We start from the raw sequence: 117,191 nt of genomic DNA, 5'->3' as shown, positions 1-117,191 counted from the left end.
CGTAGTATATTTATTTATTATTAGAGACAGTACATAAAGTACCTCTAAGGCCTGTGAAGTATTATTTCGGTTTTCATTTACAAGTTTTATATTTGTTGCGACTGCTATTTTATTTCAATGGTACTTTAATACGAACAGGACATATTTTCACCAGTAAACCAGAAATTTGACTCGGGGATCGAGGTGAATCCACGGACTTCAGCTAATCCAATTTAATATACAGGGCTAAATAAAAAATACCGGAAATATCTCGACCTTGTAGGAATTCTTGTCATTACAACTAACAACTTTTGTTCTAGGACATTTCATGATTCAGTGTTAATTTATTTCATACAAAAAAATTAACAAATCATGTTATTTCTGTAAAGTGGCATTACACTGGGAAACCAAACACATGCGATTCGACAACGTCGCGTAGTCGGGTCAGTGAGCTCACGGTAGAATCGTGGTTCGCGCGCTGTTGCCGATGTCACATAACAGAGCAGTAACAAGAAAGAGTATCTATGTAAAATATTTAATATTTCATAAGCTATCGAGTTCCTCTGAAAAAAGTTGTTAGTTATAATGCAAACAACTAGAGAGCTTTCTGGTATTTTTTATTTAAACCTGTATATATGCTCGGTACTATATAATACACAAAGGTACTTCAAAATGTATGAAAAAAATTACATGCTAATAAATTTATTGTTTTCCATAGAGATGATTGTTACTAAGTCAGAAATAACCGGCTGACCGGATTATAATGAATGATTGATTGCCAAGTGCTCGAAGAACTTTAATTTTTGATTATAGGTTTCCTTCGGGAATAAAATATTGTTTTCATTTCAAGCGTCAGAGTGGATTGGCATTTTGCAGGAGGATAGTTGTTTCATATTTCATTGTACTTTTAAGTTATAATATTTGATCATGAATAATTTGCAGTGTCAGAACCCTATGATTTTTAAATCAAGGACCATGCGGGCAGTAACATAAAAATCATTAATGTTATGTACACATAATTACTTATAGCAAGATTAATTTAGATATTTTTTGTATTACATAATTTAATTTCTTACGCAAAAATACTTTACAAAACGTATAGCTAATATTTTCAGTACATACCTAACATAACTGAAGTAGTGTCCCTTTTCACAATTTTATAAACATTGTTGCATAAATTGTCAATGATTGAAGATAGCCATTTGCTACACGTGAAAACTTTATCGCTCATTTTGACTGTGCCTAACGTTTCATCCTCCGCATACACAGCTATTAAATAATTTTGAAATAATAATATCATGTAAACCTAAAACAAATTATTTAATAAAATTAATCAAAAAAATCACAATTTTTTTAATTTATTAATTTAATAAGGGAAATGTTCTATTCGTTTTAGTTAAGAAGAATGAAATATTTGTTATGTTAGTTAAAAATCTACAAAGTATAGCTGACTCATATCGGTAAAAAATTAAATTTTTCATTTCTAATGCTCACTTTTACCACAACCTTAAAAAAATAAAAAAAAAAAACCCACGAAACATCTAAGATCCATTTTTTTATTTTTATTATTTTTATTAAGAGCACAACAAATGTTTAGTCTGTAGACGAGTTATTTTATGAATGAGTCCACATCAAACGAGCTGTTCTAAATATAAGCCCCTTGTGGTCCATAGGGATAACCTAAAATAGGTTTATACCGATAAACCATTACAAAACGCTGTCAATAAGATAACAGATGTTTCTAACATCAAGAGAGTTATCAATTTTTTATTTCCTCTGTGTATTTATATTATCTTGAATATGTATTTTCGAAAGTTTTAATTCTTTATTTTTAATAATCACATCTTAAGCGCCATGCAAAACTTACATAAAACCATAAGCCTAGTAATAAAAATAAAAATATTAAAATACTCTAGGGTTCACATCTAAAATAGCACACCTCTAAAAACGATCGAGTGGAAAAAAAACTATTGATACGAAAAAAATGTTTTAATTTTTTATTATTAATAGAGTATGTATATAAAACATTACATAAAAAAATCTAAATTCAGAACTTTAATACATATTACATGCGAGTAAATAGGTGTTGCTTATGTTTATGTTTCAATTTCGTGCACCTAGCAACAGTTACAATAATATTATTATCTATGGGCAGTGGCGAACGGCAGCGTCTCTCGTAACAAGAGATATGAACTAAAAATAAAAGGTCCGAGGTCATTATTTACTCACTCCAATTGTTTACATAATAACTTTTCTAAACATATTTATATACTTACAAAATTATCGCACGTGATAATAACACTTTTTATATTAAGACATTGTTTTCTAACATTTTGATAAAAGACAGTCTCTAATACAACGTGTTGTAGAGTGGGCTTATCAAAATGATCCCTCAAGTTTTTTTGTCTTCTTAGCGAGCTCCCGATATTTATATGCTAGTAGGATTCTTATATAATGTACGAGTAAACAAGTTAGCATTCTTTTTTTCTTGAACAAAAACAAAAAGGATATCTCCTAATAAAGAACGAAAATGATATTAAATAAGTGAAAATATTATGTAAATGTGCAATTTAAAAGATTATAGGAAAACCTATTTACAAAACATTAGCGAGTTGACCTAACCCTAATGTGTTGTGGTTTATCGAAATGTATATTTGATAGGAACACAACTCCAAAGCGGTTGATAAAGAAATCTCATAAATAAGTTATTGCAGTCATACTGCCCCGAAAAATAAATACTCAATAATAATAATAGTTATTTAATTGTGAGGCCATTAAATTCTCTTAATTTTTATTTTTTTTAATTCTACTAAGCAAATTTTCTAACGCAAGGGAGATCATTTCAAATTGACAAATTAATTACATAGAAACACTAGATCAGTGCAAATACTAGATATAGTAAAGGTAACAATATTAATAAGTACCTAATACTAATACTAATTTTTATTTCATCACTTTTAGTGATAAGGCCGCCTCTGCACCCTAGCACTTAGTACTATTTCCTTGTGTTTTTACTATTGTGTTGTGTTGCAATAAAGTTTTTCTAATCTATTCTATTCATCTTTTTTGCGTTTGAGATTAGCGAATCGTTGGATAACCGTGAGATTGTATGAAATTCAGTCCAGGTTCATAATTTGAAGCTTTTGGTTATTGATTTTAAATAATAATTATTTCCTATAAGCACCTATAATCCTCCTTTTAGAAATCTCCTTTTGAATTATAATGTTCGTGATTAAAAGTTTTAGCAGCAAAAAAATTTTTTAAATCAACTTTTGCTTTTAATTTAGATTGAATTTTACCTCAAAGGTCATCTAAAATTAGTCAATTGTTTACATACTTCTAATCATAGCGTCAAAACTAATGTCTGTTTTTTGTTGCAGTGAAATAATCTTTGCAAAATTTATCAACCGCTAGGACATTGAAAATCGACCCGAGAATGTATAATATTTTAAGAGGAATTTGTAGTTATTTGCTAACAACCGCTTCGCAGATTTTGGGTCTTCATCGGCTGTCATAAAATTTTATCAGATAACTAAATACAATAAAGTCATGCTAAATGTGTCTTAAAAGATTGTATAATCACAGATAAAATTATTTATCGTGTAAAAATATGAATAGGTACAGTATTTTTGAGCGATTCACAATAAGGAGCAATAAAAATCTGAATGTGTAGGTATATTTTATATTGATTAATAATTCCTTATTATCGGAGCTTGACCCAAATATCTGTTTAGATAACTTCAAACCAGGCACGAGTCAATTTCAATATATATATTTGACATGGGTGCTTAATGTCGTGTATTTTTGCTTATTTCCTACCTTTTTGTAGTTATGTAGGTATTAACAGCGTAAATATTATATTTTTAATCACCAATCATCACACTTCATGCTAATAATATGATAAATATGAAAAGTAAAGCCGTACTGAAAGATGTCCTAACATATCCTCAATAACACAAGCATAAAGGACCTTGTCGACCTTGGGATCATGTCCCCGGGCGGAGTTTTTGTCAAACACAATGCGATTGCGAGTGCGATTTTGTCAAACACAAACAAAACTCTACCTACTTCATTAAATTATGTCTTTAAACTGGAAAAGAAGGCCATTTACGAGATTTGCTAAGGATATGATGCGTTTCTAAAATCACGTACATACATACGTTTTGGCGTAGCACAGAATGGCGAAATCTCACGCTACGACATAGCCTTTTAGTCTCTTGCGCCTATGCGTCCTTTAATTCTTACCTTCTAAGAGGGAGAAGGAAAACTCATTTTCTAGGCAAGTCGGTACATCTGACCTTATCATTGCTTTCCATCAGGCACGTTAGTGGTCAAGCATAAGCCTACCTTATATTTAAGAAAATTAATAAAAAAACGGCGCAGTATAGATGATGGCATTCAAAAATTTATAAAGATTGATTTCTCAGACTATGTATGCGAATCGTGGGAAGCATACATTATACGGCAAATTATGTGTTTATAGAAACATTTCGCGATAAACAAAAGTTGGCAAACTAATTCGCATTGTCACAAGATAAAAATAACAAACGCGAACTTATATTCGAAAAACCAAAAATTTGCGTTCTATTTTCGTGTACTCGAAGTTTTATTCTTGGATAATTTTGCACGTGAAAGGTTGCCGCTCGTTTTGTAAGCAGTTTCACCAAGGTTGCACAAGGCCTAGCTTGTGTAATGGAGTGACGTGAAAACACCGATAACGTCGTACGTATCACACTGCGCGACGAATCTGTGATAAGTTATCAGTAGGTATGCCTTTTTCCGTGTGCATCATTCGTTTTCAGAGTACATTGTGTGTCTTATTCAGTCTAACAGCGGTTTTTATTTAGCGGTCTTATATCAAAAATAATGTAGTGTTAACGGTTTGTGCGCGAAATGGGTCGCTGTACTCTATTGTTTGTGTTGTTCGCGCTGGTCTTTATACACACCGGTTACTGCGGAGGTAAATGAAAATTACGATAATTTAATTATTTTTTTTTAAATTCATTCTAAAACTACAGAGGCGAGAAAGAAAATCATATTATAAGTATATAAATAATAGTAATATCGCTCATTTGACTGCTTAAAAGTATGGTTTAATTTGCCAAACGGTCAGTTTCAATCGATGCATTGTATCATCAAATAACCTTTTTATAAATTATATAAAGGGATTTGTAAGTTTTTAATGTTTATATTAATTGATCAACTTAAAAACTACTTTTAACCTTTTTTAGAGGTTAAATTTTCAGTGCGTAACCAACTATATTTTATATTAGTAATACAAGTTCTTAATGACTATTATTATTAGGCATCGAATATTACTAAGACTCCAAAAAAATTACTTAACTCTTAATTAGATAAACGTCGTTCCTATGCGTTAATTTGCCTTTTAGTGGCTAGAGTTTTGATTGCACGCGACGATCAAATCCGCAAACACGCATGCGCTTTGCGGAGTTTGGTATAAACAAAGGTATTAAACGTCAGGTATGCATTATACCTGACGTTTAATACCTTCATTTATCTACAAGTTATATCTATACAATTACATGTGATTAAATGCGTCTTACCTACTGTTTTATGTAAATAAATCAAATACCTAATCTTAATGTTTATTAAGAAATAACGCATTAGGGGTATACTGTGTTAAAAATTCAATTAAAAATTTAGAAACCCCCGACACATAAAGCTCATTCATTTATTACTTATAATCAAGATAGGTAATGGATTAGTTAAGAGATAAAAATTCTGTGTCTGAATCATCCCCCATTTTCCCAGGCGTCAGAAACTGAAATTTTATAAAAAAACCAATAATATCTGACTAACATTGACAAGCTGGCAGGTTTAGTTTACCATAACGTAGTCTAAAGGCGCCCAGTGGCCAATGGACAGAGCTATACTCGGTTTATCTCTACATGATAAAATCAATAATTATGACTTCTGTAAAAGAACTAGAATTACCGACATAGCTGAACAATTTGATTGATTAAAAAGATAATGAAGAACTCTATGCACTTTCAAAGCTTTTGCCTAAAATTGCTCTCAAGGAGTATGTTCAGTATCAGGATATACTTCTGCATCATGGCTAGGTGACAAAAATTATATTCCCCGATTATATCCCCTGTCAATGGTGAAAATTAACGTGTCCACCTGCAAAAGCACGAGAATAGGAATAGGGAGGTTTAATCCCCTTTATTATTACACGTAGGTATAATATTTCCACCCGTTCGCCAATGCTCGGAGAGTTAAAGGTAAAGGTGAGATATTTTTTGACACCTATTTAGTTTTTCTAATGGCTTCTTAAAACCTCTTACTGATTTCCTCTATGTTTATCGATCTTTCATTTTATCTACTTTCAATGGCAGTCTAAAATTGTTTATCTTATCGGCTACCTAAAAATAGACTTAGTTTTCAATGTCACTTTAACATTGCTTTTTGGCAATGTTTTTGATCATAATCTTACAATTCTAACATCCTGAATGTGCGAGAAAGCCTGAAGATGGTTCCGTCTCATGTTCATCAGTAAGTGACAAACTTACCTATATATTGCAGCTGCTTTTAAGAAATACTCGTTGATTTTTACTGCAAATAGAAGCTTGTCTCATACCAACTCAAATAAGGAACCCAAAATTAACTATTTTTGCACATATATCTTCTTGCCAAATATCAAAACTGGGAAAAACTCGCCAGAAAAGTATTCCATAAGTATTTGTGAGGAAAGTACCTTTTTTAAACCACCTGGGGTGATCAGAAAAATACCCTATGTGCCTTACAATAAATAAACGTGGAATAACGTTGGAAAAGTTATTATGTATTTATAGTCACGCTCAGACATTAGAAAACGCTCTCAGTTGAAGTGTGACGAAACACTGCGTAAATACACAAAAGCTTGTGTCGTGTGTGTTGTGTGTTGATGAGTATTTTTATGCATAATATACATAAATACTAATAATTATTACGCCTCGCGAAAAATATACAAGAATTAACGAAGCTGACTGCCAACCCTCGCTAGTCGGAGAGGCACCGCAAGAAGTAGACTTATATTATACAGATTAACACCCAGACACTGAAAACGGTTATGTTCATCACACTTTTCCTTCGTTAATTTTCCAGTTGAGGGAATAGAACTCATAGCCACCGCCAATCGGCGTACGAACACACTGAACAAATATTCCGAGTTATTGTACGTTCATTTATTGTAAAACACATAGGGCACTTTCATGTTGTTCTATACCTATAAGCCTGATATAATATATGGTTAAATAACATGAAACAAAAAATTCATTTATTTCAAGTAGCCTAATATAAGCACTTTTGAAACGTCAAGTCTGTCTGTGTGTGGTGACTCTACCACCGGTTCGGAAGGCAGATTCTACCGAGAAGAAGCCGGCAAGAAACTCAGCAGTTGCTCTTTTCCAACATCAAAAATTTACATTTCCACTAGATGAAATTTAAGGCATAGGCTTACTTGTAGTTGATTAAAAAGAATTGCCGACTGAAGCCAGGATGTCCCAAAGAAATAACTTCAAAGGCTAATAATAAATTATTTCTATTTCAGAGGAGTGTTCCTCCTGCGAGGGCGAACAGTTCGAGTGCATCAATGGAAGGTGCTACTGCTCTAGTGGATACATACCGGATTACCGACACTCAAATTGCGTAAAATGTCCAGGTATACCTTAGTATGTTTTAATTTTACTGCTGGCTGTTGCCAGCGACTTCTTCCGAAATTTTGCAATGCCTTGAAATTTTTAAGAAATCCCAGGAATCTCCAGCAGAACCTCAAAATTAGTTCAGATCACAATCAGACAGAAATTCACACTCTTAAATTTATTTTATTAATATTATTTTTTTCGTGATTTTCACTTTCTCGACTTCCTGTGTGGGCTGTTACAAATATCCCGTTCTGCAACTCACCGAATAAAAGATATTTATATTTTCATTCTATGTATCTATTTTATGGTGTTCTCGGTTCCCTAATTCTTCTTCTTCCTCTCCTTCTGCCTCTTCCTCATCGTCTATTTTGTTGAATCTGTGTATGATTTGGGTATGATCTTTTATAGAAATTATATATATCTAAAATTTATTTATATTATTGGATTTATAAAAGCGAAGTTTTAAACAATACTTCTATTAACTCTGCATATGAAGAAAATCTCCAGTACAAGTTATGAAAACTTTAGGGTAGGCTTTTTATAACGCAATGCCTATCCTTATGTTTTTATTAACCCGTCCTTAGTTCATACCCTGTATGCACTGATTGTGCACCTCAGGCTGATTATACGGGTGCTCGCGACGTCGTCTGCGTAGAATTCTTTATTTGCATTTGCCCTTCTTCAGAAAGACAGCTACCGGCAAATTTCCTTAAGATCAGTTCAATAGTTTATACGGTAGATGGCTACAAAAAGAAAGAATAGATATATATAGATACACTTTAGCGTTCATATTCATATAAATTTTTACTATATTTATAGTTTCCCGTATGCTGATGTCCTAATTTGACCTTCTTAAGTCTTCCCTCTGTTTTCCTTCTTCTTCTGGGCCGGTTTCCGCTCCACCGACTTATGTATTTATAATTACTAACCTTAATGCGAATTTTAGTTTCTCTAACTTCAATAACATAGCACTTTCATACTAACTTCCGAGCCCTGCTTTACCCCTTTAGGGGTACATTTTGGATATTTTTACCCACATTGACCCAGTCGGGTATCGAACCTTCGACATCAAGAAGCACATTAACACCACTTCCGTCAAATCCAGTACGTAAGGCACTAGTTGTGTAATATGGTACTTGTAGCAAGAACTGTTAAAACACCCTGTACTTTATTTTATTATTTACTGTAAATTATAACATAAATAGACAATATAACATTGCTTAGTAAACGATAACACGAGTATGATGACTGATAAGATATCATACATGCTTAAGGTGTTCGCTCACGGAGACAGACCGCAACGTATTTAATATTAATTTAGTTACAACTGTAGCCCAGTTGTAACTAAATTAATATTAAATACGTTGCATATGCAAATGTATCCTCCGATTATAACCCCTGACAAGGGATACAATTTTCTTGCCCACCCTCCAAAGCACAACAACAGGAAATAGGAGAAGTGCACCCCCGTTTATTATAGTCTGTTCAATTTCATATTATCGGTAGGTACACCGACAGGAGAATTTGGAATTTTACATCTATGCTATAATTTTTTTTTGTAAATATTGCCTTTGTTTGAGTACTTGTTTGTTGAATAAATTGATTTTCTATTTTATTCTTATGGTACTAAAATAAATAATAATGATAAGTTAAAGGAAAATTTAAATGAGATAAATGAAAGTAAGTCAGGCACTATTTTTCATCACGCGAAGTATTGGGTTCATTGTGTCCTGAACCTATTTATAATAAAGGATCCAACATCATTACGTTCTGAATCCATACTAAAATATCGATACCTAGCATAACATCAGTTCGACGTTTGTACTAAATCAAGAAAGTACGAGAAAACATTTTCTGACAAAGTTAAGAAACAGAATGATCGAATCATTCTGTTTCTTAACATTTTCGGTTTAAGACAAAATATAGGGAAATTTATAAAAGCACTATTACATTCTACGATGTTTACATTCTGAGGAAGATAAACATGACATTAAGCAATATCTAGATCTAGAACGCATAGTATTGCAATACATTTCCTTTACTTTTTTATGGAGATACGGCTGGCTAGGATTTTTTTAAATATAATGCAATGCGACGCTCTTCTTCACCATATGCGCGGACCTCTTAAAGTAGTTCGCAAGCTTTTTAATATTATAATCACTGAAGTACCCACTTGTCGTAATTTGTTTTATATGTTGTTTTATATCCGTGTATTGGCAGTCACTTTGCGCATTTCCGCAAATTTCTGTCTATTGTTTTTGATTAAATAAAATCCAGATACTAGTTTAAGTGTTTAAGTAGATAATAGTTTAAGTGCAAGGTTATATGTTTTTGGTCACAGAATAGTAAGTAGTATTTCAAAGTATAAAATCGTGTCGATAAATTGATGCCGGCTCGAAACCTCTACTGTGCCCACGCAAAATTTACTTACAGTAATGCCGTAAATACCGGTATAACGGTATTAATGTAGAATTTGGCTTGCATTAGTTGTGCTTGCAAAGTCACAGTCTCGCTAACAATACGCGAGGGAATGTTTAGTGTTGGTCCACACAAGACGCTGCTGGCACCATTTATTGAATCACGCTGGGCGTTGGGTACTTTCCGGTTGGCCGGGTGTGACTTAAAAAACTTGTGTCAATGAATTCTTAGTAAGCCCAGAGTTAGTAAATCGGCAAACCTACGGTCTTAGTTATTACCGCTTTAATGTCATAACAAAAATATCCCGCAGTGTCATAATCGCTTTCTCCTGAAAGTCATGAAGCCCTTGACCTAATGAAAGGTAAAAGGAAATTTTCTTCAAAAAAATGGTTCTTATCCTCATTCACAACCAGCACACAACACAGCTTAGACCCTAGGCCACCACCTACCCTAGGTCTAAGCTTTTACCATGCTGACTGGAGACAGCTTGGTTGATAATGATGAAGCTACGGTATAATGCTTTTTAAACTAACTATTGCAGGTTTGGGAGAAAAATGTTACGGGCCATGTTGCGGAGCTATTGACAACGCGACGCTACAGTGCTGGCACGGTGTTTGTCAGTCCTGCTACGGATCTCATGGGAATTGGATATGCAGGTGTAACTCTTTGTCTATTTTCTATGATTTTTTTGATATAAATGACCATGTAAACTCTATGTCACCTAAAGAACGCTATTTATTTAAAGTGATCTTAAATGGCAAGTGTATTTTTTATTATTTAGTTTATAGAAGTTCATGCTCACCTAATTTGGATTTTTTTGAAAGGTAATGAGGTAAAAAGGTTATTAGGCAAAATAGTTCTTTCTTCTTTACGCATACTCTAATCAAAAACGAGACATACTAAATTTGCATAAAATACATTAGAGACCTGTATACCAGATTTTCTACACTTGCATAAAAGACAGTTGCGACCTGTATAAGGGACGAACTAAACTTGCCTAAAAGACAGTTGCGACCTGTATAAGAGACGTAGTAAACTTGCATAAAAGACACTAACGACCTGTATACGAAACTAACTGTACTTGCATAAAAGACACTTACGACCGGTATACGAGACGTACAGTAATTGCATAAAAGACACTTGCGACCTGTATATGAGACGTAATGAACTTGCATAAAATCCACTTACAACCTGTATACGAGACGTACTGTACTTGCATAAAAGACTTGCGACCTGCATACAATGCGTACTGAAAATGCACGAAAAACACTTACGACCTGTATACAAGACTTACTAAACTTTCATAAAAGACACTGGCGACCTGTCAAAATTCAAAATTTCAAAATTCAAAATTCATTTATTTCAAGTAGGCCTAATACAAGCACTTTTGAAACGTCAAGTCTGTCCGTGTGTAGTGACTCTACCACCGGTTCGGAAGGCAGATTCTACCGAGAAGAAGCCGGCAAGAAACTCAGCAGTTGCTCTTTTCCAACATCAAAAATTTACATTTTATATTTTAACATTCATTTTTCTATCTTGTGAGAGATGAAAGCGGAGCCGGATGCTTCCAAGCAACCTTGTCATTAAGAAACTCATCAATTGTATAATAACCTCGCTGTAATAAATGTGTTTTAACACATTCTTTAAACTTATGGATTGGTAGGTCCGAAATTACCTTAGGAATCATATTATAAAAGCGTATACTCAATCCCACAAATGACTTCTGCACCTTTCGCAGACGATATGCAGATGTCACTAATTTATGACCATTTCTTGTAAGTCGACTGTTTATATCCACTTTTTGTTTATAAAGACTAATATGTTGTCTTACAAATACTATATTGTTATAAATGTATTGTGAGGCTACCGTAAGTATACCAATTTCTTGAAATTTTTCACGGAGGGATTCACGTGATTTAAGTTTATATATTGACCGTACAGCTCTTTTCTGCAATATGAATAAAGTTTCAATATCAGCAGCTTTGCCCCATAATAAGATCCCGTAAGACATCACACTATGAAAGTACGCGAAGTAAACAAGTCTTGCTGTTTCTACGTCAGTAATCTGTCTAATTTTCCTGACGGCGTAGGCAGCCGAGCTTAGTTTACCTGCTAGTGTATCTATATGGGTACCCCACTGAAGCTTACAATCCAAGGTCATGCCCAGAAAAACTGTGGAATCTTCCATTTTTAGTGATTCTCCATTTATATTATATATTCTCTATTATATTTTTATTAACTTTCTTTACATTTGGTAAAATAAATTCCACACACTTAGTTTTTTTTGCATTTAAAAGTAAATTATTGACAGTAAACCAGTGCAACACATGCGACATAGCACGGCTTACATCGTCAGAGTTGTCTCTACCTCTATCAGTTTTAAAAATTAGAGATGTATCATCAGCAAACAGTACAATGTCACAGGTTTCACTGACATGGTGTGGTAGATCATTTATATACACCAAAAATAGAAAGGGACCCAAGATTGAACCCTGTGGGACACCCATTGACGTAGCCGACCCCTGCGACTAAATGTCTTTTATGCAAACCCTTTGGGTTCTGTCACTGAGATAAGAGGCAACCAAATTTAGTGCAACGTTTTTGATACCATAATGGGCTAGTTTAAGAAGCAAGGTTTTATGATCGACACAATCGAATGCTTTGGATAGATCACAAAAAACACCAATGGCATTCTGCGAACGTTCCCAGGCATCGTACACATGTTTTAAAAGTTTAGCGCCTGCATCCGTGGTGCTACGACCTTTAGTAAAACCGTACTGCTCCGGATGTAGTAAGTTATTTACATTGAAGTGATTCAAAAGTTGATTTAATATAATTTTTTCAAAGACCTTACTAAGAGCTGGTAAGATTGAAATGGGTCTGTAATTGTTAATGTCGTTTTTATTGCCAGATTTAAATAGAGGTATAAGTTTACTATGTTTCATTAAATTTGGAAAAGTACCTCTATCAACACATTCATTAAAAAGTATGGCTAAGTAAGGGGCAATAACGTCTATAATGTTAGATATTACCATTACAGACATACCCCATAAATCACCGGTTTTTTTCTGTTTCAACAACTTAAAATTCTTTATTATATCATATGCAGATATATGTTTAAAATTAAGTAAAACGTTGCACTCATTAACGTTGTTCCTCAATAAACTCTGAGCTGCAGTAGGTGAAGAATTAAGTGAATCAGTCAACAAAATAGGAACACTCTGAAAAAAGTTTTCAAAGGTACTTGCAACCTCACTGTCAGCGGTAACTTTATTATCATTAATAATTAATTCAAAGTTTACGTTGCGAGATTTAGCTTTCCCAGTTTCATTATTAACAATTTTCCAGGTTGTTTGTACTTTGTTATCCGATTTTATGATTTGATCCTTAAAGTATAGCGACTTAGCATGAAAGCAAACGTTCTTAAACGTTTTAGAGTACATTTTTACGTGTTGTAGGAAAGCTGGAGTATGGTTATATTGTTTTTCACTATAGAGCTCATACAAATTATCTCTACTTTTGTATATGCCAATAGTTGCCCAATCGCTAAACTTTATTTTTTTATTGAAATCTATATGTTTGAAATTGAATATTTTGTTAAATTCATTTTCTATGATATTAAAGAGCGTACCATAAATGCTGTCAGGATGACCGTTTTTAAAGACAAGGGCAGGAATTTTGGATGATATTTCACCTTTGAATCGCGTCATTTTGCTCTTAGTTATCGGCCTACACTTGACGATATGTTTATCTTTGTTTATATTATTCAAAACAGTAATTTGTTGGCCACTATGATCTGATCTTAAGTTGGTTATTATCGATTTACCTAAGATATCACAGTTGAGAAAAATATTATCTAAACACGATGCTGAGGTTGCTGTGATTCTAGTAGGTTCACTAAAAGCATAATTTAAATTAAAACATTTAAATAAGTTTAGCAACCTAGTCGTAGTTGCATTACTAAGTAAAATATCAACATTAAAATCCCCGCATACTATTGCTTTTTACGAGATATGCTGAAATTGCATAAACTGCACTTGTGACCTGTATACGGAGCGTTCTAAACTTGCATAAAGAGCACTTCCGGCATAACAAGAGGTGCTAAACTTGCATGAAAGAGACTTGCGACCTGTATACGAGACAATGGGTTGATATGAAAATGATGATGATGATGAAAATTAGGTTACTTGAATATCTCTACATGAGCTTACTCCACATGATTATGCCCACGTTCAAAGCCCCGGAAACATTATAACACAAACTTTTTTATTTTCAGCGATTCTATGGACCAATTATTACTGGTATCAGGTTCCCAAATAGTAATGGCAGTTGCACTCGTACTTGGAATCGTCGCCACTTTTACGTTATTGTATAAACTTTGCGCAGTTTCTCAGTTAAGGTATTTCTTTACATATCTGCTCTTGCATTTTTATTTATATTGATATATTAATCGGCCTCCGCGTTCAGCAGCGTTCGACATCTGTCTCTCTCCTACTTGAGTGAGTGACGCGTCCGCGTGGACAGCTGCTATGCAATAATACATTTACACGTTTTCGTCAAGTATGAAATGCAGTGAAAAGTGAATGTGGTGTCAATTGTGATAGACAGTAAAAAAAAAATTGACATATAAAACTAATAAAATTAAAATTCCATCAGTATTTTCTTATGGCGTTGTCACGTTCTACTATCAGTAACCGGCTTTAAAGACAAGCGATTTTGTTTATTTTTTTCTATAGACATTGCCAAATGCTAAATCATTTTGCATACGATTTAAGTTTAGTGAAAAGGGTATAGTAAACTTAGAAATTGTGATTTTGAATCTAGCACTGTTAACAGTCACAAACAAGGTTGTTGATATTGTTTACCAATTGAGTCTAAAACTGTAATAAATTAAAAAATAACACCCACAACTTTTTTTAGGCCACTAGATAACCCTACTGAAGGTAGGTTATCCATCGGGAGTCTTCAAATATACGTCAACGAACGCCTCAGAGATGCACCACCAAAGTACGTAGCAGTAAGATACTTACAATGAACTATTAGGTCAAAGCATTAATTTTTAACTTAATTAGAAAAAATGCTTGCTTTAATAAAGAATGTGTATTTATGAATTCCGTTCTCTTGGTATACATAAGACCGAACACACGGTAGTCATTCCATAACTAAGTCCGAAACACTGCAGGCAATATAATACACCCAGACACGGTGACAGATCGGTTGGAAGGCTTGGTGTACGAAAACGGCAAAGCCAAATCCTGTCCCAGCGCTCAAATTCCGTAATTCGATTACTAATTTGGGCGCTGGGACTGGATAAAGATAGATAGAGATTCACATCTAAGGCGACTGTGGTTCCGTGATAGTTCACTGGCAGCCAAGACGCAGAAAGTAGTGTTTCTGGACACGGCTAGAATATTCTGCGCTTTCTTAAAATGTAACCCTGACCCCAGACTGTCTGGGCTCCCATGCCGGGTGTAATCCTCCGCCCGGTGCAAATATGTATTAATGTAACGTATATTTAGCTATATTAATCCCTATATATCTAAGTAAGTATATGAATGGTGTTTTGGCTCACTTTATATATTTATCTTGTACACGGGCGTGAGAGTTAATTTCGATAATAATAATAACCATTTATTTTCCAAAAAGAATTGTAAATTAGGATAGAAGAGATAGGTGGATAAAAATTGGTTTGTTTCCATTATATAAGGTTTAATATTATTCAAAACACAATGCGTCATAGTTTATGAAAGTGATTCCCCATTGACACTCAATAATGGACGGACCAACACCCATAAATAGGAATTTGCGAGATTTTCGTCCAAAAACCCCATTATGAGCTTTAGAGAAAATCTAAATTCACTTACTCTTAAACACTTTTGAAATGTCGAGGCGAAGTCAATACTCAAATGCTCAAAGTGGATTCGTGGATTACGTTAACAAGTTTCCTTGATAGGGACTAGTGGAATAACCCGAGAAAACTCCTGCCCTTATATGGTTTATAGTGCCTGTGATGATAATTATGATATCCCGTATTTTCCTTTTTCTAGATATTCATCGGCAGCACCATCTGGATCAACGATATATCCAGCGTCAGTTTATCATAATGCTGGATTTGTAAGTTTATATTTCTCTAATTAACACGCTTTTATTAGCTTCACCTTTATGTATGTATGTTTGTAACCGACTCCTTTGAGCTCGATTTTGTCCTACTTTGAACGATCAGATTTGATTCAAACTTTGTAGACATATCGAGGACCGATGACCATAACTATAAACTTTAATCTGAGAAGATTATTCCAATTTTCATTATAAAAAATAGGATTTTTTAATTTTTTCGAACTATTAATTTCAATTACTACAGCGCCATCTAGGCCCAAATGTAAAAAAACCCTAAACCCAGATATAAAAAACCTATGGCGTTTTCAACAGATGGCGTTCGCGTACCTAACAAATTCCACAGAAAACATTAAGCTACTAGATGGTAGAGGGCGTTAGCTGTTACTTTTCAATGGGCTTGTTTTAAATAAGTTATCACGGAATTGATAGTAGATTAGATCAAATAACAATTTCTATTTTTTTAGTTCGGGTCTATAAAAAGCGAGTTTTTTAGTTTTTTTTAAACTATTATTTTTTTAAGATGCCTTAAATGACGACATCAAACTTTTATTCTTTTGGCAGTTGCAAAAATGACAGATCGAGATACTGCTCTGACATTTGAAGTGTGCACCCGTATTTATATAAAAACCCACCAACTCTATGTCATGAGTTATAGTCGTAAAAATGTAATAGGCCCGTTTTGACATTTGTCATCGCGACGTAACTAGTTATGGACCATAAGACTCGGGACTCGATACTCACGATAAATCAATTCAAGTTTTTATCAGTACTTGATTGATATTATTATGTATTGTAAAGTGTTCGTTCGTTCAAAGTATTCCTTTAACTTCACAACCAATACGCGTGACTGGCTGTTGATTATACGTCCACTTTTCAACATTTTGAAACAGAGTTAGTACTATATAACAACAAACACAAAAATCGAGTCAAATCACTATGTTTAAATTAATGTCCAAAATAGAAGAGCCATAGTTAACGTAATAGTAAACAATATATATCAAACTTAAACGAGCGCACAGTCAACTTTACAAGATGAGGAACGAAAAACTGCGCAGTGCGCGCGGGGACGCTTCAGTCATGTGCCGTTTGGTCAGATACATCAACCCAGACTCATTATTTAGAACCCATTTTGAGAACCAAGCTCATTCTTTGCAGTAAAGATTACTACACAATATTTAATTTCGATATTCAGTAAAAAAATGGTTACAGCTCTAGTATAAAAAAAAAAAAGACTAAGAACGTAACTGTTTTCGGAACGTTTCGCAACAATTATAAATTGCATGCTACGATAAATTAAGCGCAAAAAGAATACTCGCGATATATTCTTTCATATTATTTAACGTCGCAAAAAAATTTACGTATTTTTTAAAACACTGTATGTAATTGATTTTTATTTTATTGTTTCTTTCAGTTTCATTCCAAGTTACATTCTATGGTCTTGCACAAATGTCAAAACGGGCCTATTATATTTTTACGACTATAATCATATATAATTTTAATTATTTCTTGAAAACTATTTATTAATTGAATAATATTTATTAGCGTTTTTGTAAAAATCCTAATCAATGTAATAAAATATCTGACCAATATGAATTTATAGTTATCAAAAGTTTAATTATATACCCACTTTATAAAAAACCGTAACACGTAGTTAACTTTCATGCGATCGAATAAGTAAATGTAGGTAGAAAATCTAACAATAGGCGCTCAGACGCAATGTCACGTTTATTAAAAAGGCTAAGTATATAACTTATACCCGTTTTCACTAAACCTACGAAACTCTTATATCGCATGCCTTCACTGTTTCAAAAACGTTTTCCTCGACTCTTAGATAATAACTAACGAGGATAGGCGCCATCTTGTTACGACACATATTTGGCGGGCCGTAATGTTTAGGGAACTCGTACACTGACACTTGAAAAAAGTTTTTATTTTTTTATAATAACCTTAAATACATACCAAAATCAATAATAAGATACCTAATAAAAACACAAAATACCACAGCTTATGGCAAGAATCATACTCAAGTTGGGTTATGAGTCGCCTAGTGAAAATCAAACGGAAGGGATGCCTAGGAATTTTCTTTGATTAAACGTTACTTATCTAGGCACTACCCTATTTGTGGCTGGTGAAAGCGGGTATAAGGGTGCAAATCCTACTCACTGTATTTATTATATTTACAGGTTCACGACAATAGTCTACCTCCGCCTCCGTATACAGCCGAACAAAAAAGCGAAAATGAACCGGACAATGCCCCCACGTTACACATGTGACAACTGAGGACTGTAAATTGAATAAAATTGTAAAAAAAATAGATTAAGTACAACAATTTGTAAATTAATATTTTACGTAATATCATTAATTATGAGTATAGGTTTAGGAGAGAAATTGAGGCCAGTTCATCTGAAAACATGATAAAGTACAAAATTTTAAAGTGGACTACTAGTAGTAAATAGTATAGTAGCTATTGATTCTTTGAAAATTCGTTGGTGTAGTAGTTAGAATGTTCTACTAATTGTCTGTGTTTTGGATAGGGGATCCTCAAAAACTGTGTGTTGGATTTTTCCATTATGAAATTCTTTGGACCTACCAGCCCGGAGTTAGGAAATTTCTGCTGTCATCTCCCGTGCCTGGAACCCGCATTTGCCCAAAAATGGGGTGGGATGTGTATATTTTTAGTAATAGGCAATTGATTTCCATAACGGAAGTACCACAGTTTGTTCATATGTTAATGAGGGTGAAGCATCCTTTTGATGTCTATTTGGTCATCTGTATCAGGAGGTTTTGCTTAAGAATACATTGATTTAATATGTTACTATTCCATATAATGTGATATAGTACTTGTTACGTAACAAGTAATATGGAATTAAATATAAGATTCAGAGAATCATTAAATATACATGTTATATTATATTACATTGCTTTTTAATGTATACATTGAATGTAGACCTATTAAAAGTCGAATAATTCTGACGATGCCTTTTTAATTGCTTGCAGTGTTAAGGACTAAGTTACGTAATAACTGCCGTGTGATAATTTAAAATATATATTTTTTTCTTAATATTAAACGTTTTTTACAGTTTATCTGTATTATTCCTTCTATACACTACTTAAATCTAGATTATTGTCTCATTGATAACAAAGAGGACTTAAACACTACGTAGCAAATAAGTGATAGGTGGTCCAGTACGCCCCTGACCTAACAGAACAATTCATAAATTCTTAATTTTCTCTGGACATGGCTAGTTCATGCATTGTTCCAAGGCTAGTTTCCACCTTACCGTCAAAGTCTTGTCGTCAAGAGACTTAACCTCCTGGTACGATGAAAACAGATTAGAGGTATGGGTTCAACAGTTCCTTAATTAATATAACTCTTAACTAACAGGCTAACTTGTTGGGGATATGACTCTAGTCATATACCTAACACGTTAGCCTGCTACCATCTGAATCATCACATGATGTCAGCCAAGGGTTAACTTTTGCTGACATCATGTCATGTGCGATCTTCAATGGAGACCAGTGTTGATCGAACTCACTGGACTGGATGTCCTTAGAACAAAATATAACTTCCACGAAGTAACTTAAGGCACATACTATACAACTGTATCTCCCGCATTGGGAAGGGTTTAGGTCGTAGTCCACCACGCTGGCCCAGTGCGGATTGGTGGACTCCACACGCGACTCCATTTGAGAATATTATGGAGAACATACAGGTTTCCTCACGATGTTTTCCTACACTGTTGAAGCAAGTGATATTTTAATTGCTTAAAATGCACAAAACTTAGAAAAGTTAGGGTTCGAATTCGACCCTTCGAACTGTCCAGTGTTCTGGACAGTCTGTACTATGTATCAGGAAGTTAAAAACGTGGATCATAATATCCACACTGGCCACAACCACAAAACGCCTTCACATTATATATAAACTCGCAACGCATGGTTGAGGTTGAGGAGGTTGTATCCTCTATCTTATAATAGAGGTCAGTGAGAACGACACATTATTTCTTGTTCGTATCCTCTATAATCTTTACAATGTTTTGAAAATTATTTGATCTGTGATCCGTCAAAAGCAATATGTCAAAATTGATCTGTTGACCAGATTTTCCGTATTGTTTTTCTTGTAGCCATTTATGGTGGAAATTAACAAATATAAAAAACAAAGTTTGACTCATATTATTCACATCCATAAGTCGATTCTAATTGTAAAGTTATTATTCAATCATCCCTCGATACTAGAAATCTAGTATCTAGTTACTAGTTCTGTTGGAAACGAGCATGGCTGATGAAGAGGTTAACGGTGATACGGACGACATACAGCACGAGAAAGACAAAACACAGAAGAAGGCGGCGAAACATGACAGCGGTGTAGCTGATTTAGAAAAAGTTACAGATTATGCAGAGGAAAAGGAGATATCATCTCAGGATATATCTAGTGTGAGTCGAAGAGTTCATCAGTCTTATGTACTTACCTAACTTAATGGTGCTGCTACACTGCAGTTATAAAATTAGCAAGCATTTGTTTTGTCATTTAACATATTGTCAATAATTGTAACAAATGTTATGTAAACATTATTTGAATAATAAATAACCTAGTTTCTAACACTTAACCTTCTCTTTCTGGTAAAATTAAATTGAGCCTTAGCACTGTACTTTCCTCTACTCTTAACTTTTCGGATGTATGCATATGATAACCACCCGATTTAAATAAATGACTCTTTATTTAAAGAAAACATTGTGAGGAAACTTCTTTGCCAGAAAGTTTCACCAACTTTATGAACCACAGCGAAAACCCTTCTTAACCTGAATGGGTTGTTAATGATAAAAAAAAAAAAGTGAATTTGCATTTATAAATTAGTAGAAAGGGGGATGATACAGCACAAGATTACAGAGGCACAAAAATGTGGGCAGATCTAGTTGATATATGTAGAAATTTCAAGCAAGAAGTTTGTATAATTTTGCTTAAGATTAAAATCACTTTTAATTCTCACATTCTGTCTTTCTTCTTTCAACTTGTCCTTTTCTTGTTTGTTTTTATTGGTAGAGTAATTGCCACTTTTGAAACCAAAGGTTTGCCTTAAAATTGTGAAACCAGTCAGCGTTCCTGAGCCTGAGAATATGTCTGCCTTGCCTGCTATTGTATAGGACATAGGTAAACAAGAATCTCATGAAAGAAGAAATATATTTTTTTAAGAATTTCTATAGTGCCAGTAACATTACACACATACAACACATGGAAAGTTAAGAAACATTTTGCTTCAGCAGACTTATAATGTTTCATGTTTAAATATTTAAGTATATTATAGTTACTTAAATATAGTAGTATTGTTAGATATACTTTATAGTGAAAATAAACATCTCAGATAAAATAAAATACATTATTTTTTACATTTTGTGCATTATTTCTGAAATTATTGTTAGCATGTACTGCATACTCATTTAATTATTATATTAATGTGATTTTGTATCAATACATTTCTAAAAGAATTTATACACATTCTTAGTATTGCTAGTATATAAGATTAATCTAAACCTCTGTACTTTATGTCACTATTGTCACTTCATAGCACTACTTGTAACTAACTACTAAGATTCAACATATCTTTAACTACTTCCACGCTAATATGTAAAATTTTACATTTAATTTTCCAGGCACTTTCGCTAATTGGAGATAGAAGGAATAAAGAAACAGCTGAAAGGCTAGAAAAGGAAAAGGAGCTACAAAAAGTTTCAGTCAAAAAAGATGATATAGAATTAATTGTAAGTAATTATACAATTTTTATGAGTATAAAAACAGTATAACTATGTATATTCTATTTAAAAGTTTGGGTCTAAATGTAGCTTAGCTTTTGAATTTGATAATCTCTATGGCCTATGTTTAGCAGTAGATGTCTATTGGTTACTGTGATGATTATGCATATTATAATCAAGGTTTTCTAATAATATTCTGGGATGTGTGGGTATAGAAATATTATTAGAATATTTTTAATTTTATTAAACTTAAATTCTTCAGAATTCTTTGTAATCTTACATAAACCTAATTTAAAAATATTTTTTGTTATCTTTAGGTTAAAGAAATGGAAATCTCCAGGACATTAGCTGAAAGAACTTTGCGGGAACATAGTGGTGACTTGGTTGCAGCACTGATAACCTTAACCAATTAATGTATCATATTACATTTTTAATATAAAGTTTTTTGAACCTATCAAACAAGTGACTTGTTCTATTTATAAACCTAGTAGTTTAAACAAAAAACATTCTGATCCAATTTAAAGAAAAAAATTGTTTAATAATATTTTTTTTTGAGTGAATCAAAAGTTATATTTCATTTATTTACTTTCTTTGATATATTAACTAAAGTATATTCAAAGAAATGATTCTCTTTATACAGATCATGGATATGTGCCTTGTTAAGCTCTGCTGATATTTCCTATCTAGTTGTGGTAATAGGTACCAATTCAAATAAATAACATGTCATTAAGCACAGAGAGCTGCAAATAAACTCCAGCTGCGTCACAGTCATATTCAAGCAATAAATATGTTAGTTTTATATGAAACGAGTATATTATCTTACTGTGTATAATATAATAAATTTTTTCTTACCTCTCGTAATTTACCCAATCTTTGGTTTCTTTTTAACCTATAGTCTAACCTAATCTATACCCTTCTCCAGAAAAAATGCTATTAGCAAATTTCAATTTCCTTAAGGTCAATTCAATAGTTTATGCGGTAGATTCCTATACGGTTCGTTAGATGGAAGTTTCAAAGAATGTGTTCATCTCTAACTTCGAAAACAGAACTTTCATACAAACTCCAACCCCTTTTTCAGACCTTTAGGGGGATAACTTCTCTAAAGGGAAATTCTAAAAAGAAATTCCCTTTTAAATTTGTAGACTATACTTTATACCTGAGATTTCGTGATTAGTCTGTGAGAGTAAGTGATAAAGTGAAATTCTCAGTGGAAGTCAGTGGAATAATATAATAGTCAGTGGGTTAACGCTAATTATTTATTTGTACACCTCACTACAAGCAACTCTGCCGCGGAAAACATTTCCGTTAACGCGAAGGGCAGCGGCAGGAGCTGAATCTAAATAATTAGAATAGGTAATTATTTTGAAGTATTCAAGAAGTGGTAATATTCCATGAACATATAAACACTACTGTAAGATCCTATTAAGCGTAGCGTTTCTATTCTCATTGATTCTATGTGCTGTTCTTTTTAACGTTACGTTGAAGTAAGATCTATGCTCTCTAATTATAGTGCAGTAAAATTATGTTCCCTGGATCATAATTCATATTCTGGTCTATGGTTTATCTGTGGTCCGTGGAGGTGTGTTGTGCATTGTGTCCTCTATTGTGTTATTTTTTAATTATTTTTGTGCCTGGATTCTTTTAGATAGTTTTTCGTTTGGTTTCATGTCTTAAAATTGTGTTCCCTGTGAAGTATACATTACGAGTATAACAATATCCAGGTACGTAAATTTACCATATCAAATGTCAAAATCACTTGTTCGCAAGTGCTTTCATTTGTATCACATTTCTTAAAATAAAATTACTTGATATTACGCTATTTCGTAAAATAATATGCCTATTCAACTAAAACGCCTTACAAACATCGCATTGGTTCCATTTTTAGTATGAGATTGTGACGTTTGACGACGAAAATATTTAATTGTAATGTGACATGGACGGAACATCCTCACAGAAAATTTCCACATATAGGTAGGTGCTATTAAGTGAATAGTGAACACAAAGATCTCATCAACAAATGCTCGTTATGTTACATTTTCCTTCTGTGACTGCAAAGTACCACTTAAAGGTTGGTACCAATTATAGTTCTACATTGAATTGCTAAATATCGAGTATCTATGTTTGCTATCACCACAATAGAATATAGGTTGATACTTTAGTAAAAATGCTGGCTATTTTAGTTTTAAATACATACAATTTTAAATACTAGACAGACAGCATGTAAATTTTTTTTATTCATATCATTAAATATAAGAGTGTAACATTAACAATTTATGATCTTGCTCTGGTTTATTATTGTGCATGGGAGATCTTGGGTTTATTACTCAAGTCTGTCATTAAGGAACATTGTTATTTGTATATTGGGCCTGCTATTACCCAATAGCTGTGTTTACTGTCCTTCATACAACTGTACTGAAGTAGACAATTTAGCGTTAAAATTACATTTTGACTAAAACTGATAGTTAGATAGTTGATGTTGTGTACTGATAGTAGAGCTTTAGAGGTCAGTAACATTACTAGAAACACCATTGGTTGTCAGAAAGCATCTGTAAATAATAAGTTTTCACTCACTTATTGGTAGCATATTTATTAAATGTTTTAAATAAAAAGATTAAGGAATAAGCAACTTAATCATTTTATTCAAAACATTTCTATCACCAACACCATATACCAGATAACCAATAATAACTAAAAAACAACTTAAGACTTTCCTAGATTTTATATAAACATCATTATCAATCCCTTACCAGCTTACTACAGGGGACCGGGGACCTAACAGAATGAGAATGGTTTAGGCTGTAGTCCACACTGGCCAACTACACACTTCTACTACTGAACCGATCATCATGAAACTTTGAACACATATTCCTGAAGGTATTAAAAGTAATATTTTACTTCTAATAATTTTATTGCTTTTTATACCAAAATTAAGCTCCGTTCTTTTGGGAGAGGGGATGACAAAACGCCGTCAAATGATAACGGATTTTAATAATTACTACTTACTTTTTTATATAAGAATACACAACTTTAAAATTTCAGTGGAATTACACCTAAATTGAATGCCACACTGCTTTCAAAAAACAAAAACAAACGCAGATGAAGTCGCAGGCAAGAGCTAGTTGTACATAAAAGTGCAAGAGATTCACTTCATCAATACTGTTAATGAGATAGCTAGGCAATGATTTGAAACTAGATTGTAGCTGCACCCTGTGCCCATGATAATATCATCAATCAACACATGCAAGTGTTATTCAACTTAATGACCAAATGGCTACTAAACTACCATGGTAACAAGAATCGTGCAGCATGCTACGAAATGTTTGCAAAGATAATTAATTCTTCTGACCATTTTTTGCTGTTTTACCACTGTATGAAAGTTTCCTAGGCTACTCTCTAGATTTAGGTTGAAACAGTATTTTCACTCACGATTAGTGACTCGATTAATATAACCGGTGAAGTAAAAACTACTATTGCTCTATTTTCCAATTTAAACTGTACATGTTAAATTATAAACAATACTAATCGCAGAAAATGGTGCAAATACTTGTTTCTTCCACTCATAGGTAAACCAACTTATAGCCAGCATTGTCTGCTGCTATATATAATAAATAAATATATATATATATATAGTAAAAGAGCACAAAAGATCCTGGAGGGTCGAAGTGCATCCGCTGAAGCGGGCCTCATTACAAGATAGATAGATATATAATAAAGGGAAAATACCCGTATTTAAAACATGTTTTAAATGTAACTTAGTTATGAATTGTGAATAATTTGATAAAATGAAGGTAAAAATATTTGTTGGTTAAAGAAATAATCTGTTAAACTAACCCAGATCAGTAAATACATATAACTTGCAGTGACTTGCAAACTAAACTATGGTAATTTAAAAATATAACATGCGTGTCTAATATCTTGGTTTATGAGCCTTATATTGATGTAATAAGGTGCTTGTTACGACAAGTGCGATAAAAAAATATTTAATAAATTTTGCTGGGGGCTATAATGGTATCATAGCTTCCCTTGATTACAGTTTTCCAAAAAATATAGTCACTGTCCTAGTCCTAGAGAAAATTTAACGATGTTGTTACTACTATTAACACAAACAAATCTTCACTATTATTCTTCAAAGCCTCCATTATCACAGAACAAGTATAATGAGAACATCCATTCTATCCAATAATTCATCCTTTATTATAGAATTTGAGTGATTTGAAAGTTTTTAGGAACGTTAAATAACTAACACTTATGTTGCTAGTGGAACTATTCATAGGGTGATAAACTGGATATTGTTAGTTCAACATTGGCGGAACAGGGACAAGGCATAATTTTTTTTTACATTAAAATTCAATTCATAAAAGGATTTAACAAAAAATACCCAATTTTGTTTACTTGGGTGACCTATGTTATTTTAAACACTTAACAACTGAACCTAATTTGTTGTATGTTATATGGCAACACTCTGAAAGCATATATTTTCAAATAAAAAAGAATTTTCCATATCAATTTAATAATGCCAAAATTCTGTGAAGTATTTTTGAAATCCCTTTTTATTACCACAATGTTATGATTACTCAATATATGTTCACTTTATATTTATACTAGCTGTTGCCCGCGACTTCATCTGTAAGAATTTCTCCAATAAAGTGGTCTTCTATATTTAATGTCAGATTGGAATGAAAAAAGTATTTTACTGCTACATAAATACCCTTGATGATACAACTATTTATTTGAAAAGAATATAAGAAATATTACAGCGATATTAATGCGGTTTACCCTTTTGTTTAACACCAAAGCTGCTATATAGCTGCTATATATAAGCTAATAGATTATTATATAGTATCCTCGCAGATTTTTTTTTGTAAACAATAATCAGTACTTTAATCATGTAATGCATAATTTTTCGCAGCGTACGCCAAGTAATGAATTTTAAAGGCAAGTTTTGCCACTTTTAACATTATTACTATTTTCTTAAGGATCTCGAATTTTTTTTTAAATAAATTATAGCCTATGTTGCTTCGTGATAGTTCAATTTTCTTTCGGCAAAGAAATAGTTAAAATCGCTCTATTACTTTAACAAACCAAAAATCTGTCCATACAATGAATAACCGTGTTACGAAATAATGTTGAAGGGTGCATAATTATATTTAATAAGGACTCACCGGTAAAAATATAAGATCAAAAGAAGCATATTTAGTTTTCCATCTAAACTAATTCGATACATTCTAAGTGTTTACTTATGATAACCCTATTGATGATAAAAGACCGCGCGAGCATAGTACCATACGCGATTCTTACCTAATGAAGTCACTTGATTTTAATTAGTAAAATGAGTAATATTAGTAATCAGTAATAAATATGGCAGCGATTTACTCAAAAACTTTTAGTGTTTCAGTTACACGGATAGGTCTCAGACCCAGTAAATAATGTAGCTCTTGAGCCTGTAAAGTAATATTTCGGTTTTCATTTACACGTGGTATAATATTAAGATACATACCGTACCGTGATATATGAAGTGAATATATAAATATACTACGACATAAACACAATAAAATTACAAAATTGAGAGCAAAAAAAAAGTGAGATAAAAGGTCTCTAGCCCGGAAAAAGATACGAAGGAGGTGCTTGAGTACTAACATTCAAAAAGGTAATTTTAACATGTGAAACAGGAAGGTTAAAAAAAATCAAATAAAAAAGATACTACGAAAATACACACATCGCCATCTAGCCCAAAAGTGAGCGTAGCTTGTGTTATGGATACTAAGATAACTGATGAATATTTTTATGAATAAAACACATAAATATGTATAAAATGCAGATAAACACCCATACACTGAAAAACATTCAAGTTCATCACGCAAAACATTTTCCAGTTGTGGGAATCGAACCCACGGCCTTGGACTGAGTCCAGCACGTATATAATATCGTACCTTCATTTCACTTGCACACTTTGGGTTACAAAATGATCACTGGTCTTTACGAAAACTAAAGAGAAGAAGCATTGTTAGAAAAATCTACTAATGATTTATTTTATTTTCAATAAATTTTACATGGTGTTCATAACTTAATTACCACAAACAAACAAAATTCAATGCAAAAACAAATTTAACATATACTATTGAACCATTACTTCGCTCGCGTTCTAGTCGGGTGAAAACGAGGTTGCGTTCGAAGGACACTTCCGGGAACCCGTAGGCCTTGGATAACTTTTTCAAGGATCTTAGGGGCGCGGTAAATGAATATCTCGTTTCTAGGTCGTCCCATCCCATCCTGCCTCGCCTCGAATAATATTTTGCGGCGAGAGGGATCCTTTGATGGGATTTTGGTTAATTCTCAAAGGATATTTTAGCTTTGCTTTATTTTTACCTTAATATTAAAGTTGTGGTGCGTACCTATTACATGTTCTATTTTATTAATTAGGTTTTTGTGCTTATACATTTTGAGTGTGGCTTATTTTTATAAATAACTCTACGAGGCATTGTTGTGTTGGTCCAAAAAACGCTTTTTTTTAGCGTCAACCCAAAGTTAGTAAATCGTCGCTCTCCACCCCAGTGCCTTGAGAGAGTACATTAAGCATTAGCGTTGATCAGTTATTATCACTTATACGTGATTATAATCATTAGAGCCCGTCAACCCGCATTGGTGCAGCTTGATGGGTCTAAACTCTTAACTTCTATCGGTAAATTAATAGGCTGTACTGAAGATAACGATGATAAAATATGGAAAAAGAGGGCACCACTAAAATTTTTCAATTTAATATGAATTATTTCATGTAAGTTAAAACCTAGTAGCAAATAGCAATTTAGCTACTTATCTTTTTTCGTGCTGATATTTTTATTGAGTCCAAGGATTGCCTTTAACAAATCTGAATTCTGAACTCTTGAATTTTGTATTCGTTACATATTTTACATACGATCTTGACTTGGTTGACCTGCACTGCTAGAAATCATTAAATAGGTACCTGCCCATAGTATGTGTGCCAATAGCAATTTATACTTTTGTATATTGGTAGGTGTGCCAAGAAATAAATGAAGTACCTTCGCTTTGTATATTATGTACTTACTTCTGTATTATTTTATTTTCAATTGTCATATTATTTTGTGGCCTAACTGTCAAGAGACGTAACGTCACAGACATAATATAAGTAAGCTACGTCCTTCGTAATTAAACCTGTATCTAAAACTACCATTTTAAATAGTACTATAATATCATAATTCATCATTATCATCTGCTAAATATTTACCGCCTTTACAGTTACAGTTAACTGCCAATTATTATTTATTCCTATTCTAGTTAGCTTTTGACTGCGATTGCTCTTAATCTATTTGAGTTCTTACGCGGCATCGTACTGGAACGCTAAATCGTAGTGCGATAAAAAGCCACGGAGCCTCCCGCCAAACAAACTTTAGCATGGATAGGCGACATTTTCTCCATGGGAAATGTCAAAATGATTAACTTCTTCTGTATCCAAATATTAAACAGGGGTAAACTTCTCCGATTGTTGCCGTGCTTCAGACGATCAGACTTTTCTGACCGACAAGTAAATTTTATCCCCTTTCAGTAAATATAACCGGGGAATACTTGGTTTGTCACCTGCCTTTGCTAGCCGTACTGCTTGGTACCAGCGTTCCCACTAACTTTATGAACATATATGTGGTTTGACGGACCAACATAACTTGTTTTCATTTTTTTGTTTCTAGATTATCATTAAGCACATGGCTGCATGACGTATCAATTTAGCGATAACTTATCATTACGATGTATCGTTCGTTATCACAACTATTTCCAGCGTGTTTCAGCCTATAGTTACCAATATACATTTACAAATTGCAACATTGTTAGTGTTTTAAATACTTGTACAAACATTTGGTTCTTACATACATCTTGTTGGAATTCAATTTCAAATACGATTTTATTTGATTGCCTCAAAATAGTACAAACTACAAATATAACGCCCGTATTTACCTGTAGGAGTAAAATACTAAATAAGTAATAAGATAGGAATCGTTAAAAAACATACAGGCATCGAGTTTTCTGTACTTCTTTGTAGAAATATAATTTACCAAATCGCTTGATCTATATAAAATAACTTGGTTTTTAAGTATTGAATTTGTTTGTTTGTACAAGCTAATCTCTGCAAGTAGAATTTAAAAATGGTGCTTGATATTTATAGCCTATTTCTTGAAGAAATCCTCCTTCTTTTATTCTATTCTTAATAGTCATTTATCTCCCTCTTATTTAAGGGATCGTTTTCGCTTTATTTCACCAACCTCATCTTCTCATTCCAACCTTCGATCCCGCCTTAGTAACCGTCTGGTACTCCCATTTTGTAAAACGAGATTCTTCAGTTATTCTTTCACCTTTAAAGCAATTATGCCCTGGAACAATTTGCCTGCTCCGTGGAAGTAGTGGCGTTCCGATATTTAAGAGTCGTCTGAAGGACTATAACTACTACCTCTCTTTGAGTGATGAAATTTGAAGTAGATTCTTTATATTCTTTCTTTTAAATTGTGTGTTAAAATCTTCTTATATATATTATGTTTGTTATATATTTATTTATATTGTGTATATTTTATATTTATATATTACGTATATATTTATTTAAATTATAAATGTACCTATTTGTATCTTTACATTTTGGTATTTATGTATATTTATCAACACTCTTGTCACTATCCCGTTCTCTTGCTGTAAGTCCTATCTACAAAGGTTGTCTGTAAGAGATTGCTTGCAGCAATAAGGCCGCCTTTGCATGTCTAAATTGTGTACTGTATACTCCTTACTGTTTCTTTTCCTGTATGTTGTACGTGCAAAAAAGTGTTTCTTCTTCTTCTTTACGTATTAGTAGAGGTATTTGAGACAGCTCGTCCAGAAAAGTACTACCGTCATTCTTATTTCGGCTGGCCGTTTACCGTCAACGCTGTGTTCCAGTCCGAAAGGCGTCATTGCCGGTGTGATAGCAGGCACATGAAGTCATCGGCACCCGCGTTGATGGGCACGAAGTGTTCTCAGCATGCCCTGCAAAGTGTTGCTCTGTTACTGTACGATGGCTTTCCCCTCACTATCAGGTCGGTCATCCACTCGGTCCGTCAATTATTACGACCCTTAGGAGCTGAGCAAACAAAGTAATGGCATTGCGGGCAGTGGAACTCGGTGGGTCGAGGTGTTATATTGTATATCAAAGTGGATTATCCACGGACGCAATAGCCGCCTATTATATTGTATATCAAAGTGGATTATCCACGGACGCAATAGCTGCCGCTTTTATATGTCATTGTGGCATAGATACAATACCGAAAATAAGTAACTACCTTGATTATATTAAAACACTTTTAAATTATATCGTTAGCTATATATATAAAGCCCTGTACCAATAGCTCTTTTTGGGATCTAGTCAAATGTGCGCATGTGTACTAAACATGTGTTCTTGCACCAATACATGTATGTGCAACTACTATAAATGTCAATCATAGCAGTGCAAGTGGATTGTGGTGCGTTTCGGGACGGGTCAGTATCCGTCAGTTAACTCGTCCGGGGCCGACGAACTCCCTGCATGGACGGCTTGCAATGTCACACACGACCGCGTGCTCCGCATTAAAGCTTTACTATAATTAGGTAGGTGTATCTTTCAATTAATCTGAGACTTTATTTTATATAAAACATTATATAAAATAAAGTGTGTATTGTCGTAGTATATTCATTTATTTATTTTTATGTATATATTTGTATACTTATTTATTTATTTTTATTTATATCGCCATCATCTCACTACCGTGTAATTCTTATGTACGCATCAAAAGTGCCACCTATGGGCCTACTTGAATAAAGATATTTTTGACTTTGACTTTTTGACTTTGACTTTATTAGTAGAAGTAGAGCTTTTTGTGACAGCTCGCCCGGGGAAGTTCTACCGTCGCGCCATGCTTATTTCTGCCTCCAAGTAGCATTGTTTAAATGCTGTGCTCCGGTCTAAAAGGCGTAGTTGCCTTTATATTTACAGGTACGTGAAGCTTTGCAGGACGTGTCCCTTCAATGCCCTGCGCAGTGTTTCTCTGTTAAAAGTCGATGGGTTTCACGACGACCTCCCTGGCGCAGCGGTGAGGGCTGTGGTTTTAAGTAGTAGGTCAATTGTTCGATACCGGCAGGTGGAATATGGAAATTATAATTTCTTAATTTTCTCAGGTCTGGTCTGGCTTCGTCCGTGTCTAGTTACCACCCTACCAACAACGCGATTCAGCGTTCCGGTACGATGTCGCGCAGAAACCGATTAGGGATGTGGGCTGGCTAACTGCCATACTCCCTAACAGATTAGCCCAAACAAGGTCTGCGAGAATAAATTATTAGTTCCCACTTTCTGCTTATATTAATCTCTAGCTAGTTATAAAAACTGACTAATAAACAATTACAAATATTTGTAAATGTTTCGACGTAATATTATTTTTTGGTCGAAGTTAGATCAAGAGAATGATTATTATTAATTTTAATATCACAGATATTTCGACCAGCAGAAATTGTAGTGCAAGTCGATGATGACATGAATTTGACATTCTCAATCATTGTTTTTGCCTTTTCTGTATAATATTACTAGCTGACCCGTCTTAACGATGACTATTTAATTCGAATTGGTATAATTATTGGTATAATTATTTAAAAAAAAGTGTGTTTATTATGCTTTATGATATACAATTCTATGTCACCTATTGCTTTGCTTTATCCTAACATAGGAGTATTTTAAAATGTGAAAAAAAAATCCGCTATTTAGCTAGGCATTCTCGGTTTCCGTCTAAACCTCGGCATTTATATTAATAGGATTTTTAATTTAGATGCACAACAGGATATTATCCTTAATTTATTTCTTACTTTAACTTGCAAAATGGGCAAATGTGTTCTATATTCCCAGTGCACCGTTAAAGTAGGTACGCTCACATATGCATAGTATCACGTAAACAACCTTATTGATGCTATCATCTCTCCTTAGATCGTGCGGGATAATATATTATACATATAGTATGCTTCATTGTAACCGTCTAAGCTATTTTGATGTGAACTCCTCTCTCTCCGACTCACTCCGCAACTAGGGCATCCTCAAAAGGCTCATTGCATATTTTTAAGTTTTGCTTCGTTAGTAAAAATAGTTTGATACAATATGTTGGGTTGTTTACTTAAATACACGTACTTATTAGTGTAAGCAGAAGAAGTGTTACACTTTAGTCTCGTCGATAGACTCAAACGCCGCGCCTTCTGCAGGGTAAGACGCGCACCGCGAGATAATTAGGTATGTCTACAATTTTCTCGTCTTATTTATTTTGGATGAGACGAGATAATAAGTAGACATAATGATCTCTTAGCGCGCATCTAAGCCCTAAAATTCATGCAATCATAAATGCCTGAGTACTTTCACTTTCGTAAGAATAACTGTTACTTGTCTTTTGAGAGGTTGACGGACGAACTAAATTTATATCTATTTAAATATAGTCATATGTACTTCAATAGAAATTATAGTTGAAATAAAAAATGAAAATGAAAATAGAGGCACTAGCGATACACTCGATCGACGCACGCCATGTAATGTGAATTTGTAAATGAATAAGTATAGAATATTCGACAGGTATCCCATAAATAGATGAGCAGTATATGCAGAGTTTGTGTATGCAATGGAATAATATATGTGATAAGTATGTGCATTATTCAGTAGACCTAAATTTATTATTCAGTTGTAGGTCGTCGTAATGTACATTAGGTATAATAGGTATATCATATAATTGATATGTACTTCAAATCAGGTTATTGATTTGTGGCAGTGTAGTGTGCAGTAGGTACAGGCCGGGCATCGACCCTTGATGACTGCACCATTGCACACGGGAAGACCCTTTATTGAAAACTATCAGGCCGTTTCGCCTGGTCACCAAAAATTTAGTAACTGTTTATTGGTATAACCCGCACAGTTAAAGAAAAAATATAAAATAAAAATAATAAATATATTATTAAATAAATAAATGTATTACAATAATAAGCTCCGAAGTAAGCGTAGATAGTGTTATGGGTACAAAGATAGCTGATAAACTATTTACAGATAAACACAGAGACACTGAAAAACTTTCATGTTCATATTCCAGTTGTGGGAACAAAACCCACAGTCTTGGACTCAGAAAGCAGAATCACTCAACAACACACATCTCATTTGCACCTTATTCGCAACTCTTATGGTGCGAAGAATTTAGCTTTATTTATATCATATTCTTGTTAAAATACAGATTCCTAATAGTTAGGAACTCAAACTACTTTGCTTTCATACACTTTTGAACACAGAAAATTCATAAAAGTTATTTGACAATAATAAATCTTGTAATACAACCATGGTGGCTGCACGCGATTTCGTTTCATTAAAAAAAAAAAAAAACGCGTTTACGGATAACTTATTTAAAACTATGCCATATGCTATTATCTATGCACCTATGCTCTAACTTCAAAAATATACGACTGTCATACAATCTTTCAACCCCCGTCCGTTAAACTCCTTTTTTATCCTCTTATTAGAGAACCAACACTAGGATGGGATAGCATTAATTTTTGTTTCAGCTGAAATGGCTGTATCACGGAAAAGGCACTATTTGGGCACTGTGTATACCTGTCATTAAGAGTTGCATTATGGTCTCTTGTGGGTTTACTCGAGGTATAACACATAAGTTATTGCTTATTATGAACACAGAAGAGCTGGCAAATTTTTCGATTTAATACATTTCCTTATTCAATGCAGCAAAGACCAACTTTCTTGGTACCATTTTACGCATAACTTGGACTGTAATCTAAATACAACGTGTAACCGAATTTCGATATAATGTTGAAGGATGTATAAATATATTTCATAAGGAATCGCCCTGTAAAAATATAAAATTAAAAGAAGCATATTTATTTTGCGATAATAACGAATTCAAAACATTCTAAGTGTTTACTTATGGCAACCCTATTGAAGATAAAAGACCGATACGCGCATAGTACCTACGCTACACGACGTGTACCTAATAAAGTGACAGGAGTCACGTGATTTTAATTTTGCTTGTGATGTTAGGGCTCTATCTGATTTATTTTATTCGGCAGTGTTTGGCGGTTTCACACATAAGTCTCAGAGACAGTACAAAATGTTCCTCTAAACCCTGGAAAGTATTATTTCGGTTTTTCTTTTCACATGCAAAAAACCTTTGCATTTTTCAAGTTATGCCCACGAAATTTGTAATTTTGGCTTATATATTACTGTAATAAGTTTAAATCATATTGCGTTTGCAATATTTTTTTTCAATTAGTTTTATTGTATCACATTCAATAATAATAAAAATCGTTAAATTGTTTTGCATTTGTCTAGATAAAGTGCAACTAGTAGTCATTCAGCAAATTGGCGAACAAAGCAAATAATTGCTGTGGAAAACGTGCAACGAATTGTTCGATTCAAAGTTAATAGGTTCAAATGCTATCGTTTGTGAAGTACGTATTTCATTCCATTTTCCCTAGCAGCTGTCTTCTGTGGTTTTGATCGTGTAAAATTAGTTTGACATTGTATATTATAATAATAATTTAATATTTCTGGCAATTTGTTCAGAACCTAAGTAGTTCATAAAATACAATCATAGTTTGTCGTAGTGTGTATATTATTGTATTACAATATGATTTCTTTACTGTTCTTCTGCTACCACCTTTACAAGGTAACATCGATACTATAAGGACGATGATGTTAACCTTTATCATTATTCTCATTATAGACCCATTGCCAGGGCACGGAAACAACAGGGCACGGGGCTCCTCTCAGATATAGAAAGGTTTATTTTATTTTAAAATTTAAAATGATTGGTGGCTTTGATTATGCACAACTCTCAGACATGCAGTGATATTCAGTTATGGCTAGGCACAGCCTCATGAGCACCGATTAATGTTCATTAATTAAGTAATAAAATATCATAATCATATGAACCCAATACCGGCCCACTACAGGGCATGGGTCTCCGCCCACAGTGAAAATAGGGTAAGGCCACCACTCTAGCCCAGTGCGAATTGGTGGACTTCACACATCTTCAGAACATTATGGAGAACTCTCAGGTATGCTCTCAGTTGCCCTCACGATGTTTTCGTTTACCGTTGAAACAAGTGATATTTTAATTGCTCAAAACGCACATAACTTAAAAAAGTTAGACGTGCGTGCTGGGATTTGAACTCGGCCTCCCAAAAGTGAAGTCGTAATAATGAATAACAATAAATACTATATATTTTAATTAGTGTCTAAAAGTTAGACTAAGAAAAGATAACAGGCAACGGTTCGGTATATATATTTTTTAGATTACTGATTGCCTTCTTCCGGACTGAAACGGCAGTTGCCGCCCGTATCGTCTCGGGTTTATGCACGACATACAGAACACAATGAGTGGGTCCAACGAGGGGATTGTGAGGAGAACAGAGGTAGGGCGGGGTCACGAATTTTACGTACGGCCACGGGTACACTCGACCCCAGCTCGGTAGCTCGATGTGTGCCACGGATGTATGTAGGTTAACATCGGACGCGCTCGATACCGCTGTTGCTGATGTCGACCACCTAACCTAGATCAGGGTACAGAGAGATCGCTTATGAAATCTGGCGCACACTAACTACACAAATGACACGGAATTTAATGTGCACGCTCCCTTTGCAAGAGGTTAAATTCAATATAATCTTATTTCCATTTATAACAGATACTTACAGTATATTAAGGCCTTTTTTTGTAAATGATTTTTTACATTATAAGGCAGGTTGCCTTATAATGTAAAAAATCATTTAAATAATTTTGTAGTTACGGAATAGCAAAAAAAACAACAACTAATGAATAAAAACTATAAAATATAATTTTTTCATTATGTATGTGTGCATTAGGTAGGCTCGCATACTTAACCGTAACACGTCATGGTATAATAGCCCGTTGGCTTTAGAGCCAATATGCATTTTGTTCATTTTAGTTGTGTATACGTTTAAAATTAATTCATAATCTGTCATATATTTTTTTTAAATTCTTAACAGTTTTACCCTTTAACAAATATGTATGTATATAAACTATTCATAATAAAAAAAAAACTCTTAATGTAATTTTAGCATTCCTAGATAATTAATAATTGGGAATGCTAAAATTATCGTTATGTATGCGATAAATTAAATTCCCGATTTGCAATGTGAGTCGTTTCGTGACACACAGACAAGATAGAGTGGCGAATACAAAATGAATGCTCCACTAAATTGTGTCACGGTCCAAGCGTGTAGTATGAATTTCGACAGTCACGGCCTCGCCTAAACCTTAGAATTATATTTTTTTAATTTAACTTTTTTTTTTGTTCAGTTCTAACTGAGTTTTAAGTAACTAAACGCTTTTTAATAACAATATACCAATGAATGTATTAAATGACTATTATAGTTATATATGCATAATGAATTTATGGACATACCTATACATGGAAACGGTACTTTGAACGTAGGTATGGTTTAAAACAACTTAATGCACTATTAATTTTCTGTTATAAGTCGAAAATCTTATTTACTTCTAAATGAATAGCTAACTGATATAAATATATATATATATATATATTTATTATTATATATATATATTTATTTGATTTCCGATTGGCGCAGTGGGCAGCCACCCTGCATTCTGAGTCCAAGGCCGTGGGTTCGATTTCCACAACTGGACTATGTTTTTCAGTGTCTAGGTGTTATCTATATATTATAAGTATTTATGTATATTATTCCTAAAATTATTCATCAGTTATCTTAGTACCCATAACACAAGCTACGCTTACTTTGGGACTAGATGGCGATCTGTGTAATGTCCTAGTATATTTAGTTCGTGTAATATTAGTTTGTGTTTCAGTATTGCTGTTGAAATTTCATTTTATTACGTAAAACCTAATTTTGACAGAATGAAGACAAACTGACGCATAGACATTTTAGTATTTTTGTGTATATAATTATTGTTCCCACAGCTGGGTACTGACCTCCTATCCCTCAAAAGGATGGATTGCAGCGAGGTACGCAGAGCTGATCTGAATTCGTAGAATTTTCAGATTATGGTTGCATAAACATGAATTTATAAGCAATATTTATTTTCGCGTATTGCTTTAATTTAACTTCTAGGCGCTTCGCTAAAAGTTATTGTAGACTTTACCAGACTTGCTTGGATTATTGATAAATTTCGTTGATGCCTGCCTTCAAGGGTTCAATCCTGTAAAATAATAAGTGAGAAGTACCGGATTCGATCCCCAGCACGGTCAATTCGGGAGTTTATAATTTATGAATTTTCTGTGGTCCGGTCTGGTGGTGGATTCGGCCGTGGCTAGTTACATAGGACTTACAGGCAAACGCGTGCCGAAACGCATTGCAGGCAAACGATTAAACGTTTCGGTACGATTAAACTGATTACGAGTATATTACCATCGGATGATCGGTCATCGGTCTAAGTTTTAGAATCATCATCTTTACCGGCTCACTACATGGAGCGAAAATCTCAGAATAGTCTCTAACCAAGTGTGGTTTGGTGGACTTCTGGCACCTTTTAGATAATGTGGAGAACTCTCAGGCATGCAGGTTTCCTTACACTGTTTTCCTTCACCGTGAAAGCAAGTGATAATTAATTGTTTAAAACGCGAATAACTCCGACAAGAGGTGAGACTCCGTGAGAGGTGCGTGCAGGGAATCTAACGAGGAATCTTTCGAAAGAGGCTGAAATTTTAACGTTTATGTATCTACTACGAGCTATCGCCGCTTCACTTGTAGAGTAATAAAGGCTTTGATTCACCTTTATTACAATTTCATGCATTAGACAACAGTGACGATTTCCGGCACAGTTTTCACACCTTGAAGATTGGAGGTAAAGGATATATTAGAAACGTTGGAATGCGTTCAGCCACCGTTCGCTGGCAGCTAGCTGGTCTGCTTTTATCTCGATACGGCCAATTGTACGAGCCGATTTCAAAACGAAAGTACCTACCGCGCATCTAGGACGGTGAACGTATTTCTCGTCGAGATCACTTGCGATTTATCTGTCTTCTAGTACTTTTGAATACATAATTCATTGTATTACTACCGCAAAATGTCCTATTGGACACCATTTCGAAGTTTAGAAATTTACTTTGTCTCATTTACATGAAGGTACTTACAAGGAATGTCCAATATCCGTACAATCATACCAATCCATTTTCCTAAATAACAATATTATATTGTATAAGAAATGTTTTTTTTATTTTAGTTAAATAAAGCATTCTTTCAATTAAGGAATTTTATATTCTAGCTATGGACTTTGTCTTGAACCTGATATTGATACACATTTTTATTTGTTAGATACATTTCTTACATTATATTATTATACTTATTATATTTTAATAACATTTATGTTTGAAAGTATTTGATTGCTGCTTGTACAATAACTCTTTCAAAGTTACGTTATTTATATCAGTTTTGGAGGTATAATGAAGCAATTCAAAAAACCCCTTTTGATAGGCGAGTTGTTTAAAAAAATCAACAAATTATTTTCACTCACAATCCATTATGTATTATCAAATAAAGATTTTACAGGATCTTAAAATCATTATTTAAAAGGGCATTAATCTTTTTTTTACATGGACTTTTGAGTGCTTTTCCAAATCCACTGTGGCTCATTGATACATTGTGTTATTCATGCAAAGCAGCCCTATAACCTATAGCGAGGTAAACACAGCTGTAGCCTGCGTAGACGTTATGGGCGCGCGCTGCAGACTGCAGTGGAGAACAGTGATTATTATATCACCAGAAATCGTAACTTTAGCCCACTACGCTACTAGAAAGTACAGTACAGGCCGCTCGATTTTCTGATAGTATTTATGGCCTAGGAAACTTAGTCGAGCATTGCTTTTCAATTTAAATCTATTCGACATGAAACAACTTTCCCGATGCTAATTGCTACTTACTTTCTAAAGTTGTTTGATAAAATCTCCCTTCAATTTGATTTAGTTTTATTAAAAGTACAAATGTATTATTATTAGATAATAACACTAACATAAATGAACAGTGTAGGTACATACTTAAGCTACAATTTGTATTCACTTACTCAATAATAAATAAATTACATAGTTAACTTGTAAAGAATATTTTAATTAAAAGTTTTTGCATAAAGTTTAACATCTCGTGACGTAGAGTAAATGAGAGTTTTTGATATACAAGTGTAATCTACCTTTGTGTGCGTCGACGCAACCTACTTCTTGAATGCCGATGTGGTATAAAGGAAATCGGACTCTATATAATAGAACTTAAAGACAAAATTGACATTTAAATCGCGAGCCGTTCTCAATCCGACAATTAGGAACTGCTTTTAATTCGATAAAGCATAATCAACCTTATGATGCTGGGTAAAGATATAAATTAAAATGCGAAGGGTTATTTGAATACTGTACATGTTCAATTCAACCATGAACTGCTTCGAGGAGCGTCCTGCGTAGCTAAGACCTCAATTTTTTAACCTCTCTCACTTATTGGTCAATCAGCGTGACATTTATGTAGTACATATTGGAAATTGCAATATTTCTGAAGCCTCAGTAATTAAACAAAGCATTATCGTTTATTTGAAAATTATTGACCGTAATGATACTCACTGACCGTATTAGCCTTAAGTACTTACTTAAACGTCTCATAAGAGTCGTTTGGTTTTACTTCTAAAGTCTTAAATTGTTTTAAATGCATATCTGTATTATTTTAAAATAAGGTTTATTAATTATATTATTTCATATTGCTTAAAGGTCGACAATTATTATTATTTCATGTATTTGTTGTATTCTATAGCATTTATTACGTTTATTCTATAAGATATATTATATCGCTCTATGATCGTCAGGTCCATAACAGTTATTTATTAAGAACAGACAATGCCGCTGTTATAAATTTGTTATAAGCTTGGTAGTTACTACTAGGTACTAGGTAGTATAAATTACTAAATAGTATAAGCAACTAGTTGACAGCATATCGAAGTTGTCGACATCTATCTTTTATTTGTACCATTATATACCTACATTTGATTTTGATTCTCTATTTAGAAAAAAATATTTACAAATAAATATTAATCGCTTCTGATATTTAAAGTACAAATTCTTTGTCTTTTACACTTTGGAATTAGGTTATATTATAGTTTGAAAGACCATGATCTTTCGCTAAATAAATAGAACGGCGGTGCGCAGGGCGGCAGGGTAAGGAGAGTCGCGATAAAAACACTTCTTACTCACAAGAAATCAGAAATCCAACTCAAACGAAGTCGCGGATATCCGCTAGTAATTGTATTCACCTTTTTTTTTGTTTCAGGCTTCGTAGCCAGAGATTGTTAAGAACTTCAAAGCTGTAAGTTACATTTTGATAATAACACGCATCCGTATATTCGGCGTCAATAATAAGAAACAGATAATGCTTGCTTGAGCCTCTCTAATTGTGTAAGCGCACTGTAAAGTGGACCGTGTCATTGCTCAATCAGATGCATCTTGTTTCGTGTTGCGCGTGAGAGTTGAATTTCCCAACGGTTAGCCGGAGAAGGCGAGAAGTTTGAGAGAACGCGGTTTCCCAATAGAAAGTCCTCTGATGCAGGAAGCGCGGTGCAGCACACGTGCACCCGCCCTGCACTAAGGGGGGGCGACGGCCGATGCACTTTCGTGCCGGTGACGTCACATGGTACCTTTCGTCAGCGTCACGCCGCGCTCCGTAAGAGCTGTTACGCAATCAATGCGCCACCACTCAACTTTCCAATTTCGACAACGCGCTATTGTGTAGCGCTTTCAAATTTTACTTTACCTTCTCCTGCTTTTAGGCACTTTCTTAGCGTTTCTCTCCCCTCGCTGAAAAATGCTCTGAATGCTGCGCGAGCGCATTAACCGTGATGCACTTTCACTGCACTGTTCCGCCTTTGTAGAAAACGTGTATACATATTTTGATTAGCTAATATTGTTAGATATAAAAATTATACCATAATTATATGATTCAATAGTTATCCTCTCATGTGGTTTTTTGTTATAGGTATGCATTAAAAATTATTATTCATCATAAATCATTTCTATTACTCGTATCGTAAAACGTTTGCATTCGTAGGTACGTGCTAAAACACGAGACAGGTAAGAGACAAAATTACACTTTTAACTCTAAGGTTACACTTATATACATGTGCAAAATTGGACTTTTGGATTGGATTGGAAAAAAGACACTGGCCCCAAAATCAGGGGCAAGACAGAAATTTGTTTTGAGTTTATTTTTATTCATCATGATTTGATTGTCGCAGAACAAGAGTTTCAGTTTTCGAAGGATTTATTATTATACTACCTGTTGACCGCGACTTCGTCTGCGTTTGATTTTGTTTTTGATGCAGCATTAAATTTAGTTGTAGTTCTAAAAAAAATTAAAGTATTCAGTATCGCTAAGCCTTAAATGAGGGGTTTGCCGATGTCCACTGAGGAGTTCTGTCCTCTATCTCCAACCACAGTTTGGGCAAAATTAAACACATATTATAACAAAAATAAAGTACAAAAATACTTATTTAAAACGGTTATAATTTGTCGGAGTTATGCTGTAAAATATTCAAACACTTTCATCGCCTCTCCCAAAGGAACCGAGCTTAATGTCGGGATAAAAAGTATTCTATATTACTTCTAACACTTCCAACAATATGTGTACAAAGTTTCATGAGGATCGGTTAAGTAGTTTTTGCGTGAAAGCGTAACAAACAAATTTACATTGACATTTATAATATTAGGAAGGATAGTAGGGATAAGGTATATAATGTTCTGGGCTTAAGTTTACTACTTAATGCATCTAGTGAGGTTGTTTTCACAATATTTAATCTTGCCGATAACAAGAATATAAAGTCGCACACGAATCGTGACAGCTGGTAGGTACGTCGTAACTCACAAGGTTTTCACCAGCTGTGCACCAAGCTTTCTCAGCTCGAGAAAAGACAGTCGAGAGTTTCAAGTCGCCACATGCCCTACTCTTTATTTGCTCATTATAATTAGGTTTTGTGTGTGATGGAAATTCCTTTTCTAATAACTGTCTGTTCTAATTTTTTTCCTACCATAGGTCTTGTAAGCACTTTTTTTCTTTAATACGGACGAGAATCTCTTGAACAAAATCTACTTTCGCCTCATCAAAGTATTATTATGAGGATTCTTTAATAAACCTGAATAAAATCAGATCCGAAGCGTTATTATATTTTTTCCGCGATTCCGGTTCTACTTAAAAATCCGAATTTAAAAAACAAATAAAAAGAAAATCTAGAGACAAAGTAAAATACCGTTATTTTCGCTGTGTAAATAAATGACTACTTTTATGGGTCCTTCTAGTTTTTGCCAACGCGTTGCACGTGCGAAGGGATTTTGATTTTTTCAGCCTCTGGGTCCACCTGATTATGTAGAACTTTTAGGCATGTAGGTTTACTCACGATGTTTTACTTCAACGTTAAAGCAAGTGATATTTTAATTACTTAAAACGCACATAACTTAGAAAAGTTGGAGGTTCAAGGTTGGATTTCAACTCGGCCCCACGAAAGTTAAGTCGTGTTCCTGCCCACTGGGCTGTCAACGTTTCAATCAAGTGATATACATAATAGAAATGCTATACACCTATAAATGCATAATAAATGGTTTTATTGGGATTAAGGGAAACCTTCACATCCGTTCAAAATATAATTGTGAAAGAGTTTTAATAATAGGACGAGTAGTATCTGAAATTACCTGCATGATCCAAATTTTATCACTATTACATCAGTATCAGGAGATTTCAGCTTCAGAAGCTTCAGAAGTTCGTAGGTTTGAATTTATGAAATAGGTTTTACTATTGGAAATAGATGCGCAAACGATATCGATCAATACATCTCGAACGTAATGTGATTTCTGCTAAGGGGAACTATCTAGGTACTGTCCTTCAAGTGTTGCGTGAAAGCACTCTTAAAGCACCAAAAACTTTTATAGGCATTGGTGTATACCTTAATGTACAAATTAACACAATAGGCATTCATAGAGAAGGGTTTGTAGAGCTAAATAATTTAATATGTATGTAATTGAAATTAAAATTTGAAAGTTGATGTCAGTTGAAGTGTGACAAAATACTGCATAACTATTGCGACGTAATGCCACGTTTATTTGGAAGTAAGGCCTTAAGAGTATTCTTAAATGACCTAGATTTTATAAAGTCTCTTTTTACTAGTATCATATTTTTATATATTATGCACATTTTAAATCAACTTTGCCGAATTTTACTCTTCCGTCGGAACAATACTTCACAATTATTTGCTGCCCCATAAGCATCACGCTAGGCAGACGGGTTGGTAATTGCAGTAATTGTAGTAGTAGCACCGAAGACGCTGCTACCCGTTCTCCGATATATTATGCTCTTAGTTACGTACCTCGAGAAGACGAGGTTTTATTTCGTTTACTACAAACGAATGAGAAAGATTCAATGGATTCTCTATCTACTTTTATTAAGTGTCTTAATGTTCATGTAAATAGCAATAAAAGTTGAACTTTGGTTCGCGTATTTTTTAAATGAGAATTTTAAAATTCTATTTCCTGAAACCTGTCGCTTCGTTTCTATGAGGATAATTCCATTTATAATTTGGGGCGTATTGCTTCAATTTGATGCAAGGTTTTGGACTTTTTAAGGGATTTAATCCACCAGGGGACTAGATTCGATTGCATATACATAGTTTTGGAATTTCTATTATTTTATAAATAATAATGCCTGCGAATAACGGAAACTTTTGGTTTCTATTCTGCCCTACGACTATTTCTTTCCTAACGAGTTGGCTTTTTTATATGGAATTCTCGTAGTTCCTTAGCAAACTTAATTGAATGTACCTTACGTTTTACACACTAAGATCTATAGAATAAGAATGAAAAGGTTTTCGTGTACAAATTAATATCTGAAATTGACCTGTATTTAAAGTGAATGTTATAGAAAGGTAAGGTCAAATCGAATAGTAAATAAGAAAGTTAATCGTGGAAAGTGTGCGCGAGTGAATCTATGGCAGTTGCTATCGCTCTTAGGCTGGCTGCACACTGTCGGAATGTCTCTCAGAATTCATAATCTGAAATCATATTACTAATTCAGAAAGCCCGTAAAACCATGCAATGTTAGTTGTGCTCCACACATTCTGATATTTCAGATTATGAATTTCTCAGATCGATCTGTAAGAATGATAATTTCGGCGTTCTAAATTCCGGTTCGGAATATTAAGGATTATGATTTCATAACTTAAGCGTATTCCCAGCATACATTAGAATAGAGCGGCTCACAAATACCGGAATCAGATTATGAATTATTTATTTATTATGTCGAGCCTAGAGTAGTGCGATTAGTTTGAATTCTTCTTCCATAAAGACGTTTGTCTGTGTCGAGAATCACGATACTACACCTACAGATCAATAAAAATTTTGTTATGCAAGGTGCCGAAATTAAAGATAATGAATTCAGAGAGACGTTTTGGCTGTGTGAGGCCAGCCTTAAATTGTACAATAAGTATCTGGTGAAATTACAAGTAATAGGCAACGCTGTTATAATGAGGTTTTTGTAGGGTTTAGTTACAGTTCACAGTTTTTGCTAGGATTGTTAAATTTATGCTAAGTAAAGCGTAAAGAGAATAGCGTAAAAGTCTAGTTACATAAAGAAATAGGTTCCATTATGTAAAAGAGTTTCTGTTAAGTACTTTTGAAGTAGCTTTTACCTCGATTTCACAATTATGATTTCAAACGATAATAGATTTGTTTATTTATTATAAGTTTACTCCATACGACGATTTTAAGGTACCTAACTTTTAATTGCCGCAAAAACAGAAAATTATTAAAAATCAAACCACTTTAAACCTTTTTTTCTCTACAGCTATGTAGAGAAAAAATAAAACAAATGTCGTTATTTGTAACAAAAGAACACGGTAAAGCGTAATTCTACATTAAATAATTATAATTACAAAATATTACAAACTTGTTATGATTAGAAAATATTATGTGGACTCATAGAAAATCCCAAAATTAAAAACAGTGAAATTCCGACAAGTTTTTGTTGAAATAGTATTATTTAAATTATTATAATGTGAATGTAGCACTTTAATTTTTGGCTTCTTAGTGTTTTAACCCTATACAAAATTCCTTGCTCTGTTTCTTCAAAGAATTCAACCATAGTACCTTCCATCAGCTTAGTGCCTATTTGTGCCCGTAGTATACGATTATTACACTCCTAATCGAATATCTCTACCGACGGAGTAAAATGAAATTTAAGAACCTCGTTTTAAGAAATTAATCCACACTTCTATAGCAAGCGTTCTTGGTAAAATAAATACAGGATTATAGAATATACGACCTAATGAATTATTTCATTAAAGTCGTATATTCTATGACAATAATGACATACGAGCCGTATATTCGTTACGATTTAGTGTTTCGATCCGAAAATGACTACAATTGCTATGCGAGTAGTATAGAATGCCGTATTTATTTGTCTTATGCGAGCACGCTTCTTATACAAAGCGTACTAAACTTTGGTGAAATCCAGGTTATAAAGCCGTAAAAACTTCAATATTGTTATTAAATGTTGATAAAGGACACTCGTCCAACGTTACGAAGGTAAAAGATAGCTGAGCTTGGACTGATTAATGACTACGATTTACGTCTCCTCGAAAAAAATTGGCTTACCTTTGACTAATTTTCACATTACTGTCTATACAGTGCGCTTACTATAATATGATATTGTTGTTGAGTTCAATAAACAGAATTACATTCCTGTAATGAATCTTACTTTGTCTATGTGGACTACATGTTCATAAGCATTTTAACGAATGTGCTAACCATTCTCATTTAATTTGTTATTAATAATTTTCAAGAAATAATTAAAATTATATTTGATTCACAATCAATGTTCATTTTGTGCAGGTTATTTTGATATTTACGATAAACTTCACTGCAGAACTCGAACGATGCAGAGATACCTCCAGGTGCTTATATTACAAATAAACCTTCCTTTGAAATCACTCTAGCTATTGCTGAAAATTGAACTTAAACCCGTTGCGTAGTTTAAAAGATCTAAGCGTTCAAAAAGCCAGATCGTGGTTGTTTCATACTATGTAAATTGCCAAATTATGTTTCTTTATTGGGTTGTTTTCATCAGCACAGCAGTATTATTTATTGGGGAGTGAAGAGCGTTGTAACGATACATAAGCTTTCACCGGTACAATGGAGATGGAGCAGAGAAAGGGTCCTCGCGCAGCTGTCCCGCGGGTGCCGGTCGGATAGCGCTCCGCCCTCGCAGGCACGCATCGCGTCTCGCTCGTAGCGGGTTCACACGGTTCGGCCAACGTATTTTATTAATTATTTACTAGCTACGCGCCGCGCCGCGGTTCTACTAGTGACGAATTAGTCGTTAGGTTTTTTGTTGAGACGTGAAGGAACGATGATATTTGGTGTAAAAATACGAATGTTCCTTTAAACCACCCTTTGATATGCAACTTTGGAATAAATCTAAGCCAAAAATCAAGTCGATGGGTTGCTTAGATTGTGATTTAATGAAGGACAACATATTTAATTGTTACTGGCTACGCGTCGCGGTGTTACTAGTGACGAATATTTCGTTAGGTTTCTTTGTTAGGATGTGAAGGAAGGAGTATTTAGTGTAAAAATACGAATTATCCTTTAAACCACCCTTTGATATGCAACTTCAAATAAATCTAAGCCAAAAATCAATTCGATTGGTTGCTTAGATAGAGAGATAATGAAGGACAAAGAAACAAACACACTTTCGATATTAAGTATGGATTTATTTATTTATTTCTGTACTTATACACATATAAGTATTATACAAATAAGATGTGGACAAGGGAACACTTATCTCTTTAAGAGAACGCTAACAGTGAGTCTATTTTGTTACAACGTATCAAAAAAATTCAAAGAGCATGCTCTGCCTTATATTATGAACATAAATATATGAATATGATTCAATATTCATAATCATCATATAAACCCATTACCGACCCTCTACAGGGCTCGGATCTCCTCCAACAATGACAAGGGGTTAAGCCAGTAGTCCACCGCGCCGGTCCAGGGCGGATTGGTGGACGGTTAGTAACCATGAAATTGAGATATTTCAAGAGATAAAAGGAAAATCTCGGAAGAAAGTCGTTTAATTCTAGATTTATGACAAAAAAATAAAAATCGTAACACCCGTAATTAACGATAATAATTATTTAACCTTTCTAATCCAACATTTTCAAATCATAGATTGAATTGAGTAGTGTTATCTTTTTCTTTGTCGCTGGGAGCGTCACAGGACTGTGGATTTTAGACATCCCTAAAGAATACTTATGTCCAGCTGTTGGCGTCAATCGATCGAAGTGATGATGATGATTATTCATTTCTTGCTCCTATTTCTAAGGATAGCACTGCTAAATTCAATCTGCCATCTAAAGGATTTGGATTAGATTGAAATACGACCGAAAGATAATTTATCGACGAAAGTTAGGTGGCAAAACCTGTATTGAGTCGTATTTTGTCGTTTCGATTTTATTGAAAGTCTGTTAGCAACTAAAATCGAATCGTGTAAACCCGCTATCAGGCGAGAAGAGCGATAAACGTTGGCGACGAGCGAGCAGGCGACTCCCCTCATCGCACCGTGCATGCGACCAGTCGCCCCTCACTAGCACACCGTGCCGAACGTCCGTTGCGGTGGCTCGCGCGACTTATCAACCATGTGGTGAAGTGAAACTGTCAAACGTGATACAAACTCATACAGCAGTTCCTACACTATAGTGGACTTTCCCACTACACTCATATCCTCCTGGTGATTATTGTGTTGACGAAGTGGTGCCATTAGTTTGGAAAGTTGGATTATACGATCAAATAATGGCCTTAGCGAGGTGAGCTATTTTGGTTGCTGGTGTCAACGCGGAACTAGTTTGTTTTTACTGTGATAATTGTTCACGTATAATTATTTAATGTTAACTCGATTTACGTATATTTTGTTGTCATACAATATGATGTGATATTGATGTTTTATCATCTCTTTAAAATTTTATAATGTTTCAACAGGACATAGTTTCATTATATAGGTATATTATTTTATGTAATAGTAATATCAATACGAACTGAAGCAGTGCTGCAAATAGCGAAAGTTACTTTACCCGCACGCATTATAACTTTCTTTGTTGTGTAAGCTGATCGTCAAGCAGGTAGAGGGAGCGACATAGAAAACGAGTCACTTTTACGACTGACATTATCACTAACTGTAATTAATAATTGCATACAAAACTACCAACTGTCATTGTCTCGTGTTTACTGTTTAACATAATTTAAGTAAATATACAAGCCATGCCCGCGGGTTCAACCGTAGCATGTTGTTAACGTTCCTCAATTAATGGGCAAATGAAACTTAAACACTATTTAAAAAAAAAAAAAAAAAATATTGGTCATTACACAAAAAATTCCATAAAAGTTTTTCTCGAAAATTTCAATTTTCTTTACCACATTTTCATTCTTTCCCTATGAACCTTATTCGTACTGTTACGAACTTTGAATTAAAAAAACACACGGCCAGATCGGTCCAGCCATTCTCAAGTGATACGGTTACCAACAATATTCAATTTTTATTTATATAGATAGACGTACTTATATAGGTACAGTTTCCCCCAAAAGCCCCCTTCGAGTCCGTTAATGCGATGCCGATGTTTTCGCTTCGTCCGCACCCTCATTCGTTACGTTTACCCTAAAAAGGGAACCCCACAGCCGTCTGCCTGTGTACTCATTGTATACTAACGTGTTCTACATTCATATTCTGATCCTATTAAGGCGTTCACGGGCCTAATATACAATTAAAATTAAGCTCAGTTTGCCATACTCCGCGAAAAGCAGTAGAATCTGTACGAGAAGTTATAAATTTATTTTATAATCTCTTAAATCATTTCCAAAAAGATCTCCGGCAATGTACTCTCTACGCATGTTTCCCTCCGACACTAATTATTCATTGTAAAGTCAACATCTCCTGAAGATGCTAGTGTTTGAGCGAAATGTGTGTAGAGTAACTAATAATAGTGCATAGTGGCTATTGTTTAACATAATCGCAATCTAGTTACGTGATAATTAGGAGTTTCCATTGCCACTTCAGGACTTTACGTACAGGTCTTTGTTTGCATCCTTGATGCCTGGATTTGTAAACATAAATAAATCGAAAGAACGAAGACTTGTTCGCGTGTGTCTTTACGAGCAGGTAACAAAACGGGTCGGAAAGTGACTCGCTCCCTCTCGTTTTTTTTTGGACACCTTTTTTTTGTAAACCTAAATTTTAAAACCTTTTTGGTTCTTTACAAAGAGACCTTTTTGGCTTTCATAGCATTCTGATTCGTACTTTTCAAAATTCGTAAATCCTAAATAATTTTGACAAAAACATTTTGTATTTTCCGGCAATAATTCTCACGAACTCGGTAGTATGTAAATGTATAGAAATATTTAGTAGGTACGCCACACAGTATTTATGGTAACGTACGAGATAACCTGATTTTCCATTTACATAGTTACACTATCTATCACTTGTATGTAAGTACGCAAGCTAGGTGTTTGAATAAACATTCATGGGGTAATTGATTATTTTACGCTTATTTCTTTCTATTCATCTTTTGACATGCTTTAATTTTACTTACCAAGTTCGTATAGGTACACGTAGGTTGGTACTATATCATCCATCCGGTAAAAAAATTGTAATTTATTTTAACAATTTTCCGATCGAGCCGAAATTTTTGAGGATACGTGTTGGTTTGGACGAAAATGGATCATTACCGCGACATTAGCATGCGCGCATTTGAGTATACATACCGAAAATCTGATGCCTAAACCATCCAAGTCTGTTAAAACGAGTTTTATTGCAAAAAATTCTGGTGTCCCTTAAGACACTGCACTTTAGATATACTATTAGTAGTTTAGTTATCGAATATCAGAGTATATCAGAGTCGGTGAAAGATAAGGATTTGCGGGATGCGCTTCCCGAGGTCGATAACCTCTCGTCTCGGAGGTTATTCTAAAGGCGCAGGACATGCCCACCTAAAGACAATGTGCTGTATTTGTAAATACCTCTTGTCGTAATAACCTCTTTATAAAAATAACATTGTGAAACTTAATAAAATACAAACGTGTAAATGCGCTTGTGAAAATATTATTTAAAAACCGGTATGGAGCTTCAAAACGTAGGGAACAAAGTATTAAAAAGTGCCATTGTAGAGTAGAAAAGGAAATTATCAAAACATTGGTAAGATTTAATAGATTCATACATTCTAAACGAGATTCATCAGTCATTGGCTAGGGATAAAATTCTGCACGGTACAAAGCTGTAATAACCCAGAAAACGTCTGTATGTTTTCATATAAAAAATGGTAATAACAATATAGAAAAAAAAGTCAGCATACGTGATTTTAGTCTGTCTTCAATAATTATTACCTTAATAACTAAAATACAAAGCAGTATAATAGTCATTAATTAAATGTTTTTTTGTACTTTTGTATGAATGATATTCAAACAAAGTAGTTACTAATTAGCATTATGTATAGGTATTATAGGAATACCTACTCCAGTCGTTTTAAAAAGCCAATTGCAATAAGATTTTTAATATAGCACCACTGTTTAACTTCGCAGTTTTAATTTAAAAAGCTGCGCGCTTTTAAAGAGTTTTCTTGGGTCTCTTAACTTCTTAAGTTGCCCCGCTAGGTCACTCACGAACTTAATTCAACTGCTTTGCCAAGTATTAATTAGAACCTACTCGTATACTAAGTTAACGTTTTGTAAACGCATTTTTAACACACTTTTGAAATCTATATTTATACAAAAGTAGTTATAGCTAAAATGTATATATCATTCAGTGATTTCAAAGTAACTGCCTTTTATTTAGTTCATATGATTATTTATTTGATAGTTAACACACACACACCGGTTTTCTAAAATTGGTGTCTGCCTATGTGTTTTTGTCCGGTCTAATCTTTGTAACAGCTAAAATTAAACGGGGCTTTCACAGACTATCCCGGCATCCATTCCTAAAGGGTTTAAATATTTTTTGAAAGTCCATAATTCAAATAAAGGCGAAGCTTTCAGTAGGTGAATACAATGGGAAGAATACAAGAGAAAAAGTTGTACGCGGACAAAGTCGCGACCATCCGCAAGTTGGAATTAAAATTGGCGCTTCATTGAATGAACTAGATTGTGCCACCGTATTAGTATTTACCATATTTTCCGTATTCGTAACCTCCTTATAAATTAATGATAAGTGAGGAACCTAAAATAGACAGATAAAGTCATTTTTATTCATTAACTATAGACAAAACAGTAAATTGCTACTTTAAGTCGCTTCCATATTCTCATAGAATAATTAAGCCGGTAAAGTAATAAAAATATAAAAATAAAAAGTCTATACGAATGAACAAAATACCTGTGTACACTTACTATGTCTGAGATTGAAACCAAAATTATTAAACTTCTCGCAGTAAAAAAAATTGCCTTGATCAGGTTTGCAAAGTTAGAAACTTTGCAAACGTGATCAAGAAATTTTGAAAGTGCATCTGAAAGTGCTGTCTAATTTTTTTTTTGCGGAGAATCACGTTGATGACTTTTACGCAATCATGAGAAAAAAGGTCTGCATCAATTATGAGCAGGATGCGCGGAAGCTCCAACAGTATTTTGAAACTATGTATTGAGGAAAATATCTAACTAACTAAAAATCTTTTAGGTATGCCATCGGTAAAATAATCATATTCTCAAAAAATTTGGGAAATTATAATTACTGGAATTTAGTGGCCGTGACTAGTTACCACCCTACCGTTAAAGATATGCCGTCGAGCGATATACTGTAGCGTACGTATAATGTCGCTTAGAAACCGATAAAGTGTATGGGTATTATAAAACTGCCATACGTTTAAGTACCTACTGAGAATTTAGCTGAAACAAGGGCCTGTTGAGGTGGTAACTTGATTGTGTAGTAATCTGTAAGCAGCTAGGTGAGGTAATTTCGCAAGAGTATCAATTTGCGCAGAGTTCCCCGCTAACCACGCACACAAAGCGAAATGCGTATTGCGACAAGGGTTAACTCTGCTCCTGTTTCGAAACTTACGAAGGCCGCAAGGCCGAATCTTGCAAAATAATTGGGAAACTCTAAACGGTTTACTAAAAGCACTGATAGCCTTGGCGGTTAGACATCGGGTTCTCTTTCGGGGGGAGAGTTCGATTTTTTTCGGTACTATTGTGCATTTAAACGATATCACTCGCTGCACTGCACCGTTAAGGTGAAGATAAACATTATGAGTAAACTTGAATGCGTAAGAGTTCGGTGTAATATTATCAAAAGCGTGTGAAGTTTACTAATTTGCACTTGGCTAGAATGGTGGACTCTCAGAATGAGAAGGGTTAAGGCCTGAGAAGGGTTTTAGGCCTTAACCTTATTTATACTCTTTATCAAAACCTAACCTTCTCATACACATGTCAGTTAGTTTAGTTTAAGAGATTAATTTGCAACAGAATAGGCAACATCGGTTGTCTCGTGTGAAGAATTTCAAAGATTTTAATTTCGCAAAGTTCAGGGTTTTTAAAGGGTTAAGGCCTGAGAAGAGTTTAGGCCTTAACCTTCTTATACACATGTCAGTTAGTTTAGTTTAAGAGATTAATTTGCAACAGAATAGGCACCATCGGTTGTCTCGTGTGAAGAATTTCAAAGATTTTAATTTCGCAAAGTTCAGGGTTTTTAAAGGGTTAAGGCCTGAGAAGAGTTTAGGCCTTAACCTTCTTATACACATGTCAGTTAGTTTAGTTTAAGAGATTAATTTACAACAGAATAGGCACCATCGGTTGTCTTGTGTGAAGAATTTCAAAGATTTTAATTTCGTAAAGTTGAAGATTTTTAAAGGGTTAAGCCCTGAGAAGAGTTTATGTTTAGCTTAACCTTCTCATTCTGAGAGGAGACCCGTGCTCTGTAGTTGGCTTGTATTGGGTTGGTAGTAAAGATGGTTTTGAAACGGTTTACTTTAGACACATTTATATGAACGTTTTTTCCAAAAGAAAGAGTTGAGACATAAGTCGTAAACTAGGAATGCCATTTGATTCATGATAATTATTATTTATGGTACATATGCTAGCTTTAGAAGTCCGCATCATAAATGGCCATATCATAATCACAAAAGAGATTATTATGATCATTAAGAACACTGCGAACTAGAAGAGGTTAGTTTTTTTATTATTAATAATAATAACCTTTATTTACAGACATGATATAAAAGAGTAATACAATTTTTTTGCTGAACTCATAAAACCATCCCATACTAACGCATATGTCAGTACTGCCCTTAGTATAAATTTTGCTCACGCTACTTTAGAGTAATTTTCGAGTTCAAAACGTCAATAATCTTAAATTTATCTACACTTGATATGACAGTGGACGATTCTGTATCTCAGTTGCCACCAAATTAAGTTAGCCACTGTGGAAAGTTGCCACTAAATAACCTGTTAAATCCACCTTTTGCATTCTGAAATGTAAGTTTCAAACCGAGTTCATTTCAACTCAGTTGGCAGAATCATTTTTTATTATTATTATTAACGATAGGCCAGCGCTTGACGACAATCATGCCCGTTAGAAAGCAATGATGAGGTCTAGGTTGGAGCACGCTTGCCTAGAAAAAGCCTATTCATTTTTGCCTTTAAGGTACTCAAGTTATACGTGGCAGGAAACACAGTTGCCGGGGGGGATATTACGTTATGTACCTATAACATTTTTATAGGTGTTTGGGCGTTATTAGATGGCAACTTTCCACAGTGGCCAGCTAAATTTGGTTTCGACCGAGATACAGAATAGTACTGCCGTTCTAAAAGAAGTGCTGTCCTTATCACATATTTTTCCGTTTAAAAGGGCAGCTCGCAAAGAATTGGTTGTCTTGTGTGAAGAATTTCAAGGTTTTTAATTTGGTAAATTTAGATTCGATATATCTTATGTTACCGATGCTCCAAAACGACTCTAATCACGAGATTGTAAAACTCATATCAAGGTTCAGACCTCAAGCAGGTTTTTTTTGCTTTGCGATTACAAATAGCAAAGTTGAATAAAGTATTTTGTATATTATAAAATCGCTAATTAATCTCAAAACGGTTCACAAAGTTTTGCTGATATTATGCGAATGTGTGTTTGTTGGTTTATCCTTTTTTCACGCAACAAAGGTAATGGTTGTTTTTGTCTTGTTATGGGATTCGTTTTTAGGCAGGAAAGTGCGAAGGTTACCTTATTTTTCACGAATAAAAATACAGTTGTTTTGTAATGCAAGAAAAATGCAATATTGGTATAATGCTGAACAGATTAAATAAATATAGTATTAAAGTATCTTTGAAATATAATGCACAGTATATATTTTAACCCGTAAAACCTCCTAATGTTTTAAATGCGAAAGTGAATTTGTATTTCATGCAGCAACTTTCCCATTTATGGCATAACACAGTACACGCCGGAAGACCTAAGTTAACACAAGTAGCTGTACCCCTCGGTACACGTTTTGTACAAGTTCATATTTCCTATAAAAACTTTCATTATATAGAATCACATCGCTATTATTCACAATATACCTACCTCGATCAACCGCGTCGCACTGTGCGCCCGCCCACGCTTTTACTTTGCGTGCTCGGCTCGTAAGGTTTGCGTCTTAGTGTGATATTACATAGCCTATAAGCCTAGATTTTCGAAATATAAGCGCATTCAAACAAACCAATTCAATAATTTAAAGCGTTTTTTTAAATCTCCTAAGAAACTGTTTGAAAATGAACTGAAAAATTTTCCCGGATACAAAAGATCATAATATTTCCTAAATGTATTTTGCTAAGATCTAGCTGTGAAGACTTGGTAATAAAAAAACATTTTTCAAAATCTTCCTAACACCTCCAGAATTTAATCCATAGGTAAGAGTATGTAATTATGAGTTAAAAATCATGTAAACCGGTGCAGTGGTTAATATGAAAATAGGTAACTACTTGAAGAAACATTTTGATATTTACAATATTAGTATTGCATAAAGGTACCTTTATATATATATATATATATATTACCTATATATATTAATCAAAAACTTGTGAAATTTTGCATAACACGCCGGTGGAAAGTTGAGTACGTCTTACTTCTTCGGCTCGATGCATAGCGCCTTTCTTTCTCTTAAACTATCTTGATTGTCTTGATTTCACAATACAATGTTTGTACGTTCGTTTTCTTCACCGATTAATTCTTTGCTTAAAACATAAATATTGGCGGTTAAGTATTTTTAATTACAAACAAGGAGGAGGTTTTCAATTCGGTTTTTTTTTTAGGTTTGTTAGCGCAAAACTTAAGAAAATTATTTTGATGCCCGCGATCCGCGTTCGTTTCGATTTTATAAAAATCCCGCAGGAACCATTTATTTACTCGGGTTAAAGAGTACCCTATATTTTTCTCCAGGACGCAAGCTATCGTTATGCCATATTCTGTCAAGATCGGCTTTAGTATTAAGGCGAACAGATAACAAAGTTTATTAAAAATAAAATCTGCGTGCTAGAAACCCATCTCCAGTATGCAACGAAAGGCGAACATAGAAAACAATAAAAGTCATACAATTGGCATGAGTAAAACGAACCTAAGATATCCCATTCATAAGCTTTATGTAATTAGACAACATCAGGGAATATTATAAAGCCATATTAAAATTTGAATCCTTGTAATGATCCTTAACATATTTAATTATTCTAGTACCTAAATGTCACGGTTTCGTACGGAAGTAAGCACTGCTTACGGACAAGGTGCAATTGTATTCATTTGCGGTTCTTTTTTTTTTTTTTTTTAATTTATCTATTACTAGCTTTGTCCGTAGCTTCGCTCGCGTTTAATGTATTCCTACTACGCCACTAAAGTAATAATAAACGCCTCAGAACGAAGTATCAAAACTCAAAACTGACTGCACAACAGTAGTAGCTAGTTAGCATGCAGTGAGCAGTTGATGTGCAGTTTCGATGTAGTAGAGCACTTTATGAGCGGTTCGCATTCCGCAGAAAAAAGCTGCAAACTGCTTGCTATTATTATTGCTTTGAGATATTACTAAGCCGTACTCGAGTAACTTTTCTTGAAAGTAGAGAATGACTTTTTTGATTTGGAATATGGTTGTGTACCAGACTTTAAAGCGAGGGCCATATTTCACATTTAACTTTGCAGTTATAGTTTTTTGAAACTCAATAACGAGAATACCAGTGTTATATTTTAAACTCCTATTTAGGTAAAAAATTCTAGAGCCATTCACAATCAATAGGTTACAATACCTATCTATCTTGAAAGTAGTGAGTGAGTGAGTGATATTTCGAATTGGAATATAGTTTGCCATTTGACTTCAAAACTAGGGCCATTATGTTCGATTGTAATTTGCAGATCTACTCTTTAGATACTATATATTATAAGTTTGCGAGCTACTTATATTATTCTTAATGACAATGCTTGGCAGCATCCGGCTCCGCTTTCATCTCTCACAAGATAGAAAAATGAATGTTAAAATGTAAAATGTAAATTGTTGATCTTCTCGGTAGAATCTGCCTTCCGAACCGGTGGTAGAGTCACTACAAACAGACAGGACTTGACGTTTTAAAAGTGCTTATATTAGGCCTACTTGAAATAAATGAATTTTGAATTTGAATTTAGTATTAAGAATTTATGTTCTCCGGTTGTGCCGCCCAGTACGGTAAAAATGTTGGTGATGATCTCTGGTTTATTTTTTGGGCAAAGTCCCTTGTCTAACAGCCAGGCTAATGCCTGGCTGTTTAACCGGGGATTACAGCCAGCATCTTGGCACCATTCCACGCGGGCATGACTTGTATAGTAATTAGTTTAGTTAAAGATCTAGAGTAATGGAGAATATGTTGCAATAACTGTCTTGAAAGTGGCGAATGACCGATTTTTCGATTGGGAACATGGTTCTGTGCCGCGTTAATTTGCCGAGGTAGCAATTCAGGACGGCGACACCGCGACGTTACTCCGTGCTCACGAAGAGGCGGGCGCGTGACCCATTTCGAACGTAACACGAAATGGTGCTTCGAAGAATCGATGATATTATAGCAGCCGAATCTCGAGGTCTCTGCGGCGCTTCACTGACGCTTCGGGATCTGTGTCAGGGTCCTCCCCCCGTTGGCCCTACACCCGCTTGGTGACGGTTGACCCGTAAAACTCGAGCGCTTGTGTTTCACTCCCTTAGCGTTGTTTAGTAATTTGGGGTCACCGTATTCCGCCTTTATGTGGCCTTATAATATTGTAATATTTGCATTCGGTTCTTTGACTTGACTACGAAAGGTAGTGTATGTTTGTGTGTATAGTTATTCCACTTAAGTCTTTCCCCTTTCCCTTACGGCCGTTATTTATGTTAGGCGACGTTTACTTCGACTTAAAACTTCATTCACAAAAATTCGGATACCAAATAAATATGTGACAGCTTGTCCGCGAATGTACTGCCGCCATAATTATTTCTGCCGAAAAGCAACCATGTTGCAATAATATAGCCTGGTCTAAAGGGCGTGGTTGCCGGTGTAATGTCAGGTACATGAGGCTTAACACCTAATCTTCAGGTTGATGGACACTGGGCGATACGCTGCAGGACATGATCCTTGCACGTGCTGCTAACTGTTGCTCTGGTTATGTTTTAATGCAGGGTATAATCTATCTCCATTCCAAAATTCAGTCAAATTGGTTCTGAAATTTTTTCGTGGAAAGGTAACAAACATCCATCCATCCATAATTTTCGCATTTATAATAAATATTACTAGGATAGTAGGATTCCTCGAGCAACGCACATCATTAATTGAAATTTTATTAGAATGTCGGCCGCAATCCCCACTTCGATAAAGAAAAGTTGTTACTTCTGAGGTCGCGTATAATAAATAACTTTCAATGTTCAAACTTTGATTTTGAATAATTTATCAGGTTTACTTTTAGTTGATTTAGAGATTCGCGAAAGTGTTTGTCCCTTTTTGTTTGTTCGTCCACGCCCTAACCAAGCAAGCTTGATTTTTGGCATAGAGTTAGTTGAGAGTAAGACGGACGGAGGCTACTTTTTATCCCGGGAAAGAAAAGGTTTCCATTGGATACGCGGACTACGAACGCGGGCATCAGCTAGTTTTCTATATATATTTTAATAGGATTAAAGCTAACCTGGAACAAATGTCGAGTGGTGATCGACCTTTGCGATTCCGTCACCTTCGCGGCGATGCAGTCGGAGGCAGTACTGTGGCATTGTCGCCTCCACGCCAATAGGAAGCGACACGGTCGCAGCTCGCTATTGGGCTTAAGGCCGCTTTCAATGTACCATCTTTTACCTTGTGCCCCTTACCGCGTAGTGTGACCCGAAACCGACACTGGCCGCATTAGTTACTCACTGAAATGAAATATTACTTATAAAAGTTACTATCTTAAAGGGCATTTATCAATGTGTTTATTGTATCTGGACTAAGAAAAACACAAATTCTATTTAAAACAGTTTTTATCTACGTCCATTATCGTAAACTGGTAATGAATAATGAGTATATTATTTTATTCTATTAAAGCTCTGATTTCTTAAATAAATTTAATTTTTGTCTTTCCAAAAGAAACACTCTGTTCCGAAAAAGATTTCATTAATTTTTTTTCGGCTGATATTTTTATGTCTTAGGTTCAATAGAGCTAGAACCCGAAGCTGTTAAGCAAGTCAGTAAAATAAGGCTTATGATTACTGCAAATTTTCCGGTCATGATTTACATTTCCATAAATTAATAATAATTTATTATTTACTGTGTTTCTGTTGAATAAAGTTTTACCTATGGGAAATGAGGTAAGTTACTAATAAAAGTGATTTTAGTTCTATGGATTCACTCACGAAATGCTTTAGTTTAGATACAGCACATTATCACTTTAAATATTGTTTTGTACGTGTTTTTATCGATAGCCTAAAATAACAGTACTGCTACTAAAGGCCTATCCTAACAGTAGGGGCTCGGTTATGGTAGGGTTCGTGATCGCAGTAGATGGTAGTAGTAGCACAGAACATTCCCTAAGTCGCCTCGTGCGACACCTGCGGAAAGAGTAGGGGTGACAACTGTATTTTAAGATGCTGATAACAAAAAAAAAATTACCCGGCTAAGTTTGTTGTGGGCTCTTCTTAGACCAGGGCGCGTTTGGAACCCTCGTAGCTTTAGATTTAAGTTGGCGAACGAAGTTATAACCATCCCCTTACAATTATGTAAACAAATTGGTATGAACGCTTCATAAGTGCATGTGATAGGCCTACATGAATAAAGAAATTTTGAAATTTGAATTTATTCCGATCTGCCGTCACCACACAGCATACGTGTTAGTTATACTTTTCATACTAAATGGATTTGTGACCACTCTTGCACAAAATTAAACGCATATATGTATTGAAAAGGTGTTACAAGAACCCGCTCCTTAATATTGTACTGCTATTATAGGTATGTGAAATTGTTATTTCCTTACGGTTCCCACACACTTCATGTTAGAAATGAATTTATTTATTTATACTCTTTATTTGTACACCACTCAGAAAAACGAGACAAATAAAAAGAACAAACACATGAAGAATGAAGCAGGATACAAAAGTCGGCCTTATCGCTAAGTAGCGATCTCTGCCAGGCAACCTTAGGATTAAGAAAACTAAAAACAAAAGGAATAGGTGGGTACACTATTAACAGGGAACAACTGTTCATTATTTCCTGGCTCACCTGAATTAAACACAATCTAAGTCAAGGGAAATTGTGGGAAACTCTCCTTCCGACCGTCGCGTCCTGACCTTATTACTGTTGGGTTAGTTAATTTTGTCTTTGTTCTCATACCAAAAATGAACAAAAAAAATGTTGAGTTCTGGTTCGTTTCTTTAGATCGGTATTGGTCAGAATTTAACGCGGATACTTGCAATAGAGTATTTCTGGAATATTATTTTTTGAAACGTTTGCAGTAAGAACGCTCTTTAACGTTATTAAATATGTTGCTTACGCGTCTTTTCAAATAAACCTGCGCCTTGGAGTATTCTTATCCAATCAAGAAGAATATACGAGTACTAGCATAAAATAATGTTCACTAATCTTTTCAAAGAATTAAATTATTATTTTTATGCATTTTGCTTTGTTGCGCTATTAATTTTTTAACTGTTTCTGTAACTTGAATGAATGGTTACAGTTTTTTGTACTCTAAGAATAATAACTGAAGCAAATACATGAGCACGTTAGAATGTACTATTTGATGGCCTTACATCTACATCCAGGCAACCAAAATTGCAAAAGGTCATAGATGCAAGGTGTAAGATTATATATAGTAAGACAAGGTGGTGCAATTTACATTGCATATATAGCATTTATATAAATACATATAATATAACGTACATAATAAAGTCTTACTCTCCTTTAGTTTCACACGCAAACCAAATGTAATTGAAGCTGATATCATCTCATAAAGAAGAAGCTACTTAGTGAGTCTACAAACGGTCACGAATGTTACTTTACCCAATTTTTTTAAACGTCACTCATTTGCCATGTGGGTCAAATGCATTACGATGTCAAAATTGACCCCGTTTTGGTTGCCGTGTAACTAGGCAATTGTGAGTATATATCGACTTGATAAAGTCACTATCTACGATACAGTAGGCCGTCACGTTTTTATATTACCGTATTATACCGTACCGTTTTATACAAAAAATTCTGGAGGAAGTTAACGATTTTACGCGTATGTATTTTATTGTACTTTTTTTCATTTCGGTGTACCTCTGATTGGCACTAGGAGGAGAGAAAAATGCAAAGCTTATTATGACTGTTAGGTATAATAACGGAGCCCTACACCTTATCGTTCCTACTCGCGAAGGTACTCCGAGTGGTAGACGATAAGATCACGCCAATTTCTTAACTCTGGATTTGTACTGTCAATTTATAGTCAGATCACGCGAATCGCTTCGTGAAAAATTTAAACAAATAGGTATTCTTACAGTAGCTTCGCAATATATTTATAATAATATAGTCTTTGTGAGACAAAATATTACTCTTTATAAAAAAAAAGCTGAAACTAACAATCGACTTACCAGAAACGGGCATAAATTAGTGATATCTGCATATCGTCTGCGAAAGGTGCAGAAATCTTTTGTGGGTTGAGTATACGCTTTTACAACATGATTCCTAAGGAAATTCTTCAATCCAATGCATACATTTAAAAAATGTGTAAAAACGCATCTAGTACAGCGAGGTTACTATACATTTGATGAATTCCTCAATGACAAGGTAGATTGGAAGCAGGCCAGCCTCCCGCAAGATAGCAAAATGATTGTAAATGTTGATGTTGGAAAAGAGCAACTACTGAGTTTCATGCCGGCTCTTCTCGGTAGAATCTGCTTTCCGAACCGGTGGCACAGTCACTACAAACATACATACTTGACGTTTCAAAAGTGCTTATAAAGTAGGCCTACTTGAAATAAATGAATTTGAATTTGAAAGACTATAACCGGACTCGGGAATCGAACCCAGGACTTCGTGATCCGAAGCTGATCACGCTAAACAGAAGACCAGTTATCCTCAATGTTAAGGATATATTATTATGTAAAAACCGGTACTCTAATACTCTTGAGAATTAATTACACCGCAACAAATCGCCTGTTGAGTCAAAAGTTATCTTTAACACGCAGCACGCGGAAGTAGCCATTATAAAACCTCGATAGATTTCGAGGTTCGCCACTGAAGTACGGCGCGTGTAGCATTGGTTTAATCCTGTAACTGAGGTCGCGTATAAAATAAAATATACAAGCTGACCTGCTTGGCTTCGCACGGTTAGCCTTAAACCTTAACGCTGCTAGCTCATTAAAATGTTTTAATTGGTACCTAAATAATGTACGTAACATTGCAGTGACGATAGACGATGGAGGACAATAGAATATATAATATAATATACTTAATTATAGTAAATAATACGTAAGATAAATGTGTAAAATATGTAGGTGGAATAAAATAGATAAGGCGAGCAAAAAATAGATATAAGGATGTTGCAAAATAAATGGCATAATAAATGCCAAAAAAAAAATTAAATAATTTGCACTCATCCACAAATTTTGCCTTCAACACGCCTTTAAAGCGCCTATTAAAAATCATTGTTACATTATAACTTCACACTAATTATGCTTCACACTTCACACTATTACCTATTTAGAAGGCGATAAAAAAGAACGTTAGGTATTGAGCTAATTACACAACGCGACGCCTGGTACCTCAGCTGTTCTGAAGACGAAGTTGTCGCGCCTGCGCATGCGAGATTTGTATTATCTATATTCTATAAAATGTTTTACTCTTCTCTCTTCGTTATATCTTTCTTCTCTGTCATGTAACAAAATGTAGCATCGACATGTCCCTGAAACTTCAATGTGAGTAATTATCGCCGCCGAAACCGTTTGACTTCAAAGAACAAAAATGATTCTCGTGATTGCCGCAGATAAATCTTTCAGGAATTCATTGGGTGATATTGTAAATGGTACAGGTTTTTGCAAATCAAACTTCAGGTCGGGTTAGATTGTTTCGATATGTAGTGATGGCGTATGTTCGAATAAAAAAAAAATCGAAGATTTACTAGTTTGTATAAGTAGTAGTGCGCGGCCTCAACCGAGTTTTGTAGATGCTTTCTCGATCGGCGAACCGGGTCGCGTTCTCGATGCGGCTGCTGTCGAGCCGACTACTAGTACCGATTACACTGCTTGACATACACACACATAAATTATCTGCGCCTTTTGAGTACACGATACACACCCACAGCGATCTGTGATGTCAGGGCTAATAAATATTTGATTTACCGACCCACTGTTTTTATATGCCGCTGACCTTTGAACGTATGTTTTTTTAAACCATTGTTCTTATTAAAATAACGATGAACCAGATATCTGGGGGTTGATTTACAGCGGCAATGTTTTATTATTGACTGACACTTTCATGATTGGCATTAAAATACCCAAGTGTTACTTATATTCAGCCAATATCTAAAATTGCGACTATCACAATTCATAAGTATTGCCATTTATTTCTATACAGTTTTTTATTTATTCATTGCGAATCTAGTTCCTTATGCTAACTTTTGTCCTGTCTGCCTGTCGGCCCACTTCCGTTTGCCAAAGCCCTTGCTTATAGTATCTGTATAAATAATGAAAAAATATGGCTCAAAGCTTAAAGAAAATTATAAGTTACAAAAAAATGGTAGGTTTTAGATGTGTCCGGGGACTAACAAACGGCTTTATCTTGAAACGTGTAACTTTCTACTTTCATACCCTGTACTTCGTTGAAACAAAATACATAGTATAATTATCTTGATAGATAATAATATTAAAATAAAACTGTTATTCAAGGCTTTTCGTAAATCTGGTTATTGGCAAGGTCTTAGTTTGGGGCGAAAAGTTAGTAATATATATTTTGTTTAGTTCACGCAAATAAAAGTTATAATCTACACAGTTGTGTGGTTATTTGTATAGTATGTATATTTTAGCCGTCAAGGTTCTCTTTCGTCCGTTCATGGCGTCATCATCGCCTCATCTATAAAGGAACTCGGTCTAGATCTAAACAATAAGTTTACTGAAAATGTACTGTTTTAAATGAAATAATATAAACTTCATCTTCTGAACAAGTAGCCACGTAAGGTTTGAAGTTCAGTGTCATGTCAATCGACTGTAACTTATAGTTCCCTTATAAGACTGGATGCTGCGTGAAATTACAACACTTCTTTAGCTGCTACATTTTTAGCCTCCTTAGGGCGTTTGTGTTTGCTTAGATTGGTGTTACGCTTATGCATAATTGAAGAGGTGTGATAGACAATATGCAAGGTATATGGTGTATGTAAGTTAATAAAAATATGATGTTCCCATCTCCCCTCTCGGAATATCAGTGCGTTTCCAGAATGAGTTACAAGCATCAACTTTAACTTTCAAGTTAAGTAGATATTGGAACAACCGGATAACTGGAGACAACATTGAAATGCACGTTACAGTGGCGACCCTCGCAAATGTTCGAGGAAGTAGGGTCACGTAGTTTATAACCAGACCGAAGTCAAGGTATTGCTCCAATCGATTTAGCCATCTAGTAAATCATAGGGTAATAAAGCCTAAGGTCAGTGGAATCCGGTCTATTCATTACCAAATTGTTTAACGATCTGTATTTCCGCGTAGTCGTCACTTCGATCTTATTGTTTGCGTTGCAGAGGACAGAGGACACAACTGTTTGCATATTCATGGCATAACAATGTGGAACATGTTGCAGTAGGGCCGAGGTGGCACAGTTTCTTGTTTGAGTTATAAATCAATTTGTCCCAGTTAGATTAATGTCTTAATGCGGCGTTACATTGCTATCGATGTTTTTGCTTTCGAATAACTGCGTTGCCAAATATTGTCGGTTTGTTGCGTGGCCGCAACCGTATAAGTTGCGGATGGCGCCTATATTAGTTTCTGTACCCTTAGTATATGATTTGAACGCATGCAATAGTTGTCGTTTTTGAGTTTCGAAACAGTGCAATGCTAGAGTAAAATGAAACTTATCTTTCATAGTTTATAGCTCAAATACGTTCGGAATCCTAGCGGCAGTGCCCGTAGCGGAACATTTTTAAAATATGAATCGGTAGCACATAATATGCGATTCGAAATGAGTTGATTTAAAGTCCAATTTGCTTTGACTTTTTAGTGTTTCAATAGTCGAAAACCGACTCTACGATCGTGAGAGTGCAAAACCACTAAGGAGACTGATCCCCGCGGCAGCCCGCCGCTGGAGTGCTCGAGTCCCGCTCACGTATGCGAATTGCATAATCGCCTCGCGTAAACTTTTGCTCTTTGTATTTAAAACGTGTTAGTGTCTACGTAATCATTTCAAAATAATTTTACTGCTAACGCGTAAGTACCTACGTCACGTCAATTTACGGATCACTCGTCTTTAACTCCAATAGTTATATAATGTAAGGTACCTATCGTTAATGTTTATAATTACGTTCATATAAAACTTAAAGTTCAAAAATTCATCACTACTAAGTTTCTGAACAATGCGTCATGACGCTTAGCGGATATTGCCCGGTAAGTTATCGATATAGCTCAACGACTTGCAAAGTTAAAATAGGTGAATGAGGACCGACTCTAGGTCCCAAGGTGGTTGCCTCGCACGGAAAAATGAAGCGTTAGTAGACCGCCCACTTGGTGTTATTACATTAATATCGCCGAGAGCTTCTGGACACATTTAGCATAAACCATACTCGAAAAAAGACTAATACTTCCAGCAGTAAACGTGCATCATTTGATAATGAGGTTTTAATTACTGAGCAATATTATTATCTGACAGCAGACAGGCTGTTAGCGCTTTGCTTTAGTCTTCAATTGATTGACACCATTCTGTCGCTGTATATGTTGTGAAGCTAAGTAATATGAGTGTCCAAGGAACCTAAAGTGTTAAAACACCAGTAGTCGACACTAGTACGTAACTTTTGGCTCTTCAACCTTGATAATACAACGTCAGTGGTTTTTAAAGTAGTAGAGCTTTTTGTGACAGAATTCGTCCAGAGAATTGCTACTGCCATGCTTATTTCTACTGCCACGCAGCATTCCTTTGATTTGAAGGGCGTGATTGCCAGTGCTTTTACTGGCAAATGAGGCTTAACACCTACGCCTCAGGTCGATGGATACAGTTCGGCACTTTTTAGGACGTGAAGGAAGTATACTCGCATGCCCTGCGAAGTGTTCCTCCGTTTATAGCCGATAGATAGATAGATAGATAGATAAATTCTTTATTGCACACAATTTATAATATAAATTGAAAACATATAAGAAGAATAAAAATGCGCAAAGGCGGTCTTATCGCTTTAAGCCGATGAGAGTAGAGTAGAGGTAAATCCTCTTACTATCAGGCCATCTGCTTAGTGCATCAAAACTGTAAAGAAAAAACCTTCCGAAAGGCAGGGAATAAACGAAATATAACAGCTGTGGTCAAAAGTTCAACAGCTTCGACGATTTGTGCGTTCGGTTCGTAAATTGCGAAGTGACCTCGGCCTCGGGCGCCCGCTTCCGCCTCGAAGCTTATCCTCGCTCCGCGTTGCCCATGATTATCTTTTTACAAACCTTCGTCCTAGGCCATCTTGCTGTAATAAATAACATTTGCATATTTGCTTTCTAGGTATAATCAGCAATCCGCGCGCTCCTCTTGGTTGAAGTACGTAACTAAATTTAATTTTTATAAATATTTGGTAATGAACAATAGCTATGATTATCGATTAAATTATAAGGTTGAGGTTAGCGTTGTAGCATAACGATACAAGGTTTGATCTGTGTATACTTGCTTGTTAAGTAAATGATAAGGAAAAAATTCTTACCTTTATAATTGGTCGCTCGAATAGGTCAAAATGTGGTTCAAGAACATGAATAAATAAAATAACACGCAATGGACATCCTATATATAAATAAAGTTCGCTGAGAGTTGCTAACTGGTTGTCGCTATAAATAAACATTTTATTTTACAGCGATGGTTGTAGGTACACTATTCGCAAAATTTCTTTTGAAATAAAATAAGTTGCCTCCCAGCAAAAATAGCAGAGTTACATGATCCCACAGCTCGGTCTGTCAACTGTATCTATCATTATTTATTCTATTTTATTTGGATTAACTTGACAATCTTGTTTTTTAAGCGTTAAAGATATAACCGACCAATTTCGTTAAAGTTTTAAAACTTGAAATGTAGATAAGATGTACGAAAGGTTAAATGAAACCATTTATGATAACCACCCAATGTAACTTCAAGGCTCAATACCTTTATAGATTTTTATCTTTAACAGTAAAGACATTATTTCCGGAGTGACGCGAACAAAGGTTTTCACGTATTTGATAATCCTCTGTTATGCAATCATACAAATGTTACACTAATATCACCACCAATAACAGTAGCCTATAACAGTCCACACGCCTCTGTTTGTTCCCCGTTATATTCCCTTATTTACCTCGTACAACACCCGTGGAAAGAGGAAGAGTAGTGACAACTGTATTCTAATCTGACTTCATCACACGGCAATTATTATACTTTCCAGTAATACGAGTCTTAGAGCTGACTAGGTGTCTTATTCCTCTCCACTCCCTTCGAACGTCACCTCCATAGTATACGGTATATACATTAAATAGCGAGCAAATCATACGCCATAGTTACGCCAGCTAAATTAGGTTAGGCATGCCGACGTCAGCGTGCCAGCCCACTCTAAGGTCATGACGTAAAGTCAACTCTCCATTAAGCTTGACGATAGTTGTTCGATTCCTCGCGAGGTTATAGACGACTAAGGTTAGGCATCTTATTTCCTTAAAACATTGGCTTTCCAAAGAGACAGGCGAATATTTTTTTGCTACGGGGACCCCGCTCTGGCCTTATATATATTTGAGATATATTCATGCGTTTTTCCAAATGTAATAAATTTATTGAGATGTATATTGACTTCTGTCGGTTGATGAAATGATGATGGTAGTGATTAAAAAACATTTATGACTGGTTCATAAATTATTATCTTTTGTGGCTTAATTCTTGGACCAGTTTAGAATCCTCGTAGCATTTTTTTTTTAAGTTCCAAATGTAGTAAATTAGGCATCAATGTATGGGATATATTTGAATGTACCTACTAAAAACCCCATTGCAACTTTTATATAACCATAACTCAAAGAAGTATTTAAGTGTAACATTTTGTTTTTGTTACATAACTTAACTGAGCTATCCACGCAATCCTACTTACATAAGTCAGATCGATTTGCATCTTCTTTTAGGGTTTTCATGAAAGTCGAATGACAGTTGCGACATTATTATCCGACAGCAGCGACGTCAAAAACAAAGCTACGGTTGAGGATTCAACATCATTGATAATGTGTTTATAAGTAAACTTAACAAAAGATGGTGAGCAGAAAAGAGTCCACTTTACAATTCTAAACTTTGCACAAAGAGCTCTGTTTGCCTAAATATCTTATTGTATCGTTCCAAGGGATAGCTCGATTAGAAGGAGAAATTTCCCACTTAAAGCCATCTTCATTTTTTATTAAAGACCCTGTGCATCTCATTACCTAACTCGCCGACAACTTACAGCAGATAATATGTCGTGTTCTTATCAAGGCCAATCCTCGATTCCACAGAAATTTCGACTTGAGAAGTTGTTAATGATACTAGATCAGACTCTGATGATAAAGCATTTACGTCCTGTTTTTTTATACTTTAAGTGATGTTGACAATTTACTTTTACAATTATACATATACAAATAATATTTGCACGTATATATATAATTATCACGTTCCATTATCATAACATTGAGTCATTATGTCACGTATTTAAAAGATAATGTTTCATAACTATATTACTTCTTTTAGACCTATACGAGCTCGTAACTAAGTAATTGTCGTAAAAGAAGATAATGTAATCTTTTTATATTTTGTCGCCTTGAAAAGAGTGATTACAAGATTCAAGAGGTTGATTCCATTTTAAGCACTCATTTAATTCTGAAAAAAGATTTATTACCGACTAACAATCGATACTCACTAACCTATGTAAAGTAGTGAGAAATATTAGCACCTGTTGTAAAATTATGCATAAAGAAATTGATGCATTTTAGAGCCTCTATTAGGTGCGTGTGTTACTTTGATAATAAACCTTTGCTAGAATATGCTTTCAAAGATTTTAGTTAGAGAAAAGAAATGGGAAAATCAGATTTCTGTCTGTCGCGACGCTGTGCTTTGTGTAAGCTGTCGGCGTTTACCAAGAGATCAAAGGCATTTGAACTAGTTCTATCTCTTCTTTATACCGTGCATATATACCTAATTCCTATGCTTATAACAGTCTGCAAAAATAGATTTATTTATACACACTAAGCGAAGTAGTTAAAGGAAAAAAAAAAAAAATCGGATAACGATTTTCGAAAATCTAATTCACTTGCTTTTATATTTTGTTATATTATTTTTGTCCCCATCCTCAAATTAATATTATTTACGATAGGTACATTCTGTATAATGCGGAGCGAATTTAATCATCAAGTATGCAAACATAGTCCGCAATCACCTTGTGCGTCCTCGAAACTTTTGGGAAAAATAGAACTATATTATTATACTAAATTGTTTGCGTTGGTCACGGACTCGTCTTTATAACAATGTCAAAGATGTTATTTGCAATATATTATCTCGCTGGTTTCTATATTATTTTTAAATGCTCAAAACCAAGGCACTTTTATACAAGCATTTGCTTATATAATTATGCCACCATGGTCCCGCACTGTTAAATCGCTTTTAAAGCCACATTATGAATAATGTGGGCAACGCATCCATTCAAAAATATCCCCCATATTTAAACAGGTAAATGCCCGAAATTTTATTACTTGCAGACCGTCATTTGCGGTCGCTTAAAATAAAGGACCCCGTATTTATAATAGTGCCAAAATTCAAGTTGATATCTTTTGACCCAAGGTCATTTAGTTTTTGTGACAGAGCTCGTCCGGGGAAGTACTACGGCGACCGCCACGCTTATTTCTGGCGTGAAGCAGCATTGCTTAGTTCCGGTCAGTGGCGTGCATTACATACATGCACAAAAGCACTGCATACCCAAATTATTTTATATAGCTCGTATTGGAGGGGAATATTTCTATTTTATACTATATATCTGCTCTATGCATACCCTGGCTTTATGCATACCCTGGCCGAAGAACCTGTGCACGCCACTGGTTCCGGTCTGACGGGTGTGCTCACCGGTGTAATTACAGGCACATCAGTCTTAACCACTACACTTCAGGTTGGTGAACATAGGTCGGCACGCATGCCCTTGCGATGTGTTGCTGTGTTGCGAACTCTATGAAGGCGATGGTTTCCACAAAAGGTGGACCATCTGTTTGGTTTGTCATTTCTTGCATTTATCAAGCACGTTCGTATCAACGTAACATCGTTTCCGGCGACTCCTGCGTTCTGGGTTATAGAGGTAGCTGAGACCCTCACCGTTGATCCGTAGTACATAAGTTGGCCGACTGTTGACTGTAATAATACTGCCTTGTACAATGCGGAGCGAACACAATGATCGTTTGAGTTGAGCACGCGTTTCGCGGTCACCTTGTGCGTCCTCGCGCATCTCGGACAAATAGAGGTGTTGTCATATATTTCCGCGTCCGCCTCTGCGTAGACTCCGCAAAACGTTTATAATATACAACCTTGTTATTACTGATTTGCCTACAAACAGGTTGAATAAGGCAATTTGTAATTTAAATATCCTGCTATGAGTACAATAAAAATATTTAGCATTCAGTTTTTTTAATAAAATTACGTACCCATATTTATTTGCGTATAAAGAGGTGATTGTGTTAATACATTAATTGCTATATTCTTATATTATGGATTTATAAATCACATTGGATGTATTAGGAAGTTTTTTATGTGGATACATTAATACAATTGCAATGTTAATGATAAATCTTATCAACGATTAAGTGATAACATTAATGTATTTTTATGGACTTGTACCAGAAATGTATTTAATGTTCTTTGATTTGATTAGGTACCTACTACTCAATGACATATATTTAACCTTGAGCCGAATAAACTATGCTGAGTTTTCATGTCTCATCACGCAGTGGATGCTCTAGATACCTTCGTACTTATATAATACCTCAGGCGTTATAAATAAATATACGCAAGTAAATACTTATGTATATTATGTTTATGACTAGCGGTTTCCCGCGACTTCGTCTTAATATACAATTTATAATGTTGGCTTTAATACAATCTTCCAATTCAGTAAAGCCAATTTAAATAAGCAAACATTTTAAAATTAACTTCCCTATTACTTTGAAAAACACCGAAATTATATACAAATTTTCTTTCCACACATATTAACCCATAATAAGTAGTACCTAGTATCACTCCTTGTATAGAAATCCTCTACCAGCCTGTGTTTCGGTTTCGGTTCGGATTTGAAAGAGACAGACAGACAGATTAAAAAAATAAGTATTTTTTGACCTAAACGAGGCATTTATTCCGAAATCAGCCTTTAGCTCTCCACTGCTTCACTAAAGGCCACTCCGAACGGGTGGGTTTGGCCATTATCACCACGCTGGGCAGACGGGCTAGAGATCACAATAGATGGTAATAGTGGGAAGTACAGAGAATGCTGCTTCCCGTTCTCCGTTATATTCTCTTCTCTTAATCGCCTCGTACAACACCCGCGGGAAAAGGAAGGTTGGCGACAACTGTATTCTGATCTGCCGTCACCACACGGCATGATAGTTACATATTATAACTGCACAAGTACATATACAACAAATTGTAATTATTGTATTTAACTCGGTAACAAGCTTTGACATTGGGAAGTTATTGTTACAAATTGCCACGGACCAAGACTATGACGAGTGCGGTAACCTTGGCTATATCGTATGTTTGATTATACCACGCGTCACACCCACGATTCTGTTTTAACTGTTCTATGCGTTACCGAATCGCTAACTCCGCAAATAAATCCAGAAGCAAACGTTGGTATTATTCATTTTTGGTGTTTTGGCCATTTTTAATAAAATTTATCTCTTGGCTGGAATCTCATCTGGTGGAAAGTGATGATGCAGTCTAAAATGGTAGTGGACTAACCTGTTAGGGGTAAGGCATATGAAATCCATAACCCAAATCGGTTTGAACGCGGTATCCTAACGGAAAGTTATATTGGCGGCACGTCTTTGTCCATAGGGTGGTAACTAGCCACTGCCGAAAGCCTCCCACAAGACAAACTGTACAGCAAAAAGCAAGAGAAGAAGAATAAATAATTCTGCAACAAAATTTAACATATTTATAATTATATATTTCTTAAAGCCATAGTTGGTTATGAAGTGAACCAATTTTACATATAGTTATAATAAATAAATAAATAAATATACAACGACAATAAACACATCGCCATCTAGCCCCAAAGTAAGCGTTGAGTTATGTGTGATAAAATACAGATAAACACCACCCGGACACTGAAAAACATTCATGTTCATCAAAGAAACATTTTCCAGTTGGGGGAATCGAACCCACGGCCATGGACTTGGAAAGCAGGGTCGCTGCCCACTGCGCCAATCGTTTAAATATATAATATAATAGAAGAGAGTAAATGATTATTCGAATGATGAAAGCATGCTTCCTACAAGTCTTAAGTAAAGCTGACATACTGCCAAGTTTTATTACTTCAATGCGGCACTCGTTAATAGCAAAAAATATATATACCTACCTACGCTGTTATTGTATGAATGGGGTGTGAAGGTCAGAAAAGTTAAAATGAGTTTACTATTATATATTTACACGCTAGCTTAGATTTATAGAAACGGGGCGGTCTGCACTAAGAAGTGACAGATCGTGTTAGAACAACATGATAGATACGGTTACGAAAATTATTATCACATTTAAATATTCAGCAACCTCTATTTATCCTCGTTGATTCATGACCTATTGTAATGTAATGTATTAATTTTGACGAAAACACTTATTGTTAGTGACTCTAGAATTGTTTTTTATTAAATAATAAAACTGGGCAGATTATTATGAAGAGTTTAATAATATTGTTCACTAACTATGCATGTATAAGTATAATGATCAGATATATCATCGTGTGCATCATGATTACCAAAATCGAATAATAAGAGTAAAATATTTGTGCACTTATTACAATGTGTAAAAAGAAGCCTTTCTCCCCATTTCAACTTACCTACTGATGATTGGATCAATGAATACGTCAATGATAGTCATTGACGTATACCCAATCATCAGTAAGCTGAAATGGGGCTTTTTTTGCGGATCTTTTAATTACGAATTATTCACTCCAAGGAAACCTGAATTTTGGCCATTTACTCAATATTGCACAGCTCATTTAGTGACCTTTAAACCCTTATTGCTTGAGGCCGTTAGTTTAAGTTTAAGATCTAATAGTGTTTAATCTTTTCATGCATGCCTGGATAATTTTGAACGAAACTCGAGATGCAATTCATCATACATATGGCTTATTTGTGATTCGGGCATTATTTTAGGCTTAGGCCAGGCTGATCTGAAATATATTCGAGTGACCTTTAAACCCTTATTGCTTGAGGCCGTTAGTTTAAGTTTAAGATCTAATAGTGTTTAATGTTTTCATGCATGCCTGGATAATTTTGAACGAAACTCGAGATGCAATTCATCATACATATGGCTTATTTGTGATTCGGGCATTATTTTAGGCTTAGGCCAGGCTGATCTGAAATATATTCGCGTTGCCATGGAGATAGAATCATGTTGTCAGGCCGCATTGAGCTATCCTAACTTCGTGCTGCCATTTACGAAAATAGATCTTTAGAAATATATCTAGGTACACAATATATCAATGGATTGTCCAAATAATGTGAACGTTCTTTTTCCATTTACTTAATTCGAAGTGATTCAAGGTTAAAATAAGAGATACGGTGCAATTTAAGAGCGGTGAAAAAATTTGATAACATCAACCCGATAGTCAGTCCATCACACTGCCATGCTACGATTATGAGTCGCTGTTGTACTCTAATCTACGATAATAATATGAGGATTTAAAAGAGGAGGAATTTTTTCACTTAATTTAAGGTTAAAATTATTGATTTGCATTGCATTGGCGCAGTTTGTAACGACCCTGCTTTCTGAGTCCAAGGCCGTGGGTTCGATTCCCACTACTGGAAAATATTTGTGTGATGAGCATAAATGTATTTCAGTTTCTGGGTGTTTATATGTATTTTTTAAATATTTATGTATATTATTCATAAAAATAGTCATCAGTCATCGAAGTACCCATGACACACGCTACGCTTATTTTGTGGCTAGATGGCGATGTGTGTATTGTCGTATTATTTAAAAAAAAAAAAAAAAAGCGGTTGATCATTTCGGATAGCTTCAACTCGGATAGTCAGTCAAATGTACTGTCAAATTTGAAGAGTCACTTTTTTACCATAATCTACTATATATAATTCTTTGGAGTTAAAACAGGAGAGAACATAGCACATTAGACAAGTAATACGCGTAATATCATACAAGTGTAAGTCCTATAATGACATATTGTAGCTTGTAAGCAAGTTACTACTTTTGTATTAATAAAACTAGTAGTTATTCATTACAAGATTTTATATGCTTTCTCATCGAGTCATCGCTAGGCTACGTGATCACTTATTACACACAAGTACGTTAACGGGTTGTGATTAAAATAAAGTGCTTACTTGTGCTTGATTAAGTACGCATAATTTACGTGTTTGAGAGTATTTCTTCATGGCATATTTTTGCAGCATCGCTATTACGTGGCTTAGTTTTCGAACGATGAGCGCTGACCTTGTATCCATTATGTGTTATAATATTATCAATTTTCGCTATCACGTACGTACTGACAAAAATATACACCGCAAAAGTTCTACATCATATATATAACATGTTATATACACCTACGAAGTACTTTTGTGTAGATAGTATGGTGTGAAATAAATATTGTATAATCTTTCGTTCATCTGTTAGGGCCGTCGTTTTTTATTAATAAACGCAACGTAACGTCGGAATAGCTATGCAGTGTTCTGTCACAGTACCTTTCAAATGTCACCGTGATCAAACCCTGCATAATTGACGGCCGATTGGCGCAGTGGGCAGCGACCCTGCTTTCTGAGTCCAAGGCCGTGGGTTCGATTCCCACAACTGGACAAAATTTGTGTGATGAACATGAATGTTTTTCAGTGTCTGGGTGTTTATCTATATACTATAAGTATTTATGTATATTATTCATATAAATTATTCATCAGTTATCTTAGTACCCATAACACAAGCTACGCTTACTTTGGGACTAGATGGCGATGTGTGTATTGTCGCAGTATATTTATTTATTTATAATTATTTCTACGTTATGACTGCCACGTTTAGTAACAAGCCTATAGAATATAATTAGTAGTTATAGAAGTTGATTGCATCAACCATATAATTTCCACAATACAAAAGCATGATAACGCAGAGGGTTCACTCGGCACACAATCCGTCCTTCAAAGCCCAGTCGAGGACCCTATTGTCAGGTCGTCCTCAGGACGTCTGAGTCATAGTACGCAGTTGTCGTTAGGAGGGCATTGCTCACTTAGTAGCTCCCCCTCCCCTTGACGTTGGCGCGTCCGCTAAATACATTATTGAGGCGTTTATAAAATAAAATATAATTCTTACACCTATCTGCACTCATTGTTCTACGTCCTAATTTCGCTACCATTGTTTCGCCCTGTTTTATTATTCATTACATATAAGTACAGTAGAGCTATATTGTTAACCATTTACGGTCCATAATTGATGATAGGTTGTTATTATAATGTTTTGTATGTAAACAGGTATTTTAGCAAAAAAAAATTACTCGATCGTTTAAATGCAAGCGGGATTAGAAACCTTACGTTCATGCTCTAAACGGATTTAGTGCGGTTCAGGTACCTATATTGTGCTGGTCGAAAGATTGAAAAATAATATTTAAATGAACTTGAATCCTAAATAATGTTTGTCTGTGCGTGTTCTCTACTCAATCCTATTTTTTATTCCAAAACAAATTAGCTTTGACTGCAATCTCATCTGATGAGACAGTCTAGATGGTGGCGGGATAACCTGTTAGGGGTAAGGCAGTTTCCTATACTTTATATATATTACTACCTTATGCCGCTGAAAAAAAATCATCCTAACCGCTTGAATGCCTCATTTTTCCACCAGATAATCTTTGATGATTTTCTTTGTTTCCGCAAAACTGTTTTGTCTGACTTACACAACCAAACTTACCTTTGATGATAGTTTCGAAAAGTACGGTATATTTATCATGTATATATATATTAGATATATATATATAAATTATATATATATAAATAATCGTTGTCTGTATATATGATGATTCGAAGAAAATTAAAAAAAATATGCAAATTGCAACGTTGCATATTGACATCGAATCCGATCATCTGACGACCTTAATACACGGAGCGGATAAACAAATTCCTTTATACTGGCAACGCATCAATGGCTCCTGTGCACTTATACTGCAGATGTTCATATGCGGCTGTAATCACTTAACGACAGGTGACCCGCCTGCTCGATTGTGTATGAATAAAATAAAAAATAAAATGTAGAACGCCCAGTGACGTTAAATAAAAAAAATATTGATATAACGGCGTCGTTTCTTGTATAGGATGATCAAGTCATAGTCAGAGTAAAATATTGTTATAATTTAAAAAAGACGTACGTATGTAGGTACGTGACTTTGGTGGGTCGGTGGGATGATGGCGATAGATACATTTGTAAACTTTAAACTAAAGCTACGAGCTCCAAACACGCCCTAGTGTAAGAAGAAGCCCACAACAAACTTTTTGTTATCACCATCTCACATTGTCATTTAAAACTATTGGAATAGCAACCTAGTTTGAGTAACGATACCAACTTTTACCAATCTTTTTTTCATCGTTTACGGAACACTACAAACTTTACTAGAATTACTAGAACTTTTCTGGAAGTTAACGTTTAGTATAAACTTTGAACTTTTTTAAGAGGCAACTCCAAGCTGTCTACCGTTAGTTTAGTGAAAAATTGAACTCAATTTCCTTTCAACGAATCACTGATAACATATTTGTATAAACTGATTAAATCATTTTAATTGGTACAGAAAAGCTTGAAATTCATTAGCGTATTGCTTACATGGTTTAATGCTTGCGTTCCGAGGGCGTAAATATAGAAGGAGATGCTAGCAGGTCGAATGACATCTATAATAAGAGCCCGGGAGACCAATGAGACGCGCCACGGAGATTGCTCAAGCTCCGTCGGTTGTTGACTTTTCAAAATAACCGTATATTAAAAAATGCTTAAAAATAAATTTCACTCCTTAATTAAGCATCTTTATTTTAAAACTCTTGTTTTTAACCGAATTCTTTAAAAACGGTTTACGTAAAAGTTTTTTTGTAATGTTTATTCCGAACATACATTATTCATTCATTATTCAGTCTGTCATTTATTGACGGATTTGCAAAATTATTTTTTGTGTTCGAAACGGGTTTATGAAAAGTTTCGGAGACATACAACGGATCTCTTTATAAAATGTGAGCAAATCAACCATGATGGCTTCAATTGCATAAATATCAATTGTTTACGCCATCACGCAACATAATTAACTCCTGTACCTTTAAAAAACTTACGCAGATGTATTCAGTATATCGGGATACATCCACATTTTCTATCAAAATGCTAGTGCACATAGTATTCAAGCTTGTTTTATATATACAATTATTTAATTGGTAGGTACAACATTTTTTCTAGAAATCGTTTTTTTTTTGTTACAACCTTCTTTACGTCTAGTTAATCAGTTGCAATATCATTCAAAGAGTTCCTTTTAATCATATCATACAGCAATATATAAAGATCTGATAAATAAAACAAAACATCTGTTATATTTTATTACCGGGACCTACTCTTTTTGTTCAACTTTATGTACGAAAACGGTTAAATCTAATAGCATTATTTTTTTAATCGAATATTACTTAAAAGACTGGCCTTTATTTTTGCTGCCTTTTTTGGGCTCTAAGTGGGTAGTAATAGCACCGCAAAATTTAAGATAGTTATATGATTGTTTCTTTATCCGCTACTACGGTTCTCCGTGATTTTGTCGGCGTACAACTTAAGTTATTCTACACAATAAACTCCGACCCACCGCGTCATACCGTCTGCCCACGCTATTACTTTAACTTCATGGCTCCTCGGGCTTTTAGAGATATATTAAAAATCTTATAAACCTTCTTCAAAAATTAGGCTATTGTAAAAATATTTTAAAAGATTTTTCAAAGCCGATTGGTCGTCGTTCCAGAGATAAGCGCGTTTGAAAGAGAACAAAAAAAAAACTTTATTATTAATAGATGGTTAATATTTCATCAGAATCAAGCGTTCACATGCCATGGGAATGCAGTACATATTGCTTAAACGCTGTTATTTGATGTTAAAATACAAGATAACCTACATTATCATCTATTGTATCATGTCACAATTATACATACTATATTTAATGTATGTATCTTATATGGTATATGGAGATGAACCACTCCTTTACTAACGTAGGTGTATCTTAATGTTCCTACATGTGTAAAAATCAGTTAGCGGGGTCTTCGACTTCGAAACATGCCCTGTTTTATGTAGAGCATAGTATTTTCCTAAGGAAAAAGTCTCTGCAAAAAAAAGATAAGTACATGTACATGCCAAATACTTTGAGATTTTTTTTTGTGAGAAAAGGTAACTAACAGACGTACACTTTGCTATTTATTGTAGGTATTTGTTAGGATTTATGCAAGACTATAAATTTTATATGAGCTGTGTAGCCTATTGGGTAAGGCTCTCCTTTCCACTTCGGGGGAGCCAGGTCGATCCCGAACACCTCTAACTTTTCGGAGTTATGTGCGTTTCTAATTCAAGGCATTAAATACCACTGGCTTTAATTGTGAACGAAAATATCTTGAGGAAACCAGCATGCCCGAGAGTTCAAAAATGTTCTCAACGGCGTGTGAAGTCTACCAATTCTCACTCGTCATACCTTAACCCTTCTCATACAGAGAGGGGATCTGTGCCCAGCAGTGGACCGGTAATAGGTTGATGATGTAGATCCGTTTTACCGAAACCCCTAAACAATACTTACTAATTGATATATTAGTAAAAGTAAATTTATCCTTGCAAACTTCAAAACTCTGAAATTATTGCACATGCGTTGCATATAACCCAATTATAATTTAATGACAAGGTTGCTTGCAAGCATCCGGCTCCGCTTTCAGCTCTCACAAGACAGAAAAATGAATGTTAAAATGCAAAATGTAAATTGTTGATGTTGGAAAAGAGCAACTGCTGAGTTTCTTGCCGGCTTCTTCTCGGTAGAATCTGCCTTCCGAACCGGTGGTAGAATCACTACAAACAGACAGACTTGACGTTTCAAAAGTGCTTATATTAGGCCTACTTGAAATAAATGAATTTTGAATTTTGAATTTTGAATTGAATTTTGAATTAGCCATTAACATTATGAATATTGCCCGATTGGACACATCACCCGCAACATATATAACGTATATAACATATAAGACATATAATCTTTACAAGGAAAACACAATCTATGTGATATGGTACGCCGTTTTCAACAATAATAGGAGCGGTTAACTGAAATCTAGATGTAGGTCGTTCGGGCCGCTCTACTTGCCACAGTGGCAAATTTGTGACTCGACCTCGAACAGATCGCTTATATCGGATATCTTATCAACACCTAACAATACACCTAAAATAATACCTTAGTACAAAAACAGTTCCATGAATCCGTATGTGTGAAGTGTTTAAATTTGAATTACGTGGAACTTCTTCGATATACAGTTTTCATACGCTCATTAGCTTTCATTGTTTATAGAACTTCAGGAAGTTTGATCCGATCGGCTCCCAGTTTGATCCCAGGCCAGTAGACTGATTCTGTATCTCAGTTGATACCAAACTTTGCTAGCCACTGTTGAAAGTTTCCACCAAGTAACTGTTAAATCCCTCTTTTGCATTCTCAAACCTAAGTTTCCAACTGAGTTTATTTCAACTCGGTTGGCAGATACAATTACGTTATGTATAATAATGCTTTGGGCATTATTAGATGGCAACTTTTAGATACAGGTAGATACAGAATAGCCCTGCAGTTCAGTTGGTTTCCTTTTGTGCTTGGCTAGTGACCGCGTTAGGAAAGGCTGTGGTTTGAAGCCGCTGCTGTTCATTATCGATTTTGCAGACATTCAGTGAAAGATGAAATACCTTATTCTCTGAAATCGAGACATTTACATTCTTATGACTGAATTATAGCCAAAAGTTTGTTTATTTCTGTATAATGTCCTTGTATATTTTCTGGCATTTATCGCATTACAATTTTATATTTTAGATTTAGATACACGGCTTGATTATAAATTTTGTGAAACGTTGCAATATTTAAAAAAAAATCAAAGTCTAATGACTTATCTAATGAAACTGAGATAACTTCATCTTTCACTAAATGAACTGTATCAGATTTGTAGAGTCTTAAGATTGTATAACATTATTTTTTTAACATCTTGATGATGTAAAGGTTTTATTATTATCTGAACACGCCGTGCCACGTATTTTTTTAGTAAAAGTTACGGTAATTTTGTTATAAAAGAAACATTTATTTTATTTCGTATTTATTGTTGCCTTTAATCCTTTCATTCCGTCAGCACGTCTTCAATCAACATACCTATTTAGTTTCTGGGTCGCTCCGATTAATAAAATTAATGTAGCCTACTTTTATTACTGATTCGTTGGACAGTTTTTGCGATGTCTGTAACTGGTTACACTTTAATCGCCATTTGTTACAATAACTGTTTCCCTTTGTCCCCGTTTTGCACGAAACTGCGTATTAACCACTGGCGTCCACGGTATTATACAAAAGGAATCAATTTTTCAAAAACTGTTTTGCACATACCTTAGTCTACAACCCTGTCAAAAAATTAAAACTTAAACTTAACAAGTCCATTTCTTTGTAATGACTGTACGTACCATCGGATCGGATCGGCCTGTGTACGCCACAGGTATTAGCTCTATATCTCTCTCTATATAGTAGAAAACAAAGTCGCTTTCGGCGCCTGTTTCGTTCTGGTCGTTATCGGATAACTCTTTCTAAACCACTCAACGGATTTTTATTCAATTTTAGATATTTTTCCACGCATGGTTTTAATACATAATAAGTATTTAAGGAGTAAAAAAAAAATACTAATTTTGCAACCAAGTTAAAGCCAAAGAATAAATTTATACCCGTGCGAAGCCGAACCGAGTTACTAGTTAAACATAAAGTTAAGAATATTTGTGAACGCATAAAGACTAAGTAATTTAAAAAATGTAGAACACAATAGCCCACTACCGTCCACCTTATAAGCACGACTCTGCTCTCTCTTGTCGAGATTTCTAAGCGATTTCACTGCTGGCATGGAAATACATACTAACTATAGAATGTTAACAGTGTACAAACTGTGTGTTTTGGCCTCTAATCGAACGATTAATAAGGATTATAGGATATAGGATAACTTTTTATTAAAAAAGAATAATACTTGACGAGCTTCCTGCCCTGTATCCTGTCCATAGGACTTCCTAATTAAAGGCCAAACATATCAGTACGGATTCCCGGTTCGGCTCAGTTTGGATCTTTATAAATCTTGAATTATCATAGATCGTTGGTGGAAGAGGCTTTGAGGCGATTAAGCGTTCCACGTAGAAATCGATTAAGGGTATGAGTTCAGTAAACTGGCATACCTCTTCCAGGTGAGATCTTCTATCTTATATTGCATTACATTGCATTGCGTATGAAAAAGTGTGATAGGAGTACTCTTTTATTTAGGAATCCATCAGGAATGTCACCTAACTAAATAAAGGCGGACGCTCAACTTGTGCGGTTTCCTACACGTTTCCTGACCAAGTTGCGTTTTTTCATTCGGTTGAGATTAGGGTAAGAAATACTCTCGATGACATTAAATATCCCATGAAAATTTCTTCAACTTCGTTTAAATAGTTTTTTATTGCCTTCGATTCGGAAATAATTACAAATGGCTCTAAATAAAAACATTTGTAAGACACGCGCAATCCAAAAATAAATATAATTTTTTAATAGGTACTTGGTTTGTAGGCGTATTTTAAAGATTCATAATTCCGCCATTCCTTTGCCCGCCCAACTGTTTAGTTTTAAAATCAAATGTTGATAAAACTGGTCTGATGGTCAATTAAATAACGTGGTAGAAGAAATTGGAGACATTCAGATGCTTTACAGTTGTCGCAACTAAGTGGCTCCTCTACCGGATAAGGTTGCTTGTAGGAGGCCGTGTCCGCCCTAATAAATTACCGGGGCACACAGCTGCTGAACGTGGAACAAAGGCGCCGCACGCGAGCCGTGAACGGATGCAGTGCGGTGATGAAACTGACACAGATTCTAACATGTATTTGGTAATCGAACTACACTTCGTGAAAGTCTCGCAGGACGGCGGTGTCTTGCATTGTGCCGTCCCACTTCGACATACTCTCGACATTTTGACGACACCGAAACCTAAAAACCAAAAAAAAGTAACTTAAATAACTTTTGAGTCTTCTAAAACGGAGAAGTTATTGGTCGGTAACGGCCACGCTCGATGTCCGCGTACTGGAACGAACGAATGAAAATGTTCGCGGCCCAGATTTGGGATGCGAAATCGCGATTGTTGATTGGCGTATTACGATGTTGCTACATTTTCGCCTTGCATTCTATTCCATGAGAATTTTCAAGTATCGCCATTAGGCCAGTAGGTCACTGACATACCTTCTAATTGCAACGTATTGTTTTATATGTTCCATTTAAAAAAAAAATGCTTGTTATGAAATATTTTCTTCTTTTTTTTTTGTAGGCACAATTTTTTTTTTCCGTTTACGTCGCTTAAAATATTTTTTTATGAAGTAAAATATATTACTCGTATAATACACAAAAAAAAATTTACATTCTAAAGGAGTTATTTCTCTAAGGAATGACTTCATGAAACGAGTACTTACCCACGGAAAGAATCCGTTTTTTTTGTCACTTTACAAATTTAATCGTTAACTAAGGTCTGCACAAACTGAGCATCTGTCTATGGTCCCACAGATAATATACAATATATTTCTTATCCCATTGTCTATGGTCCCACAGATAATATACAATATATTTCTTATCCCATTCAAATATATAACTGTTAATAGTAATTACAAGCAGTAATTCGTATAAATAGTTTTTTTTCTATCTATCAGTGGTTTTTATCTATATGTGTAGGTCTTAAATAACATGCAGTAAAGGTCAAGGTCATCTACATAAAATTGGCTTGATAATAAAATGAGTTTTTTTTAAGGATAAATATTCTACACCTAATAATGACGAATGAAAATCACCTCAGATATTTTAATTATTTTCGATATTAAATGCGTTATTGTGGATCATTTGTAAGAGGTTGTTATTTTTAGATATATAGAATTTTTTTGCATACCATACCTAACAATATTTACTTATTAATTCCCACGGATACGGTTAAGGCAGCTTTGTAGCCTTTTTCTTCTAGCTAGCTTTACAACTACCATTATTTAAGGTTGGAATCTTATTTTTACTGAAATAAAATAAATACCATGTTACTCGCCCAAAATAAGTATTAGGCTTTCAATAAAGTTATTATGAGCTGTTACTTTATTGCTTCGTGTAAAGAAGGTTAAACAAACAAACCCACTTTCGCATTCATAAATAACAAGTATTTATATTTATATATAGAGATGAAATTATGATTATCTACACAGCGTATTAATTCTCATAATTTGTCGGTCCGTCTTACCCTCACTGAACAATAATAATGATTAACAATCTTTATTTCTATACTAATATTATAAAGAGGTAAAGTTTGTCGGGGATCTAATCTCTGGATTGAAGCTACATTATTTGTGATTGTCATAGGCTATATATTAACCTGAAAAGAACTTTACGTGGTACTCGGATTTGGAACGTAAGTCGGAGAAAAAACGGTCGAAAGATATATGACTGAGGAGTTCTATAGAAAAGTTCTAGAGCTTGATAATATATTATATAGCTGTTACTCGCGTTTTTCGCCCGCGTTTTTTAGATTTTTTTTTAAATCCCTTTGGGAACCGTTAATTTTCCGACAGTAAAGAGAAGCCTATGATACTCTCCATCCTTTCAACTAACTCAATGCAAAAAATCGAATTGGTTGGCTGCTTAGTTAGGGCGTTAAGGAAGAACAATCACCGTGTACGTCAATCTACCTATTATCAGAAATGGTATTATCGACTTCAATGACGCAGAAAACAAATACTCAATTTATCATAGATAGCCTATTTCCTATAAACTTTCTTGTTAACTGCTTATAATTTTTTTTTAAATGTGTGGCCTGTTAAATTATTCTTCAAATGATCATAATATGGTTGTAATCGGAGACTTGTTATTCTGAAATAAAAAAAAATTGTTTGTATAAATAAAAGCACCGGAAATGGAATTCGAAGTTGACCTGTGGTTTTTATCCTCTTTTACGTAAATTAAGTCATACAAATTTTATAATTTTTGAAGCATCCTCCGCGTATCTCAGTTAGGTTAACAGTTGCTAAACGGTGGCCAGCTTTTATCCACTTATAAAATTTGCAATGAGTTCACAACTGTCGCTATCAATTAGTGCGTTTTGTATGAAGAAGGCGAGCTCAGTGTCAGTAGGTGTATGGCCGAAGCTATATGGTAGCATTGTGGTTGCAGGCTCGGCGCGGGCAGCGAGTGCGGCGGTGGCGCGTCGGGCGGGGGCGCGCCCGCTCCGCAGTCGGCGCGCGTCTCCTCCAACGGCGCCGGCGGGATGGCGGTCAGCCGCGTGCCCAGCCCGCTGCACGACGGGAACACGCCCGTCGCCGAGAACTGGTGCTTTACACAGGTAGGGGCTCTCCATGATGCTCGAGCACCGCTGGACCTCGTTCAGCATAAAGGAATTAGTAGGAGTAGAGCTTTTTGCGACAGAGCTCGTCCGTATTTATATTACTGCAATGATTATTTGTGCCTTAAAGTCACATTGCTCTCTTCCGGTCTGGAGGTCGTGGTTGCCGGTTTTATTACAGGCACCTGACGCTTAGCACCTACGCCTCAAATTGATGGACAAAGGCAGTGGCGTGCACTTCATACATGCACAAAAGCACTGCCTACCCTACAATTTTTGTATAACTAATAATAATAATAAGTTCGAAGGATTTTACCCTTTTTATAGCATCTTCCTTCTTTATGCATACCCTGTAAAAACCCTGTGCACGCCACTGGACACAGGGCGGTATTTTGCAGGACGTGCTTGTATGCCCTGTGAAGAGTTACTGTGTTTATTGGCGATGGTTTTCCATTTATCATCAGACTTAGTTACCATCAGGTGGGTCATCTGTTTGGTCGGTCAAGAATTTTATAAAAAGAAAGAATAAAAGAGCTTAGTGTATAATAAGTGATCGATTTTTTTTTTTCAAATCAGCTTATAAATAGTCAATGCGCAGTAAGAAGTCACAACCGACATAGACACAGGTCGCAACAGAGTGATAATAATGTTTAACGGGGTCGTTATCTTTGCTCTTGAAATATTACGCATTATACGTTGATTGTGTTAATGTGAACATCAACAAGGAAACAAACAACGTGATCTTTTTAAGGTGAGATAAAATAATAAAGATAACATGAGCCTAATGGATGACCATTAGGCTCATGTTATCTTTATTATTTTCTGTCATACTTCCCAGTGCAGTGATATTGCGGCAATAGAAAATCAACCTTTATGAACATTTGGGCTCTGGTCGATACTCGTGGACGCCGCCCACTGACTTCTATTTTCATTACCACAGACTGCTACCACTTTATTTATTTATCTCCAATTGATTGTTGCCATTTTGGCGCGTAAGTGTGTAACTGAAAAAGAAATATCCAAAGAACTACAATATGAATTAATAATAATCATCATCATCATATCAACCCATTTCCGGGCATTCCCTTCCATGCAGGTTTCCTCACAATGATTTTCTTCACCGACGAAATAAGCTATGTTTAAATTGCATAAAACGCACATAACTTATTAAAGTTTGAAGTGCGTGCTGGGATTCCAACTCGGCCCCCCGAAAGTGAGTCCAAAATCTTAACCACTAGGCTATCACCGCTTCCGGGCTCATGAATTAAGGAAAATATGTTATTAGTTCCAGACACACCAGTATGTCACGATTGGCACTAAAATTTGAAGCTGTTATTTGTACAGGCAGTCCTCTTTGTTCTGCCTAGTGCACTTACAGCATTACGACTATATTAAATTTTGCAGAGATAAGCTATCTACCTGCCTTTTGTATCCTACTTCTATCTTCATTTTTCTGCTTTCTTGTATATGTACAAATAAATAGTAATAAAAATAACCTGGTGATGAACACTGGATTCTTGTTAACTTGGGAAAACAAAAGGGGGATATTAAAAAAAATTGAAACGCTGGAGACAGTTATACTATTAAAAAAGGTAGTAAGCCCCATGTCGAGAGCGCTGAATAGCCATTAATAAAGAAAAATGTTTTTTTTTATGTCAAACAAAAAGTCCGAGAAAATTGGAACAACCGTTCGATAAGTTAGATGCCGACCTGGTAGGTATTATCTTTTTTGGTACTTTTTGCCAAAATCTATTTAGTTCGCAAAAGATAACGGTGCTTCAAACTCGTTACAAGCAGCAGCGGTACGTTTGCTTATTAAGGTCTCATTCGATATCAATTGTATTATAACGGTGTCTGAATTTCATATTATATTGCCTCGGTGTTACCATCATCATCTCCCATCTCCCAGCAATGTCCCACTGCTGGGCACATAAAGAGACAGAGGGATTCTGAGCGTAGGTACCCCCACGCTGCCCTAATGAGCAGAGGGATTCAGTAACTATTATCACATGCTGGTAATATTAACCGGTACAAATGGCTTATCGTGCTCTCCGAGGCACAGGAGTAGTCAGCAATTATTTCCTCACCACGAGCTGGTATTAGATTACTGACATAAAACACGGCCCTAAACCTGGACAAAAATAAAGGTATTTCTGTCTCTAGGTTTAAGTGGTGCAAGGAAAATTTTATTGAAGCTTGTTATTATTTTAGTAGTTACATTAATTCTTTGTAGCAAAAATACCTTACTTTCAATATCCAATAAGCCAAAAAATCCAATAAGAATCCAATAAGGTTAGATATTTTTGCTATTTTGAGTCCAATTTATGAGTAATGTCTGTTCTGTCCCTTTAATTCCGTAAGACATTAAACACGCCGAATTGTAACGGGTACCCATAAATTGCAAGTTAACGAAATGTCAGCCATCAGCTATTTTCATAATATAATAATCTGTTAGAAATTGCGTTGCACGCAAATTGCTAGTAATATAATTAATTCTTCGAGGACGTTTGCTTAGTATTTACGAACTGTTACATAGTTAATAGGTACATATTATATTATGCTAAGACACGTGCGTAAGATAGCCTATAATAGATTCACGTGGTACATTGTGATTGACACATTGAATGAAGTAAGTTTGCATCTTACTGAGCAGTAATATCTAGTTACAGTAGTGGAACAAGTACAAATCATCGTCTTTCTTATTCCTATACCGGGTAACTGGAATTGTTGAATAAGTACTGATAATGATCCAGAGTCGTAACAAACAAATAGTTATTTTTGTTTACTGAAACATAACCGGACATGTTAAAGTTATTGCGTTAGTTAAAGGAGAACAAGTCTTAATATTATTAACACACTCATTCAGTTATAAATTATTAGTCGTCGAAAAAAAAAGCGTTTTCTGGCGGTCTGTAGTAATTATACCTCGAAAGTACACTATAACATTTTAAAGTGTATTTGTCAGCTACGGTATGCATCAATCAGCTACGATTCAATATATTATTTACAACCAAAATCAATAGCTACGATATGTCGTATTATGATGGTGCCCATGCTCATTGTGGCATGAAGGAGTAACAAACATCCAAAAATTTAAACTTTCAAATCTGTCTAAAGTGAAGAGTTTTTTATTTGTTTGAGCACGATAATTTGTAGAACTATCTACCAGTCTGATTTGTAAAATCTAGTCGAAAATGTCATCCATCACCCCGCGCTGACAGTAGAAGTCGTCCAAACTAAGTAATAGCGCTAACAGTTGATGTGACGCGGTGGGTCGGGATATGCTGTTTAGAAGGAAACCGCCAGTGTTAGTAAGATTTCAATTTTATTTACTGGCTGTTTCTTGGCATGTTACTTCTAAATCTTTAAATTAAAAGCGGTTGTCAATAATAAATTGATTTATCATCTTGTCAGTTATGTAAACAAATATGTCAGTTGTAAACGTGGATGCAGAGATAAAATGTGTTATGATTCGATATTAGGTGAGTAGGTATCGAAACTATATTATGATTGAAATGTATGTTATATTGCGATACTCAGACAGTCTGATTGTCTAGAGATTTCTCGATGATCTTGAACAAGTAGTACCAAACGTTTTGATAGTTTCGCAGTCGCAGAGTTCCTGTTGAATTGGAATGTTTACGACGTTTTAAAAAGAATTGCCTACTATCGACGAAATAATGGTTAACTCGAATTACCTATTTTACTTTAATTTATTTACTATGTTCTGAATATTTAAAAACTTCGAATGTTTAGTTACATTACTATGCTGCTTCAAAATAATTATTATAAGGAAACTGAATGCGTAAATAAATTTACCACAATCGTGTCGGTAGGTACGTTGACTTTATAATGGATTTTTGACCATTATCATTGCTATATGTACATTACAAAATATCGGAATTATTTCATTTAATAACAAAACTTCTATTTAGTATTTACCATATTATATCTTGTAATATATATCTTGTTACCTCGATGCAGTTATTTAATGACAAAAACTATAATATCAATTTTTTTATTTGTATGAGCCATTGTTTAATTTTTCGGTAGGTAAAAACAATCTTAACAAATCTCCAAGAACGTAAAAACATTACAAGTATTTTGATACAATTTAGATATAGCCTAATTCCAGATCTGAAATCAGTTTTTAGCCATCATTTAAATATTTAGCTTTTAGAACATCTTTTCTCTGTTATGTCTCTAATATAATTTTTACCTAGAACCATAATTACATATCCTATTATTATAGAAAATTGTCGAATAATGACAAAATTTGAATGGCACCTGTTCGTCACATTCATATTCACGGCATTCCATACCGAATTCAAATAATGCAAATCTGCAAAGAGAACGCTAAGATAATATAGGTAGGTGTTCATATCCTTGCTACAATTGAACTAATTTAATTTTTTTTTTATTAATTATTATCAAATGATTACAATTCATTGACAGAAAGTGAAGAGTTACCTTTTTCTTTTTAGGTCCGTACTTACTAGTTAACATAAAATTTGCTGGTCAAAATAGACAGTAAGATTTTGCGATGGATATAGTTGTAATCCAAGAAAGCGGGGATGATGCGGGCGGCCTTGTAGCGGGTCGCTGACCGGGCGAAGACCTCAGCAGCACCGCAAGCCGGCAAGCAAGCAACGGTCGGGGGCAACGACCAAGTCCCAAGCGACGCATCGCCTAGTCCTGACCTCCGATTGCTCATGTGCCCACCTCGACAAGCCGAGGGCCCCCACACGTGTATTCGAACTGATTGAACCCCATGAATTAATTGGTCCGATTCAGTTGGTCAAGAAAGTCAAAATGACCATAACAAATAGCACTTAAATAATTCGGCCAAGTCCGTGTCGGACTTGCGTACGAAGTGTTCAGTACCATTATCTAGAAAAATCATGTCTGTTGTATGGGAACCCCCTTAAACATTTAATTTTATCCTGTTTTTATCGTTTTTGTCATTATAGCGGCAACAGAAATACATCATCGGTTACAATTTTGACTGTCGTAATTTTCACGGTTCATGACAGGCAGACAGACAGAGAGGACGGACAGCGCCGTCTTACTAATAGGCTCCCAGCTTACCCTTTGTATTATATTTCTAATTGAAAAAATAACTCATCTCTTGCAAAATTGGCAAACTCCTTGGGTACTTTGTTCGACGCACGGCCGTAAACCTATAACTCTATAAGTGCACCATATAATTATAATCTCAAGTTATTTGTACAAAATTGATGCGTAGAGTAGAGTCATTCGCTTTGTCATTTGTCGTAAAGGGGCTGTCAGGAGTCCAAAGTGACCGCTTCTTCAAAGCTATAAAAAATACAAAGTTGTGACATAGTGGTTTGTGTCATTGAAACAATTTCATGCGCGATTCAAGTGTTCACAAACTTTTTTAAATCCCAAAGAATTTTTTTTTTCAAAACGAGCTTTTTATCATCAAAACTATTGAAGCAAAATGAGTTCAACCACATAACTGATAACGGTTTTTCTGTGCCTACCTCCAATTTACATGAAACCTAAACAACATAAATATTATAACTGTTAAACATTAGATCGTTCTTAGTTATAGTTTAATGCGTGTAGTTTTTAGCATGTTACATTTTCTTGTTTATTTCTTTAATAACACCTTTTTTCTTTATTTTCAGGTGAAGGTGGTGAAGTTCAGTTACATGTGGACGATAAACAATTTTAGTTTTTGTAGAGAAGAGATGGGTGAAGTGTTAAAATCATCGACATTCTCAGCTGGTGCTAGTGATAAGTTAAAATGGTGTCTTCGTGTTAATCCTAAAGGACTGGATGAAGAGAGCAAAGACTATTTATCATTATATTTATTATTAGTGTCTTGTAATAAATCAGAAGTTCGGGCAAAGTTTAAGTTTTCAATATTAAACGCGAAACGGGAAGAAACAAAAGCGATGGAGTCACAACGCGCGTACAGATTCGTCCAAGGCAAAGACTGGGGCTTCAAAAAATTCATAAGAAGGTATGTATTTTGTTCTGATATGATCGTGATTCAACAATGAATCTTATATTTAACAGACTTAAACAAAAAAGGAGGAAGTTAGTACCTTAGAACTTTGGCACTTATTAAATGATTTAAAATAAATCTTTTTTTTCTGAAACTGTATACTTCTCTCATTTGCCAGAAAATGACTAGGTACTTTCCCTGCTACTATACGTAGTAAGACACTTCTATACAATCTATAAAGTTGTAGAAAATATTTATTTCTTGCTTCGTTATGTAGGTACATATGTAATAAAGTCGTTTTTTTTTTCTTTTCAAAATTGTTCATCGAATAGATGTGCAGTGTATAACTTTTAAAGCAGGCGTGTAATAAAAATAAAGTTTAAATTGTGAATCATGAACACGTAGTGACTAATACCAAATAGATATAGAATACCTAAATATACGATTTACACGCTAAGCGCAGTGTGGAACGCCCCGAGTGCGCTGGACCTACGATCAAATCGATAAAGAAGCTAGCAGGAAGCGGCTAAAGTCTAGACGAAAGGCCGAAGTTCGTTTATGGTTGTGCCCTTTGGAAATGTTATTGTTGCTACAAAAGTAGCTGTTGACAAGTTTATGTGACGATAATAATGCCTAGCACAATTGGTCGTAGTAAAGACGTTATGCCACATTTATAAGTTGGTCCCTAAATGTCTGAAAGTTACCACGATGTGGCATGGATGCTTTTAGTTTATCTATAATATATTATTATATTAAGATTAAAGGTATAGCTTATTTTTCCTATTCCTTATTAAAAGATTGACAAATACCAGGTTTTTCTCGTGAAAACACATAGGCAACGTATTTTGCACGGTTCATAATGTTTTTACTGCATGCACACAATAAAATAAACAAATCATATTTCAAAAATTTTGCATAATTCATTTTTTGATAATAATATACTTAGACATACTTAGCTTTAAATGCTTCAGAAGATTAGACGTGAACAGTGTTACTAATATAATAATAAAAGAGCCTTGTTAGTTACACGCTTTTCTACTGTTACTATTGCAAAATGTCCATTTAATTATTTATTATAACTTAGAAAAGGGATTACGAACCAGAAATTACCTACAATGTTTGAACAATGTGAAACTAACCAATTTCTAAACATCGTGGTAAAATTAAACCGTCCTACTTTAATTTTACTGAATTAAATAGATCCATTCCTTGAACCTAAGAAATCTACATACCTAACTTGTTTCAAAAACATGTTTACTTTTATTGTTATTGCAGTTTTTGAGCAACTGCATTGAAAAAAATATTCAAATATCGTTCTCAAGATGGAGGAAACTAGTATATTTCCATGATTCTTTGAATATTTCAAGAAGTATTTAATTTGATGCCGTTTGCCTTTAAGTTTATAACAGCAAAGGGCAGAATTTATCGCTTGAATTTGCAACAAAGCTGGGATTGTATTTTAAAACTTACGGCCGTTGTAACGTTCTCGGAATATTGATAGCGTTCTTACGAACAGACTACTTTTCGTACAATCTACGCTTTGTTTTAGAATTGTTACTGAGGTATCTATATATAACAACTGAATACAAAAATACACGTAAAACTAACTTTGATGATTCTAAGCAGTTTTGCATTTAGGTACTCTTTCGAATGTTCTTATAACTTTAATTATTTTTTGCACAACTTATATGATACTTTATATATTGATTATAAGAATAATTTATTAGACTAGACTATTATCCAATAATATAATTTTCAAAATTTATTAAAGTCGGTACACATTGATAACTCGCATTGATTAAAGAAGATAATTAATAAGTTCTTTATATTGATGAATGACGAATGAACAATGAATATTGGTATACCCGGAACCATCAATGTCGAAAAAATTCACTCATGTTTATTTAACCAAAGTCATCTTCATAGAATTTAATTAATAATGCATTTCGTTTGCTCAAATATTTGGCGCGCTATAAAAGTTGCCACATCTCACGCCGCGTTTTGCTGGCTTATGCCGAAAGGCGGAACGAGATCGTGTAGGCAATTTCAAAGGCTTTTACTGTAGTAAATTGATCACATTGAAATAAATAATGTACTAAATGATTATATAATATTTTAGCGGACGATCTTTAAGTTAATGGCTGATTTTGAGTTAAATGTGGCGCTAAACTAAAAGTCGGATAAAATTAGAAATAAAACAAACTCTCGTGTTCAATTGCAGAGACTTCCTTTTGGATGAGGCGAACGGCCTACTGCCCGAAGACAAACTGACGATATTTTGTGAAGTGTCGGTTGTAGCGGACAGCATTAACATTAGTGGACAAAGTAACGTGGTTCAGTTCAAAGTACCCGAGTGCCGGTTATCGGACGACCTGGGAGCGTTGTTCGACAACGAGAGGTTCTCGGACGTCACGCTAGCGGTCGGAGGCAGGGAGTTCCAGGCACACAAAGCAATATTAGCAGGTAATAGAAGAGTGTTTTAATATTGCCCTATTGTCCTACGATAAAATTCTGGTGTGCATGTTTTCTTATTCCACTAGAAGAAAGCCCTTGACTGCTATCTCATCTGGTGGTAAGTGATGATGCAGTCTAAGGTGGTAGCAGGCTATCCGGTTAGGGTTATGTACGTTACTCTCCTCCTAAACGTATTGATGTTTTTTCTTCCTCCAGTGTCTCTTAGAAGTTTCTTAGCTGTTAGTTCGAGTCAGCACGTGGCGAAAGACCTTTTATTTATTTAAAACTGTCGTAATTTTTTTTTGTTTTTCCATCTTGGCTATACGTTATTATATTTAAATATTTTTTTGCTAAATCTCTAGCAGAATAACGTCTATATATCGTATCCTTTAATATATAATAATACACTAGAAAAACATATTCCTACGTCCCACGAAGTTTATATTTCGTTATATATTTGTATATGCCTACGCAATGTAATTTCTTTACAGTTGTAATCATTTTATGTGCGTACTTAAATGTTTATTATTCATATGGAATATTAATCATTCACTTAACTAAAATCAACAATTTTTTTTTGTTTAATCTTCATATAATTTATTAGGAGTAAAGACGAATTGCGAAATTTGCGAAAATTCTAAACCTTTTAAATAAGTCGACGATCAAATCCAGCTTACATGAAGCTAATAATGTATATTAGGCGAATAATAACGTATTTATCAAATAGCACTTGAAGGTTAAATAAAACGAATGAACTAAAGTGTTGTGGTTAAACAAGCAGTGTTTTATTCTGTATTCTAAAAACATTAAAACTATGACGTGGCAACGGAAAAATTGGTTGATGTTTATACACAGCCTCAACATACTTACATAGTGTTTCACGTGAGAGTTACTAGTTAACGATTATTTTATATTGATAACACTTTAAATGAATAAAATCGCCAAACTGTATTTAATAAAATTATATTAAAATATTATGTCATGGAAGTAATGCAATCGCTTCGTTTATAGGTTATAGTTTAATTTCTAAACGCTTACGGTCGTTTAACGTGATTCACTTTTATACTGATGCCTGTAATAAATACGGACATATTGTATTTATTACAGGTTTGTCCTACTATTCAGTGTACATTCGATACTAGATTTATCAACGTTCCCTAAGATTGTTATTATTGTCCTCGTTAACTTTATAATGGTCTGTTATGTGTTATTCTATTATTATTTGGGCCTGCATTTAATAAATACCATTCAGATTAATGATTTAAAACTGTAGTATTTAATAATTTATTCTATTCAAACCCTTAATTTTTACTTTATATATTTCTACTGAGCTTTAAATTACATCTATTCGCCATTTTTTTTAATTTTAAGCAATCTCATCTGATGTTATGTATGACAAAGATATTTAGAAATTAGAAATTTTCAAATTAACTCTGCCGAGGACGAACTTCAGACCTCCCATAAAACTCATCGCTTAATTTTAAGCAATCTCATCTTTAATTTATGTATGACAAAGATATTTAGAAATAAGAAATTTTCAAAATAATTCTGCCGAGAACGAACTTCAGACCTACCATAAAATTCATCGCTTACCACTACGCCAGGGAGGCAGTCTTTTTATCTAATTTGTTAACTCCTAAATTTTTTGAACGATTCAAATTTAAATTGTGCTCATTAATGGCCAACGCTACATGCAGTAACTTAAAATAACAGGTTTAAGGGTAATTGTACAAAATTTTATAACAAATTGTCAGATGAAATCCTTGATGTCTCTCAATAAATTCAAAGTTTAAAGGAAACGTATGCTTATAGAAGAATCCTATTTTAATATTAAGGATTACATGTATGACAAAAAAGCTTGGGTAACTGCTCTAACTACATAGCTAAATATTACTTCGACCGTGAGATGATGATAACAAAAAAACCCCCCGCTAAGTTTTGTGTGGGCTCTTAGATCAGGGCGCGTTTGGAACCCTTAGTTTTAGCTTAACGCATGTAGTTATCACCATCACATTAATGGTAACATATTATATTATGTATGAATTCATTTGGTTAAAATAAGTAGGAAAAGTTTTATTCATACTTTCGATTTCGTTAGGCATACTTGATTTTATGACAATCAGTTGAATTGGACTTTCAACTGATTGTCATAAAATCCGCGTCCACTTTGCTACTACTACCCCATCTATTGCGATCACCAACCCGTCCCCGTCTCCCTTGGGAGAGACCTGTAGGCCTGCTTTACGCTATTTATGACTTTAGTACTCAACATAGCATACAAATCTCTAAAATATTGAAAATAGAATCTAAACGTATGTTTCCTTTATTACAGCGCGGAGTCCTGTATTTGCTGCCATGTTCGAACACGAAATGGAAGAGAGGAAAAGAAATCGAGTGGACATCACAGACGTTGACCACGAAGTGTTACGGGAGATGTTAAGATTCATCTACACAGATCGAGCGCCTAACCTAGAGAAAATGGCTGACGATTTATTAGCGGCGGCAGACAAGGTACTTTTGTAATTTTTTTTTTGGGTACTTGCGGTTCCGCGATACACCCTTCTTAGAGAATTAGAGATCCAAAGATTAACGCGTTTAAATAAAAAAAATACAACAGGTTACATTATTGAATAAGAATGATGAGTTAGTTAATCTGACAGATTATCTCAAATTTCACGCCGATGACAAAAAACACTATTGTTAAAAATAAGATTCTGAGTTTCTTTATTAACATAGTCCCATGATGAGGATGATGATATAATGATAAAAATAAAATAAAAATAATTTTATTGTTCCATAAAAATGACAACATTTATATATTACTAGCGTATCCAACCCGCTTCGCCGGGCTAGATTTTGCTTTATTTTATTTAAACAATAAACTTACATCATTAAATTTTTAATTTATTCTCTTCTCGAGCGGGTGCAGATCATTATCTACACCCGTGTACACTCAACAATAGAATATCATCATAGTAAATAAAAGCTGTATTTGACAGTTCAAAAATAGGAGTACTCCGATCGTCACCAAACTTTCAGGATTACTCGCCAGGTCAATCCGGAGATTCCCTGAAAGTTTCATTGAAATCGGTCCAGCCGTTTCGGAGCCTATACGGAACATACCCACACACTTTCTCTTTTGTATATATAGATAGATAGATAGTAGGTTTGACCACTGATGCCTAAACTAAGTATTAAAACATATTCGTATTATAGTCATCAGCGCTCTTCCCTTCTCATGATGTTGTTATGAGCATGATTTCTAAATAATTTTGTGTAGGTAATTCAATAATTTTATTTGCATAATGAATCTTAAATCATATTTGTCTAAGTTACAATTTAAAATCACTTATTGCATTATATCTATCGATACTCTTCTCTCGCTGCTGCACTGGAAAACTAATAATTATGTTCTTTTTGTTTCAGTACGCGTTAGATAGACTAAAAGTGATGTGCGAAGAGGCGTTATGCGTGAACCTGTCAGTAGAAACGGCAGCCGATACCCTGATCCTGGCTGACCTTCACTCCGCAGACCAGCTCAAAGCGCAGACCATAGACTTTATTAACACGTAAGTGGTACCTTTTTATTCCTGCTACATCGTAGATATTCTATAAAGATGTACATATATACAACGTGTAAATGAAAACCGAAATATTACTTCAAAGGTTACAGAGGTACATTATTTACTGTCTCTGTGACTTTATCCGTGAAACCGAAACGCTAATTGTTTTTAAATAAACCACTGCCATAGTTTTTACTGAAGAAATCAGATACAGCCCTATTAATTTTATTTATATATTTATACTCTTTATTTGCAAACGAAAAATACAGAAGAAGAATAAAAAAAAATGGCGACCCCGCACCGGTAAACGTGGCGTAGGTCGGCCCTCAACGCGGTGGTCAGAAGACATCAGGCGAGTCGCTGGGAGCCGCTGGAGGCAAGCGGCCCAGGACCGTAGATTGTTGAACTCCCTACAAAAGACCTATGTCCAGCAGTGGACGTCGTTTGGTTGAAATGATGATGATGATGATGATTAATATAGGCTTTACAGCAGATTTTTACAGGACCACTTTTTGGATTTGTGCCATTGAAACCATCCTCAGGGGTGGGTGCAAAAACAAAAAAGGCTTATATTAAATATTATTAAATATATTAATTAAATATTATTAAATATATTCTTATTATAAATGTGAATGTAAGTTTGTTTGTTACGCTTTCGCGCGAAAACTACTTAACCGATGATCATGAAACTTTGTACACGTATTCTTAGAAGTAATATAGGATACTTTTTAAAAAAAAAAAAAAAAATTAACCAAAGATAAAAAGTTTGTCGAAAATCTCATGTATGACTATAGGTGTAGACTATGTACGCTGCGTCCCGAAATTAACGCGAGCGAAGCCGCAGGGAATATCTAGTATTAAATAAAACGTATCTTTGCAGGAGTCACGCGACTGACGTGATGGACACAGCAGGGTGGAAGAACATGATCTCTTCGCATCCGCACCTCATAGCCGAAGCGTTCCGCGCGCTCGCGACGCAACAGCAACAGATCCCGCCCATAGGCCCGCCGCGGAAACGTGTCAAGCAGGTCTAAGCCCACACCGAGGGGCCGTATTCGCTACGAGGTGCCAATCGTAACACTAGCAAACTGACACGTCAAATTTGACGTCACAGAATCTTCGAACAATAATATACTGTAGCTATGCAATATTAGTCAGAGTGTGTCCGGCTTTTCGGTGATGTTTAATCGTGTCAAGAAATATAACTTCAAATATTTATTATTTAAAAAAATATACCGCCATTTTTTTTGCTTTTTTCTGACGTTCAAATTGGCTTTTTCTCAAGCAGAAATACTAAATATTATTTTTCACGGACAGCACATTTGAGACCCTACTTATAGACTTTGTATAGCTGCTGATTAGTTAGACAATGTTTTCTCTCTATCAATATTCAGTAAATAGTCATTTGAAAAAAGAAGACAAAAAATTGTGTTACTATACAACCGTATTACAACGTTTATTAATAAGGGAGCTAGTATATTATTGATCGAAGCGCAGAATGCATATCGTTTGTTTACGATTCGACTGTAGAAGCAATAGGGTCCGGTTTGTGCGTTTGTGTTACTGGCCACACCGACCCTGTGCCACTCTCGACACTAAGTGATATAAACGGGATTAAGTGCGGCTTTATTGCCGATTGTAATGGCAATGTGTGTTTTCTTACTTACGTGCCGCTCTGGTTAACTTTGGTCCGGTGTCGGAAAAAAATGGTACGGTGTCGAAAATAAAATGGCACGGTGTCGAATAAAATGGTACGATGTCGAAAAAAATGGTACGGTGTCGACCGCCGTTACTGTACCCATAGGGTTAGTTATCAAGTTAAGAAACATAACTCCGAAGTCATGTTACTTCTGTAAAACTTGGCAAGAGTTATCTAATTTTGACATTTGGTCTTCCACTTGACAGATTAATTCGTAAATATGATTTTTACAGGGAAATTTACTCAAAGGCCACAGTTCTTTATGCTTGCTGTTGTAAGCTCGGCAAGTTCGGTATCTTACAGGTCGTTAGAATGTGGTTTGCAATATAAAGTGGACATAGTTGAGGAATATATCGTCTGTATAATAGACAACTAGCCAATCTTAGATTAATGCGCCAATTAAGGCAGCGACACTCTTATGAGAAAGAGTTTAAGAGCTTCCATGTTACTTCGATGCAGATTGACGCATTAACGATTATGATCACATGTTACTGTTACTATCCGGGAACAAAGGTTTAACATGCTCTCCGAGGCACGGCTGTGGACAACGCCGATTTTCTAACTCCGTTCTGGGAATGAGATTTTTTTGCAGAAAAACCAGAGACCTCCAATGAAAAATGCTAATTACCAGACAGTAGAGTCTGTTTAAATCGGTTTTTACTTTGTTAATATTGATAAACTATTGAATTCAATCTTTTAAATAAAATAATATAGAAATTGCTTTATGATTAAAACATTTATACCAAGTTCCATAAATCAGTCTCCTTAAGATTATTTATTTTCTTGCTAGATCGGCTTTTTGTTACTTTCTTGTGAAAATAGTTTTGCAATGTCGTAGTTTAGATAAGACTATTCGGCGGCCACACCGATCTTGTACCGGAAAAACATTTGTTCATACCTTTATACCGAATTAATATCCGTCGAAATTTTATCAATCCCGCCAACTATTTAATCACTCGGACAGTCAACGGAAAATGATGAAACACAAGTTCTTTTTTTTTTTTTAGTAATATACGTGTTCAGCTTTACAGAGTTATTTGTTTTTAATGTTTATTCAAAATGTAACTACTGTTGATACATCATACAGTATATTTATTACGTTTAGTATAGTTAAAAAGGGTTACAGATTGCTCATATAAATTTGAAAAAATTCGTAAGGGAAGGGATAAAGAGTAACAGTTATATTCCCATTCCTATATAGGACTTAACAACCAAGCGATTAAAATTAGATTATTAATATTTCAACTTTATATGATGTCATAAAGTAAATTATAGTGAAAATAGTATACAGCTAGTGAACGTATACGTATAACTTTCCTACAAAAATGAACAACTATTTACTTTATGTCATATAAAATAGAGCTCATAATTTAAGTCATTTACCATGGACTGTCGCATTGCAAAACTTGAAACGCTCATAATTAGTAATAAATAAATAAACTCGTTATTTATTTACTTACAATAAATCGGAGAAAATAGCCTGGCGATATCATCGGTACAGGAGTTCGGTGTGGCACGTTTACAATATGAATATAATCAACTAAATATTTTATTCAGCTATTGCTGGTACGGACGTAGATATTTCCGCCCGCCTTTATACCAAAGACGTGCCACGCACTTATCAGACTAATGCAAGTAACAGATTAAACTGCTGAAGAAAGAGCCTGTATAGTAGGTTTACTTCAGATAATTATTTATAATACAAATTGCGACATCAAATTGGGTGTGTCTTTGGTTAGCTATAATATGGATATCTCCGAAGTAACATAAGTCTATTAAATGTTGTATCATATCCAATCTGACTTTTGTAGGTAATTCATATATAACTTAAAATAATTCGAAATAACTCTCAATTCTAAACAATTAATATGATTCCCATATAGTATTCGTAATAACAAAAGAAACTAAAAATAATTTCTCTGAGATTATTTTTTTGCACTTTTCGAAATGTGTAAACACGCTACCCGCATGTACGATTAATCGGATTATTTTCACGAAGAAGACGCTTATGATTTATTAATAGAAGAAACACATTGGCACCCAACCTGCGTGCCATCTGTCGTTTAATGCCGACTGTCAGAAGTGCCAAAAAGTATAGATATATTTATAGTTGATAATTTGAATGCTTCAATAGCTTTCAGTTTAGTGAATGCAAAATATCTACCTACCTTTCTCATAAGATTAAGAAAAATAACTTTTAAGAATTTTAACCATCACCGGCAACAACTCAATAAGAAAAAATATAGGTTTAAAATACTTCATATTTTTAGTCATTAAATCGAAATATTACATATCAATACTTTTTAAACATAATCTGTCATTTACTAATTGATGGCACATGTAGTGTTGTATTTGTGTTTCTACTGTTATAAATATTGCCCATAAGTTGTTGTTTGAGACACAAAGTTAGCCGGAGCGTATGCAATGAACTTTATGTATTGCACTATTGTTTGCATTAGTTATATGTGCCGCACACACCGCCTTAACCTCCTTTCCCCATCAATCCACGCCATAATGGACTTTTATATCATAATAATTACTATACTAATGGAAATGTACGAGTAGGAGAAATAGTTTAAACCGAAGTAGACATCGGCCATAACGAACAACACAACGGAATTGTTAGACAAAACTAGAAAGAATTGATCTTTAATTCCTCAATATAAGTATGCGCCAACAATATGGATTAGTCGTAAAATTAAATGTTTCGATGTTTGTAATTACCAAAATAAAAATAAGTAGAAAATTTATATTTTATAAACATCCTTATCAATGTATTAATAAATGTTAAAATAGTGATGTGTGCAATATCAATACTGCTGAATATCTGAAGTATTAGTACAGTGACCGTCAATCGTTATGAACGCTTTAAAGTATGGTTCATGCCACCTGGACCCCGGGCGCCTTAACACTCAAGATTGACGGACACAGTACATTATACTGTATAATACGTAACTTTTTGTAAAGTTCTGAAAAAATGTAATGTAAAAATACTAAAGTAATAGAATTCCATGACATGGTACTTTTCTTTTAGTTAACAGAACAACAAGATCTTCATATAATCAATGACTAACTACTAAAACATATTAATTAAAAAGCAAACTTAAGGTATCCTTACTTAATTTGTAGAAAATACTATAAAGTGGTATTCATGCAGATTAATGTTGATTAAAAAAAAAAACGATGCAATAGATTTCTATTCCATTTACCTACTTTGGTTTTTTCGGAACTTTACAAAAGGTCCCATAGAGTACATTAATACATGAAAGAAACATTCACATGATGTGTTGATGCCATTAACGAACTTCTATACATTGTGAAAGGTGTGTTGTGTGTAATGTGAACAAATCGGTTAATTCATATAATATCGCCATCAATGATGCGCGATGTTAAGTTGACTCCAGATATGTATTATTTGTCCGATCTGATGACCATGCACGCATGTCGACACGAATCATGCACGCATATTTGGATGGATGATACGCAGTCTCGAAAGACCGTTACAATACGCACGTTCTAGGTTGAGTCTGTTTTGTCTGAATCAAAAAAGATTTGACACATAACTGGACAATTGAATACGCAATCATAAAACGATTTAGCGTAAACGTTAGCGAATGAGTGAGCCACACGAGGAATGATACGGTGATCGGATCGGTCAAATAAAACACCTGGACTCTGCTTATTCGACCTATACAATCGTTGAAACTATTGAACTATATAATATTATAACTTTGGAATCCTATAAGTGGTTTAAATGTGACGAGAAACATAATATTAGCAATAAAACATTAGTATTAATAGAAGTTCTCCATCAGCCAACTTGTGCACTGACTATTAGTATTTGGTGTTAGTGTGGAGTGGAATTGATACAATTCCGCATATTACAACAGTGGCCGGTGGACGTGTTACGTATGTTTAGTTGTGAATCCTCGGATTCGTCACTTCGTTTACTATTATTGATCTCAAGACGATATTCGATCCTAACATTTTGTCTCTCGCGGTCTTATTGTGCCGCTTTTAAATGATTACTTTAATTAATGTGTACGTTATGATAATATGCTGGACGCTTTTTGCGCGTTTACGTAGTTTTGGAAGTAGGCTCGGAGGTATATTTTATGTATGTGGTTTCTGTGAACATTCTCTTATTGTTGTGTTTTATGTAAATTATTGCAATGTATCCAATATAAACCTCATATTTAAAATGATGTATTCATGTCATTAAATATTCAAACGTATTGTGTACATTATTGGCTAATAACTTTGACCATATATTAAACAAAACGAATGGGTAAAATGTCGTAGTATAATATAATGGAATTCGATTCGATTAATCGTGAATTGCTTTCAGAAATTTCTTGGTAGATGTTTAAAGTAGCACTTTTGATCTACTAAAAGTAGTATGGTAATTGAATGCAATAAGTGTTTATAAAGTTTTGTAACATAGTTTTGTACAAATTTTATCTGGATAGAGTCCATTCTGAATGTTCTTGGCCTCTTGTGTGCTTTACTGTACAAAGCTCTGTGACATTAATTTAGATGTTGTAGGTGACTCGAGTGATTGTAATAGAATATTGAATTTGTTGGTGTTGTATATAGAGCTATGATCCCACCATTACAATATATCTAAGTACTAAATTTTAAGTTGTATCACCATGAGACACCATTAATGTTTATTTGTTACTACACAGGTGATATTCCAATGGCGTATTGTGATTTTTTTTCCATTAAAGTATCTGTATATTTAAAAATTCTAATGGTTTTAATTTCAATTGATAAATGTTTTTGAAGTTATTTAAAAAGAATTTTAGTGAATGATAGTCATTATCTTGCTTCTCCTAATTGTATTTTGTGTATTTCAAGTCACTCACTCTTCATTTTTATGCTCGCTTCATTAATTAAAATGTATGTATGTTGTTTTTACTTAAAATTTACTCAACTATATATTGTCTATTAGGTATATACTATTTTGATATCTGTTCTCTAACTCTTTAAGTTTCTTGATAAATGAATGTACCAATTTCATTATATAATTACAATACAATAATATTTAAATAGTAATGTACTGTGGCCAATAATATTATCAATATTTATAATACCATTTTATACCCACATCCCATTTACATACTGGCAGCTGTTGTCGCGTAATATGATAGTTACAAAACAATTGTCAGAAATATTAACTGTGATTTTCGAAATTGTCAATAAGTTGAGCAAATAAATGAAATGATGTAATGTATGCTTTTTTTTTAATTAACTTCTTTATTTTCCTATTCAGTAGCTATTTTGTCCAAGAAGCCCTAACGTTAAAAACAATAATGTTAAAGAGATATATACGTAAAGTCAATGTCCATTCGTACAGTCTTCTAGTACCAAAAATTCATTTTGGGATTCATCTTCTTGTAACGTAACGTGTAAAGTAACGTGTTTTGTATATAGCAACTGTAAGAGGACCTATGGACGTTTCAAACCGGGAGTATTATCTTTGCAACCTTTCAGTGCTAGAATTCGTTGCGCGAGCGTTTGTTTAGACAAGCAAAAAGAGTTGCGAGTACTCCCCTGGAATGTTCTTGGGCGCAAAATGCTCGTAACACAAAGTTTTACTTCCTCAGGCAATATACTGTGGCTATTCCAAATCGTATTGACTGGCTTGAAAACGGGGGAGCCTGAAGTGGTACACAGACGGCTCCAAGTCAAGAAAAAATGTAGGATGTGGAATGAATGAATGTGAGATCATCGGTAACGAAAAGGCCGATGGACTTGCAAAAACAGGCGCTTTGGAGTAGCTAATAGGCCCTAAGCCGGCGCAACTCGCCCTACAAACCTATGGGAAGTGTATAATACAAGCAGGAGATGCTAAATTTCTTGCAGCAAGGAAAGTGCTGCTGTTCTTGGCGGTGACCAATGCTTGCTGGGAGATCTAGACAGCGGCGTCAAAATAGATCGTAACCTGTCGTGAGCCGTAAGCAAAAGAAGAAGAAGAACACAAAGTTTGCTTAGTGACCGACCTTCACAATGTATATGACTTGTAGCCCGAGTGTCTATTACCAATATCTATTTGGCCATCTCTGAGGAAAGAACTATTATATCTCCATTATGCGTTTTGTATGAAGAAACCTAAAACAAAGAGGATACAAACATGGTGCTCCTGTTTAAAATGTCTTCTATTACAACGCATATACTACCCGGTTTCATAAGTTGTCTGTGCACAATTGTACGTCAGTCATCTTATATGGGAGAAAAGTTGAAAAAGTGTCCAGTGTATGCGCTAAATAACAGTTAAAAAATCCTCCACAATGGCGCTGGTGGATGCGCAGGGTATGGTATGAATGTAGCAATCGTAGTATGCCGAGTTAAAAAATTTAATATCATTATCGACTAAAGTAGTTAATTATTGAAAATTTCAACAACTTACGTTGTACAAAATATTGTGGTAAATATAACCTTACTTCCTTGTATCTCCATACTTCCTTGTTTATTTTTCAAGCCTACTCTAACAATATTTATATTTGGCGCTTCTTTTAAGAGTTACCCTGATGCAAATGTGGCGCCATCCTAATTTAATACATTTTGACGACACTTTTTCATATACACAGATGACTCTCCTTACCTCTACCCTCCATAACAATAAATAAACTCTCAACCGACATAGCTGAACGAGTCGCGAAACTGAATTGGCATTGGGTGGGGCACATAATTTGGAGAAAGGATGGGCGTTGGGCTCCCAAGGTGCTGGAATGGCATTCCCGCACTGGTAAGCGCAGCGTTGGTCGACCTCCAACGAGGTGGACAGGCGTCATTAAGCTCGACCGGTGACGTCGACCGGTGGATATGATGATGGTGATGAAATCCTCAATAATCTTATGGACAGTGACGCTCTAATGGCTAAAAGACGAAAACAATGATGTAAATACACAATGGGCTCTAAACTTTAGGTCTAACTTTTATTTATTAAGTTACTCTGAATCTGAAAGCTGACCTTAATTAATAATAATAATGGTGGTGCCCATTCTGTTCTTGACAAATCTCTAACCGTTACTAAGTTGACTTCCAAAACTAGTTTAGACTAGAGATTTGTGAAAAAAAACTAGAAAATCGCGTTTGTGTATGTATGCATACGTGTGGTGTATGCGGTGGTCCATGAAATGAAATGCCTAATGGCAACTAGTGCCAGTGATTCTGGTAAATATAAGATACAGATCTTGAGATTGGATACGATGATATACCGCTGCCTTTTCCCTACGGCAAAGAATGAAAAAAAAAACAAATGTCAATGTCATTTATCTCGTTTCCACTCTGTTATGTATTTTGGCGGTTAAGTAAACCAGTTCACCACCGAAATAAACAACTGTTCACTGTATAGTTTATAAAATCAATCAATCCTATGTATTAAAATAATTAAAGTCTCGTCAATATTGTGTGTCTATTTATAAATGGATATAATTGGTGCGGAGAATTACAATGCAGGTTTGTAATTTATTCGCATTAGTCAAAATTTTGTGGATTTGTTTTCCGGAATAAAAACTTGTAACGTGGAAAACTAAGGCTGCATTAATAAATATAGAAAAATAGCATAAGTCTGCTTTTTTTCTTTCTATTCTTATTGGTTTTTTTAATAGCTTAAATTGGACTTTAAATAAAATGATTATTATTACAAAACTACTACAGATAAACAAATGGATGATCCTCAATTCACACCTAGAAGAGCTGCTAGGAACAGGACTAAGCCAAAGAAATACGATGAGTTCTTAGATACACCGGTTGCGAAGAGAAAGACACGCTGTTATGTTTCAAGTTCTGATGAGGATATTGATGAAAATACCACACCAAAACCAAAAGGTAAATATTTCAATATAGGATATAAGCAGGCGTTACTTCGTGGTATTCCATGACATACAATAAACATAAAGCGTTATTTACTATGTATACTCTGCAAAAAGCAGACAAATCTGTATGATGTAGTTAAAAATTACTTCAATCTTTATACTCCAAACAATCTTCGGCAATGTACTCTCTACCCAAATTTCGCTCTGACACAGGAGCATCCTCAGGAGACGTTGATTTTACAATCAAGAATTGTTAAATTAAGTGGACAGTGGATTTGTTTTCTGAAATTCAAAAATGTTAGTTATTTTAAGTGGGTGAACACTGCTCAAAATAGGAAATAACGGAAAGAAATCAAGGAGGCTTTCACTCTTTTCACATTATGGGATCCATCTAAAACTGGATAGACTTACATCAACTTAAACTAAACTTTCATTCAAAAACAAACAATGGTTTAGTCAGTTTTTGAATGTCACACTTAAAGTTATTTTTAAGGTAAATTTTGATTCGATGGAAATAAACAAAGCTTATTTCATTATTGAGGTATTTGAAAAATAAGGCTAATTTTATAGTGCTAATATAACATATTTAAGGCCAAATAATTCTTGTATTTTTCCTCTCTCCCATTACAGCACTTTTTGGAAACGATGATGTAGAGGGCCAAGATATTTTCAAATTTAAATCTCGTCATACAAAAAATGATCTGCATAATAAAGTTAAGGCCGCTGTTACTCATACATCTATTAATACTAACTCACCAATGAAGACTCCAAGGAAGAACCTGAATTTGTTACAAAAAGCAACAGAGGCAACTCCAAAACATGTTGTGAATATCATGAAGAAAAGTAAGTGATGTTTCATAGACAATTTTTACAAACACTGTTGTTAAATTATTCCATGCATTTGAATACAATTCATATTCATGGAATACCACTACTCTGAGTATCTAGTGTGCGATTTTCAACATACATTTAGTTATGAAGGTGTGAAAGTTAACAATAATTTATATGGTATTGAAAGAGTGCCATCCAATGGCACTGTTCAGGAAGAAGATTTTTTGTCTAGCTACATACATTAAAATGGGAGCTACTCTACCTAAGGATCACCATGTGTTACAATACTTTATAATACCCACTTGGCACCCAGATTATTGATTAGCTTAGTGTAATTTTGTCTGCTCGGAATTTCTGTTTTCCCATTTCCTACGCACATAAAAAAAAATCTCCTGCCCATGTTACTCATTTCATGATCTGTAAACAGAACAGTTAGTAACAGGGATACATTATTTTTAAATTTTCTCCACCGAAGGAAATTTAGAACAAAATTCCTGCTTGTGGAAGGTAGTTATTTTGTTACTTTAGTAATTCAATTAAGTTATTGAGTAATTAAACTTTGGTAGAGAGCTGTTCTAGTATTTTAAGTGCAAGTTAACTTCTACCAACATTCTACCGTTAGCTTAAATTAAGCCCCAAAAACCTTCACTTAGCTAACCATACCACACAGGTCAATTAAGCATAGTTTTTAGGATATAAATCAAACTGCTCTTTTATAATAAAAAAAAAATGTTATTTATCATAACATTTTTAACCTTAACCTGTCTTAATTAAGAGTTTGTGTACCATTTATAGTCTTAATACTATAACCACTATGACTTACAAAATGGTTGCTTATACACATCTCACTGGGCCATTTACCAAACATGAGCTACTTGTTGGGTTGCGTGTTAAAACTTTTACCCAATGGAAATGGTATCCTGGTTCCTCAAACCGAAAATAGGAAATTCGATATAATTACCAAACCTACCCAATATCCTGCAGATTTTCTTACTATTTCTACTTTTTGACAACTTCATAATGCTCGTGTCCTTATGTCTCAAGTCATCATTAATTTAAATATTTAATTATTATTTGAATTCCACCATATTTACATTTATATAACATATATTTATAACATGATAAATTTTTTCAGAAATTATTAAAGAGGTAGAAAGTGATTCTTCTGACAGCGATTTCTCTGGAAGCAGTAGTGATTTTGTTCCAGAGAAAAGTGATGAAGAGGTAGGATAGTCTCTTTCTATCAGCTGCGTTCTGCACCCTTATGTTCTGACCATCAAAGTTGTAGTAGAACTTAGTTGTTCCATGGCTAAGATATAAATAGATACAAAATAAACGCTTGCTAAACAAGAGTTTATAAGATACAATGCTTGTAATCTATCTATCTTGTAATGAGGCCCGCTTCAGCGGATGCTTCGACCCTCCAGGATCTTTTGTGCTCAAGACATACAATGCTTTCTTTCTGTTGTGTCTAAAAACCGTGAAAACGCCCCGCGTATGTCTCACTTTACACCCGCGGAATGTTGCTAGTTCACAAACTTTTTCACATTTTCACATTTTATGGTAAACGCTGCGAACATTAGAGGTAACAAAATTGCTGTAATATAAATGGTGGGAAGACACTAACCGTTCGAGAAACTATTCTAAAGTGGAGTGGTTTTTGATGCTTCAATATCAGATGTGTACACTGTATGTTCTTAATTCTGTGCCTTTCAGAATGATTCTTCAGCAAGTGATAGTGGCTCAAATGTCGAAGACGAAAATTGTCCAAAAAAATCAACTACATCACTAATTACCAGGAACAGAGGTAGCAAATTGAAGCAGAAAGACGCAGAGTACTTTGTTACACCGGATAATTATTTCATGATGAATTCAAGTAAAAAGGTGAGTTAATTTTACATTAGGGAATATGTTTCCTAAAGACGTACCGCATAGCTATTTAGTATTTAGTCAAGTAGAAACCGATTAGGGGTATGGGTAAGCCTGCTAATAATAATAAAAAGAATAAATAAATATACTACCACAATACAAACATACACACCCACACACAGACACACACACGCAGACTGTATCGTCACTTACCAACAGTCAAGAGCTCATTTGTTGCGTAATAGGAAAAAAAGCTTCTAGCTTGTGGTGCTCCCAATCTGAGATAAAACGTCAAACGAAAATGTATGTTGAAGGTTGAAAATAAAGGGAGCTTCCCTTTACAAGAAATGTGTTTTTTTTGTTCAAACCTAATAATGCTAGAATATTGTGTGTTTTAACGCAAATCTAGTTGTAGCGAATCCACCTAGCACTTAGCCATATCTATTAATTTATGGCTATAAGCTTGACTCAATCTCTTTCACTGGAAGTATTTCAAGTTATAACTAATGGTAAATTGGCTTCTCTTTCGGTGGGGCCCAGATCGATCCCCGGGATGCACCTCTAACTTTTCGGAGTCGCTTTAACGATTAAGATAAACATCGTAAGGATACCTGGAAACTTGAGTATCCATGATGTTCCAAGGGTGTGTTGAGTATACCAATCCACACTGGCCCAGTGGACTACGTTCCTAACCCCTTCTTATTGTTGGAGGAGACCTGTGCCCTGTACTCAGACGGTAATGGTTTGCTATGATGATGATGATGGTACCTATTTCAGATTACAACATCGGACCATACATTAGCAAGATTGAAAAATATGAATTTAGATGAGAATGTCAGAGAAGCTGACATCCATATGTCCACTGAACACCAAAATAGGATAACAGATCTTACGGAGACCTACGACCAACTGTTTGACAGATGGATCTATGTGTTAAGTGAAAACTTTAATGTAATCTTGTACGGTATCGGTTCTAAAAGGCAAGTTCTCCAGAGATTCCAGTCGAAAAAACTTCACGACATGCCATGCATCGTAGTCAATGGCTTCTTCCCTAGTCTCACTATGAAGAATGTTCTAGAAACAATTGTGGTAGATCTGTTGGAGAATACACATGTTCCATCGAATATAGGTAATGTATTTAATAATGATTATTTTAACAGTTCAGTAACAAGAAAGTACATGAAATGTATCAGTATCTTAATTTCTTGGAATTAAAGCAGCATAGTCTAGTGATTAGTTCTTCGGTCTTTGTGAAAGTGAGTGTTCCCCTGTATGCACCGTTCATTTATTTTTGAATGAAAAGTGAATCAAAAACTTCTTTACATTTTAAGAAGTGAGAAATAAATAACCCAACTGATCCCGGCCATTTGGGCCTTTCCAAATACTATAGTCGTAAAAATGTAATAGGCCCGTTTTGACATTTGTGCAAGACCATAGAATGTAACTTGGAACAAAATTGAAAGAAACAATAAAATAAAAATAAATGACATACAGTGTTTTAAAAAATACGTATATTTTTTTGGGACGTTAAATAATATGAAAGAATATATCGCGAGTATTCTTTTTGCGCTTACTTTATAGTAGCATGCAATTTATAATTGCTGCGAAACGTTTCGAAAACAGTTACGTTCTCAGTCTTTTTTTTTTTTTTATTCTAGAGTTGTAACCATTTTTTTTTTACTGAATATCGAAATTAAATATTGTGTGTGTATCTTAACTGCAACGAATGAGCTTGGTTCTCAAAGCCGCAAATAAAATTTTGAATTGACGACACTGGGTTCTAAATAATAAGTCTGAGTTGATGTATCTGACCAAGCGGCACATGACTGAAGCGTCTATTACGTTAACTTTAGCTCTTCTACTTTGGACATTGATTTAAACATAGTGATTTGACTCGATTTTTGTGTTTGTTGTTATACACGCGATTTGGTTGTGAAGTTAAAGGAATACTTTGAACGAACGAACACTTTACAATACATAATCATATCAATCAAGTACTGGTACAAAATAGAATTGATTTATCGTGAGTTACGTCCCAATGACAAATGCCAAAACGAGCCTATTACTTTTTTACGACTATAGGATTGCATTTATGAAATATGATTTTGATACAGAATTAAAATACAAATTTGTATGAAATTCATTGTTTCCAAAATTTTGGACTTTAGTTTTTGTTGCCATAGTACTCTGTGACCCCGTTAGAAAGGATACACGGAGCACAGAATTAAGAACATTCAGTATCCTCATTCAGCCATTATTGTTTCATGATGATGATAATGATATTCAATGTGACGTTTTTTATCGTTGCAAGTGTTTCTTGAAGCGGTGCTAGCCGATTATTAGTACTTCGACTTCATTTTCGGGCGGTCGAGTTCGAATCCCAGAACGCACCTCCAATTTTCTGAGTAATGTGCGTCTTAAGCAATTAAAAGAATCACTTGTTTCAACGGTGAAGTTAAGCATGAGGAAACCTGCATGCCCCCATGAGCTCTCCATAATGTTCTCAAAGGCGAGTGGAGTCCACCAATCCGAACTGGGCCAGCGTGGTGGACTAATGCCTTAACCGCTTATCATTCGGAGACCCGAGAATGAAGATCATTACCTATCATGATGTGTTTCTTGGTGTGCAATAAAGTATACTTTTTCCTTGATTTTTTTAAAGGTGATGCGGTTAATTTAATAGAAGCTCAGCTGGATGAATGCGGCGTTCACTTATTTGTCATCGTGCATAACATCGATGGAGTTATGTTGAGGAGCTTTAAAGCCCAATCGATGTTGGCGAGTCTAGCGCAGCTGAGAAATGTCCACCTGATTGCGACAATAGACCACATCAATGCTCCACTATGTAAGATTCTTTTTAAGTTTTCTATCCCACTGGCGCAGTGTTCAGCGCTGCTGTCTTACCAATTACCCGGATTCGAATCCCGGCAGGGCAGTTCAGGTTTTTTTTTTCTTGCATTGAGTATAACATTTCCATAAGAAGCGGTGATAGCCCAGTGGGTAGGACTTCGACTTGATTTTCGGGGGGGTGTGTTCGAATCCCAGCACATACCTCAAACTTTTCTCAGTTGAGAATTGATGATTATGATAATCAATGTGACGTTTTATGTCGTTGCAAGTGTTTCTTGAAGCGGTGATAGCCGACTAGTAGTATTACTTTGACTTCACTTTCGCGGGGCCGAGTTCGAATCCCAGAACGCACAACAAATTTTCTGAGTAATGTGCGTTTTAAGTAATTAAACTATCACTTGCTTCAACAGTGAAGGAAAACATCGTTAGGAAACCTGAGAGTTCTCCATGATTCTCAAAAATTCTAAATTTCTTTATTCATGTAGGCCTATCACAGGCACTTATGAAGCCTTCATACATAAATGTTAACATAATTGTAAGGGTATGGTGATAACTTCGTTCGCCTACTTAAACCTAAAGCTACGAGGGTACCAAACGCGCCCTGGTCTAAGAGCCCACAACAAACTTAGCCGGGTAATTTTTTTTTTTGTTATCACCATCTCACAGTAAATTATAAATTTACTATGAAGCTAGAGCAACTCACACCCAAGCTTTTTTATCGTTTAAGTAATCCTTAATATTATAATAGGATTTTTCTGTAAGCTTACATTTTATATAAACTTTGAACTTATTGAGAGACATCTGAAAGATTTCATTTGGTAATTTGTTATAAAATAATATTGCCCTTGAATGAATTTGCAATTTTGTGTAGCCTAGTAAACTGCACAACGAGTTTATTTATTTATTACAAGATGTTTATATAAAGGTGTCACAACATAATAATCCTAAAATACCTACAAAACTCGACGCCAGTGAACTAGGTATCGGTTTATATTCAATAATTATTTGATATTGACAAACAAAATTCCGTAACTTTTATTTTACTGTCATATACAAAAAGAAAAGATTATCAAAATGAATTGTTACCACATAATCATCTTAATACTTCACTTATTAAGTTGGTTTTTTTTTATAGGCTTCAGTATTTTTAGACATAGAAGCCTATTACTTTTCACGGTATAATTAGATGTAGTTTAATTATTATTTACAAATAATCTCAATTTTATTGTAATTAATAAGATTATGAGGCGTGCACTTTTGGATTTTCCAACTATTTATTTCTGCGACGCATAGTACGATCAAAGAATACCGATGTAATACACATAACAAGTTATGTTTATTATGAATTTCAGTATGGGATCATTCAAAACTGAGCAAATTCAAGTTCACCTGGTGGGATGTGACAACATTCTTGCCGTACATCGAAGAGACATCGTACGAGAACTCCTTGATGACTCAACGGAGTGGTGTCCTCCAGCTGTCGTCTCTTAAGAGCGTCTACCAGTCACTGACGACTAACGCTAAAGGAATATTCAAAATCGTTATCGAATACCAACTTGAGAATCAGAAGCAGTCACATTATCAAGGTATAATAATTTATGTTAAACGCTTCAGCAAAGTACGTCTTAACTTTTCTAAGTTATGTGCGTTTTAAGTGATTCAAATATCACTTGCATACATGCCTGAAAGTTCTGCATAATGTTGGTGGTACTACAGTTGGGTGGAGTCCACCAATTCGCGCTGGGCCAGCGTTGTGGACTGCCTTAACCCCTTCGCATTGTAGGAGGACCGGTAGTCAATTTAATATATGATGATGAAACTCTTCAGTAAAATTATAAACTCCCTACTATTATAAATGCGAACGTATATTTGTTTGTACTTTCTTTACATTCTAACTAAGTCACCAGACAACTTGATTTTTGGCATAGAGTTAGTTGAAAAGGACGGAGAGTAAAATAGGTTACTTTTTAACCCAGGCTCGTGAACGGTTCCCAAAAAAAAATCATTAAAGCGGACGAAGAACGCGGTCAACAGCTAGGTAATAATAAAATTACCAGTATTTGCGACATTCAACGTTGCTAAGTTTAATAGGCTAAAACATTTTTTTTTTGCTTCCTAACCTGGCTGGCTAAGCTTTGGTTAAACAGAAAAACTTTTCTTATATCTAGCATTATGTTGATACATGTTTAAGCTATTACTACCTGGTAAAATCCAACTTTACTTATAGTTATTTTCATACGAATTGTTTAAATGAAAATCGAGTGACAACATAAACTCAAATTGTAAAATTGTAAATAGGCAGTTTGTATTTGTTTTGTTCGTTCCCCTCGCGTACTCAACAACGTGCCGTGGTTTGAATATCGTATTTGATCAGTTACCTCACATAAAAATGCCAGATAATTATATTAAGTCATTGCGGGTGTTTAAAAATAACCCTTTTCCGAAAAACAAAAGCTTTGTTTTTAACTCTTTATTATTTTTCATTATTTCTTTCATAATCACAGTACACTAAAGTACTTCAGGCAGTGACGGAATATGTAATTTTAAGAAAGAAAAAACTAATATTCATCTTTATCCACTGCCTGTTAAAATTCTACTGCCAGGTAGAGGCCCCCTGGCATTACACGGTTTTAGAGATAAACCCAGCACGCAGCTACAATGCGGGCTATTCTAATATTATAAATGCGAAAGTGTGTCTATTTGTTAACTTTGAACCAATGAAATTTAACACTGGACTGGAGACGGGTTTATAAATAAAGCATTTGTTTCCTATTCAATTATGCATGATTAGACAGCTTGATTTATCTCAGTGAAATTTTGCATAGAAATTATTTGCATCCAGGCCAAGGTTCCCGCGGTACTTTTAAACAAAAAATAACGAAAATAAAAAATAATAAGTTATATTCAATATTTTGGATACACATCAATTATAGAAAATATATTTATATCACGATACATACACCAATGTTCTAACCACTAGATCATACTAATGTCTCATGAAAGTTAATTGAATTATTTCAGGTCTACCTTTCAAGGACTTGTACTCAAAGGCTCGTGAACATTTCTTGGTGAGTTCAGATCTCGCCCTTCGAGCTCAACTAACAGAATTTTTAGATCACAAGCTTGTAAAGCAGAAGCGGACTCTAGATGGCAGTGAAAATTTAGTTATACCCATTGAAAGCGCCTTGCTACAACAGTTTTTGGATCAACTAACTACTTTTCAATGATGCATGAAGTGGATATTGTGTGAACAATACTGACTCTGTCACTAAATGAAACTTATTTATATATTATATACTAAATAATACATAAATATCTATTTGTTAATATGCGAAATAATACATAACTACTTAAGCCCCAATAAAACACTGTGAACTCTATAAAGCTTTCATAGTCACACCAACATATCTGTATTCGTTTGTTCACATTATTATTTAACGACATTTTTGTCGACAGGTAACAAAATGTTTATCTTTTATTTTATCCACTGTCCGAGCACAAGTGGAAATAATAATATGAAACGGGTCTCCCCTTTTTTCAGGGCTTTGGTAGGTTGACAACTAAATTTTATCACTTGTCAGTGGATACAATTTTTGTCTCCTGAATATGCTAGCCGTGCAGGGCCAACACATTCTATCGGTACCATGTTGTGTTAATTTCTGTTCTTAAATATTATTTTAATAATACATTAAAAACAGGAAAAAAAAATTGTTATTATTAAAAGTTGTTAATAAAACTAAAATATCACTATTATTATTGTTATATAGCTTAAGCAGTATAATCAAACCTTAAGGGGCAATAATAATATGGGATAATTGAATAAAACAAATAAAATTTGGATGTAGGTTTTATTTTACAATCCCAGAAATAGTCTTAATAGGATTATAATATAATATATCAACAGGCCAAGTTGTAAATTACTTAAACTTAATGACTTACATAATACAATAAAATTATGAACTAAAATTCTCTTCAACATTTATCTGGCACATTCACCATGATGTATCAACCAAACATTTTATAAATTATCATCGATATACAAGGTGCATAAATTGCTCTTTTTAAAATTTAAAAATAGTATAGAAAAATATTCTCCGAAATCGTAAGATGTCAAAGAATTTGATCTAATTTAATCAAAAATCATTTTAACATTTATTATGATAATTTGAACAAAAAACACTACGAGAATCATTTAAAATTTCTTATATACATAGCAACAAAAACTCATGGCAGATGGGGTCATAAGCTTATGAACAGAATTCATTGTAAACTGTTTCCAATAAAAATAAATAAAATTACTTAATTTTTCTCTAAATCCCTCAATTTTAATGACCTATTATTTTATTTTAATGTCATGTTTCGACAGTCAGACTCATGCAGCTCAGATAGCTGTATAATATTATTAAATCTAGCCCAATCCCTATGAAATTATGTGTCCTTGACTAAGTTAAAATTACATATTAGTATGTGCATGTACTACTTACATCATATTGATTTCCTCTCTTATTTATGATGCTATGATTAATTATTATTTATGACACTGGAAGGCCCAAGCATCCTTGCATGGTTCTTAGAACTAAGGTTACCTATGGAAAGTTCTAAAATAATATTAATAACTCAACTTTTGATATTATTTCTAATATTCATTCTATCATATTATATTATTAAATTCAAAATTTATGAAAAATTCAAACTATAGTAACAATATTTACTATCTTTTTTAGCATCT

The 117,191-nt window shown here is 34.6% G+C and overlaps 4 protein-coding genes across 8 annotated transcripts; all 4 read left to right on the top strand.

Annotated features, from left to right (window-relative positions):
• The first annotated feature begins 4,728 nt into the window (after positions 1-4,728).
• LOC120626252 lies at positions 4,729-19,076 on the top strand. Its single transcript, XM_039893672.1, has 7 exons — positions 4,729-4,939; positions 7,532-7,642; positions 10,585-10,699; positions 14,320-14,442; positions 14,964-15,050; positions 16,091-16,157; positions 18,344-19,076. Exons 1-7 carry the CDS (start codon positions 4,873-4,875, stop codon positions 18,431-18,433), a joined length of 660 nt encoding a protein of 219 aa, XP_039749606.1. The 5' UTR covers positions 4,729-4,872; the 3' UTR covers positions 18,434-19,076.
• Positions 19,077-20,225: 1,149 nt separating this feature from the next.
• Positions 20,226-22,367, top strand: LOC120626292 (huntingtin-interacting protein K). The gene is made up of 3 exons (XM_039893742.1): positions 20,226-20,591; positions 21,807-21,914; positions 22,223-22,367. The coding sequence occupies exons 1-3, from the start codon at positions 20,433-20,435 to the stop codon at positions 22,316-22,318; spliced, it is 363 nt and encodes a 120-aa protein (XP_039749676.1). The 5' UTR covers positions 20,226-20,432; the 3' UTR covers positions 22,319-22,367.
• A 1,038-nt stretch (positions 22,368-23,405) lies between these two features.
• On the top strand, positions 23,406-104,325 carry LOC120626151 (protein roadkill). 5 transcript variants are annotated; one of them, XM_039893476.1, is made up of 9 exons: positions 23,580-23,626; positions 41,236-41,271; positions 67,104-67,139; positions 85,231-85,399; positions 91,051-91,388; positions 93,595-93,836; positions 96,160-96,338; positions 97,254-97,396; positions 98,271-104,325. In XM_039893476.1, exons 4-9 carry the CDS (start codon positions 85,325-85,327, stop codon positions 98,422-98,424), a joined length of 1,131 nt encoding a protein of 376 aa, XP_039749410.1. In that variant the 5' UTR covers positions 23,580-23,626; positions 41,236-41,271; positions 67,104-67,139; positions 85,231-85,324; the 3' UTR covers positions 98,425-104,325. The 5 variants fall into 5 exon arrangements, with proteins under 5 accessions (XP_039749409.1, XP_039749410.1, XP_039749411.1 ...); XM_039893477.1 differs by lacking the exon at positions 67,104-67,139; XM_039893473.1 differs by lacking the exons at positions 23,580-23,626; positions 41,236-41,271 and adding an exon at positions 48,680-48,808.
• Positions 104,326-106,393: 2,068 nt separating this feature from the next.
• LOC120626525 (origin recognition complex subunit 2) lies at positions 106,394-116,300 on the top strand. Its single transcript, XM_039894063.1, has 9 exons — positions 106,394-106,553; positions 106,755-106,925; positions 107,543-107,755; positions 108,879-108,967; positions 109,460-109,627; positions 110,390-110,741; positions 112,275-112,457; positions 113,815-114,048; positions 115,484-116,300. Exons 1-9 carry the CDS (start codon positions 106,520-106,522, stop codon positions 115,687-115,689), a joined length of 1,650 nt encoding a protein of 549 aa, XP_039749997.1. The 5' UTR covers positions 106,394-106,519; the 3' UTR covers positions 115,690-116,300.
• The last annotated feature ends 891 nt before the right edge of the window (positions 116,301-117,191 follow it).

Source organism: Pararge aegeria, chromosome 9, assembly GCF_905163445.1.
Source record: "Pararge aegeria chromosome 9, ilParAegt1.1, whole genome shotgun sequence".
NCBI lineage: Eukaryota > Metazoa > Arthropoda > Insecta > Lepidoptera > Nymphalidae > Pararge > Pararge aegeria.
This window is presented reverse-complemented; position numbering and strand designations above follow the sequence as displayed.

Bases quoted from the DNA above. Each gene is read 5' to 3' on its own strand.
- LOC120626252 (XM_039893672.1), top strand. From the start codon at position 4,873: ATGGGTCGCTGTACTCTATTGTTTGTGTTGTTCGCGCTGGTCTTTATA. The intron at 4,940-7,531 runs GTAAATGAAAAT...TTTCTATTTCAG, and splicing joins ACACACCGGTTACTGCGGAG to AGGAGTGTTCCTCCTGCGAG. The intron at 10,700-14,319 runs GTGTAACTCTTT...TTTTATTTTCAG, and splicing joins CATGGGAATTGGATATGCAG to CGATTCTATGGACCAATTAT.
- LOC120626292 (XM_039893742.1), top strand. From the start codon at position 20,433: ATGGCTGATGAAGAGGTTAACGGTGATACGGACGACATACAGCACGAG. The intron at 20,592-21,806 runs GTGAGTCGAAGA...TTAATTTTCCAG, and splicing joins CATCTCAGGATATATCTAGT to GCACTTTCGCTAATTGGAGA. The intron at 21,915-22,222 runs GTAAGTAATTAT...TGTTATCTTTAG, and splicing joins AAGATGATATAGAATTAATT to GTTAAAGAAATGGAAATCTC.
- LOC120626151 (XM_039893473.1), top strand. The intron at 85,400-91,050 runs GTAGGGGCTCTC...CTTTATTTTCAG, and splicing joins AGAACTGGTGCTTTACACAG to GTGAAGGTGGTGAAGTTCAG. The intron at 93,837-96,159 runs GTAATAGAAGAG...CCTTTATTACAG, and splicing joins ACACAAAGCAATATTAGCAG to CGCGGAGTCCTGTATTTGCT.
- LOC120626525 (XM_039894063.1), top strand. From the start codon at position 106,520: ATGGATATAATTGGTGCGGAGAATTACAATGCAG. The intron at 108,968-109,459 runs GTAGGATAGTCT...TGTGCCTTTCAG, and splicing joins CAGAGAAAAGTGATGAAGAG to AATGATTCTTCAGCAAGTGA. The intron at 112,458-113,814 runs GTAAGATTCTTT...TATGAATTTCAG, and splicing joins CCACATCAATGCTCCACTAT to TATGGGATCATTCAAAACTG.